Source organism: Crassostrea angulata, chromosome 8, assembly GCF_025612915.1.
Source record: "Crassostrea angulata isolate pt1a10 chromosome 8, ASM2561291v2, whole genome shotgun sequence".
Lineage (NCBI taxonomy): Eukaryota > Metazoa > Mollusca > Bivalvia > Ostreida > Ostreidae > Magallana > Magallana angulata.
Genome location: NC_069118.1, coordinates 17,091,477 through 17,235,655, shown reverse-complemented (window position 1 = coordinate 17,235,655; position 144,179 = coordinate 17,091,477). Strand labels below are relative to the sequence as shown.

The following is a 144,179-nucleotide window of genomic DNA, read 5'->3' as shown; positions in this document are numbered from 1 at the left end:
AGGAATTTAAAGGAGTGATTCTGTCATTAGTCAGCCCACGGCCTGACTAATTCAGTTGGGATGAAACTTCAATTGCGTTTGCGTAAATTGGAATTCTGGGAAGGAATTAGACAGTTCATGTTAGAGAAATTCGAAGAAGTTATGAAACGGGTCAGTTTTTAGTAGGTCCAACGGCGCATCAATATATTGGAAGACTGTCAATGGGTATCGTCTGCAGTCACAGTCCGGAGTACGCATAAATTGGAGAGGAAAGATATTGACGGTGGTTCGCGACGGAACCATGAAATTCACAGCTACCTTTGCAAAGTTACAACTTTAAGTACTAAGTAGTTGTGCAGTCATACACTGTATGCTTATCTCCTCACCTACAGCCATAAAAGTAAGAGAGCAAACTAAATGTACACCCGTATATTATTATTGTTCTGGAAACTATTTATCTTGTATTTTAAGAGATTGTGTATTAACTTCTGACCTTAAATTAATATTCCGCTGGCTGACTTTCTTTGCTTTTTAAAAAGCTAACCTTGTTGTGTTGAATATTATGAAGTGGTGATCTTAGCGATATAAAACCCGATCGAATTTGCAGGTCGCCTCATAATATCCAGAGAATGAGTCTTTATTGCTATATTAATTTACATTTCAGATTTTGTACGATTAAATATTAAATGATTGACATTATCAATTATTTTTATTTTGTATAATGACGTAAACCTCGATTACGCTCTAACATTACGTCTTTAATGAAATGTATTTAACTTTACCTTATAAATTTGAATCGTTGCTATTTGAATACATGTGTAACTTTACGTTTCAAAAGTTTTATCGGAATAAATTAAAAGTTTTAGCAACAGAAACCCGATATTTTGCGCGTGAAAAAATTAAAAGAGGAAGTTTTTACGACCTTCAAGTTGGTAATCAAGCTTTTCATATGTAAAAAACATATTACCTTAACACTTCAGATACAGGACATATAACCATACTGTATGTGTCATATAAATAGTGACGGATGTTTTTCTCGATAATCAGCAATGAGCACATGATTCGGTGAATATGAAGTGTATTAATTGGTACAGATGATTGTGGACCTTTTTAGGCCAAATCTACCTCTTGTAGACGAAAAGTTTTGTAAAAAAATATTGGAGACTGTTCAAATTATGAAGCTAAAATATTCGATTCTTTAATAAAAATATAGTTTATGGATATAAATATTAAATAAAAATGTTTAAGGCAAATAAAATGGTCATAAAATGTTCTCTTTTGGTGTTTCATGGGGAAGTGAATACTGGTACTGTACCAGTTATCGGCTAAACTGAGAGTTCGGGTTTATAGCACGCGACAATCCAAGATTTTTTAATTCAGTCGTCTTTATCGAATAAAGAAAAGTAAGTTTGCTTGAAAACTTTCTTGAATATGTTTTTTACATGAGCTTAAACGATCATTGTTTACCGCTGATTTTACATCTTTGCAGTGGGGGAAGTGACGTAATAAGTTAAAAATAGAATATTACCTCTTTGTGATACGTTATTATATCCCTTCTTTGACATATAAAATCAATACAATTAACATGTATAAACAAAAGGAATTCAAGAATTTCCGAGAGATTCGTAGCGCAGTTGAACGCCTGATTGCACAATTACGTATTGAATAGTATACGATTTGGTGTATTACCGTATGATAATAAACGAATTATTTTATGAGTTTTGTTTATAATGTATCATGACCCCGAATACTTTAGTCTGACCTCACAAGGGGCATAATATTCAAACTACATTTAGCAAAGTAAAAAAAACATGAGCACGGATTTTTACTATGTTATTATCACGAAGCCGATAACTGGTACAGTAATTCGTAAAAACTCGGCAAATTCAGGGCGTGCTTAAAAGCACAAAAAGATGTTTTGGGTTCTAAATAATGATATAAACTAAGAAAATGATAAATAAGGAGTTCACTTTTTAAAGTATGTCAAGTTTTATCCAAAAATATCAAGAAATAAGGAATTACGAAAAGAAAACGTTAAATTTTAGCCGATAACTGGTACAGTGCGAGTATAGCTACAATGTAACATTGAAGAAAGAATGTTTTTTTTAGCAATGCTAACATTAAAGCCCGTATTTCATCAATTGTAGATTTCACAATGTTGGCTTTGTTCTTAAGAGAACAAATTTGTCAAATTTGAATAGTTTATCCTTAAGAAGGACCTAGTTTTAAGTGCACGGGAGTGTGGTAGCTAGACGGATTGAAATAGATGTGAAAATCAGTGGGTTCAATAAGAATTGAGACTGAACTTTATATTGTAATTTTCAAGATAGAAATTTTTACTGTAATTTGATTCATAATAACTGCAGATTTAGTGCGTTCAGAGCTTCTCAACCCTGAAATCAAATAAATATTGTTTAAGAAATTGATCGTTGGCATTTGCCTCTTTAATCTCAATTATGGCCGTGCCCAGCAAATTTAAAACCTCTACGAAGCCTGTATGTTCGATATACTTGGCATATATCAAATATTTGTTACTTTTTATTCTGCGTGAACATCTAGAATTATAATTATTAAATGTGTTTTTAATTTTTTGATACAACAATCCCCCGATCAAATAAACCGTCAACACGAAATTTCCTGAACATTCTTGATTTTAAATTCATGTTTTGTTTTAAATGATATTAACACTAGATATAAATTAGACAAAACCGATTAAAGATAATGTCATTAAATCCGTCCAATTTTTTTTAGTTCATAAAAACTTCATTCGTTTTTGAAGGCATGCGAAAGAAAACAGAAATAATAAAAATAACAGAAATAAAGAAATTGGTTGTCGGATAATATTTATTTTGAATTATTAAAACCGTCGTGTTATTTTATAAAATGTACAGGATAAAGCTCTGCCATTTAGTCAACTAAATGTTAACTTAAAAGTTATAACAGGTGATCGAATGGCAGAGCTCGGCCATTCAGTAACCTTTCAATTACTTGTATATGGCAGATCTTAATCCTGTAATGATTTGAAATGTTTGTCGATTATAATTACAAGTACGACTTATCAATTTCTTTTTCTTGAAAATATTTCTTGCACAGAATTCAATCTTCAATTTTTTCAGTCTAAATGTTATAACAAAACGTACGCATAGCTTTCTTTGGCAGTCTTTGACTTTTTTTAAATACTGGTACACAAGTAGTAGTACATACATGTATGCATGTTGTTATATTTAGTCATTATTTTAAGAATCAGTCTACATTCCATTGTATTTTGCAGATCCATTACTGTTATTATTTTGCCTCGTATTTTTAAGAGAGCAGCTTGTTTTTGGCTGTAAGTAATCTTATATTTTTAGTCAAAATCTTTATATATAATTACCAAAAACACCGGTTGATTAAAAATAATGAATGAATTATAAGTACAACATTATGACACTTCGGGATGTTGACAGATGATTTTTATTTTGTACAAACAAAAGCTTGGTGGAATCGACCGGAACCTCCTATCACTACACCGTCACATACCACAGCTACATGTAGCTGTTTAACTCAAACATCACTTCAAACAATAGCAAACTCATCCCCTACAACACCTGGAGAGAGCTCAAGTCCAAACATTACAACGATTAAAGCAAGTCTATCGCCTTCATCAAACTCATCTACAATTCAAACTTTGATTGTAACAGGTAAAGAGTAATATAGCATTACATTTATATTTCTAATAAATATTAGTTACACTATGACCCGTAAAAATACAGAAACTCGTCACTTTTGTAGATCGAAGTTACTTTAGACTTAAAACTCTACGAAGTCGTTGTACCTTGTAAATATTAGCATTTCTTTCAAGGAATTTCAATGCGGCCACATCATGAATGATACTCTTTATATTTTGGGCTGTTTTCAAGAGTACTAGTAATAAAATTCATTGAGCCGATGTATAAGATATTTTAATGGTTTTCTTTTAGGTGTATTTTTCATTAAAATTATTTGAAGATATGTCTCTCTTATGGAGAAACAGTGAACGTTCTTACTTTACATAAATATGTATTATGACCTTAGAGTGTTCCATTATTTTGACCTACTGCAATGTTAAAGGTCACTGAAAGGAAAAGGGCAAAAAATGTGCCTGGTCTATCATAAACGTTTCTTATGGAGAATCATTGAAAATTCTTACTAGCTTTACACAAAGATTGCTTATGGCCTGAATGTGTAATGATTTTGATCCAAGGTCATATAATCAAGTTCATCGGAAAGAAAAAAATCATAAAAATGTCTGGTCTTTTTCTCTCTTAGAGAGAAACATTCATTTCGACATTCCCACTTCACATAAAGATTACTTACAGGGTACCTGCAGTGCCGGTCAATTTTTGATATAATGGAGATCTATGTGTAAAAACATCATCCTGAAAATTTTACAGCGATCGCAGAAGTAGTTTTCGGGGTCAACGTCGCTATATGAGAAACAGGAATATCGTATGAAAACTGTTCGTTTTCCTGCATTGTTTTATCGATATATGAACATTTTTTCTGTTGTTTTATTTCCTTATCCGCCCTGGATGACTAAATATACTGTTGTTTGAGTTTAAATCCGTATTTTAACGAACAAAAATGCCGAATTCGGAAAATTGTTTGCTTCATGAATTTAGTCAAATGTGTAACACATTTTGCATATAAATGCACAGCATATGTAGCAAAATGACAATTAATCAAAGCACTATTGTTATAAGAAACATACTTTGTTAATATTGTCATTATTTCGAATGATTTTTCCGTGACATTAACTGATTATAATGATAATGCATATTTCGTAAAAGGTAACGCGGGGTCTATATTCCTAGTATAAGGCATAAAATTACAAATGATGTCGCCCGATTATTCGATAATATTGATATCGGACGAATAACAATCAAAGTAGTATGCATTCTTTAACAAACACGGGATTTTAAACGGATCAAGGCGAAAGTCAAAGATGACTGCATGATTAAGACTGTTTCGTATTCTTTTAAAAATACGATAATGGAATTTCATTTTACATTTATTTACATCCTTTGTCAAAATGTTCAAGTTTATTCAGATTTCATAATGATTCGTTGTCAGTATAACAATTTAAGCTATATGGAGTTAAAGCGTGAAAAAAGGTTTAAATTGCTAAATTGTAAATTATTATTATTCTTAAAAGTGATTAGATAAGTAACAATAAAGGCATTTATTTCGAACATTAGTTTACTGTTTGATAGTCTCATGCATGATCCTTTAATCACTGATTGACGAACTATGCACTTGTATTAGCATACAAATGCTTAATTTTACACAGTCTAATTAATTTTTCTGTTTTATTTTTTAACAATTGAGTACCTACATGTAATTATACACAAATCAATTTACCAGTTTAGATGGTAAAAATAGCCATTTTTAAGCGGCGTAACTCCGTTTTTTTGCATCAATTTCGATGCAGTTTTTGCATTAAATTCTAGAAAATAAACTCTTTGACATAAGTTTCACATTGGCTGGGCTGCAGGTACCCTTTAAGACCTGAGTGTGCGTCATGAATTTGACCCAGGTTCAGTCCTGCAAGTTCAAGGTCATTGTTAAAAAAATGGTCTCCATTATTTATGCAATGTGCCATCTGTTAAGTTTTTTTTAACCATGTACATTTAATCCATGAGGAAATGGAAAATGATTAGAATTTAAAATATAATACTAAAAATTGCTTTTGATCTGTAATAATGTCCTGATCGTGATCTTTTGTCATTTATGCAAGTTCAAGATCACTATAGAAAATGGTACATCCATTTCTTTTCAATAAAGAAATACCGGTACTCGAGTTATTATATTTTCTTAGCGGAAGTATAATTTGTGAACTTGCTCACAGTACCTCTATTTTTGTATTATTTAATTGCCCTTTGGTTAGGTTTTGACTCTTAATTTGATTCTCCATAGCAAATATTTTTTGTGTAATTGAATCAGTATGAAAAAACTGTTTTTCTTCAGAAAACAGAGGTTAAATTGTAAAAATTAAACAGAAACGTATAGACTCAAGACAACAGCTCAGTTAAGCTTACATCTCATTTGAGCTAAAACATATTTAAATATTGATAGATTATAACTCTAGCTATGATGACATACCTGTAATAAAAAGTGAAAAAACACATATAACATTTTTATAATACATGTAATTCTTTTGGCTTCATTTCGGGTTTTAGATTGCCCCAAATGTTCAACAACAATATCACCATCAGTAACGACCCTAGAATGCCCGGCATGTACAGATTGTTCAGACATTGTACATAACAGTTCTTTGTCCGCAGAAAGTCAAGGTACACGTTTCAATTCAATCTTTCCTTGACTCCCAAATCCTTATACTTGAAATAAAATCAAGTATAGCGTATATGGAATGAAGGGGCGCCTGTAAAGTGCGAAACGAAACAAAACGAAACGAAATTGAACGAAACGAAACAAAACCAATCAAAACGAAACGAAACCAATCGAAACCAAACGAAACGATACCAGAAAACGAAACCAAACGAAGTGGAATTTAAACAAAACTAATATCAATTTTGACTACATATAAGTGAAAATAAATTCATTGAAATAAATTTTTAAAGCATAAAATTTAACTACCTTTATGTTTCAGATTGCTGCTGTTAATTTGTAAGCCAATTATTAGAAATTTGCAAAAATTATATAATTATGTAAATAAGTGATGTACATTCCTATACCTTTTAATGTCTCTAATTTGTTTCATTAAATGATATTCACACGTTTAGAGAGAGAGAGAGAAAGAGAGAGAGAGAGATGCCTTAAAACTAATCAGCGATATCACTCTCTAAACGTCTGAATATCATTTAATGAAACAAATCAGAAACATTAAAAGGTATAGGAATGTACATCATTTATTTACATAATTATATAATTTTTGCAAATTTCGGATAATCGGCTTCAAATTTACAGCGGCACTCTGAAACATACAGGTAGTTATTATCTATGGTTTAAAAATTTATTTCAATGAATTTATTTTCACTTTTATGTAGTCAAAATTGATATTAGTTTTGTTTAAATTCCGCTTCGTTTTGATTTTTCGTTTCGTTTCGTTTGGTTTGGTTTCGATTGGTTTCGTTTCGTTCGATTTCGTTTCGCACACTTTACAGGCGCCCGGAATGAAGGCTATGATTACATCTTATCTTTTAACCATCTTTAATCCAACCAAAAAAATTCAATTTTATTGCCAAAATAACATTGTTTATCCATCGTTACTTCATGAATCTAATATATTTTTTGATTTTATAAAAATGAAGTCTTGTGTTGTCGGAATATATAATATTTTAATATCCCTCCTAATTCGAGAACGGAGAGAGCAATTTTTAAGAGGAACCGATGACAACGTCAAACATTCAAATATCAGCTTTTTGTCATGTTAATCGTATGGATTTTTATTTTGCTACAGCGACCTCATTAATTATACCCCCCGCAAAAAAAGTTTTTTTTTGGGGGGGGAGGGGGGGTATATAAGAATCACCTTGTCCGTCCGTCTGTCTGTCTGTCTGTCTGTCTGTCTGTCTGTCCGTCTGTCTGTGCAATCGTGTCCGGTCCATATCTTTCTTATGGAGAAACATTGGAAGTTCTTACTTCAAACAAAGATTGCTTATGACCTAAGGGTGTGTCATGACCTTAACCCAAGGTCATTTGGGCAAGGTCAAGGTCACTGGCAGAAAAAGTGCAAAATTCGTGTCCGGTCCATATCTTTCTTATGGAGAAACATTGGAAGTTCTTACTTCAAACAAAGATTGCTTATGACCTAAGAGTGTGTCATGACCTTGACCCAAGGTCATTCAGGCAAGGTCAAGGTCACTGGCAGAAAAAAGTGCAAAATTCGTGTCCGGTCCATATCTTTCTTATGGGGAAACATTGGAAGTTCTTACTTCACACAAAGATTGGATATTACCTAAGAGTGTGTCATGACCTTGACCCAAGGTCATTTGGGCAAGGTCAAGGTCACTGGCAGAAAAAGTGCAAAATTCGTGTCCGGTCCATATCTTTCTTATGGGGAAACATTGGAAGTTCTTACTTCACACAAAGATTGATTATGACCTAAGGGTGTGTTATGACCTTGACCCAAGGTCATTTGGGCAAGGTCAAGGTCATTGACAGAAAAAGTGCAAAATTCGTGTCCGGTCCATATCTTTCTTATGGGGAAACATTGGAAGTTCTTACTTCACACAAAGATTGATTATGATTAAAGGATGTGTCATGACCTTGACCCAAGGTCAATTGAGAAAGTTCAAGGTCATTGTTTAAAAAAAAGCTTAATTCTGTCTGTGTCATGTCTTGTATTAATGGAAATATTAAAAGCTAAAGATTAATAGTTTTCAAAAATAAAGCAGTTGTTATTTATAGAAAATGGACAGTGAAATAGATTCATCCAATATTTTCTATAATAGCAAAAATACACGCGTTATGATATTTTCTTAGCGGGGGTATCAATTGTGAGCTTGCTCACAGTACCTCTAGTTATATTTTAGCCCCGTCTCCTTGATCTATCATTGGTGCGGCGGTAGGAGGTGCGGTTTTTGGATCCATCCTGACAGTGATTGTTTTTGTTTGCATACGTCGAAGGTCTCACTCTCCCGATGACAGTAAAGAGTAATTTAAATATTTATACCATGTTATAAAATATTGTGACTGATGTACAGTTACAAGAGGTTTAACGCATTCCTTATCACTAACTACATAAATTGAAGAGGACTCTCTCTCTCTCTCTCTGTAATGTATTAGATTTGTAAAATGTGAACTGGTTGGCTATGTTGTGTTAACATTTAGGGAACTTGCACCAAACGTTGTGAGAAATGCTGCGCATCAGTACAACAATGGACATATAAATGTAGACGATCCAACACCAATTAAGTCAACGTACAGCAAAATACATCATAACACAACGGTAATATATTTGTATTGAAACTAGATCGTATCATCAAAGTAATCAGTGTAAAATCAACTTTATTTTTATTTTCCCTTCAAGTTCCTAAGATTAAAATCACTAAAGAAATAGAAGGAGAACGCCTATAATGACTTTAATAATTTTTTTGCAATCGCATATCTGCATTTTATTGTAACAAAATGTTTGTATGTAGATAAAAGAGAAACAAAACAAACAGTACCTAAATACATTTTATACTTTTTAAATGTCATGTCTTACGAAATTTTCTAGCGAAAAGCCGCTCAAATATCCCCAGTTATGCGACAAGACGACACGATTAAGAGGGAGGATGTCTACAACCATTTACACGAATCAGACAAAGAGGATAGGAGTGACTATTACGATCACGCAGGACCGGCGCCATCTTTGTCTGTCATGGAGGACGGGTATGGAGTACTGTCTATGGAAAGTGAAGGCAATGATAACTACAACACAGTGGATAGGGACTACTTAACGGATTGTGAAAGGTCAATGACTGCTGAGAATAAACAGAGCAATGACTATTTCATTTTAGAGACCCAAAAGGGGTAACCTTTTTATATTTTGTGAACAAGACATTAAATTATGCGCGGTGAATTGTTAATTTAAAGCCGTCAATTAAACCTCATGATGCACATTTTTTTGTATAATGTTTTCAAAATCAATTAAATTTCACTTTTATATGTCCCAAAAAGTTTTTAAAAATAAAGTGTTGTTGACCTAAATTATTTAAAACATAATTTTAAAAAAAAATTTTTAAAAGATGAAAAAACTAACAAACAAAACAATAGAAACTCAGATGTCCAGTTTTTTCCTACTTGTATTAACATTTGTTTTCACTCTGTGTTATGTATTCCACTCTCTGATATGTAATCTAATAATAAATATACGTTGAACATTCGTCTCGGTTTATTGTAACGTGTAGTATTTTTGGGAGTTGATTTTAATCAACTCTCCTATGCAGTTACTCTGGCAAACCGAAAGTGAAACAGTGTTTGGACCTAAGCACAAATCATCCCCGCTGACAAGACTTAAAAATTAGTTCTTGAAAATAATAAAAAAATTCGATGTAATGTATGCTGAAGCATTGTTTTACAAGGAAACTTATCTATAAACAATTTGAAAATAGTCAGATTTTATATAATACGAACAATTTATATATTTTTGTAGTCTCATGTGTTCCTACGCCAGAGTGTAATAAAGTCTCGTTCAACAACACACTCGGAGGTCTCTGTAAATCTCCGAAAAGCAGAGAGGCTCTCTTGCTTGTCGGAGATTAACGGAGACAGCCGGGGGTCTGGTTGAACGAGACTAGAGTTCGATATCAGTAGTGCTTGGATCCATACGATTTTTTATAATAGTTTCAATTACTATACATAGTTTAAAATATCTTTAAGTATTACACAACATGATTCATATGGGGTTTCTCGAAATTCTTGTCGGAAAAGTCTAAAAATTCATGTAATAAAAAAAAGTGCGTAATTCAAATACAGACTAGAAACTAATTGCCATGCAAGATAAGTTGATTTTAAAATAAATGATAATCGATAAAATCAACTCCTCTCAGTACTTCAGTACTTTGATTTTTACATTAAAATAAGTGTAAGACTTTTATCAGATCGCCAAATGTCGATTAACGAGAAGGAGATGGTCATACAATGTACACGTAGTTGCTTGGCGCTGGCCCCCTAGGCTTCTCCTAGTCCGAAATGTTTTCTTAAGAGGCTTTTTAACGATTTTGATATTTTACCTGCCATGACGAAATCTGGAAATTTGTCGCTTTCAAGTGGAGGCAGCAATCTGGGCTCGATTTTTAAATATTTACGGGTTGAATCAAATGTTTCATTTACAACTAAGTAATAAAACGATGATTTTACTGCACACAAATATAGGAGAATAGGTCATCAAAACTATTGTTTATCAGCGTGTTTATCAAAATGTGCAGTAATTTTATATTTAAAGATTTAATATTTGAGTTTAAATATATATATATTTAAAATCGAGCCTAGAATGTTGCTTCTAGTTGGAGGCGGTGAATTTCCTGTGTTCGTAATGGCGCCATTTTTGACGTTTTTCTGGCAAGTAAAATATCAAAATCGTTCAAAAAGTTAGTAAAACGTCTAATATTTACGACTAGGCTTCTTAAAGAGTGTCATATAAGCTTGCCAATAAGGATAGTGAACTTGTATGTATGTGAGTTAACGTATAATTAACAATTTAATTCCTTAATTTGACTATAAGGTTATCGTGCAAGGTTTGCATGCCTCTTTAAGGTTATTATAAGGTCTTTCTAAATATATAGTATGAGTTTTAAATTAAAATCAATCATTAAACTGTTTTTCGGTAAAGAAAACAAATCTACGAGTCCTAGCTTTAAAATTAAATCTTTTATGAATATTTCCTTACTTTTCTACGTAAAGCTTTTGTTTTGGGATTGTTAAATTTTCTATATAGCAATAGCTGTTGAGCCTTGTTAATGGAAAATAAACATTAGCCTCTATTCATAAACTATATCAAATTTTAGAATAAAGATGACGTCCTCTCACAGAAAGCAATTTTATACGTTACTAAAATATGACTTCCTTCACTTCATTTTAAAATTGTCATTTATAGAGGCATGGTCTCGATTTTAGTAAAAAATTATTTTTTCGATTTTAATGTCTACAATGCTTCAGTAAGGCATCTTTAATAGGCAACCAACATTTGAGTGTAGTTTTTTTTGTTATGAGCGAGTTACAAATGTACAGAGCTTACAATTCTTTGATATGTAAACAAAGCTTTTGTTACATTTTGAATGTTGAAGTAAAAATTCCAGTGTTAGACCTAAAATGAATGTATTAAACGTTGGTACTGTTTATTTATGCTTGAAAGGAATAAGAAGATAGACAAATCGTCTTGAAAAAATGTTTTGTACTGTTATATTGAAACTACGTAAACATAAACATGGCACGAGCCTTGTTTACATGACAAAGAACAGTGAGCCCTGTATCTTGTGTATAACTCTACGACTGACTCTCAAATTTCATTTGATCATGAGAAATGCATTCTTAAAGCATTGTAAATAATAAAATAAAAAGAATGATAGATTTTGACCAAAATCGTGACCATGTCCCTTTAATTTTATAATTTTTAATAGAATCCCGTCTGTTTGAGATGGGTTTCTGATAGGTTTGATTACAATTACAGTGTATAAAATTTGACTTGCATTTACGATGAGTATCAAAACATGTAAGTGCATGTATATACATGTAGGTATAAAAGGGCATACATATGTCAAATTATTGTCATAAAAGATGTACACTCAATGCATTATAGCGTTGAACTGTGATGTTTTTACATACTGAAATATAATCAAAAACCTATATGAATTTGAGGATCTTTTTTTTTAGTGGGTGGATTTATGTTGTAAATTCTTGGGCAACCTTTATTTGGTGACCTTTGTCCTATTTACGAGTTTTATTATTTTAAAAGCTCTGTTATATGATACGCCATCGATATATGATCATAAATTTTGCTGACTTTTATTTCAAAATGTTTAAAGTAAAAAAAACCTCGTTTTCCTGAAATAAACAACGGGTAAAAATAAAACTTCATAAGAGGAGGAAGTATTTACGTTTTTTATGCGGTATTAAACTTCTCGAATGAACAAGATCAAAACCAGGCAGATTTGTGTCACGGGTGTCGGCGGTCAAATTTCGAGTAATGTGTGTACATTTTTAATCTCTATCAAACACAATGTGTACACGAGTTGGTGAGTATTTGACTTAAAAGTTTAATGTACGTGTAATTGATTGTTTTAGCATGAAAGTTGAATGCAATTTGACTTTTTATATTGAAATCATATGATGAATCATTATTTTTGTCAATCAGCACGTTACAGAGAAGAACAGTCGCTAATAGTTTCATTAATATGAAATATGGTTGCTACAACTTTAGAAAGTTATTTGAAATCAACCATGAGAGCATACAAAACAGCGTTAAAGTCACAGTTTCACTCAATTAATCAACAGAAATAGTAAAATACGTTTTGTGAAGAATATTTTACACAAGACAGTGTATGTTTCTTCATAAAACATACACATTTTGTGTGAATCGACTGATCTCTTATATTTACGAAATAAAAATTTGATAAAATTAACACATTGCTTTCAATCTAAAAAAACCCCAACATTTTATAGCACTAAGATGAATCAGAATGCGGTCAACAAAGTCACTAGAATGCTAAATACAAATTTAAGTGTAACCACAAAATTTAAATATTTTACATAAATAAACGCTACTAGCTTTTATTGTACATAAAATCCACAATTTATTTTAATTCTTTGAATCATTTTATCCTCTTTTGCGTATTAACAGCAATGTTATGACACATTTTCTGTATGTTTTTGATTAATGATGTTTTTAGCTCTGGTTAACGTTCGCGAACTGGGAAAACATACAGTACATAATTACTCGATATTTAAAAATACCTCAGGGTTTAAACGATGTACATTCCAAAGTATGAAAAAGTTCCAAGATTTCTGAGTTGAAACGCCCCCTCTAGTTTATCGGGTTTTAATACACGGCTAAAATATGTGAAGTCTACGGGGATTTTGTATAATTGCAGCAGATCAGTATGGCAATGTTAAAAGAGTGCGCGAGGTATTCCAAGTGACTTCCATGAGATGTTAACATTCCCCGTTATAAATTTCCCTAAGAAATTGGTCTTCGATCCTGTTAATATTTATATTTTTTTTTTTAAATTGCTAATTTAGTTTATAAAATGTAGTTAAATTTAACTAAATTATAATTGTTTACATACATCAGTACTTAAGTTAGGAGAAAAAGCGAACTTTTCTATGCATGGGATTTTTTAGTCTGAAGTCAATTTCATGATTTCTTATTTACACAGAGAACAAGATATCTGTGAGCCAATGCTCACTAGTGATACCCCCGCTCTGATGTGAATATGCAAAATAAGCAAAGTCGACATTTAACAGAAAGCTGGCATCTGAGTGGTACAGAAATATATCCCATAATATGGCATTCCTAAACAAATAGTGTGTTAAAATTTCAAGCATCTGCGATAAATAGCTGCTGAGAAATCTTTGAGGAAAATTTGTTTGAAAATTTTGGCTAAAATAAATCAAGTACTCATTTAACAGGAACTTGACGTCCGATTGATACAAAAATATATCCCACGATATGGCATGCCTTAACAAACACTTTGTAAAAATTTCAAGCATCTGCGATAAACATTTGCTGAGAAATCTTTGACGGAAATTTGTTTGAAAATTTTGGCTAAAAATAAACAACGTCCTCGCTCCTTCGGAGCGGGGGTATAATAATTACCCCCCAAAATATTATGTTTTAAGATTCATTTGGCAAGTATTGGCCGTGGCATAAATGAAATGTGGGATGCCATTGACAACATCTGGGCAAACCCACTCAAACAAAAGTCACAACAAATATTCATCAACAATCAACATATTATCAATATTTATAGTTTGAAATTGACCACCCCGGGTTTACATCGGATGGTCACATATTTAAGTACTTTAAACTTATTTAATATAATTTATGTTGAATTATTGATAAATGAAAATTATATAATAAGACAAGTACAACTTTACACAATTCACTGGTTTAACAATTCAGCAACTTCACATGCACAAATCAATTGTCACAATGTTTCTCAATAAGTCAGCACAACAATACATAGGCATCAGTTGATTTGGTGCGCGCAAACGGTCGACTCTGTCCTGGAGGTCTAAACTGTGGTGGATGGGTGGATGGGGCTCGAAAGCTAAAACTTGACAGGGGACAAGAGTATTGAGGATGACTCTCCCCACATCTGATGCATTTATGCATGCATTGACAGCCTAGCCTCTCACAACTACCTTTGAAATTAAAATTGTAGCATTTGTTATGTGTGGCAGTTGTAAGACTAGTGATTGTACAGGGTTGAGTACTGTGTTGCATAAACATCAACCATAATTCATAATCTATTTTTGACCATGGGATTGATGTATCAACACTTCGCCTTAGCCTAAACTGTTCAACCATTTTTCCAACCATTGTCCCCCTCAGTACATTGCGACCCCCTAATCTGACATCGTGCATGTATTTTAGTAGCCCTTGAAATGAATTTTGGTGGGCAGTAGTGTATATCTGTCCACTTGCTAATTGAGTTGATCTTAGCATTCGCCTTGGAATACCTTTTTGTAATCAATTACCCCTTTTCATTGAAACATATTTGTTTTTCAGCATCCTCATGGAGGGATGTATTGTCAAGAAGCAGGGCCAAGTCAATATAGGCAGAACTGATAGTTTTAGCTTTGAGACTTTGAGAAACATTGCTCGATAGATTAGTATTAAAACTCTCTATTGGCAAGGGACTATTTGTAAAGGAACATTTAGAGCACATGCATTCATTCATGTGCATGTTTCTTGTCCTGCCGGCGTCCCTGGTACATTGTGACTTTGGAATGGCCCCTGTACATTGTGACTTTGGGATAACCCTGGTACGTTGAAACTTTGGTATGGACCCGGCACGTTGTAACTTTGGGATGGCCCCGATACATTGCGACTGTGGGATGACCCCGCCTGTAGAGAGGGACTAGGCTGTTGCACCTAGTTCTCATGAGCCTGGGATGGTCCGTGCTGCGCTTCCATCCTTTTTCTTTTGGGCCGCGTGGTTCCGGTTGACCGTGACCCTATCGGCCCTGCTTGGTTCCTCTTTTTCTTGGGTGGCATCTCTCGCTCATAACCAGATTTTAAAATATTTTATAGTTATAAAATATTTTATAATTTTCTAAAAATTTTAATATTTTTTCACTTTTTTGTATGCCGCCATGAGCATGCAGACGACCTGTAATCTAAATTTGAACACTCCGAACCATCCTCATCAACAATTTGCTTTACGGATCAAACTTTTATGAAATATGTATAGAAAGAAGATTAATTTATTAGTATTATAATAAGATGTTACTCTAGTACTATATTTTGACAGATGCATAAAACAAGCTTTTTTGGAAAGTACATTGCCCACTTTTATTTTGGATGTTTTCAGCCCAGAGTGATGATTTGAAAAGACGAACCCGATCCCAATAATTTGAAAAATTCGTTGAAACTTTGGTATGGACCCAGCACGTTGTAACTTTGGGATGGCCCCGATACATTGCGACTGTGGGATGACCCCGCCTGTAGAGAGGGACTAGGCTGTTGCACCTAGTTCTCATGAGCCTGGGATGGTACGTGCTGCGCTTCCATCCTTTTTCTTTTGGGCCGCGTGGTTCCGGTTGACCGTGACCCTATCGGCCCTGCTTGGTTCCTCTTTTTCTTGGGTGGCATCTCTCGCTCATAACCAGATTTTAAAATATTTTATAGTTATAAAATATTTTATAATTTTCTAAAAATTTTAATATTTTTTCACTTTTTTGTATGCCGCCATGAGCATGCAGACGACCTGTAATCTAAATTTGAACACTCCGAACCATCCTCATCAACAATTTGCTTTACGGATCAAACTTTTATGAAATATGTATATAAAGAAGATTAATTTATTAGTATTATAATAAGATGTTACCCTAGTACTATATTTTGACAGATGCATTAAACAAGCTTTTTTGGAAAGTACATTGCCCACTTTTATTTTGGATGTTTTCAGCCCAGAGTGATGATTTGAAAAGACGAACCCGATCCCAATAATTTGAAAAGCTATTAAATTGCTACTAATATCAGCGATCAATAAATTAATTAGCACTGTGTCGTATTGATTTTAGCCATGTCGGTTCACCTTAAGCAATGAATTACAATCGGGTTTCTTATAAGAAATAGAGGGAAAAATACTCAATGGATGTAGATACAACTTTGTATATTTGTAATTATGGTTGTTTACGCACTTCTTTCATCAATATTTATTAAAAGACATCAAATTCCTAATTGCGAAAAAACCTTCATTTTTCTTAACTTTAACACTCTTATTTTAAAGCAAAACAACTCATGGTTTTAATTTTTTCGCGCGTGTGTGTAAAATACGCCCTGATTGAACGTTAAAAGTGAATTGTATGCGCTGCCTTTAAAGGACGCAAGTCTTTAAATAAACTCGAAAGAAATGCTTGTCATATGACTTAAACTAATATAATAAAACAAGATTGAATTGGTTTGGATAAAAAATGACAGTGCAAATGATTCTAATTTCTTTTGCAGTAAAGGCGTTTTGTTTACTTCTGCCGTTGCTTTTTCATGGGGGCAAAGCAGATCCTTGTAAAAGTAAGCAAATTTCATGTCTAACGCCTTTCAACACATATCCACAAATATAATAAATATATCTATGTTAAAATAATACATCTTTAAACGAAAACATATATTTTTTTTCAATTACAGATTGTAATTGTTCAAACTGGTGTTCAACAATATCTTCGACTTCCTATCCACCAATACCTTGTACAAGTAGCTTAACAGCAGGTAAAACAAAATGGCTGTGAGCCAATGCTCACTAGTTAAACCCCCGCTCTGATATGAATATACAAAGTAAAAAAAGTCGGCATTTGACAGGAAATTGAATTGACGTCCAAATTAGTACAAAAAGAAATCCCTAAAATATGGCATTCCGAAGTACAAATAAAAGTTTTCAAAGTGCGTTCATTTCGAGATTTCATTTTATATTAATTTTCCACGGCGGCATAGAAGGGTCTGATGAAAAAAAATTGTTCTGAAAAACAAGTAACTTTTTGATCACATTATTGTACGTACGACTTTAGAGAGAGAGAGAGAGAGAGAGAGAGAGAGAGAGAAAATATGAATCTATAAAAGTTTTACCATATACATAAATGTTATACATACACTTGTCTATGATATTATTAAAATATCTGACAATTTAGCTGCCAGCTCAGTTTATAAATGTAACTTTATTCTTAATGCTCAATTTTTGAAGTCGTTTAAGAGTGGGTGTTATGTTATTTCATCTGACATGAAATCTGAAAAAATGAATTAGCGATATCTATAAGACATTTCATATCCGAATGTCGTCGCCTTTCTCTTTCTTTTTGACTCTTTCTTTCTCTTTGACAATTTTTTAGTTGGAGAAATATTAAAATATTTGTCCGAACAGATACCTTATTCGCCTAAACAAATATCTTTTGTCCGAACAAATACGCAAGTCGTCTAAACAAAATGCTTATCCGTCCTCATTTGTCCGAATATATCCTATTTCGTACGAACAAATCCTCATTCGTTTAAAATAATTCTAATTTGTTCGAACAAATAGGCTGTGTTCAACCAAATGAGATATTTTACCAAACAAGCACTAAATTCGTCTGAAAAAAACCCCCTGATTCGTCCTAACGAATACCTACATATATGTAATTTATCCGAACAAATTAATTTTTCAGCTGGCGGCCGTAAATGTTCACAAAAATAATGTAAGCAATGTTTTTCAAAATAGGAAACGATAATCTTCGTTTTTTGTTTGTTTGTTTTTTTTTTTAATTTATTCAAAAGCTGTCGCATAGAAAAAAATATTTACACAGAAGTTAACTTGAGAATTGTTTTGCATGGCATTCAATTTCATATATGTCACTACTTTATAAAATGCTTAAATACAAAAGAAAAAGTATTCCCATTAAAGACACGTCTCCTGGGGCTATCATTGGGGCTGCATTTGGGGGAGCGGTTTGTGGATTAACTGTTACGGTGGTCGTCTTTATGTGTATGGGGCGCAAATCGTCTGTTTTTAAAAAGACGTGAGTATATTGTTTTTAAATTGTATTAAACGCAATATCCATAGAATAGTTTAAATGATATTCTCAAATCTAAACATGTATCTATAACATACATCTAAATGTGTATTGTATTACATACTGTTTTCAGAAACCTCATCTTAAGTTTTATCGACCTACTCCAATTATTGTCTATTAATGTACTAAAGACTAAAATGGCCAATTTAAATTTTAACTACACAGACGCATTTTAAAATTCAATGAATTAAAATAAACTGTTCAAAAAAACGTAACATGTATTCATATTTTAATCATTGGTAAAAGTGTTTGAGTTTCCTGTTGGTATGTTCTATAAAACTTCATGTAAATTCACCTTTCTATTAGTCAGCAAACCTTTTTTGGAAAGAAAATTCCAGTCCGTCAGATTAACGATGAAAACCAACAAACATCCTCACGAGATCTAAACACCAAGAGTGTGGTTTACAACGAAATAAATGATGACTTGGTAAGTTTAACGTATGAAAATACTTATTCATCAACTTAATCGAGTGCATTACATATCAAAGCAATATTAACAAGGGCGAAGTGGTTTCAGCAAAGAGTTGTGCAAACAATGCAGCAGCAGGAGGCTTCAGGTATCAAAGAAGGAGTGTACAATCATTTACATTCAGAAGACCAGAAAGACAGGAGCGACTACTATGATCATGCAGGTCCGTCTCTTCTAAACATAGAGGAAGGCTATGGTGTCTTGCCATCAGATAGTAAAAGCAACGGAAATTACAGCAAAGTGGATCCTTCAACCACACCTGACTGTGATGAACCAATGGCTTCTAAAAATGCGCAAACAAGTAAAGAAAACAACGAATATTTCACTTTGGAAGCTAGCAGTGAATAGAATTCGCTGACAAACAATCGATCAACTTTAAGAATCTGAACTGATGAAAGCTATGTACCTGTACAATCATGAGTTTTGAAATGATGGTCAAAACGTTTAATCAAGCCGTTCTTTTACTTTTGAGGCAGTATTCATGTTGATGAACTCTGTATTTTCAACTGAAAACAGGTGATACGTTTACATATACTGTTATTTTTTTATCAAAATGTTAATATGCAGGTGTTTAGTCCTATTTTATCAATTCCTTTCTAAAGCATTTCTTGTAAAATATAAACAGAGGAATAAACCCCCAATAATGTTCATGACATAAGTTCCCCCTGCCTCACAGAAAAACACTCCATCACAATGTCGCTTTTTTTGGGAGAAAGAAAAAGAAAAAATATGAAATTATTATTTTTCTAGTTAAATGGTGCTAGAGGAAAATTTTCAAAACTTTTTAATAATTCCCAATTATCTCCCCGTTGAAAAAAAAGCGTCGATAGTCCTTAATTTTGAGAGCTTGGAACCCCTTTGCCTAAGGGTGCTTTGTTCAAAGTTTCGTTGAAATTGGCCCAGTGGTTGAAGAGAAGATGTTCAAAATGTGAAAAGTTTAAGAATTTTAAATCATTATTATAGCATTGATTAATTTATATTTGACGTCGTCGTTTCAAAAACTGTCGTAGGGTATGCAGACAAATTGAATAACGGGCGTTTTGATAATTTGTCTGCTCAACTCGACGACGTCAAATATTAATCTTTTAATTCTTATATTTACATTCCCTTACTGGTGAAATAAAATGCAGATCACGGAAGGAGTAAATTAGTAACACAAAGAATAACTGTTTAATAAAAACCGGTTTAAAGTGGTTATCACATAGACTGTTGAGATCGAAAATATAAAAAAAAAATGAAAAATAACTCGTATAAAACTTCTTGTCAAAACATATATATTGATTTGAAATTCAAAGAGTCCAGTTATATAATGAAATATACAGCGACATTCTTAACTACATGTTTACTGAAAAGTCAAGGTACAGTACCGATCAGACCCAACGTAACACCAGAGTAAACACCAACTAAACTACGAGTTTACTTTTTGGGTTTACTAAGAGTTTACTCTGGGTTTACTTTTTGAAAATTTGGGTCCACTCGGGGTTTACTTTGAAATTGCTTTTGAGGTCTACTGTATGCACCAAAGTGTGTAGCAGACTAGTATTTTATCTTACCATCCTACTGCCTGTAATTCCTACCCTTTGTATATTCCGAATACACAGTTAGCGTCTGCTTTCAGGGGTATACTTCTGACTGGGTTTACTCTCTGTGTCCACTCTGGGTTTACTCTAGTAAACCCGAAGTAAATCCAGAAAGTAAACCCAGGGTTTAGTTGGGGTTTACTTTCTGTTAGGTTGGGTCTGATCGGTACTGTAAGTTATTAAATGGCGGAAACCTACCATCCAGTGAGTTATTAGTTATCTGCTGGTCACCTCTCTGTTTAATGAAAGACATATGTAGAGTTTTGTGTTACGATTTTCCATGTAATTAATTGTAATTGTCTTATCTTTTAAAAAGACCATTCATTATAGAATCCAATCTTTTAGGAAAGTATGGAAAAAATATTCGAACTAGATACAAAACATTTTTGCATACCTTTACTTGACATGCTTTAACTTTTTGTAAAGATCATTTAAAAAAATGTTTTCAGACCCTTTACTGCTATTACATTGTTGAGTGTTTTAAGTAGCTTGCTCTAGTAAGATTGTAATATTTTAATGTCATCTGTATATATCATCGTTACAGCAAATTCATATCATTTAATCACTGGACAAAGTCAATATACAACATCACTGTAAAATGACCGACTTAATGTTTTAATAAACTTTTTGATCATTTTATATTCTTTATGAAGAATTTAAACGGTATATTGAGCTACGAGAAGGTGAAGCGAGCTGATTGTGAAGCGAGCTGGTTGTATATTCACGTAGATTATTTTGGACAGAAATCCAAGTAATAGTATTATTCTATGCACTTTTAAATAAGAAATTTTTAACACTCTGCTTCAGATATCATTTTTTTTCTGATTGTTTATTAACTCTATTTTTTATTTTTGTTTTTCATGTTTAAGTTTTGCTTTTAATTTGTTGAGTATTTTACACACTTTTAATTGTATTTCACAAAAACTGCCATAACGTCTGCTGTATCAAGATCTGTAATAAAATATAAATATACAAATATATGAATTCATTAAAAATTATATAATATTTTTCATATAATGTACGAGGGTTGTCCCAAATTACCGTAGACTGAGCTCATAACTTTAAAACTATTCATCGCAAATACACTAAACTTTTTCAGTCATTTGGTAGTGCTATTGTTGATTAATATCTCAAATTACAGCTGTGTACCTTGCTTATTTTTTTTTTAAACTAATTTTAGTACCTTAGTGCTGCACCCGGCGGCGCAACGTACGACGTAAAAAATTATATCCACGACGTCTTTGTTGAATTAGCACGTGATTGAAATATAATCAAAGTCTTTGTGGGTTAATAACATTTTACTAAGGTTTTCAGTGTGAAATGTGATTGGATAAAAGAGAAAATTATTAGAATGCTAAAAAGGTCTAATTGTTGTCATTAATCAGTAAACAAAATTAATGTTGGTATACAAAGAATTGTCCTTTTTAGACCTTTAACCCGAAAGTAATTCAAAGGACACAGTTCTTATTCTTTTTCAAAATATTCTCCGTTTGTCCTAGTTGTTCTCAATATGTCAATCAATCCATTTTTGATACACATTTTGAAACCATGCCTGATCTAATCGAGCGATAATTCGTAATGTCTCCTGTTTCAACTCCTCCAATCTGAAAATCGTTGACCCCTTAGCTCAGCCTTCAGATAATGGAACAGAGTAAAATCCATCGGTGCCAAGTCTGGACTGTATGGTGGGTGACTTATTCTGCTGAATCCGAGTAAGTCGAGTTCTAGCTTTGTCTGTTCAGCAGTATGACTCGGTGCATTATCCTGATGGTAAATTATATTTTCCTTATTTGCAGCCAATAGTGGTCTTTTTTTCTTAGTGCATGCATAAGATCCCTCGCACAACCTTAGAATAATAGGGGGCATTAACAGTTTGTCCAGATGGAACAGCAGGGGTGAGAATCATGCCATGTCTGTCCATAAACATGGTGAACATACTCTTACCGACAAATTTTGAGACTTTTGCCTGTTTTGGTGGTGGTGTTCCCGGTGTTTTCCAAACGCTCGCTTTCCCTCTGGGTCATAGTAATGAAGCCAGGTTTCGTCTGTCGTTATGATACGATCCAAGAAATTTTCCCGGCCTGATCGAACACGGCGAAGGAATTCCCGGGAACACAAAACTCTCCGTTGCTTTTCTTCTTCTTTCAAAAGTCGAGGAACTCAGCGTGCGCAAACCCTTTGCATCCTTAAATTATCAGATAGAATGCGATGAATGGATGATTTACCGATCCCCAAAATTTCTTCCATCTCCCGCACTGTCCGACGTCGGTCATCACGAATAGTGTAATTTATTATTTCCACTACGTTGTCGTCGATTTCCTTCGGTCGGCCTCTTTTTTCCTGCTTAGTTTCTTCATACCTATCCGTGTATCTCTTATGCCACTTATATTTTTCTATTATACATCAAGCCCCTTTGTCAGTCTTTGAAAAGGATATTTTTTAAGGTTTTCTTTTTTCATTAAATGCATTCCTGTCACTGTGTCCCATTCCAACCCGGGGAATATGATTAGGTAAAATTTGAATTTAAACTACCTGAGGATAATCTACAAATGTTTCAGTTTTTGTGGCCAAATTGTGTTTGAAACATTTCTTCCCTTTAAATCTATTTTTTTTTGGGGGGTGAAAATTCATCCCCAATTGTAGTGTTACCGTACCCGACGGATCATGATATGAACAAACATACATTAACATTATCTTAGAATGATTTAGCCCTACTGGCAAAATAGTTTTTGCAAGGAGGATTGTTTTTCAAGATTTCCCCATTTTATAAAAATTCAACCCCACTTTTGGCAGATCCTTGCCCCTAGGATCATGATTTGATCGGACTTGAATCAATCAAGATTAATCAAGATAATATATTATTGTTTCCTATTATTAACTACCATATTTTATATCATAATTAGGTTTCAGCAATGTTTTCTTGAATTTTGATGTCATTTTTACTTTTTATAAGAAATCATTCTTACTTACCCTTCTATGGAAAAATAGTTGTGCTTGGTCGATGGAGTCACAGTGCTCCAGCTACTGTTCAGAATTCGTAAAGAACTGAACCAGTCACTGATGTTCGAATCTCTCACATCAAACGTTATATATGCCACCTTAGTTCCGTGCTGGTACAACTGGAGAGTGACCTTCAAAATACAAATAGCCAGTTTAAAGGGGCGTGGTCACGATTTTGGTAAGATTCTTTTTTCTGTTTTTATTATTTACTATGCTTTTCTAGTTATCAAGTGCATTTTGAAAGCCAGTTGTAGAGTTATAAGCAAGATAAGGGCTCAGAATTCCCTGTCATGTAAACAAGGCTCGTGCCCTGTTTTTGTTTACATAGGATCAATATACCACTAAAAATCCTTTTTAAGTTGATTTGGCCGTCTACTTATCCATTTTAAGCATAAATAAACAGTTCCTAACGTTAAACACATTCATTTTAGGTCTAAAACTGGAATTTTTACTTCAACATTTAAAATGTAAACAAGCTCTTTGTTTACATAGCAAAGAAATACGAGCTCTGTAACTCGCTTATAACTCAACGAATGGCACTTGAATTTTAAATGACTATCAAAAATGCCTAAGTGAAATCGTTATAAACATTAAGCATATTATAAACATATTTTTTGGACCTAAATCGTGGCCATGCCCTTTAAACCCTTAACCTTGAGGCCCATGGGCTTCTACGTTGTATCTCATTACAAATATTTAAGAAACGTGTGCTGAAAGACTTATAATAGGCATATCTTTTTTGTTTGTTCTATTCAATATTGTATTCACTATACATTGAACAATTATTATATCGCCTTATAAAATCCATTCAAATAAAAAAAACACATTTGTTAACATCTTTAATGTAACATTTTGATCGACAAAAATAAAGGTAAACGTATCTGATTGTTCACTTTCCTCCATTCAAATGTGCGTTTTGTTTAAGTAGAGGAATTTTGATTATTCTATGGGCGAAAGACAATCGGGTTTCTGACTACCGGAAGAAAGTTTTAACGCGTTATAATTTATCATATTACAAGATATTTAGATAAAATAAAATGCAATTTTCTTGTTGCTATTGCACTACTCGACATGAAAAAAAAGAAACTAAGTTTTTAAACTTTGTTTAAAACTGTTTTCCGAAACAAAAAATAACCTTAATATTAAGATTTAATGCATGGTTATACTGACGTTTCATATCTTATCCCGAATTATAATCATCAATCATCCACAACATAGATTTCATATTACCACGTAGTATACACTACACTGCTTAAATACTTGGATTGATTTTACATTGAGCCATCGATATCAATGATCACAAAACAAAAAGAGTTTTTCTAGATATCTAAAAAAAGATACAAAAAGTTCAGATCACTTGTTTAAAAAAATATGTTTGAAATTACAAAACCAATATTTGACATCGAAAAAGAGGGACTTCTTCAAATTTGGTTCCGATGGGGATATATGTTATTAGCAATACTGTTCATCCTAACGCTATTTATTTACATTTAAAATACAGTTTTTACTTCTTAGTAAAGGAATTAAAGGATTTTAAGGGATAAAAGTCATTTTTTTTAAATTTTTATTATCTCAAAATAAAGAAATAGTTTGACATACAATAGATCAGAACAAGAACGACTACTCTAACATCTTTGCCAAACATAGAGGAAGGCTAGACGTCTTGCCTTCAGATAGTAGAAGGAATGATCTTGCAACAACACCTGACCGCAAAAAACCAAAGACGTCTGAATATGTGCGATCAAGTATAGAGATCAAGGAATATTTCACTTTGGAATCTAACAACATATTACTAAGAATTACTGTTGACATAACCCGATCTGACACGAATGAAATAATAAACGCCTTCCTAAATTCTTATAATCATTATAAATCAAAGGGATCAGTTACTTCCCTGACTTAAATTTGATATTCAAACGTGGATTATTTAGAACTTCCTTAATTTTGTCATAGTTCTGTATAAACATCTGCCAATAACTTTCCTTAACCTTTTGAAGAGCACAAACGTAAAATTTGAACTATTCCAAAAGACTACTATTCCAATTCCGAGAGCTATGAAGTCTCGTTTATGACTTTATAAAGAGTTTTGCGTTGCATGCTACTTTAGTGTGGATAGAAAGCTTTACGGAGCGCCATTACTGTATATGATGATATATGTGGTACAAGTATGGTATTTATATGATGTGATGTAATTATTATAAACAATTATAATTATCATAATAAACATCATGTCGTACATCATTGTACTTTTTGAACACTCTTCGTTATTTCCACATGTCAAATAATTCTTACACTTTTATAGTCAGTTCGTATCCAATTTATGTATAGGTCTACCTATAAAATGAATTCATCGAGTTTTTGCATATTGTGGTAAATTTAATTAGTCATAAACTTATCATGTCATCTGGCTCAATCTTTACGTCATAAATATAGATCACGTTTAGTTGTAAACTCCTTTTTAGAATGTGTCTTTTGAATTTAACATTTTGGAGCCAAAGTTTATTATTTAAGAGCAAATACTGTAATTGGTAGATATTCGTATACTGTGTGCACAATTTTTGTGATTCTTACAGGTACGATGTGCATTGTTTTGAAATATACATAGATACAAGTGATACTATGTCTCATTCAATATTGCATTAAGAATAATAATGGACTTAAACAATCATATTTGAATCCTACTGACTATCAGTGTATAATTAAAGGGCACATGTATCAAAGAAGCAAGGAAAATCAATGAAAAACAAGGTTTTCCTAAAATATAAAAGCTGTTTAAATGGAATAGCTTCCGCGTGCCAAGTATAATACATTTGATATTATGTGTGCAACTTTAAATGAGGATGAGGAATTCAATTGATTTAACGGCACTACTGCACGATCAGCTGATTATGTCCACTTATTTATTGGAGTAGTTCATCGAGATTAAGAATATTTTCAAAAAGGTGTTTCTTTTTGTAAATGATGTTTTGCTTAAAAGGTATGTTTTTTTTAATTTTAATATCATGGTTTTTGAGATATTCTCTGTCTTTTTTGTTTATGAAATTTATCACCAGTTTTAACTTAACCAACAAAACCAGTTTGTCTTCAAATTGATCTCACATTATCATACATGGATTAAATATGCTAATGTAACACTACGAATTAATGTTGAATATCATCTGATGGTTTACCAATATTAACAAAAAATTCGCAAATATGCTTACTTTAATGTACCAATGAAAAAGAATTAAAAAAACGTTCATTTCTTTATAAACAGGTTCACTGGTCAAGAGGTCATATTGTTGACGTCACAATGATTAAAGCACAAGCTGATGCTTTGACTGAAAATTCTGAACGAATTGACTTTGTCAAATGTAGATACAGTAATTAACAGCAAAAGATAGATAAGTAAATGATTTTCTGACAAAAGACTGAAAACAATAACTTGATTGCCGAATTAAAACTTCCTACATATTGCTAAACATCTACATGTACTCTATTAAAAGTAAAAAAAAAACTAGAGGTACTGCGAGTAAGATCGCAAATGATACCTTCCGCTCAGAAAATATAATACCTCAGGCACTTTCCGTTGGAAAGAAATGGGTCACCATTTCTCTTCTATTGACTTTGAACCAAAGACCAAAGCTAAAGGTCATGATATTTACTGATCATAGGAAATGTTTGTGTCAAGTTTTCCCTTATAATTATTTTCCATTACAAAATTTTGCCTAGACAGGAATAATGTATTTTTGAACAATGACATTGAACTTGCCCAAGTGACTTTGGATCAAGATTATGAGAAAGATCAAAAGAAATTTTCATGCGAAGAAGTAACTTCCAATGTTTCTCCAAAAGGAAGGTATAAAGCAAAAAGACTTTATAAACTTTTTTTTCCAGAGACCTTAAACTTGCAAAAATGACCTTGGGTCAAGAGCATGTTACATGCTGAGATTGCAAGCATTTTTGTGTAAAGAAGGGACTTCAAATTTTTCTTTATAAGAAAGGTACTGACAGCACACAGTATGCAATTTCCTTCCAGTGACCCTGAACTTGCCAAATCGTCCATGGGTCAAACTACGACACAGGCTCAGGTCATAAGCAATCTTTGTGTGAATTAAGAATTTCCAATGTTTCTAAATAAGAAAGATAAAAAACCGGACAAAAATTATTCACATTTCCTTCCAGTAACATTGAACTTGCCCAAATGATATTGGGTCAGAGTCATGTGATACCCACAGGTAAAATGCAATCGTTGTATAAAGTAAGAATTTCCACTGCTTTTCCATACAAAATATATAGATCGGTAAGTAATAATGCACTTTTCCATCAAGTGACTTTGTACCTCCTAAAAATGACCTTGGGACAAGATAATGAGATATCTTGAGGTCTTAACAAATCCTTATGTGAAATAAGAACCTCGAATATCTTTTCAAAAGAAAAATATAAACTAGACACAAATAATGCCCTTTTCTTCCAAGTGAAGTTGAACTTGCCTAAATAACCCTGTAAAATTCATGACACGCCCTAAGGTTATATGCAATCTTTGTGTAACGTACGAACTTCTAATTTTTTTTTAATGAAAAAGATACGGACCGTGCACGATTGCACAAACAGTCAGATAGACAGAGAAAAAATTGATGTATGGACATATAAGTTGCTTCCTTTATGCCACCATTCAGTTTGCTTGCGGTTGGTATAAATATAGGTAAACAAATGTGAATTATCCAATATCTGCATTTCAGTGTTTGCAAAATCAATTTTCATTAGTTTTGCAGACATTTTTTAACCTCGCAAACTTTATATTTAAAATTGCTTTAAGGATGCGGAAATCCTTGTACATGTAGTTGAGTATTCCGATATGATCATCGTTGACAGTAGTAATTCATCACCCATCATGTTTTAACAGCAATATTAGTACAGAAAAGAGAAGGTGATATGATGCATAAATATTTCCGTTTGAATCTCCTTATGACAAGATTGTTCATAATACTCCTATTCATCCCGGAAGATGAAAAACGGATATTTCAAAGAAAAAAACCTATAATTACATGTATGCTACATTTAAGGTTAGAAGTGTTATTTTATTCAGGTAATTATCTGATGGAATCACTTCCGTGTATTTATTTATTATGGCTTTGTTATTATAGCTGTGTGTAATTAAATACGCTCTCAGCAAAATTAGAAATAAGGATTTCCCTTTTTGCCTTCCTGCAAGGTACATGACAGTATGCATGATCCATTTAATGGTTAACATTTCCCATGTATCACGTGTTCGTCATACCATATTATACTAATACCGGTATAACATTACAAATATACGATTATCAATTGATTTCCATAAGGTTTACTCCTGATCAAACTCTGTAATAAATGAACTTATCGATTGTGTCTATATTTAACCATACCTAAAATAATACTTTCACATAACTTTATAATATGAACTTTACTTTTCAGAATCAGTTCTATTATTACTTGCAATTGTATTCAAATATACAACAGGCCTAAGAAATCACTCTAGTAAGTGATTTTTTACATTCATGTAATGTATCGATTTTTTGTATATAACTACACAGCATTAAATTTTATCATAAATATAAAGTTCATATATTATATAACATGTATAAAAACAAATGGATTAACAAAAAACTGAGAACATTAAAAAATCATAATACTTGATTTTTGGTATGTTTTGCTAAATATTTTAATACGTTTACGCATAGGTGACCATGGATTTCCTCTACAGTCTTCTTCCCTAACAAGGAGTCCAACCCGAGCAACGTATCCAACCACTACTTGTACATGTCCCAGTCCCATTCCATGTCCATCCCCTACAGTGTGTCCAGTCACTAAATGTCCCACTGTTACGTGGTATCCAGTGATTACACCGTGTCCATCACCAAAGCCCTGCCCAGCTGTAACAGCGGCGAACCCATCAACATCAGTATGCCGTTGTCCAGCTAATACGTTAGCAGGTAGACAATTTATTTAGAACTTTGTCCAGTTTTTTTTTATTACGTAAATAAAGGAAAATGGAAAAAGATTTAAAAACATGTTTATCCGGATAATTAAAAAAAAATGAATAAAGTTCCGGGGGTCTATATACTGGGGGGAGGGGTGGGGGGGGGGGGGGGGGGGCTCGATCCTGTCCCCAAGCACCTGTGATATTGATTCCGTCTAGAATCGGAACCAATGATTCAAGTGCCGTGAATTTCAAAAATTTGGAACAGGGCTTTATAAAGATAATATTCATTGCATTTTGTTTTCTTGATGATATATGGTACTCTAAAGAAAAATGCGAGTTTAAGATTTCATGAATTTGACCCCTAAAAAGGACATTAATTTCAATATGTAGAAGAGGGTCGTTCTATTCAATATTTCTTTTTTTTTACCAAACATACCTCCTGATACGTTTTTCAATCTTAAAATTTCAAACAAGTCGAAATATACTGTGCTCGATCAAATTAAAACTTCTGGGGCCTTTCGGCAGAGCTCGGAAAAACACTGCGCGCTGCTGGAAAGGTCCCAAGAAGTTGCGATTGATACTGTGCTATATCAATCGTTTCTTCTTGCCTTTGGATTTCAGATTGCACTAAATGTACAACATTAACAACACAAACCATAACGTGTCCTGAATGTCCAGGAATAAAGGCGAAGAACATCATATTATCTTTAGAGGATCAAGGTAATAATTTTCAGAATTAGTTTTTCTCTCCAAAAATCGATAACTTTTACCATTATTTTTATAAATCATAATTAATTTCGCCTTTAGTTAACAATACCAATTTACCAATACCAGACAACTCTGATAATACGAAGCCAGCATCATTATTACGAAATAAACAAAAGTAATTTAATACAGTTTTTATCAAACGTTTTAAATACTGTATGTTTAAACATAGCCTTTTTAAAATAACGTCATAGATAAATAGCTAATGGGAAATGGTGACTAAAATAAATATTAATCAAAAGTGATAAGCATCCTCTGTTTAATGATTTATGACGATTCGATATTTATACGATACTATTTAAAAAATTGATAAAAATTGGGGGCGGAGCAGATATTTGGCGATACCAAATATAGTCCTTTGATAGTTTCATCGCAACCAAGCAATGTAAGATTAACGTCAACACAGATGATACCTGTGCAGCGAACTGATTAGAACTGTTTTACAGTTTATTCAGGTGTTTAGGGAAAGCGGCGATAATAGAAAAATGTGGCGGAAAATGCTTTTGAGCAGCTAGTCGTGTTCAGTTTAATAAAAAAAATGTTTGTAAGGATGCATTCAAAGGAACTTAATATGTGTCTAAATACCATTATTTAATAACGTTTAAATTGTTTTGCTGTAGATCTCCATTCATTAATTTTGTTGTAGCTGTCTCTCCAGGATCATTCATTGGTGCAGCTTTGGGAGGAGCGGTTCTGGGATCCTCCTTTACTGTGATCGCTTTTGTTTGTATCCGTCGTCGTTGTAAGACTCGTCATAACTCCAGAAAGTAACTACACATATTATACCAATATAGACTCATTGGAGGCCAATGTGTATTATTACATGTACCTGCGTAGTGTAAATAACATTATGAACTTCTAAAAAGTAACTGAAATTCAGAACTTTACGACTACATGTTCTCAATAATTGTAAATAATATATCATAAAAATATATATTTTTCATACCTCTTCGTAGCAATTCTGATGAAAATGGTGACTTTCACATTATTCAATCTTGTTTGAACTTATATATTTACCAGCCAACATTTTACAAAAATATAGAGGAATCCAAAATATTTTCAATGACCCCATTTATTTCAAGAATATGCATTGATCTATCGTAAAACTCTTACAATTGACACACTACGTTTATCAAGGTAAAGATTTCAAGGATTTTGCAGCCCACCTATATCTTAAAGCAATATATGACATCTTATTTTTGCGCTTTTGGTTTTATACAGAGACAACCAAATGTCAAAGAATGTGAAGAACACTATCATTCAATACTCTAAAGGAAATAAACATTTGAAATGTAATGAGTCCGCAGTTATAAACTTAAATTCGGCATACAGCGAAATACAAGACGAACTGGTAAGGCACTTTCAGCATTATTCAAATTTTCACTTCGTATTTACTGTTTTGTTTACATTTGAAGTTATCGTTTTCTGCTTAAATGTTAATCATGGCTAAATGTGTATTCAATTCAAATATTCTAAGATATAACCTACATAAGGTTGAAATAAACTGTACTTTGCACATGTGTCACTAAGGAAATTTAAAGCGATTTCATAAACCAAGCTTCTCTTTAAAATTTATCAAAATCACCTTTTGTTTCAAAATTTAGATAACATACACATTTACACTAATACTTGAAATGTTTTTCTTTATAAATGGAGTAAATAACCCCCTTCTTTTAAATTGAATTTTAGCTGCGAGTTGTCTTTGTTATATACTTATCAGACCTTGTGTCAAGCATATCACTTTATAAAACATAAAATGCTCATTTTATTTAGAGGGAACCTGCTAAAACTCTTCCAATTAGACAAGAGGAAGATGTGTCAAATAAAGAGGACGTATACAACCATTTACATGAATCAGACAAAGAGGATAGGAGTGATTACTACGATCATGCAGGACCGGCGCCATCTTTGTCTGTCATGGAGGGCGGGTATGGAGTACTGTTAGCAGTAAACAAAGGGAGTTGTGAACTAGACTATAAAACAATGGACGGGGAAACTTGCATCGATATTCGGGGGTCAATGATTACGGATAATACAAAGAACAATCAATATTTCATTATAGAACCTCAAAAAGACCAGAACTTAGAACGCTTTTAGAACACAGTAACTCAGAAGCAACCCATATTTTGACTTCCTTACGTGTAATTGTTTTGTACATGATGAAACAAGATGCATACAATACAATTAACTGGTGAAATTGATGTCGAAACGTTTTTAAATAGTATGTATTGAATTTGTTAATCATAAAACATAATATTACAGCTTATATTTATAGAGGTACATAAAAAGTCTATCCTTTGAAGCATCATCATGATGCCTGCAAAATGAATTAAAGGATGTTTGGCAGTCAACAAAATGCTCGTTCACAAAAATCTTAGTCTTGTAGATCAACCGTCATGCATTTCAGTTGGTTTTGTTTGGCTACTGTGTTGCAGGTTATACCCTAATATCGCACTCCTCATGCAAATCTATCTTCTATTCACTTTCAATTCTTTTGTTCACATATTTTACTGTTTGTATTGGGGCAGTGAAAGTTTATTTCTCTGCATGTAAATTTTCATGTTAATACAGAAAAATAAAGCACACTTATGGAATGGTTTCAAATATCAAATGATTTGTTACAAAACATAATAATAAAGACTACTTTAGATCCGCGCATGTAATGACAGTAAAAAACTGTCAACAATCTCAAACATCCATTAAGCGAAATACGAATTTATAGCAGAGCAACACGGACCTCTAAAAAGATAAAGGTGGGATCAAGTGCTTTACGAGGAGTAAGCATCCCCTGCAAACCGGTCGCACTCGCCGTGTGCTCATTCTCAAGATCAGGAAAAACGGAAGAAACCGCAGTCAGTCCGGTGTATAAATAATGGTCCAACAAGTATGAAAAACGTCAGTCAGCATGTGTCCTACTTATAAACATTGTACTTGCTGACAAGGTCATAGAACTAGCGTAGATGATTTTAATCGAGATTCTTGATATTCTATGGCTAAATATAATTGGAGATTCCTTGGTATATGAGTTTCAAGATGTCGTAGATACAGTGCATTTACACCAAGACATATCGCATATATATTACTCTTCCTCCATCTTGCTGCTACCCTTTTAACTACTGGAGATTGGCTTTACTTTAATGTGTAATCTTAATCTTTGCTAAATTAACAAAGACTTTATTCACAGAAAGGCATTTTTCTTGGAAAAGAATTAAATTATGTAGCCTTCTTCAGAATCTTTAAGAAAGCGTTTTAACATATCGAATAAATTGTTTCATCTAGTTGGGACATATCATATAGATTTTAAGATATTCTATGTATAACGACCCTATTTGGCAACGTTGCTGACATTATATATGAACATATTTATTTGATAAAAGCCAAAAATGTGGTGTAAGAATGGACAGGGCTTTCGATTCAAGAAAACTCTGTTCGTGTATGCTTATAATGGTTTCGGGTTGAATAAAAGCCAAAAGTCATTGGAAGGGGAAAGGAGATGCCAGACTGAAAAAAGCCAAATACAACTCAAATATCCAAAAGATTAAAAAATTAAATGTATTTTTGTTTCAAAATGCATGCATGTTTTCAAACATATTATGAAACCTGCACCTGTCGTTAAATCAAATGACAAATTAGAAAGAAATAACTGTTAATCAGAATGAGCCAGCAATGAAGCAGTAGACAGACGAGAATATCTTTGAAATGGATAAAGGAAATTCTCACAATTAAAAATTTAATCAAACTAAACGTTATAAAGAACAGGAATCAAGTGTACATGAAGCTTGAAAAAAAAGCAAATTGATCATTAATGAAAAATCGTCAGGTCATTCGGATTAGATTTACAACGTATAAATATATATTTCAGTTAAAAAGCTTTTTAATTAGTGTTTAGTTTTCCTAAAAGTCTTGTGTAAGCCTGTCAAATTTTGGATTTTTGTCGTTGACATGTTTCATAATAAACCGAAATCAGACCAGCAATTTAGGCTTTTTACAGGCAGCTATACGAGAAGCTAAATAGATGGTTAATAGATTAGTTAATACTTAAGACAAACTAATAAAAAAGGAGGCAAGAATTCTGGTCCATTCATTCAAAAACCCGGTTAGGTTAGAAAATTAAAAATATTTGTTTAGTTATTAACAAAAAACCCCGATTTTAACAGGCTTAATAAATCTGCGATCGTGTAAATAAATTTGTCAACAGAGTAAATATGTTTACATCAGGCGTACAATGATTTATTGTTAAAGATATGAAGATGAATCTAAACTTCCGCAAACAAAATCCTCTTAGTCATCAAATAACTTCGCCATTGTCTTAATGATCTATCATATCAGAAAAATGCGCAAACCTTATGAAGTGATTGCACAGGACAATACTCTATATCTAGTTACGTTTAATACACATTTTAGTCACCAGTTGATATATCAATAACTAACATGACGATGTTCTGATTTTTGTTTTATATATTTTTATTTTCATTTGATCACGAGTTGTTGTGATTGTCATTCCTTTAAATATAAAGTTCAAACATCTGCTATGTATATACACGATTGCCGAATAATTGTTTACCAAATAACAGAACTAATTTAGGAAATTAATACTGGTAACTTTTTTACAATTTTATGGAATTATCTTTTTTTTGCCGGATGCATCATTCATAAAGTTAAACCACATGAACGTTAAACTGTATGCTATCAATGAAAAGCAGGAAGTATTTACATTTTCAGTGTTGTGTACCTACATAACTGCATGCATATAAACATATTTACATGCCAGGGATTGTCAGATATAAAGAATGGATCGGTGCAAATGGTTTGGTGAGTAGTTTATTAAAGTAAATTCATGCATGTAGTTCGGTCCCGGTTGTCTATTTTGTTGTCAAATTTAGAAGAAATGTCATATTGTATTTCAACCATCCAAAGAATTAAAAAAAGATAGGTGGATTAGGAGTGTAATATGCCTATATAAGGAAGGAAAAAAATTAAATATTCACAAATGTGATAGGTTTTTTTTTTCAAAATCATTCAAAACAATGTTAATTAAACAAACTAATATATATGTTCATTTCTTAAATTATGTTTGATTTAAACTAGCGTAAGCGTATAACAAGTGAAAAGCTGTCAATGTGACAGCAAACCGAGTTTTCTTTCATGTGAACTGTATCCATAATCCATGCCAACCCTGAATTGATAAACACTACCTACCGTATCCAGTGAAATGGAGTACCCTATTTGCAATATTTTGCCAAAAATGACCAAGTTCAAAAGCTGGTATTTTTCCTATAATTTATGAGAAATCTACATTCTAGCAATATGCACATCCTTGATATATATACAATTGATTTGCAAAAGAACAACTTCCTATCTTGAAAACTGTAGGAGGTGTTATCCGCTAAATGAGGATACCCTTTTGGCAGCCCCCGCCCGCCATTTTCACCATTTTAATAACCGGATTTTTCCGTTGGGAACCCGGTAAAAAACCTAAAAAATGTCATTTTTATATCTTCATTGCCTTTCCGCTTTTAGAGTGGGCCTTGATCTGTGCTACATATATTTGCCATAGTCTAATTATTGTCTATTGGAAAACGAACCGATTTCGATTATGCAAAACGTGGAGAGATGAACAACTATACGTTAAAATATCATTTTGTATCCCAACAATTTTAAATATGTTATAAACAAATAAGTCCCATATAGAATTTAGAAAACACAATTTGTTGTGACTGAAATGGCTCAATTGTAAGAGCACCAGACAGTAGGTAAAACTAACAATACAAGCGTTTTTAGGTTGTGGGTTCGATACCACCAAGTTTTTTGAATTTTTTTTTTCTTATCGTTTGTTACATGTTAAAATCCAACTGATTATATTTAGAAATTGTGATTTGGAAAGCTTGTATTAAAACATTATCAAATAGATTTAATTGGAAAAACTGAATTTGAAATTGTATTTTACGACTAAACCAAATGGACATTTGCGCTATTTTATTCCCCATCTTCTTTGTCAAATTGCTGCCATTCTTACTTTGTGTTTTTAACATCTATCATAATGTATATTAACTGTCTTAAATGGCCTGTGGAGTTAAAAAAATTAAACCCGCGATAAGAATACCAAAATCGAAATAGAAAGAATACAAAGTGTTGTTACGTAAATTAAAGTAACTTACACATTACATAACATAATACTATCTTTTATGCAACAACGTACTTGAAAGGAAAAAAAATCACTCTTTCTTAGATTTATTACATGTAATGTCATTAACAAATATGCTTTACATTTTTAATTCCCGAAGATCATTACACTGTTTATGGTAAGAGACAAACTTGTATAATATGGTGTAAACAATATAATATGAATGTTACATCTAAGTTAGTGTTTATGTTGAATATTGAGTTAATTATTCAATTCATTAAATCTTACATATACTTTCTTTCAGTCAATCAAGTGTTCTGGATCCTCTTATTCATCACAATCAGCCGAGCAACGTTGTGCAATCTACAAACAGAGTAATTATTATTTTTGTCACTTTACAAATTCAATGTATTTTTGCTGGGAACTAAATTATTTAAAAAATTAAAGATATAAATTATATCCTGTATATTAAAATTTAAAATGCGATTGCCAAGTGTAATAAGTAGAATAGTCAGCGCAAGTATGCAGTTTATTGCAAACTATGCCTTAATGTACATGTATATTCTGTGGGAGAAGGAAGCAAAAACACATTTTACCGTCTTATTCAGACTGTTAAATGAAAGTTGTATATTAGGACATTGTATTGATATGGGCGAAACTTAGGAATTTTTACCTTTTTGTAGATGCCAATGCAATAGAACATACATTTGTAACGGCAACCGCGGTGCATTCTCACGTGATAACAATAAAAAGCCAATAAAAAAGCCGATACATATTTCTTAATAATTTTTTTAATTTTTGATTTTTTAATTTTTTTTCGAAAAACTGTTGTTTCTTTCAGTACTACAGGTAATTTTATATTTTATATTATTTTGATTTAAAACATTTATTTCCGGAAAACAACTTTTAAGATTTTAAAATTATTCTTTCTGGTTTTTTTTAGGAGACGTTGTCTTTATGAGTCATTGAAACTGTTCAGTGTTTATCAAAAAATGGTGTGCATAAAAGATGATTCTGTACAAACTCTGAGTATGCAATTTTTAAAATTCTAACGAGTTTTTAAAAACCCAAACCAGTATATCAATATTACTACATATTCAACTTTCTTAGCCGTCATGTTTTCCGCTGATTAATTATTTCAGTCTTTTACCACAGATTTTAGCCCTTCTTGTGGAAGTTTTTGCAAAGTTAACATCAAGAAATGTAGTGAAAAATACGATAAACGTATAGGTGTTGTATTGAACATTTCCTCATCCAATCTTTCGATTGAAAGTAAAACCAAGGAAGACATAGCATTTCTATTGTGCAATTTCTCAACTTTAACAAACAAAGACAATGACAGTAAGTTTTTACATGTACATGTACCTCTCTCTCTCTTCATGATCAAGACGAGTTTAAAAAGTTCTATTTTGACATTAATTACTTTCATTGGATTATGTTTTTTAGCTGGTTATTGTAATGAATATTCCACAACACAGATAGAACCTCAAACGTCTAAACCTCAAGATAAAACCTCAAACGTCCCTGATTCAAAGACAACCCAGCAAACTAGAACCACACAGCCATCCCTGAGGATGAATTTTGGTAAATTCCGTAGTGACCCCAAACTTTAATTTATCAAACAACTATTTTGATTCAGATACCTTCCAATGTATATATGTATATCTAAAAAGTTCAATCACAGTTTGATTTGACTAACGGCTTTGTTCTTCTGTTTCGTTAAAGTGTTGAATTTTTTATATTTGTGAAAATGATAAGTGTTGTATAGGTACAGTGTATCTATTATGAAGCTTTCTGTGCCGGAAACATTGTCGGTGCGGTAATTGGAGGAGTGTTATTGGGAACAACTATTACAGCCATTATCTTTGTCTTTATTCATCGCAACACATCAATCTTTCAAAAAAGGTAAAGCTTTAATTTTGAATTCATAGAATAAAAATACATGTAAGAGGGGGTAGCAAGTCTGGTTTTTTTTTCATTTCAGTAATTTAAAATCAAAATTTGACGTAATGCCGAATCCGGTGAATCAACAAAATGATGAGCCACTGGAAGAAAACCCTCAACCTATTGAGAGGAAAAATGTGGTTTACAATGAAGTCAACGATGACATAGTAAGATCTGTGTTATTTGTAAACAAAATGTTTTTTTCTAATTTTAATGAATATATTAGAATCATGAAAATTATATTGTTTTATTTATAGTTATTCTAACCGGAGACTGTTTTAGAAAAAGGTTCTTTTGTTGAGATTTATTGATCCAGTACCAATTATAAGAATGCTATTTCATATATCAGATTTGAATACATATAACATTAGTATGCTTCCGGTACAATTAAGGAAAACAGATGTTCTTCTTGATTAATAGAATGGATACTGAGACGAAAAGATAAGAAATGGACTTAATTCAGTTAAAAATGTGCAACGAAGTTATTAAGCCATGATACATGTATTTACAAAACGTTGTTTCTTATTATACATTAATTAAAAACCCGACCCTAAAACCCCAAAAAACGGATATATTATATGTTATTATTATATATAAATGTTATATAATGATATATAATAACTCCAAACAAATTGAATATATATATATATATATATATATATATATATATATATATATATATATATATATATATATATATATATATATATATATATATATATAAGGTCTGTATTTCTTATTATTTTAAAAAAAAATTCTAATAAGTTCTTAATAATGTTTATAAAAAGGAGGTTTCTTAAAAATGAATTTTCATTACGTAAGATCTCGAAAATCTAAGTTACATAATTATGTTAAATAATGATTTCTTTCAGCAAAATTCTGTAAAGGTACAGCCAGTTCAGCAACATCGGAATTTAACTGACACGAATGTCTACAACCGATTAAATGAATCAGACCAGGAAGACAGAAGTGACTACTATGATCATGCACAACCGACACCATCTTTGTCTGACACAGAAGACGGATATGGATCATTGTTTGTAGAACAAGACGTCAATGATAATTATAGCGAGGTAGATCAGGCCACATATCACGTGTCTGGAAATGAAATGACCGTCGGGAGTAAACAAAATAATAACTATTCCACTCTAGAGGCAAATAATTGATGTATTTAATTTGTGTCAAGTACGATGCCACGATGTTGTTTCAAAAATTCTAACCGAAGAAAAATGTCATGGACCAAAATCAAACAAATATATATATATATATATATATATATATATATATATATATATATATATACATATATATATATATATATATATATATATATATATATATATGAGGGACCAAAATGACCATATAATGAAAATTTATTAAATTTTGGAAAATATTGTTCTCTGTTACCAAAAAAAAAAATGCATGATCATGAAGGTCATCAAGACCTCTACCAACATTGTGAATTCATGGCCCCTAGGTTAGGGTTTTAGGTCCTTGGTCGGGGCCAATAACGCCATATGATTTAAATGTATTTTATCTTAGAAAATCTTCTATATTTCCACAGCAGGGGAGATAATCTAAATGCACGGTTTTGCTTTCGATGAAACCCTCTACCTGAATTGTAAAATTTATTGTCTTTGGTCTGAAGTTTGGGTCCAATATGACCACATAGTAAAAATGTTTACTATTTTGTAGTATTTTCTTTATTTACTCTCACAGTCATGCATTTCACAATGAAAAGAAATGACATTATTGATAAAATATTCCTAATGTCTTCTTCTTTTTAAAAATCAAGAAATTCGCAACCCCTATAGACAGAAGCTTCTGGGACTCGGTTAATGACCCAAAATAAAATGCAAACATAAGACTCCCTGACTGTTGCATCTTCGGGGTATGGTACTCGGGTGACTTCGATAGACTGTGGGCATTTTATTAAAAATAAGTGAAGTGTGAAGATTCAAATGGTAGTATGCAGCCATGTAATCTGTTTTAATGAAAAATATTGTTATATTTTTAATGAATTTGCGAATTTGTGGAAAGTAAAATAATCCTTTAAACATTTGCACACATCGAAATGGAAATTTTATTATCCATGATTTATATACTAACATTCAGTCTTAGTATTGAGACAATCTGATTGAACATTTCTTAAGTAAAAAAACGTTTAAAACTTTTCAATTAATTTTTTAGTAACAAGTGAACTACCAGAGCATATTAAAAGTTTATAACGTCTGAAAAGATAATGGAATTTGAATGTTTCAAATCATTGCGTTTCGGTCGGTGAGATATAGTCTCATGTTATAATTCAAAATCTCCTTTAAATGTGTGCGTGCTCTTCTGTACCATTCTTTAGGATTTTAAGTAAATATGATTTTAGTAAAGAATATTATGACGAATGCCCAATATTAGTTATTTAATATTTTTGTATTTAATTACCACTACCTACTAGTATCGTAACTCTAGTCATCAATATTTCACAAGCGGAGCGATAAACGCTAGTACTTTTTAATATAACTTTGAAATAGAACAGCTTAAATCTAACATTTTGAGATGTCTGACTCAATTTCAACACCGGGCTAAAAATCGTAACGGTTATGACTTAAGGCAGTTCAGGTTAATATGCTTAAAAGCAAACTTACAGGTAAAATCAAGATTTCATTTTATGAGTTTTACCTTATGTTCAATGACTTATGTAGTGGATTTTACCATCCGGTTCGGAATTCCATTAATATATAACACACAGTATCTATTGTAATCTAAGTGCAGTTTAGTCGTTACCTGGGGATCTATTCACAAAAAATCGTACGTTTAATCGTAGACGTAAGTTTGACGTACGATTTTTTCGTAGGATTTTGGCTATTCACAAAATGTCGTACGTGTGACGTTACGTCAAAAAACAGTCGTAAGTTTACGTCTACTATTGGGTTGACGTAAGTCTATAATTGATATGTTTATAGTTGAGTTATGGCAGTTCTACCTTCTTTTTGTCATAAGCAAAATCAAGAGAAGAAACTCCTATTTGATATCGCGCTGTGGTTTGCCATGAAAAAACAGTGCCGGAGATCCTTTTGTATCCCGTATTGCAAAATGTGTTAATGGTGGTTGAAATTTATATTTCTTAATCTTATTTGAAGCTCAATTATAATCATTCAAGTATATAATCCAAAATCACCATTAAAAACCTTACACATATTGGAAAAGATATATGTTACGCGACAGCAATGCCGGTGTAACGACGAAAAGTGACCCCCATAGAATATTGACCGGGGGTCATTTTTTTACGTAGAAAAATGACCCACTTCGTTGTAGAATACTTGGATTACATCATATGAATTATGGCCTTTGGGTCATTATTCTCCGTAACAGTTGTAGAAAAATGATCGTGTATAATATCGACTATATATTATTATTGTCTTTAGGGTGGATGCAGGGGTGGTGCTGGTGCTGGGCCGGGGGGGGGGGGGGTTGCCTGTTTGATACTAAATTGTTCGAAAAACCAGCTTGAGTACGCTTTTCCGATCACCTGTTATTGCTTATCATCGTTATCTTAGTCTGTTATTTAATTTTTCAAATTAGAAATGAAAGATATAGTCACGTTTATTTAATTAAAGTACATTGATTAATAAATGTTTCCCTCACATTAAATCAAGGCAACAGAAGAAAAAGACGAACCTTAGAGAAATAGATAGTTAAAACAGGCGCAAATCTAGGAGAAAAAAAATTAAAAGGTTAGGGGAGTTGGGGGGGGGGAGGAATGACATATGTTTACATTGTCAAACCATGACTGAAAAGGTATAATATCAATCTGAATAAATAAAAAACACGCCCTTATTGTATGCAGAAAAAAAACAGAAAGAAAAAATGGGTGGGGGAGGGGGATCAGAGGAATATTTATATTTGCCAAAGGGGGGGGGGGTGGGCTCTAGGCCTATTATCGGTCAATTTGATGAGTAAATTTAAAAAGTTTGAATTCCCCCACTCCTTAAATCCACGATTGCATGCATCATCCCATTTTGATTTTTCTAAGAACAATTATTTTTTTGTTACAACAGGTTTACTAAGAAGAATATATGTTAGACAAATACAATGCTTGATATAATATAATAATACAGTCAATATAAACGTCACAAATTCCAAAACTTCGAATTTAGAATTGAACCAAAGAAACAAAATTATTTTACAGATGATTCTGTGTGAGTTTGAAATCGATCACTATCGTAATCAAAATTAAAATGTACTTGCAAACTTCGGTATATAACAGTGATAGCAAATCGCAAAGTAACAATGACACTAAAAAGGGCTTTACATGTAGCATTGACTTTGATTCCTATTGAATTCAACCACGGTACTTACATGTATAAACGACATCTGAATCTAGCAATTAATATCGGCATATTCTGACTTAACATTAAACTCTCCTTTGATTTAGCACAAACATGTAAGTGTTCCAGGCATTTATACTCAATCTAGAATATCTAGAAAAAAAAAACAGCGGTTATTTTATTAATATTCTTGAAAAGGTGAACTCTTAACTGAGTGTTAATAAAGTATATCATCTATTGAGATATGTTTGCCGATAATTAAAAAATTAAGTCATCGTCAACATGTTGCATACAGAAAGTCCGGAAGGGAAGTCCTTTACAGTTTATTTGAGGCAAAATGTATGATCTGTCAGGTAAAAAGCATTCGGTCTAATGTATAATGTATAATAATTTAAACAATATTTTATTATGTGAAATATTACATGTAAATACTGTAAAAGTATTACATTTGGCTGTGTATTCTATTTAGCGTTTTTGGCGGAATGCGGCTTCCGCTAAATCAAGTACATCGCTAAATGTCATACATATATGTAAAAGAATAGTCACATTCAGGAATACGCGAATTCAAATCTACACCGACTTGTTCATAAACTAATTTCCGCCAAATATCGTACACGCCAAATATAATACGTTTACAGTAGCATAATATAATGTCATTTGTGAATCACTGCAAAATTGCATCCTCCAATAACTTGTTTCAGCGTTAATCGTTACCTTTTGATTAGAATTAAGTTTCTTGCACGTGTTGTTTGTATATTAAGGAAACAAGTTTTCTCCTATGGGGGAACATTTGATATAAGAATTTGAACAAAGAAAACCAGTTTGCGACCTTTCGTGTTTGTTGGAATACACTAACTGGTCTCTGCAATTTTTTTTTCTCAAGTAGAAACTTTTTAATGTTGTTTTTAAGCGAGGTCAAAATTTGATTGGGCCAGTTTTCAACGTGTGAAGGTCGTAGATCTACAGGTCTGGAATGGTTTTCTACTGTAGAAAAAGGACCCTACTTGTCATAGAATACTGACCCTGGGTCAGTTTTCTCCGTAGAAATTTGATCCCCGGGTCAGTATTCTACAGGGTCACTTTTTCTCGTTACACCGGGTATATCGAATCTCAGTATTAGTTAAAACTACGAAAATTATTTGATACTATAGGCGTTTTCTTTTATTCCTACAAATGCATTAAATCAGTTAAACAGTAGTCATATGCATACACACTAATAAGATATCAGTATGTAATGTAATCAGCGTACTACATATCATGCATGGATCGGGGGGGGGGGCCTTCTGGTCCCCCTAAAAAATTGAATTATTTTTGGTAGACCCAGCTTTTAAGATTTGTGTCAAATCTTTTTTTCTTTTTTGAAACAACTTTTAAACTTATTAAGAAGACCGAGATATTTATACCTTTGCACGTTGGTTTTCCTATTGTGAGCTTCAGCTCACGACAAGATCCAAATATTCAACCGCCAAATACTAATACAATGAAGCATGATCTCAAGAGTTAATAAATCATGCACAAAAATTCACCATGTTAGGTCATATTTTTAATAAAAATCTAATGAAAGTCATGAACTAAATAACTTCTTATTCACTTTTCTACAGAAAAAATATAAAAGAAATATTACATTTATTCTTCAGGCGACCTTTAAAAAAATTCACAATATCGAAAGGTAAATTATCAATGGACACGCCAACCTGGGTAATAACACTTAGTAACTTTATTATCGCCGAAACAGACACAATAAACCGGCATATGTAGAATGTACATGTAGCGATAAACTCAAAGTGTTTTTGACAGAATTTTAAAAATGCCACGTTTTATTACAAACAAATTCTGCAGTAGAGTTTTTGTAAGTTAAAAACATGACATAAATTTCATACAGAACTTGGATTTCTCACATGCGTCTGACGTTCAAAAATTTTCTTTCACAACAAAATTATTCCCAGAAATATAATAACACTATTATAAAACAGGGAAATATTTTATTATAATACATGTACATAAGAAATATTTTTGACGTCAGGCACATGTGGATTTTCTTTCTGTCGATAATTGTAAACATACATACATTAAAATAGGCGTATGGGAAGAAAAGAAGTGACTTCGTTATATACATCTGTGCTCAAAGGCGCTATAAAAGTTCCGCGAATGTAAATGAGCGAAAATACAGCGTGACGTCATTTTTCCACAATGCCCACTGCGCATGAGCATTGTCGGTAACTAAGAACTTAGACGCACTTACGACTGTAAGAGACGTACGACAACGTTATTATCTTACGACAGCTTTTGTGAATAGCACCATAAACGTAAACGTACGTTTGACGTAAGTTTAAGGTGTAATCGTAGACGTACGATCTTTTGTGAATAGACCCCCTGTACCTCACCCGAGTTGCATGGACACTGATTTGATCCGTCAGAACCGTAGAGATTCTACTACTCACAACACATATATATGAGGGTTATTTATAAACATATACCTTCACAACAATGGTGTCAGGAGTGTATAGGTCTGATATTTTTTTAGATTTAATACCCTGCACTACAGTTCGAGTTTTGGCGCCATAATCGATTTTTTTTACTGTCTTCCGAATTCGATCTTGAAAGATACATTGTATTTATTAATGTTCAATACAGTTTTGGTATATTTTGAAAGATTTGTATTGTTCTTCTTGATGTATTGATTTTCCCTATTGCGTTTTCCCCACATCTTTAATTCTAGTAATTTATACCGACATGTTTGTAAGACCAATTACAACATGACTATTTCGTCGGATCCTCTGAAGATTTAGTTCATACAATAAAGTAAGATCAATAAAGGTGTGATATAAAGATCAAGGCTTCTCATGTTAATATTAATTAACAAAGCAACATTTGAAGAGTAAAAACATAAGAAATATTGGGGAGAAAAAAGTATAGAATATTATTATAAGAAACATTTCAGCAGTCCCAGCTCAATTTGGGATCCCTTGTTAGGGGAAGGTTTAATTATTGTACCATCAACGTTAGGAATAACCAGTGACGTGGAACACTCTGTGCACATGGGTAACATTGTAGGGTCTAGCATACAATAACACGATTTGCTAAAAATGATTGATATGTTGGAGAAAAAGCTGGTTGAAAAAGAAGAAATGATTAGAGAAAGAGAGAATGTTATTGAAAAAAGAGAGAATGAACTAAAACAAATAGATCGTACATTAGATGAAAAAGAGAAGAATTATCGTTATTGAAAAAAACATGAAAACAACCAGAGAAAAAGGAGATAAAATTGCAGATGATTTTCATCGTATGTTTGGAAAGAGAAAGGAATATTTGAAAGAAAGATTTACAATGAGAGAGAGAGAGAGAGAGAGAGAGAGAGAGAGAGAGAGAGTCAGAGAGAAAGAGAATTTGATGAACAGTTACAGACTTTTGAAGAACAAAAAGAGAAAATGAGATTATTAGAGGCGAAAAAAAGAACAAAAAAAGAAGATTTAATCATTAAAAGAATGATCAAAGAGAGATAAAGAAAAATAGAAAAAGAAAAAAATAATATGTAAACTGTTTATCTCAAACATAAATAGGCTGGCCCCATATAGTGTTAGTCAATCACGACACCAACAATGAAAAGGTTGAGGACAGAAAAGGTTGTTTCAAAAAACAAAACAATCTTACACCACCAAAATTGAGTGGGAACCTACTACATTCAGCTTAATCAAATCGCCTAAAAATACATAAGGAATAAGAGAGAAAAGCTAAACAAATTGATTAAATGATTGAAAGAGAAAGCGTTAAAATTATTTAGTTCAAGGCTGGAAAATGTGCAAAAGGGTTTTAAATTGCTTTGTCAGAAATTTAAAAAAAGGTTTGACAGGAAAGACCAGAAAGAGATCCTACAGATAACAGACGAAACTCTGGAAAAATTTGCTGAAAAGATAGAATTATCCACTGAGGCTTTTTCAGACAGTCTAGAGTTTTTCAGACGCACTATCACCATCGATGCATTCCTAAGGGGTTGTATAGAGAAAGGAGCTGCATTAGTTTCTTAAGATAAAGATCCCAAAACACTAGACGGTTCAACACGAACAGCGCAATTACGAACCAAAAATTGATCATTAGAACAAATAAAGATGTTAGAAGTGTAACGATTGAAGAAAATGATGAAATACTACCCAACGCAGAAGATTTTAACAATGGATTTGTCAATAAAGCCCTTCCCAAAACAACTCACTCCCTAGAAACCAGAATTTCAGTCCTTCATAACGACAACAAGGAGACAAAAAGATTACCAAGACAAATATTGGAAAGAATGAAAACGAATGAAGCAGAAAAAGAGTCAAGACCAAGACTTTAAGTCAATAAAAAATCTCCAACAAGATACAATAGGCAAGATCTAATAGTTTAGAAACAGAGAGTGAATGTTTTTAGTGTAGAGATAATCGAGTGCATTTTGCAAGGAACTGCTCTCTTCATCAGATGTTCAAGACTCAGATCATTTTCATTATCGTCTTCAAATTTCCATGGGTATTTTAACTCTCACGAGCTGAGGAAATAGGCCATTCGTCAGCTTGACTCAACAAACCAAGACACATACCAGTTTCAAATATTAGAATTAAATAAAACCACTAGTATGAAATAGAATGACGGTGTTATCGGGGAAATTTTTAAAAGTAAGTGAAGTCCAGCAGTCAAAGATGTCGAAGATTCTGATATCACTGTCTGATTTTATCAAGATCTTGAAATTCATGTAGTTTATATCCGAGTAACAAAACTTCACAAAACCCTTATAAAAAGGTAAGGAGAACGACCAACTACTTAAAATCTTTTTATTTAGATAATCAAACCAATGTAGGGTTTATATTTTAGGACTGAACAATCAATGCTCATTACTTTTAAGTACATATATTAGCTTTTAATTAAGCTCACATATTTATGCCTCTTGATAACAGTGTTATCTTTCTTTTTTTTTAAACTTTGCTTATATGAAAATCACTATATATTTCACCATAAAACTTTTGGAGTTCTTTATTTACAGTCGGATTGTTTGATTGTTAACAGCTGTCGAATAATATGTTTCTTAATATTTTAAAAGAAATAATACATGTCTGTTTTTAAGTTTTACACACCAGTCTTTTTGAATACGATAGGGAGAAATGTACTAAATTTTACCATCGGGTTCGGAATTCCATTAATACATAATACACAGTATCTATTGTAAACTATGTTCAGTTCAGTCGTTACCTGTACCTCACCCAAATTGGACGTTGATTTGATTCATCAGACTTTAGAGGCTCTACGACTTACAACTCATTTCTGTGAGTGTTATTTATAAATATATACCTTCACAAAACTTTCATGGATTGCTGATTAAAACATTCTTTTGCCGTAATGCAATAGCAGGTCACTCGTGCTACCAACAGCGTACTTTTCAATCAATATGCAGTGGATGCAAAGTCTTTAACTGTTAAAATAAATTTGCATGTGTAGCTACCGTCATTGATAATTGTAACTTGTTAAATAAACATTTTACTGTAAGACTTGTGATTCAGGAATAACTCCAGTTGTAAAATAAGATAAGTATTAAATGAAAACAAGTACATAGCTTTCTAAAAAACTTGCCTGACTAAACAAAATTATTCAGTGGAAGCACGCACGCATCAATTCGGCAAGCTTATAAGAAATTAATTTTAATTTTCGCTGCTTATCATAAATTCAGAATCAGAATTCAAATGAAATTTCAGTATTTTTCTTCGATCTAGTGCATGTACATGTTTATATTACTTAAAATCAATTTATTTCATTAAATCAAAATTATTTAGCAATGTACACATATCAAATATTTGCATGTAAGCTGGAAAGCGGAAGATAAAACGGTCAATTTTTAAATTGTATTTGTTATATTAAGATGCAAAGTTAACAAAAAGGCCTTTTCTAAAATTTCAAACCAGGAAATAGGAAATGATATTTAAGCACGTAGCAATGTTGTTTAAAGTGTGTGTGTTGGGGGGGGGGGGCTTCATCCAAAACATTGTGACAAAGAAATAAAGAATAAATTCTCAAATTCACGAAAGAAAATCCTAATTGTAACTTCAATTCAATAAGATTTCCTTATTTTCAGTTTCATTTATTACATGCTGCGACAAAAGTTAAGGGGAGGGGGTCCATGATATTTCCATTTGTTATATTTAAGTATGTAAAAATCAAGTTAAGAAAAGTGCCTGTTGCAAAAAAAGAAGACAGCCCCCCATACCCAATGCTACGTATACGTGCCTGTGATGTGTACATCCGGTGTATTCTGGAGTATTCTCATAACCCCAATTTTGACTCATTCACTAAGCGTAAAATCTACGAATGAGACATTATGGCTCGAAGTCCTGCTTTACCATTCACGTAACGGCGGAGATTTCGACCTGATGGTTTTGATGATCTTATCCATTTGCATTGATCCATGAGGATAAGGTCAAATGAATTTTTTGACATTTGTTATGTAACAACTACATAGATTTTACTTTTGGATCCATTGTTTTAAAAGAAATATATTGAATAAACATATACAACTGACAAGTAATTGTTTAATGTACATTTAGTAAGACACGCGAATTATATACCCTTTTCAAGATGAATAAAATCGCCCAAATGATGGAAATCAAGTCACATCCCGCTTCGGCAAAATAGTTTCTTCAGTAAACATTTCAGCTATATGAATATATTTTATTTTAAACATAACTGATGACTCTTTGGTAATGATGATAATCCAACACTAATTAATAATTACATTGTACCGAAATACACAATATGTAACGAAATGTGCGAAGACCCCATCCCCCCTTTTTACCGTTCTTATATGGCTAATCTAATTTTAAATCAGAATTAAACACGTAACACTGTGCCGGATAATTATGCCAGTGCCAAGGTGGCATTTTTGCACCCGCTTAAGATGCAGTTTCGGAAAAAACTATGTATACCAAATGATAGACTATTGTCTAGAGAGTATATAACCACTTTTGTTTTTAGTGTGTTTCACCTGACAGGTGAGATATTTACCTTTGTAAATTAATAGCCCATCGGAAAATGATAATTCCCATAGGAGAATTGACTCTCCTATAGGAAATATTGACAATCCTATAGGATTTTTTAAAAGTCCCGTAGGTATTATATTTCCTATAGGAGAATGGTAATTCCTGTAGGAATTTGATTCAGACATGCAGTTTTCCTATAGGATATTAAGTTTTCCTATCGGATTTCATCAAATCCTATCGGAATTGAAATTCCTATAGGAAGTTCTTGTATTCCGATAGGAAATTTCAAATAACCTATAGGAATATTGATTTTCCTATGGGAAAAAATATTTTCCTATAGGAATTTATTTTTGAAAGGTAAATATCTTACCTTAAGCTTTCTTATCTTAAGCGATGGTCTATCATATGGCATATTTGAATTTTTCGATACATGCAGCTTAAGCGGGTGCAAAAATGCCACCTTGGCACTGGCATAATTATCCGGCACAGTGTTACGTGCATGGTAAACAGCCTTTTAAATTTACATGAAAACTCAAGCTCACTGCTGTTATTACATCTTATATTACATTTTCATCAATTGTGAATGTAAATGCTGAAACTGAAAACATGCATCGATTAATTTTTTTTAGTGAAAAATCTTGATATTGCTTGCTCCCATTGTCCGCACTGTTTCGGAGAAGGGGACTTTCAAACCTTAGATATGCCTGACGTCATGACGTCAGGCAATAATGATGAAAATACAGGGTATGACAAAGACGACATATCCGACTGACGGTCACACTAACTCGGACGACAAATATCCACACGCGTTCTCCTTGGCAATACCAAGAACCAGTCAAATCAAACACGTGACCTCTGATCACACTAAATACCCGCTAACATAAAATACACACTTACATAACAGAGTCATGGTCTTGATTCGACTAAACTGGTAAATTGCAGAAACTAAAGTGCATTGAATTAACACTTAAGGGTTGTTTTTGATCCGCATGAAAAAGGCGAATGAAATGACGTTATAAGATATATATATCAAAAAGGGACATTTTGTTCGTCATAATTCGGATTATATAAAGTAATAATCTGGACCATAGCGACCCATTTACAAACATCTGAAATTTAACTTAAGCCAGAGAAAGTACTCCTTTAAGAAAGCCAAGCGATGCTTTGAAAATCTTTTTGAAAGCATAACACATTATCAATGAACAAATGCATTGCAAACTGAAATGATCATAACATAAAGTTGTGTAACTTTATTGACGAATACGAGAAGAAGTCTGGGGAGCTTATGCTATACCATCGGCGTCGGCGTCCGGACCTGGTTAAAATATTTGTTGCAGGTCCTGTATCTAAGATATAACTTGTCCTAACTTCACCAATCTTGCATGGATGATGCATCTGCACCTACTTATAAACGTGAAGAACTTGGATGCTGAATCTGGGCCATGAATTTCAGATGCTGGAGGAGATTAAGGTTTTCAGAGCTTGTTAAAGTGTTTGGTGTAGGTGCCCTTTAATAACAATTTAAAGGTTACTACTGGTCCTAACTTCACCAAACTTGCATTGATGGTGCGTCTTATGATACCTATGCACCTGACAGGCTTGAATGCTGAATCTTGAGCCATAGGTCTCGGATTCTGGATGAGGTTAAGTTTTTTTGGAACAGGTCCTATGTTTAATTGATACATGTAATAGTACTATTTCAAACTTGATAGTTGATTTAAGTATAATACAAATGAATCGCAGAGGCAACTTCAGATGCAGAGCTTGATCTTCATTATCAAGGATGCTAAAAAATCTCCTGCCTCACTCAAACCTGCTTTTTATATGTGTTTTTGTTAAATGATATAACATGATTCCTATGATATAGTATTGTATGATTTGATACACTATTGTTTTATATAGTACAATATTATATCATATATTATTTTGTAAAAAGTTATATGATACGATATGATATTGAATGATTTTTTTCATACACTATGATATGCTGTTGTATTATGTATTGTTATGTATAGTATTTTATATTATGATACAATATTGTATAATATGATATTGTTTTCTTTTGAATTACATGGAAATATTTCATATGATTTTGTAATATATAATATTGTTTCATATGATAATATACTGTATAATATATAATATCGTATCATATGATATTGTATTATATGATATACGATAGTGTATTATATGATATTGTATTTTATTATATTGGTTTATTATATTAGATTATTATATCACATGGAATTGTATTAAATGTTATTAAATATAATATATTGCATCCTATTATACAATATCGTACGATGTATGAAGCAGTCGGTTCAAGCATATCTTTTACAACATACACCATAGCATAGCATAGCATTGAAATCTCATAGCATAGCATTGAAATCTCATAGCATAGCATTGGAATCTTATACCATAGCATTCAATCTCATACAATCGCATTCGTCATATCATACCATAGCATAGCATTCAGCATTCTTTGAACTCGGTTTTAAATGTTTTTATTTGAAAAAATAAATGTTCACATGATAGATTTTTTTGGTAAATTTTGGCTTCTTATTGTTTTACTTCGAAATGTGTGGAACTCTTCTGTCTATGGAGGCGTTTTTGTTCAAATCTCATAGCATACCATAGCATTGCATAGCATACCATGTCATTAAGCCCTTCATTTCAATTTCTCAAAGCATTGCATACAAATCTCATAGCATAGAATACAATCTCGTAGCATATCATTAAAGTCGCATACCATAGCGTAGCATAAAATTGTAAAAGATATGCATGAAATGACTGTATGATATTGTATAATAAAGCTATATCACATTGTATTGTATCATATAATGTGATACAATGTTGTATCAAATTATATTGAATCAAATTATACAATATCATAAAGTATTAGACAATATAATATCATATGTTACACAATTTTGATGCATTATTTGATGTTATTGATTTATATAAAACTGTATTGTATCATATACCATTTATATAATATTGTATTATGTGATCAAATACAATAATGTATAACACAATACAACGTAATATCATATGTTACAATTTTATATTGCATCACTATTTATTACAGTATTTTATTGTATTATATGATATATATATATATATATTGTAAATATCATAGGTTACAATATGTATTTAATTGTATTGATAAATAATGTATCTTACAATACGGTATGAAATGAACATATGATTATCATACAATTTTTTACATATGATATAATAATACGATACTTTGTTAAAACAGTATCCATGTTTATCCAAGAGCATTCAAATATGATTTTTCATATAATATGAAAAAAAGTGGTCTTATTTAGATGATGCGTTGTCTCGGTGAGCTTTGTAATCTGTGACTACCTATGTTTTAATTTTGATAAAACTCAATAGTTCTACTTTTCTTGAAAAACTCTAGTAATATTTAACATTTCATTGACAAAATATTTTCAGAACAGATCAACAGTTCCTGGCCCCGGTTTTTCCCTAAGTTAAATACATAATCAAGCATTTGTTTCCATTTAATATAGAGGATAGCATTGGAAATTCAAAGAGATCACTTTTGACTGAGCTAGGTAAAATATTCAGCTCAAAAAAAAAATGAATAAGCCATTTAAATAATATTTTAACTGCCAAGTAATTTCTTAGGATTGAAGACCAAGCTTGAAATAAACTGATTTTGAGAAATTCAGGGTCGATCGTAAACTGATAATAGCCTAAAGTCAGAATTGTGATTTTGTATTACCTTTGTTTTTTTCCACAAACGTGAAACATTTATAAAGTTAATGTATTAACATTTTTTGATTTCACTTCAGTCTGTGTTAAGCTATTCTTTTGTGAACATATGCTCTCTTTGTCATACATTAATATAATTCTTCCTGAACTAAATTTATTTATAAAAAATGCTCTTTTTAAACATTTGAATGAGTATTTATTGTATTTGTTTACCTTCCTTGTAAGGAAATTAGATTAAGATTTTAATTTGTATTTATTAGAAACCACAAACACTTCCCCAACAAACAAAAATTATTTAAATACATTAATGAATCAAAGCGACTGTGCCTTTTTATTACGCACATAACAATTTAACCCGGGACCAGAAGTATGTAATTTATCTTTCAATCAAAATTAAAGTTATCAATCTTTCTATCAACAGTAAATATCATATGAAAAAATAAATGAGAAATATTTTGGGATAAGTGAATCACTTAAGATGTAAGAAAATTGAATTTTGAATTTTTAGTGATATATTTCAACGGTTTAAAGTATTGTTGTTGAATTTTTAGTGATATATTTCAACGGTATAAAGTATTGTTGTTAAAAACCTTCAATGGCATGATATTGGCATATTTGATGATCAATTCAACGTTAAATACACTTTAACCAGAGGCATACACTTTTGTGTACATATCAGCAATATTCTTTTGCAGTCACATTCCAGATCTTGCATCACCCCTGGCATTAAGAGTACATTGGTGTCAGCATAAATTGTCGAAAGGTCATTATTGCAATCGCATCTTTTTCCATATCCTTGACTTCATTTGCATTGCACAACAAACTCAATTTATTACAAAATTAAAGATTCGTACAGAGCTTAAGTTTTTCACGAACAGCTTTTTACTGTATGTATATTTTCAACAATTTTACAGGGATGCACTTCGTGCTCAAGGAAATTCAACAGGCAGCTGACTTGATCGATAGAAGACAATGGTTACATTTATATTCCGTAAGTTAATCTATTAACCAGTTTGCGTTTTGAATTACAGTATTTTGTTGACTTTTTTTCCTACGTAGGCATAGAAAAGTGAGAAAAATTGTTATATGGCTTTTTAGCAATAATCTATAGCCATTTTCAAACCCGGTCTTTGCAGTTGTTTAGCTTTCATTTACGAAAAGTGTACAATCTGTAAATAAAATGATTAAGGTGTTAAGTTCAGGAAGTTAACAAATAAAACTGTTCTCGATTGCTGTAAGACGAGTAAATCTCGAATGATACAGATGAAGGCGACACATACAAGGAAGGAATGAATGAATAATGTTTCCTACCTATTTACCATGTTAATTGTTTACATGTGTATGACTGATATTTCAGTCATTAAGTTGACACAATAGTCACATGCTCCACTGTCTGTGTTGCTGTATAAACACAGACTAAGATTATGTAATAATATTGAGTTTATACGCAGATATTTTATTGGAAAAATGCACATTGCAATTTTATTGCTATTCAAGATATCTACAAGTAAGTAAATTTTATGTATTTACAACTTGTGCAAAATATGCATACATGTATAATAACACTTCAACAATGTTGACAAGTATTGTTGTTTGTCGAGCATGTGTAAGTCATCGCACTTTAAAAATTAAAAGTAATCATTGTCAGTTGGTTAATGACAAATTTATCAAATATACGGAAAAACAATATGCAAAAACTTAGTAATTTTGAATTTTAAAAAACTTTATTATTGTTACTTTACTTGCGTATGTTTTAGTGAATGGGGAATTTAGAGAGCGTAAACGTATAATAATTCATTATAATAGATAGTAAAAGGTTTCAACGTTTGTTTGAGTTGAAAAGCAATTCTTTGATACCGTGTCATTCATGTTTTTATTAAACATTGAGACTATTATATTTCATTTCTAACAGCAGTGACGTAAATGTATGTGTCTTCATGCTGCATTGATTTTTATGCTTGCCATTGTAACTGATTTCAGTAGGAGAGCTGAAATCTGTTTTTACAAATATTCTAATTCATAATAACAGTAAAATATATGATCTGCAAAAATTTAAGATACGACTTATTTATGTTATACATATTACTTTCCAGTAAAGAGGTGCATACTTGTTCTACTGCTAACGCCCCTTATACGACCTAGTTCATCTTTTGTTTGCAGTTGTAAGTTTGTTTAAAATCATTTTGCATATCATGATTAATTTTTTTTATGTTTCACAATAAGTAGTTATTAAACTGTCCTTTCAGTTTACAATTTTTATTGAAAACAAATTGACACAGATGTCTTAAACAATTTTTTATGGTCACAGATTTTTGTTGTGATTGTAATGCATTGGAAAACTTGACACAGACAACATGTACCAATACGACAAAGGTTGTACCAGTAACAAAACCTGTCACCAATATAGGTAAAAGTGGATATATATCAATAAATATATTTTGTTAATGGTATAATAAAGATGTCTAGAAATTAAAAGTTCGGAGTTCTTTTAACTCAATTTTACATGTATATCTATAATTTTAAATAAAATCATGATATTTTGGCTTGTTAACCACTTTAATATACGATATGCAAATGGATTTAAATTAGAACTCGGATTTCAATAGACTTAAATATCACGAATTTATAAACAGTAAGATATTTATTTAAAAAATGGATTAAAACCCTGTTTATATACTTGTAATCCATTAACACTTTGCATTAAATTAAATGAAGACTACTTAAAAGAAATACTTTCTTTTTGATTGAAAAAGTTTTCATTTATCAACAAATACAGCTGTATTTAAATCAAACACTATCTACATTTTATAATCAAGCTTAGCCATAAAAAGTTACACTTTATGCAAGAATTGGCATTTTACCTTGTTTGCAGTTAGAATGCATTGCAAATGGAAATTATAATGCGAATATCTTTTTTGGTGCATAAAAGTCCTTGTGTATTATGTAAATATAAAAGATAAAGATTACATCTGATCAATAAATTTAATATTTGAATACATTTTAATCTGAGCAATATACATCAGCAATGAAATGAATAAAACTCTAAATGTACACCGAAAAATGTTATTCACAGAGTTGTCTAAGCAAACACTTGAACAATCTGATTTATCTCTCATTTGTTTATCATTTATAAAAATTGTGATGATCAAACAAAGGTAGTCTACAGAAACGAACTTTAAAATCAAGTGCTGAATTGAATACGAACTAGAAAACAACTAAAATATCATTGTATCAATGAAAAATGCATACCCTTTATTTTTCATAAAAAACAAGTTTGCTTAATATCTTAATCACCCTCTGATCCATTATTATGCAGGTACAATCATCGGTGCAGCAGGTGGAGGAATGGTGTTTGGATCAGTCGTTACAGTCCTGGTATTTGTGTGTATATGGCGCGCAGTTTGTAAGGAAACGTAAGCCCTAACACAGTTATTCAAAAAGCTAGGTGGACAACCAAATTGAAATGTGACTTTTTATCATTTTCCCGGTCATTCTCTATTCTTATTAATTTAGGAAAGATATTTATCAAATTTGAAAATCTCCCAATATATTTTTAGTAATATATTTTTATTATTTTTAGTGTTCTCCTAGAAAAATTAAATACATGTAACCTTGATCATTCATTCCTTTTACATCAAGCCGTGAAACTGTTCAGGTCATTGAAAATGATGTCTGCTTTAATCTTTACCTTTGGTCGAGAATGTTGGTTCAAGATCAATGCGAATTCTTAACTTATATACAAAATTGGGCGAATTAAGAGCCAGGTTTGGTAAAAGGAAGAAAACAGTTGTTACAAAAAACAGTGATGTTAGATAGATATACAAACAGACGGAATGAAAGACAAAATGATGACTATAGGGCCTCTACAGAGCCAGCAACTAAAATTTTGAAACCCCAAAAAATGGTTTTTCTTTTATATATACATTCGATATTAATGCTAATATTGTTATGCATCACGATCTTTTAACTATAAGAAAAACAATCAATCAGCATTGTACAAGATGTATTACTTGAATGAAGATTTTTAAAAAGTAACAATTTGCTGTTGGAAACCTTTTGTATCTTTCACATTTATGGGCCGATCATTTAAAAGTTAATAATCATTGAAAATGTGAGAGTCGTTTTCGTGCATATGTTATAACATGCTTTGCCATGATGAAAAAATATTAACCTCTCAGTATTTCCATGTAAAAAAAATTAATAGCAACGTTTAAGGACACTTACCTAATTTCCTGTTTGCTGTACTGACCCCCATTTGTTGCACTGAAAAAAAAATTGATCTATAAGGAAGACATTTCACATTACATTTGTAAAAATGCGTTTAAATTAAAAGATTGTAGGTCTTCTGTTTTTACAATGTTTAGGTATTTTATTACTTTCTTTAATTCAAACTCTTTACAAAAAAATTGTGTGTGTGTTATAATTTCAAAATAAGAATGCGCACCTTGAATGAAAGTTGAGATAATTATAATAATTTGACTGCTGCGCTTTGATATTTCATTTAATTCTAAAATCTAACAAATTAAAAAACTATTTCTTAAAAGCACTTTTTGTACAAAATGAACTCGATTTGCTTATAATGCAAATAAATAGAACCAAAAACCACACAAAGCAATGTAATATCTTCTTTCAGGAATCGTATGATAACAAACCCGGTATATGATCCTGGTGATGGCACAGTTGAAGAAAACACAAAAGAGCAAAACGGGGAAAACACGACATACAATGAAATAAAAGATATTACAGTAAGAATTTCATGTAATATGTGAACATTTTGTACGTTTCGATAACAAAAATATTTTTACTTATATTGCTATGTGTATTTCGAGTATAGCTAGGCAAAGAAGGAGAACCAGCAAAACAGCGAGAGCAATCCAGTTCGAGAAAAGATGTGGACAATCAATTTAGTGGATTAAACAAGGAAAATAAAAGCGGCAAATACGATCGTTTAGCATTGGTGGTATCCAACAAGATGGACGGTTATGAACCGATGAATGCTCATAGTGATAATACTGATGACCAGAAAGGTCAAAGTGCAGGTGAATGTGAGAATCCACCGGTAGATGGAAATGAAAAGAGTGATGACTATTATGTTGTGGAAAAAATAGCGATAAATGAATAATGATGTATAACAATCTTAATACCTGTCGTACAAGCATTATAAAGGGTATTGAAAAAATGCTAACATGATTCAGGTGTACATTTTAGAATGTTTAACACACAAACTAAATGTGTCTGCGTCATATTTTCCTTGAATATATTCTACAATTTGATGTTGTTTCATCCATTAACTAACCAAATTTATTTGCTAAAAACAACAACCCATTTCGATCGAAACAACATTCACAGGATGAACAACTGCCATTCAGTTAACTGAATTGTGACTGAACGGAAACTCTAACATATCTATGCCATTCAGTCACCTTTCCAAATCAATCGGTTTACATTCAGTTGACTGAATGACAGAGGTTCATCATGTGATTAAGATGGTGACCATGTGAAAGGGCCCCATTTATTAAAGGAAAAATGCCCTTTGATGATAAATGGGATAAAAGTATTTTTTTTTTTATAAATTAAACATAATTGACTTTTAGAAAAGTGAATTCCCTTACATATACATGGTGCGATGCGGAGAATAATTCTAAACATCGGATTATATAATTTACTATTAAATGGAAATATCACAGCAATGTTAAGGCGTCACAATGCTAAAATACGGCTGGAAAACAATATTATTTGAATCATCGCAAAAATACTTTGACCGGGAGTATTTCTAGAAATCTATGTTACATTTATTGACACCGATGTTAAACGTTATATTTGATGCATTTTTGTGACGTCAAATGTTCTTTTTAATCACGTGACGGGTGAATCCTAATATTGCAAATGATCTATTTACATCACATCGGCATAGGTAATTGATGACATTAAATCATATATATTTTGAAGAAAATCCTTTGTTAAGTCACATACTTTGAAGTTCTTGCTTGGGAAAAAATATATATTCCGTATATTGAAGATATTGTTGAAACATTCCACAAAATCATCAAAATAATGCACATTTTTACTAATCAAAAGCGATTTACAAAAAATTGGGGTAAATCCGTAGGTTTCCCAAGCACAATTACCATTGGTACTTATATTCTCTACCAATTTTACGTAAAATATTCTAAAATTGTGTTGATCTTTCACCTGCGCCAAGCTGGTTTAACATGCAATAAAATTTCTTCATTCATTTGTTCACACGTAGCAGGGAGAGTCTCCAAACCACTTATTTATAAATTTTACTTAAAACGAAGCTCTAATACTGCCGATTATTTGATACTGGTTTTTAATATGAATGATTCTGTACGTCTAGCATTAACGGCAGCATCTATGTAAAGGAAACATGCGGTTTTATAATGGTTTGATATATATAGATTATTTCATGGCAATTTTTATATCGCATCCTATGTTATAGTCTGTCCCAAGATATTTATGCTGCATATTTGAACGATTTTTATTAAAAATACACATACCTGTGACTGAAGTGCAATTAAAATCGATGAAAGGGAAAATTCCCAAGATAACTTCATTCACACATTTTCAGTTTTCCCTCGTAAAAATTCACAGGAACGAAAACAGATTTCCTACGGATATTATAATGGGGAATGTTGACATCTTTTCTCCATTCGGAAATACTCGGGACACCTCGCGCAATTTTTCAACGTTATCATCCGTGCGTCTTCATCTCCTTGGCAATGGAAAAACCTCGTAGACTTTTTATTTTTAGCCGTGTACTGATACCCGACAAGCTAGAGGGGGCGTTTCAAAGGGGAAATCTTGGGATTTTTTCATACTATTGAATGAGCATCGTCTGAACCAAGAGGTATTTATAAATATTGAATAATTTAAGAAAATATGCGGCAAAAATATCTTGGGACAGACTATAGCCCGAGGTCGCTGTATATCAACCCGAGAGCCGTCAGGTGTACATTGCCATGTTATGATTTTTATATCGTATACTTAAAGAAAATATTAAAGAAACAATAAAAACATGTAATAAATGATTATTGTTAACAAATCACTCAAAGTCTATATATTCCATCTTTGATAAACTTCACTGGAATTTTTGCGCCAGCTGTTTGTATACCAAGTTGACGTCGACGTACTATATGACGTCATACTCGGAGATCGGAGTTGAACGACGCATATAGCCTATAGAACTTTACGTCATGATAGCCGACGATTAACGGAAAGGGGTGTGATATAAAATTCCGAAGATTGCCAGAGAGGGATGTGATATAAATCTTATATCACACCCCTAGGGTTTCTATCACACCCATTGGCGAATTTTTTATTTATATCGCACAGGGCGGAAAAGGGTATATTTTCTAAAAGTATACGATATAAATAGATTATTACAAGGCAATTTTTAATATCGCATTCTATATTAGCCCGCGGTCGCGGTATATCGGCCCGAGAGCCGAACGCTTATATACTATTACTTACAGTGCTGCTATCGTGAAAGTTGACAAAACTATCCTATCCTATCCTATATCCTGCATCCTATCCTGCAAGTAAGCTCTATCCTATCCTATCCTATCCCATACTTTCAAAATATAGGAATGTAAGTTAAATGAAACGAAATTTTAAAATAAAATGATTTTATCAATTAATGTAGTACTCAAAATGAATAATTAAATCTTAAAACCGAATATTCATCCAGCGGGATAACTTACTTACCTGTGCTACGGTAAAATTAAATCGTACGCGGGATGGACACAATAACGTAAACAAACAGGTAAGCGATTAGATTTTTGATTTAATAATATGTATGCATAAAAAACAGATAAATAACTTCGATGCACTTATTGAGGAACTGTTTAGTCACATATTTTTATGAAATTATTTTCTTATCATATATAACTGAGCGTAATTCTCATTATTCGAGCGATTCGTTCGGCGATAAATGTAAACACGATCTGAAAATAAATAATTCCTTTAGGAAGTTTATATCGTTTATAGTTAAACCACTCGGAGTTATTTTTAAAGTAAAATTCTTAAGCATTTATAGCTAGGTAACATTTATTAATTCGATATGTTCAGGTTAATATCGGACAGAAATATGCGTCCCTGTTATTGGGCATCGAAAAATTATATGAAACGTGAAGCAATGTCTGTTTCTTGTATACATGTTTATTTATTAAATGCCAAATTAGTCGTTTATAAATTCAAGCTTTTATTAGTTTGCAGACTTTAAATGAAGTAAATACAGAAATCTATTTCTGACGTTATCAAATGTTGCAACGAATTCTCGCAGGAACTCGGTACTTGCGTACGAATTGATAAAGATGTAGCGCCGTCATTTTAGCGCGCATTAATGTTATGCACCACGTTCTTGATATAATAATTATTCTTAAATGGTTTAACTTGTAAAACGTATTAAATTGAAATTGAAAGTACATTGTTTAGCCAATTTTCGTTTTGCAAAATAACTCTGAAATTTATACTCGAATCTGATTGGCTACAGGATGCAGGATAGGATAGGATAGGATAGGATAGGATAGGATAGAACCTAACTTTTATATTTCTATCATGTATCGTGCATCCTGCATCCTATCCTATCCTATCCTTGTCAACTTTCAGGATAGCAGCACTGTATTAGGTTAGTTACTGATTCACTACGGAAATATATTGGGTTGATCAATCTCATAGATGGCGAGGCGAAGCCGAGCCTTCTATGAGATTGATCAACCCAATATATCAACCCAATATATTTCCGTAGTGAGTCAGTAACTAACCTAATAAGTGTTTTGTTTTCTCGAGGACTTTCAAGCGACATATTTATTCACAAATAGCGATGATCTACGCAAAGCCATGTACAAGATGCCTTACATCTCGTCCAATTTAACTCATTTAAACTCTTCAAAATTTTCAATCTCACCTTACAAATACTCTTTCAAAATCTTTGCTTCACCTATGTTTACTTACAATGTTTTGTTGCTATTCAATTTTAAATGTTTTCTCCCTTTCCTCTGCAGAGATTTGAGCAAATTTCGACGCTGCCATTTTGTTCTGCTCCAGACAAAACAATGTGACGTCAATATTCTAAGGGCAACTACTCTAATTTTAAAGAATTTCAAAGGGCAACTACTCCAAATACTTTAAGAACTTACGGCATGCAGTTTATGTATAAAATACTATGAAATGTCGAAATGAGTAAGCGAAGCGTCGACCAATGACGGCCATATTGCCTAATATTATTTCTCACAGAACAAATATAGAGATATATGAGGCAATCACGTGCTATGTTTAAACCAATGAAAATGTGACATTTCTGTCCAAGGGAAAACAAAGGTCTGTAGGATGCGATATAAAAATTGCCATCTGTCGTCTTGCGATGAACTGTCGTATTTTTACAGCGACGGTATATTTGCTTAATTAAAGGTTGAAAACAGTAATACAATGTTTGTAAGTTTATGAACTTGCATAAAATATTATTTATAGCAACATTTATATCAAAATGTTTTACTTGCACCGATTTCCGGTAATTTCCTTAATCTCGATGTAAACAACAAGTCGGGATGACAAAAACTGATGGATATCATTAGTGTATGACTAATTTTGCGAATAAAAACCGATGTCAGGTGTCATAAAAAGGGAGTGAGAAAAAGGACGAGACCATACACCAGTTCCCTGTGATCTAAACCAGTGAGCATAGTAGGTGTGTTATCATGACATGTGCTATTGTGTTATGTTAACGTTACAGATTATTATGCTCGTATTTTATTCACCTGAAAACAATATCGCCTAGCCTATATGCAGAATAGCTCAACAATAATCCTTATTTGTTCAAACATACAAATTATTAATTGTTAATTCAGTCAGTGTTTGTATATCAAATAATCACAATTTTAGTTCGAATTTTCTCAAATGAAATTAACCATGATAAATGGTAAGGTTAACCAGGCGCGTATATACCTAGCTGTTAGCGTAGAGGCCATGAGTTAACTCTAGCATATGACAAGCTTATTTACCAACATTGACTCACAAAATGATTTTTAGTGTAACACTTTCATGCACATTAGCTTGATCAGAATATTTGTAAGGAAATAGGTTATATGTTTGTATTGATGATTTTTTTAGCACATATAGCTCATAACATGAAGAATTAATCTTCTACTCACTATCAATAACTGATAATGTTGATTCTCTGTACTGTGAAACCATTTGAAGAGCTGACTGATATTCACCTTTATTAAACTGTAAAAATCAAAGACTTTAGTACAGTGGAAAGAAAAATTAGTATATCATGGTTTATTGGTTGATAGAATTGCTCACGTCATATTTAAATTTCATATGATGTGTTCATTATTTTTTCCCATCATTTTCAAATCACAAAAACATAAGATATTTAAATACACTCTGTCATATAAGATTTGAAATTTTCAAGTTAAGTAACATTAATTTAAATTTTCAAGATTAGAATAAAATGTTGACAAGTGTCACCTGATATCAAATTTTCATTTAGAATAATCCATTTATATAAGGTTCTGTATGTCTATGTTGCATACAATTTCATAATATGCCGTTATGGATTTTATTTTTCTACATGTGGCTTCTTAAAATCATCCTTTCGTATGAGTCCTTCTTATATGTTAAAAGTAATAGTACCAGTAATATAAGTTTTTTAATTTTTCAAACCTCCAACATCACTGGTATGTGTTAACAAGGTCATTCCTAATACAAGACACAATGCGAAAAAATATAAGACTAATGTAAAGAACTGAAACCATGAGTGATGAAGAGAAGTGCTGATAATCAGATTATTGTTTCTCTTATGTTCATCCTGATTGAGGACTTGGATCATTTATTTGGAAATTTAAGGATGACAGTATTTATTTGAACATTTATGATATAATATTAACAATTAATAAGCAACACAACATATCCTGAAATATGATGCTGGACCAAACCAGTGATTATCTACCATTTATGGTTTATTACATTAACTTGGATTTGAAAACCATTTCTGAAACTCCAAAAGTCATGAATAATTTGGCCATATAATGCATACAATTATTAATAAGAACTAGAGCAAAGCTCGTTGCAAAGCAACGAGTGGGTCTTCCGTTAATGTTGGAAGTAAAGCTGGAAGTTCCTGTAAGAAGCAGAGCTCTTAAACTAATAACAAGAGTAACTAAAATAAAAAGATGACAAAATTCGAATTATTCCTGGTACGACTTAACAAAATCCGAATGATTTTTTGTACGACTTAACAAATACCTTTCTGATTTCTAGAACGACTTAACAAAAAAAATCCGAATGTGTTCAAGTACGACTTAGCAAATAATTTTTAGGTACAAGTTAATCTAACCAAGAACTTGATACTACTTTCTTAACCAAAAACGCGGAATCAAAATTTCCGGAAAAATCAAATTTTAAAGCCAAATATCTCTGTAATGCATCGTCCGATTTTTAAACGGTTTTCAGTGTTAGATTCAGCTTAAAAAGTTCTACAAAACACATATTCGTTTTAGATTCGATCAAAAAATTCAATTTTTCGAAAAATTAAAATCACTTCCGGTTTCTACCGGAAGTGATAAAATATTTTTTTTTGTTAAAATGCCATTAGTAAATCCGCAGATTTACAATCACAGAAAATTTGAAGTCTTTATAAACAACTGTTTACGAGAAAAGTCCTGGACAAAATCACTTTTTGAAAATTTTTAAAATGACATAACTAGAAAACAAAAGTGACTTAATGACTGAAAGTTTAAAAGATTCAAGGGACAAGTATTTAACATAATCCCTGAAAATTTCTTGCAAATCGGTTGAATAGTTTTTGAGATATAAAGCAAAAAAGAAGTCAGAAGGAAAAACAAGAAGAATAATAATAATAAAAAACTAGAGCAAAGCTCGTTGCAAAGCAACGAGTGGGTTTTCCGCTAATGTCGAAAGCAACGCTAGAAGTACGTCTAAGAAGCAGAGTTCTTAATCTAGAAACAAAGAAACCTAAGTACAAAATGATAAAAAAAAATCGAATGATTCTTGGTACAACTTAACATGATCCGAATGTTTTTAAGTACGACTTAACCAAAACCCTTAACCATTTCAAGAACGACTTAACAAAAAAAACAATGTGTTTAAGTACGACTTAACAAATTTGACTTCATTTTAGGTACAAGTTTACTTTGCCTTGAACTAACATCTTTTTTCTTAACCCAGAATGCAAAATTAAAATTTATGTAAAAAATCAATTTTGTTTAAAACATAATTCTGAGCAACTTTTCCTCTTCACTGCTTTTCAAAAGGTTGACCTTTCGTACTGTGTGCTTGTTGCGTCATTAATTGTCAGAAACTTATCGATGTAAAGTTTACTTTACTGTACTTCTGTGAATATTTTCTATGTAAAATTACTATGAACCAGACAACATTGAAATGGTGAACATTTCAAAGGGCCCCGCTTATGTTATTTCAGAGAATTCTGCTTTGACCTTGACCTATAACTTGAAATTTTTCCAGCTGGCATAGAACTTTTAATTCAATTTCATTCCCCCTAACATACATGCATTTTTGTTCAATCTGACCAAGATTAAGCATATTTGGAAAATAATCTACTATTTAAAACTAATTTTAAAAAGATCTGCTATGACCTTCACATTGACAGACTTGGTTCAAGGTCACTGCACGCCATTAACCAATAAACTCTGTAAAGGTAAAATATTAGCCAAATAGGGGCTAAAAGGAGAGTATATCTATGCTCTTAAAATATGGATTTTTGTGTGATCTGATATGACCTTGACTCTTCATCTACAAACATCATTCGAGGTCATTGCATATATTTTGAACAAAGGCATCATGTGGGTGAAGTATGAGGCTGAATGGAGCAAAGGGAGAGAAGATATACTCAGGACAAGGATTTTTAAAAACATAATTCTGGTATGACCTTCACAGTTTCTTTTCACTGAAAATAGGTTCAAGGTCACTACACACCCTTTCACCCTTTAATCAAAAGCTCTGCTTATGTGAAGTCTGAGCCAAATAGGGGTTAGTAGAAATTATATATGCTCTCAAAAAAGGATTTTTGCATGATCCGATATGATCTTCACCCGTTACCTAGAAATTTCATGCAAGTTCACTGCACATCGTGTAACCATAGAGACACTCTGTGAGTATTAGCCAGATTGGACCAAAGGGAAAAAAGATATGCCCCAGACAAGGATTTTATATATATAATTCTGCTATGACCTTAACCTTATACCTAAAAACATGGTTCAAGGTCACTGCACAATCTTCAACCAAAGGAACCCTGTGGATGAGGTATGAGCCAGATTGGGCCAAGGGGAGAGAAGCTATGCTCCTGTCAAGCCATCTCGGATGGACAGACGGACAAATTGATCACTAGAAGGCGCCCGCATAAACATGCCTTTTTATCTAATTTAAAATAGTATCCATGCTATCTGCCCATGGTGAATAGTCATCAAAACCATTCATCAGCAGAATTTGATTTCCCTCCTTTTTAAGGTGGTATGGGACATCTGTCGATATTAATGTGGATTAAAGTACTATATAATTGAAAACTTTTCACCGGTTTAGAATTTTCAAATTTTACAATATTTAACCAAAAAATAGCTTTTAAAAATATTTGAAAAGGTAAAAATTGTAAAAACCCCAGCGGGATTCGAACTCATGACTTACAGGTTCCTAGTAAACCCTCTAACCCACTGTGCTAAGGAGTTAGGTGACCATTTTTGAAAAGAAACTACATGTACTTATATAATTACACTTTATTTTATTGTTTATTTCGATAAACAATACGTCACAACATGGAAGTGTCCCATATCACCTTAAACTCGGAACACCTCTGACCTAATAAGATCGCCGCATTAAATACAAAGTTTGATTTAACTCTACTTTGTTTATCATCAAGAAATTCTGCATCCCTGACAAAGTTTTCTGTATAATGAAATACCAATTAACTGACTATTCGGACAATAGCAAGTTTATTGTCCCATTCCACAGCAACTATTTCCCTTGGCTTTGCCTCATTAAATAGTTGCTGTCTTGGGGGACAATAAACTTGCTATTGTCCTCGTACCCAGTAAATACTAAATAGGCATATAATATCCCATCCACCTACATTTCATGTTATATAACCTCCCGTTTGTAACCTTCAATTTCACTGTAAAGTCAACATATCTGTCATAGCCGCAAGTTTCACAATTTATTTCTGCTTCTCATGTACTTAAAATTAGGGGCCTTAATATTGCTTACCAATTCCAACAAGAGACATCCCTCTAACTATTGATAATCTTAAAAATTCATTTCATGAATCTACGCAACAATGATAAACCTTAAAGTACAGTCACTCTCAATTTTACAAAAATATTGACGGTACTTTATCCGAAACTGTTCCTTGTATCTTTAACTTAGTACACTAACATTTTTATGAAAAGACGGTTTGTCTTAGAATAAGAAAGCTAATGCAATTCTGAGAAAAAGAATACCACATATTGCCAATTCCATTGAGGTTTAATAAAAATATGGCCATTTAAGTGAACCCACCATTTCCAATTTCCTTTAGTAAACACAGATTTACAGGGTTCTCCATAGTAAAACATCTTTACCTGACCTTTTAGAGGTCAACTTTTGTTCAACCACCTTTAAAAAGAAACCTTATTCAATACAACATATGCCTACATGATATAATCATGATAAAAGCTTCACATCACTTAGAAATACCCTTACATGTATACCCCCCAACCCCCAATCTTTTGATTTTCATAAAAAGTCATGGTTTGAAATGTTTTACCTAATTTTATGAAACGTGTGGCAATTTCCTTGAGTCATTTCTCACACATATTTGAAAACAATCATCAATGATTCTAAAATTTGATCTTTATTTGTTTATTGTATGATTTGTACCATTTTAATTAACAAATAGACAGCTGTCCTGCTTGTGATTTCTTGTTTTCATGAAAAAAGTAAGCTAACAATCATATTTAGTGAATTTCTAATCTATTCTGATTTCTAGTCTTCTTCTAACCATGCTAAAACAGTAAGTTACAACCTACAAGTTAGACATCTGCCTTAAATTAGAATTAAATTCAAACACACCCAGGTAGCTGGAGACAGACTTGATTTCAATGAAAAATGTTCAAATTTGACATGTTTTTCTACTTTTTTATGCATATATACCTTAGAAAAGTAGAAATAGGTTGTTTCTTGTTCATTTCAAAAGTAATTATCATAGCAGATGTTATTTCAAAGTCAAATGTACATTTACATATCCTACATGTAATCTTAATGCAGACAATTAAATAGGGGGGGGGGGGGTTTCAATTATGTAAACACATCTAAATATCTTTATGAAATGAAAAAATAAAGGAAACATAATTGTATACTTTTATTGAAAAACAAATTTTCACAGCAATTATGAATTTCTTTAAACAGCCTTAATTTTGTTTTCATAATTTCTTATCAAACACAAACCACAACATGGCATGATGCTTTCTTCAAGTTCCATTATTGTTCATGCATTATCGGATTTAATTTGAATTACCGGTAAATAGTCTGTAGAACACAAGGAATATGCATGTGGATAGAGGTGACAGGTTAATCTCTGGAGCTGACCCACAAGAATCAACAGGTACCGGTAAAAGCCATGTGGTAACAAGAGTCTGTTTTGAGCTGAAATAATTAAAAAAAATAATTAGCTGTGTTTACATACATGTTCTAGTAATAGCTGTGTTTACATTAACATATGCATAGTATTTCTGTAAAAAATACACTGACCATGCAGTGTAATAAGTATGACATATCCCAATACATGACATAACATTTAGGCAGTACAAGATCAAAAATTTGCATATCAAGTCATAATATAATATTAAAAAATTTTCATAGGTATAAACACTTATCAAATTGAGAAAGAGAGAGAGTTTGAGAGAGAGAGAGAGAGAATTTAATACCGTACTTGTAGTGCAACAGTCAATATTTCAATTCGTAAATTACAAACGAATATTACCCACCGAACAGCGTCAAAGTACATGTACTGGTATTAGCTTCTGGTATACCATTTTTTATCAATTCTACTGTGTTTTTTTTTTTTTTTGCAAATAAATTTAGCGAGGGTTTTTGTTTATTTTCTTATAAATTACATGTTTTAAAAACAATACTACGTGTAATACGCATAAAACATGTAAGAGTAAACTTAATGAAGAATTTTTAATAGATTATTTTTCAAAGAATGTGGTACATTACATGTATGTCAATCTTTATAAAACTAGCGTATATTTCGTGCGCCATAAATTGCAAGTTTTCTGTAAATATCATTTACTTGCACGATAGGTATATATGGTCTAACCAAAATTTTCTTCATAAAGCTACAGCTGTATGTACCACATATATGTTTTGTCACAAGTAAACATTTTAAAAAAAAATACCCAAATTCCAACAGTTTAAATAAACTCTGACAACTCATTCTCTAATAAGTTCATTGTGTTTTGTGCGTGCATATCTTATTTGTCTGCTGCAACAGCAGCCAATCAGCGGTAAGCTGAATCCACAAAAAGAAAGTTTGTGTTTTAGGAGCGGGTAAATTGTTTATGCGACACTGTCAAGAAAACCACACCAAATAATAACAAGAAACATAAATATTCACTTAAATGTATTCTGTTGTAAAGTAAAGGTTTTTAACATTTATTGCATCTTGCAAAACATGTGATGACCTTAATCATCTGTCATATATCTGATATACATGTATATGTAAAAGATGGGAGAAATAACGACGGAACAAAGTGGGATTCGAACCTGGCCCTCTGAATCTCTAGTCAAGTGCTCTACCAACTGAGCTACATGTATCTGGCACCAGTATTCAAACCAGTCTGACCGTCACATTCCTCCCCCTTAAATGATCTTCACCCTCGAAGATCATCCCTGGCAGGATCGAGTTAACCTGTTAGTTCCAGGGGTTGGTCACAACACCAATATTGTAACAGGATGGGAGAAATAATGAAGGACCAAACCAGGATTTGAACCTGGGCCCCCTGAATCTCTAGTCAGGTGCTCTACCAACTGAGCTATCTGGCACTGGTATTCAAACCGGTCTGATCGTCACATATATAAAGAATTATTTTAAACAATGTTGTTCAATAAAAAATAACACTCGCAACCTTCAGTTTTTGTCTGTAATTAATCAATATTGGCGTGCGATCAGTTCTCGCCGAGTACCATTTCTCACCAGTGCATTGTTACGTCATTTTATCAACACATAAAATTATATACGAAAATATGATGTAACAGTGCACCAGCGAGAAATGGTCCTCGGCGAGAACTGCTCGCACGCCAGTACTGCCAGTAGTCAGATTAAAAAAAGAGAATAAAAAATTACATTTAAAACATTATCAAGGACAATTTAAGTACACATCATAACTGCTAAACAAGAAAAATTATGTGAACTGGTAGAATGGTAGGCATAGTTCTAACTTGTAACCTACATGTACAAGTACATGTACCGGGTACCCGTTGGTCTGCTAAACCTCTTTAATGATACAATGATCGGCATCATAAAGATATTAAAGTCATGTTTTAACTCTGAAGTCTGAAGTATACAATTTTATTTACTTGAAGTTATGTCTACAGGGTATTCATGACTACATTTGGAGTCTTCTGCACAAGAATATATGATATGTTTCTAATTAGACCCTACTTTGAATTTTGAGTTGAAAATTCACAATCTGTTATTTTTTTAAATAGATAAATTCAGTTACCCTTTCCAGTCCCCCATGAACCTCGAGCGAGTCTAAACATCCATGAAACATGTAAAAATTACACGTTAGTAAACAAACACCCACACCATAACAAAAACATCTAACAGTGTGCACGTACTTACATGTACATGCATCTATACTATATACTAAATTTTAACCAGTTAACAAGAAACTTTAAAAGGAGTAAAAGCCTCACCTTCTTCGGTAACATCCACATAAATCACACACTTTAATGTCCATCTTTTCTCCTTTATTACTCGTAGCTTATCAACGGCAGTGTGGCTGTCAGAATTTCCTCGTAAACGATTCACACGAGAACATATCCCTCCTTATACAAATATGTAGTATTGTTCCCTGTGCATGTTCATATGTGTCACAGTAACTTGAAAATGCATGTGTACACCGAAAGAATACACAACTGCTCTTCTGCATTACGGCTCTCTCTTTTCTACAATGCCGTTCGTTACTGTTTACATTCGGCGCGCGCGCGGGGGTTACAAACAGGGGCGCCCCGACAAATAGTTGCACATAGAACGTTTAAATAATGTGTGTTCATTGAATTCATAAATGATATAGATGAAAAAAATGAAATTGAATCACAACAATATATCTAAGACGCAACACAACGTAATGCAGTAAATTCCTGGGCCTTAATGTGGCATTTGTTCGCTTGTGTGTCTATGTAGACATATTAACTCGTTCATGTACGATTCTCACATATTTGTTTTATGAAATTTGAAAAAAAATATAGCACAGAACTTGTTTAATTTGATACCAAATGACATTATTTAATATATTAACAATAACTGAATTCATTTTTTTTCATAAAATGATAACGATTTTTGCTACCAGAAAAATACGTGTATGAGCTGCTGACCCCTAATTATAGGGGCCAGCCCTTTTTTCTTAATTTTAAATGAAAGCTCTCGTTATTCTTAACAATTTTTGTTCTATATGTATTAACAAAATATTTTTAGTTTAAAGGTTATAATACAAAAAGCAACAAAATTTCAGCCCCGAAAAAATCTTAAACTTTGGCGACAAATAGCTCAAAAACTAACAAAGAAATTACCAAAATTTTCATGCCAGCAAAACTATAAAATGTTACCGACAATTTCGCTAAATTTCATGCATCTATCATCTGTAGTTCCCGAGATCAACTCTGGACAAAAGACCCCCCAAATTTCAATTAAAGGGCAATAACTCATAACCGGAAGTAAAATTTAAAAAATTGAAAAAAACGTCTAGAGATATTAATATCATCTACATACCCTGAAAGTTTCATAGCAATCAGACAAAAAATGTTCGAGAAATCTCGTGCACAAAATTTGCGGGAAAAAAAAAAAATAATAACTAGAGCAAAGCTCGTTGCAAAGCAACGAGTGGGTTTTCCGCTAATGTCGAAAGCAACGCTAGAAGTACGTCTAAGAAGCAGAGTTCTTTATCTAGTAACAAAGAAACCTAAGTACAAAAAGATAAAAAAAAATCGAATGATTCTTGGTACAACTTAACATAATCCGAATGTTTTTAAGTACGACTTAACCAAAAACCCTTAACCATTTCAAGAACGACTTAACAAAAAAAACCAATGTGTTTAAGTACGACTTAACAAATTTGACTTCATTTTAGGTACAAGTTTACTTTACCTTGAACTAACATCTTTTTTCTTAACCCAGAATGCAAAATTAAAATTTACGTAAAAAATCAATTTTGTTTAAAACATAATTCTGAGCAACTTTTTCTCTTCACTGCTTTTCAAAGGGTTGACCTTTCGTACTGTGTGCTCGTTGCGTCATTAATTGTCAGAAACTTATCGATGTTAAGTTTACTTTACTGTACCTCTGTGAATATTTTCTATGTAAAATTACTATGAACCAGACAACATTGAAATGGTGAACATTTCAAAGGGCCCCGCTTATGTAATTTCAGAGAATTCTGCTTTGACCTTGAGCTATAACTTGAAATTTTTCCAGCTGGCATAGAACTTTTAATTCAATTTCATTCCTCCTAACATACATGCATTTTTGTTCAATCTGACCAAGATTAAGCATATTTGGAAAATAATCTACTGTCTAAAACTAATTTTAAAAAGATCTGCTATGACCTTCCAGGGCTCTACATTAACTTTTTTTCCTACTTGTCCATTCGGACAAGTGACCAAAACATTTACTTGTCCGAACTTCAACTTCACTTGTCCGAAAAATTTTCAATATTAAAGATCAAATATTGTCAACTTGAGAACTACAGTACTCTATTACTAAAATAAAATCATTTATTGATTAATACTCTAGCTATAATTAATAACCTGACTTTTTAAATGGAAACTTAAATTGTCTTTCCTATAATTATGTACATGTATTTGTTCTATATAACATTAAACATGATTTGTCAGCTGTAGCTTTGTCATGGCAAATTACAAGACATCTTAAATTTAGCATCAGGTTTAAAAATACATGTAACTGTTATATTGATTTCTCAGCTGTTTTTAAACTAAACATGGAATGCCATCATAGTCTATCAATGATGAATGAAACCTAAAATAAGTTACATTTCTTTCCATAATCCTTTATCTTTGCTACCTTTTCTTCCTTTCTTTTTCTTAACATATGTGTTTGGTACTTTGTAAGAACTAAGATCCACACCTTGAAAGTTGTTTGAAATTAGTGAACTTCAATCCCGATCAAGAGTAACTCAATTGCATTGCAATTTGATGTCGGGATCGAAATTCAAAATAACTAATCGATAAACTTATAATGAGACTACAGATAAACTTATCACAAAACTTTCTTTTCTTTTTTAAATGTTGGAGACTTCTTACTATAAAAAATGCACTTGTCCAGTTGGACAAGTGGCCAGCAATATTCACTTGTCCGCATATTTTTTTAACTGGTACCGGACAAGCGGACAAGCGTTAATGTCGAGCCCTGCCTTCACATTGACAGACTTGGTTCAAGGTCACTGCACGCCATTAACCAATAAACTCTGTAAAGGTAAAATATTAGCCAAATTGGGGCTAAAAGGAGAGTATATCTATGCGCTTAAAATATGGATTTTTGTGTGATCTGATATGACCTTGACTCTTCATCTACAAATATCATTCGAGGTCATTGCATATATTTTGATCAAAGGCATCATGTGGGAGAAGTATGAGGCTGAATGGAGCAAAGGGAGAGGAGATATACTCCGGACAAGGATTTTTAAAAATATAATTCTGCTATGACCTTCACAGTTTCTTTTCACTGAAAATAGGTTCAAGGTCACTACACACCCTTTCACCCTTTACTCAAACGCTCTGCTTATGTGAAGTCTGAGCCAAATAAGGGTTAGTAGAAATTATATATGCTCTCAAAAAAGGATTTTTGCATGATCCGATATGATCTTCACCCTTTACCTAGAAATTTCATGCAAGGTCACTGCACATCGTTTAACCATAGAGACACTCTGTGAGTATTAGCCAGATTGGACCAAAGGGAAAAAAGATATGCCCCAGACAAGGATTTTATATATATAATTCTGCTATGACCTTAACCTTATACCTAAAAACATGGTTCAAGGTCACTGCACATCCTTCAACCAAAGGAACCCTGTGGATGAGGTATGAGCCAGATTGGGCCAAGGGGAGAGAAGCTATGCTCCTGTCAAGCCATCTCGGATGGACAAACGGACAAATTGATCACTAGAAGGCGCTCGCATAAACATGCCTTTTTAACTAATTTAAAATAGTATCCATGCTATCTGCCCATGGTGAATAGTCATCAATATTTACAATATTTAACAAAAAAATAGCTTTTAAAAATATTTGAAAAGGTAAAAATTGTAAAAACCCCAGCGGGATTCGAACTCATGACTTACAGGTTCCTAGTAACCCTCTAATCCACTGTGCTAAGGAGTTATGTGACCATTTTTGAAAAGAAACTACATGTACTTATATAATTACACTTTATTTTATTGTTTATTTCGATAAACAATACGTCACAACATGGAAGTGTCCCATATCACCTTAAACTCGGAACACCTCTGACCTAATAAGATCGCATCATTAAATACAAAGTTTGATTTAACTCTAATTTGTTTATCATCAAGAAATTCTGCATCGCTGACAAATAAAGTTTTCTTCTGTATAATGAAATACCAATTAACTGACTATTCCGACAATAGCAAGTTTATTGTCCCACTCCACAGCAACTATTTACCTTGGCTTTGCCTCATTAAATAGTTGCTGTCTTTGGGGACCATAAACTTGCTATTGTCCTCATACCCAGTAAATACTAAATAGGCATATAATATCCCATCCACCTACATTTCATGTTATATAACCTCCCGTTTGTAACCTTCAATTTCACTGTAAAGTCAACATATCTGTCATAGCCGCAAGTTTCACAATTTATTTCTGCTTCTCATGTACTTAAAATCAGGGGCCTTAATATTGCTTACCAATTCCAACAAGAGACATCCCTCTAACTATTGATAATCATTAAAATTCATTTCATGAATCTACGCAACAATGATAAACCTTCAAGTACAGTCACTCTCAATTTTACAAAAATATTGACGGTACTTTATCCGAAACTGTTCCTTGTACCTTTAACTTAGTACACTAACATTTTTATGAAAAGACTAAGAAAGCTAATGCAATTCTGAGAAAAAGAATACCACATATTGCCAATTCCATTGAGGTTTAATAAAAATATGGCCATTTAAGTGAACCCACAATTTCCAATTTCCTTTAGTAAACACAGATTTACAGGGTTCTCCATAGTAAAACATCTTTACCTGACCTTTTAGAGGTCAACTGTTGTTCAACCACCTTTAAAAAGAAACCTTATTCAATACAACATACCCCTACATCATATATAATCATGATAAAAGCTTCACATCACTTAGAAATACCCTTACATGTATACCCCCCACCCCCCAATCTTTTGATTTTCATAAAAAGTCATGGTTTGAAATGTTTTACCTAATTTTATGAAACGTGTGGCAATTTCCTTGAGTAATTTCTCACACATATGAAAACAATCATCAATGATTCTAAAATTTGATCTTTATTTGTTTATTGTATGATTTGTACCATTTTAATGAACAAATAGACAGCTGTCCTGCTTGTGATTTCTTGTTTTCATGAAAAAAGTAAGCTAACAATCATATTTAGTGAATATCTAATCTATTCTGATTTCTAGTCTCCTTCTAACCATGCTAAAACAGTAAGTTACAACCTACAAGTTAGACATCTGCCTTAAATTAAAATTAAATTCAAACACACCCAGGTAGCTGGAGACAGATCGAGTTGATTTCAATGAAAAATTTTCAAATTTGACATGTTTTTCTACTTTTTTATATGCATATATACCTTAGAAAGGTAGAAATAGGTTGTTTCTTGTTCATTTCAAAAGTAATTATCATAGCAGATGTTATTTCAATGTCAAATGTACATTTACATATCCTACATGTAATCTTAATGCAGACAATTAAATAGAGGGGGGGGGGGGGGATTTTTCAATTATGTAAACACATCTAAATATCTTTATGAAATAAAAAATAAAGGAAACATAATTGCATACTTTTATTGAAAAACAAATTTTCACAGCAATTATGAATTTCTTTATAAACAGCCTTAATTTTGTTTTCATAATTTCTTATCAAACACAAACCACAACATGGCATGATGCTTTCTTCAAGTTCCATTATTGTTTATGCATTATCGGATTTAATTTGAATTACCGGTAAATAGTCTGTAGAACACAAGGAATATGCATGTGGATAGAGGTGACAGGTAAATTTCAGGAGCTGACCCACAAGAATCAACAGGTACCGGAAAAAGCCATGTGGTAACAAGAGTCTGTTTTGAGCTGAAATAAAAAAAAAATAATAATTAGCTGTGTTTACATACATGTACTAGTAATAGCTGTGTTTACATTAACATATGCATAGTATTTCTGGAAAAAATACACTGACCATGCAGTGTAATAGGTATGACATATCCCAATACATGACATAACATTTAGGCAGTACAAGATCAAAAATTTGCATATCAAGTCATAATATAATATTAAAAAATTTTCATAGGTATAAACACTTATCAAATTGAGAGAGAGAGAGTTTGAGAGCGAGAGAGAGTTTATTACCGTACTTGTAGTGCAACAGTCAATATTTCAATTCGTAAATTACAAACGAATATTACCCACCGAACAGCGTCAAAGTACATGTACTGGTATTAGCTTCTGGTATACCATTTTTTATCAATTCTACTGTGTTTTTTTTTTGCAAATAAATTTAGCAAGGGTTTTTGCTTATTTTCTTATAAATTACATGTTTTAAAAACAATACTATGTGTAATAAGCATAAAACATGTATGAGTAAACTTAATGAAGAATTTTTAATAGATTATTTTTCACAGAATGTGGTACATTACATGTATGTCAATCTTTATAAAACTAGCGTATATTTCGTGCGCCATAAATTGCAAGTTTTTTGTAAATATCATTTACTTGCATGATAGGTATATATGGTCTAACCAAAATTTTCTTCACAAAGCTACAGCTGTATGTACCACATATATGTTTTGTCACAAGTATACATTTAAAAAAAAACAACCCCAATTTCCAACAGTTGAAATAAACTCAACTCATTCTCTGATAAGTTCATTGTGTTTTGTGCGTGCATATCTTATTTGTCTGCTGCAACAGCACCCAATCAGCGGTAAGCTGAATCCACAAAAAGAAAGTTTGTGTATTAGGAGCGGGTAAATTGTTTATGCGACACTGTCAAGAAAACCACACCAAATAATAACAGGAAACATAAATATTCACTTATATGTATTGTGTTGTAAAGTAAAGGTTTTTAACACTTATTGCATCTTGCAAAACATGTGATGACCCTTAATCATCTGTCATATATCTGATATACATGTATATGTAAAAGATGGGAGAAATAACGACGGAACAAACTGGGATTCGAACCTGGCCCTCTGAATCTCTAGTCAAGTGCTCTACCAACTGAGCTACATGTATCTGGCACCGGTATTCAAACCAGTCTGACCGTCACATTCCTTCCCCCTTAAATGATCTTCACCCTCGAAGATCACCCCTGGCAGGAGTTAACCTGTTAGTTCCAGGGGTTGGTCACAACACCAATATTGTAACAGGATGGGAGAAATAATGAAGGACCAAACCGGGATTTGAACCTGGGCCCCCTGAATCTCTAGTCAGGTGCTCTACCAACTGAGCTATCTGGCACTGGTATTCAAACCGGTCTGATCATCACATATATAAAGAATTATTTTAAACAATGTTGTTCAATAAAAAATAACACGCGCAACCTTCAGTTTTTGTCTGTAATTAATCAATATTGGCGTGCGATCAGTTCTCGCCGAGTACCATTTCTCACCAGTGCATTGTTACGTCATTTTATCAACACATAAAATTATATACGAAAATATGATGTTACTGTGCACCAGCGAGAAATGGTCCTCGACGAGAACTGCTCGCAGGCCAGTACTGCCAGTAGTCAGATTAAAAAAAGAGAATAAAAAATTACATTTAAAACATTAACAAGGACAATTTAAGTACACATCATAACTGCTAAACAAGAAAAATTATGTGAACTGGTAGAATAGTACGCATAGTTCTAACTTGTAACCTACATGTACAAGTACATGTACCGGGTACCCGTTGGTCTGCTAAACCTTTCTAATGATACAATGATTGGCATCATAAAGATATTAAAGTCATGTTTTAACTCTGAAGTCTGAAGTATACAATTTTATTTACTTGAAGTTATGTCTACAGGATATTCATGACTACATTTGGAGTCTTCTGCACAAGAATATATGATATGTTTCTAATTAGACCCTGCTTTGAATTTTGAGTTGAAAATTCACAATCTGTTATTTTTTTAAATAGATAAATTCAGTTACCCTTTCCAGTCCCCCATGAACCTCGAGCGAGTCTAAACATCCATGAAACATGTAAAAATTACACGTTAGCCTAGTAAAAAACACCCACACCATAACAAAAACAAACAGTGTGCACGTACTTACATGTACATCTATACTATATACTAAATTTTAACTTTAACTTTTTTAAACTTTAAAAGGAGTAAAAGCCTCACCTTCTTCAGTAACATCCACATAAATCACACACTTTAATGTCCATCTTTTCCCCTTTATTACTCGTAGCTTATCAACGGCTGATCGTCGACAGAAGTGTGGCTGTCAGAATTTCCTCGTAAACGATTCACACGAGAAAAATATCCTCCTTAAACAAATATGTAGTATTGTTCCCTGTGCATGTTCATATGTTTCACAGTAAATTGAAAATGCATTTGTACGTCGAAAGAATACACAACTTCTCTTCTGCATTACGGCTCTCTCTTTTCTACAATGCCGTTCGTTACTGTTTACATTCGGCGCGCGCGCGGGGGTTACAAACAGGGGCGCCCCGACAAATAGTTGCACATAGAACGTTAAAATAATGTGTGTTCATTGAATTCATAAATGATATAGATGAAAAAAATGAAATTGAATCACAACTATTTATCTAAGACGCAACACAACGTAATGCAGTATATGCCTGGGCCTTAAAGTGGCATTTGTTCGCTTGTGTGTCTATGTAGACAAATTAACTCGTTCATGTAACGTTACGATTCACACATATTTGTTTTATGAAATTTGAAAAAAATAGGGCACAGAACTTTTTAAATTTGATACCAAATGACATTATTTAATATATTAACAATAACTGAATTAATTTTTTTTCATAAAATGATAACGATTTTTGCTATCAGAAAAATACGTGTATGAGCTGCTGACCCCTAATTATAGGGGCCAGCCCTTTTTTCTTAATTTTAAATGAAAGCTCTCGTTATTCTGAACAACTTTTGTTCTATATGTATTAACAAAATATTTTTAGTTTAAAGGTTATAATACAAAAAGCAACAAAATTTCAGCCCCGAAAAAATCTTAAACTTTGGCGACAAATAGCTCAAAAACTAACAAAGAAATTACCAAAATTTTCATGCCAGCAAAACTATAAAATGTTACCAACAATTTCGCCAAATTTCATGCATTTATCATCTGCAGTTCCCGAGATCAACTCTGGACAAAAGACCCCCCAATTTTCAATTAAAGGGCAATAACTCATAACCGGAAGTGAATTTTAAAAATTTGAAAAAAACGTCTAGAGATATTAATATCATCTACATACCCTGAAAGTTTCATAGCAATCATACAAAAAATGTTCGAGAAATCTCGTGCACAAAATTTGCGGGAAAAAAAAAAATAATAACTAGAGCAAAGCTCGTTGCAAAGCAACGAGTGGGTTTTCCGCTAATGTCGAAAGCAACGCTAGAAGTACGTCTAAGAAGCAGAGTTCTTAATCTAGTAACAAAGAAACCTAAGTACAAAAAGATAAAAAAAATCGAATGATTCTTGGTACAACTTAACATGATCCGAATGTTTTAAGTACGACTTAACCAAAAACCCTTAACCATTTCAAGAACGACTTAACAAAAAAACCAATGTGTTTAAGTACGACTTAACAAATTTGACTTCATTTTAGGTACAAGTTTACTTTACCTTGAACTAACATCTTTTTTCTTAACCCAGAATGCAAAATTAAAATTTATGTAAAAAATCAATTTTGTTTAAAACATAATTCTGAGCAACTTTTCCTCTTTACTGCTTTTCAAAAGGTTGACCTTTCATACTGTGTGCTCGTTGCGTCATTAATTGTCAGAAACTTATCGATGTTAAGTTTACTTTACTGTACTTCTGTGAATATTTTCTATGTAAAATTACTATGAACCAGACAACATTGAAATGGTGAACATTTCAAAGGGCCCCGCTTATGTTATTTCAGAGAATTCTGCTTTGACCTTGACCTATAACTTGAAATTTTTCCAGCTGGCTTAGAACTTTTAATTCAATTTCATTCCCCTTAACATACATGCATTTTTGTTCAATCTGACCAAGATTAAGCATATTTGGAAAATAATCTACTATTTAAAACTAATTTTAAAAAGATCTGCTATGACCTTCACATTGACAAACTTGGTTCAAGGTCACTGCACGCCATTAACCAATAAACTCTGTAAAGGTAAAATATTAGCCAAATAGGGGCTAAAAGGAGAGTATATCTATGCTCTTAAAATATGGATTTTTGTGTGATCTGATATGACCTTGACTCTTCATCTACAAATATCATTCGAGGTCATTGCATATATTTTGAACAAAGGCATCATGTGGGTAAAGTATGAGGCTGAATGGAGCAAAGGGAGAGAAGATATACTCCGGACAAGGATTTTTAAAAATATAATTCTGATATGACCTTCACGTTTTCTTTTCACTGAAAAAAGGTTCAAGGTCACTACACACCCTTTCACCCTTTACTCAAAAGCTCTGCTTATGTGAAGTCTGAGCCAAATAGGGGTTAGTAGAAATTATATATGCTCTCAAAAAAGGATTTTTGCATGATCCGATATGATCTTCACCCGTTACCTAGAAATTTCATGCAAGGTCACTGCACATCGTTTAACCATAGAGACACTCTGTGAGTATTAGCCAGATTGGACCAAAGGGAAAAAAGATATGCCCCAGACAAGGATTTTAAATATATAATTCTGCTATGACCTTAACCTTATACCTAAAAACATGGTTCAAGGTCACTGCACATCCTTGAACCAAAGGAACCCTGTGGATGAGGTATGAGCCAGATTGGGCCAAGGGGAGAGAAGCTATGCTCCTGTCAAGCCATCTCGGATGGACAGACCGACAAATTGATCACTAGAAGGCGTCCGCATAAACATGCCTTTTTATCTAAAATAGTATCCATGCTATCTGCCCATGGTGAATAGTCATCAAAACCATTCATTAGCAGAATTTGATTTCCCTCCTTTTTAAGGTGGTATGGGACATCAGTCGATATTAATGTGGATTAAAGTACTATATAATTGAAAACTTTTCACCGGTTTAGAATTTTCAAATTTTACAATATTTAACCAAAAATTAGCTTTTAAAAATATTTGAAAAGGTAAAAATTGTAAAAACCCCAGCGGGATTCGAACTCATGACTTATAGGTTCCTAGTAAACCCTCTAACCCACTGTGCTAAGGAGTTAGGTGACCATTTTTGAGAAGAAACTACATGTACTTATATAATTACACTTTATTTTATTGTTTATTTCGATAAACAATACGTCACAACATGGAAGTGTCCCATATCACCTTAAACTCGGAACACCTCTGACCTAATAAGATCGCCGCATTAAATACAAAGTTTGATTTAACTCTAATTTGTTTATCATCAAGAAATTCTGCATCGCTGACAAATAAGGTTTTCTTCTGTATAATGAAATACCAATTAACTGACTATTCGGACAATAGCAAGTTTATTGTCCCATTCAACAGCTACTATTTCCCTTGGCTTTGCCTCATTAAATATTTGCTGTCTTGGGGGACAATAAACTTGCTATTGTCCTCATACCCAGTAAATACTAAATAGGCATATAATATCCTATCCACCTACATTTCATGTTATATAACCTCCCGTTTGTAACCTTCAATTTCACTGTAAAGTCAACATATCTGTCATAGCCGCAAGTTTCACAATTTATTTCTGCTTCTCATGTACTTAAAATTAGGGGCCTTAATATTGCTTACCAATTCCAACAAGAGACATCCCTCTAACTATTGGTAATCAATAAAATTCATTTCATGAATCTACGCAACAATGATAAACCTTCAAGTACAGTCACTCTCAATTTTACAAAAATATTGACGGTACTTTATCCGAAACTGTTCCTTGTATCTTTAACTTAGTACACTAACATTTTTATGAAAAGACGGTTTGTCTTAGAATAAGAAAGCTAATGCAATTCTGAGAAAAAGAATACCACATATTGCCAATTCCATTGAGGTTTAATAAAAATATGGCCATTTAAGTGAACCCACCATTTCCAATTTCCTTTAGTAAACACAGATTTACAGGGTTCTCCATAGTAAAACATCTTTATCTGACCTTTTAGAGGTCAACTTTTGTTCAACCACCTTTAAAAAGAAACCCTATTCAATACAACATATGCCTACATGATATAATCATGATAAAAGCTTCACATCACTTAGAAATACCCTTACATGTATACCCCCCACCCCCCAATCTTTTGATTTTCATAAAAAGTCATGGTTTGAAATGTTTTACCTAATTTTATGAAACATGTGGCAATTTCCTTGAGTCATTTCTCACACATATTTGAAAACAATCATCAATGATTCTAAAATGTGATCTTTATTTGTTTATTGTATGATTTGTACCATTTTAATTAACAAATAGACAGCTGTCCTGCGTGTGATTTCTTGTTTTCATGAAAAAAGTAAGCTAACAATCATATTTCGTGAATATCTAATCTATTCTGATTTCTAGTCTTCTTCTAACCATGCTAAAACGGTAAGTTACAACCTACAAGTTAGACATCTGCCTTAAATTAGAATTAAATTCAAACACACCCAGGTAGCTGGAGACAGAGTTGATTTCAATGAAAAATGTTCAAATTTGACATGTTTTTCTACTTTTTATGCATATATACCTTAGAAAGGTAGAAATAGGTTGTTTCTTGTTCATTTCAAAAGTAATTATCATAGCAGATGTTATTTCAAAGTCAAATGTACATTTACATATCCTACATGTAATCTTAATGCAGACAATTAAATAGAGGGGGGGGGGGGTTCAATTATGTAAACACATCTAAATATCTTTATGAAATAAAAAATAAAGGAAACATAATTGTATACTTTTATTGAAAAACAAATTTTCACAGCAATTATGAATTTCTTTAAACAGCCTTAATTTTGTTTTCATTATTTCTTATCAAACACAAACCACAACATGGCATGATTCCATTATTGTTCATGCATTATCGGATTTAATTTGAATTACCAGTAAATAGTCTGTAGAACACAAGGAATATGCATGTGGATAGAGGTGACAGGTTAATCTCAGGAGCTGACCCACAAGAATCAACAGGTACCGGTAAAAGCCATGTGGTAACAAGAGTCTGTTTTGAGCTGAAATAAATAAAAAAAATAATTAGCTGTGTTTACATACATGTACTAGTAATAGCTGTGTTTACATTAACATATGCATAGTATTTCTGTAAAAAATACACTGACCATGCAGTGTAATAAGTATGACATATCCCAATACATGACATAACATTTAGGCAGTACAAGATCAAAAATTTGCATATCAAGTCATAATATAATATTAAAAAATTTTCATAGGTATAACATGTATAAACACTTATCAAATTGAGAAAGAGAGAGAGTTTGAGAGAGAGAGAGTTTATTACCATACTTGTAGTGCAACAGTCAATATTTCAATTCGTAAATTACAAACGAATATTACCCACCGAACAGCGTCAAAGTACATGTACTGGTATTAGCTTCTGGTATACCATTTTTTATCAATTCTACTGTGTATTTTTTGTTTGCAAATAAATTTAGCGAGGGTTTTTGTTTATTTTCTTATAAATTACATGTTTTAAAAACAATACTACGTGTAATAAGCATAAAACATGTATGAGTAAACTTAATGAAGAATTTTTAATAGATATTTTTCAAAGAATGTGGTACATTACATGTATGTCAATCTTTATAAAACTAGCGTATATTTCGTGCGCCATAAATTGCAAGTTTTTTGTAAATATCATTTACTTGCATGATAGGTATATATGGTCTAACCAAAATTTTCTTCATAAAGCTACAGCTGTATGTACCACATATATGTTTTGTCACAAGTATACATTTTAAAAAAAAATACCCAAATTCCAACAGTTTAAATAAACTCAACTCATTCTCTGATAAGTTCATTGTGTTTTGTGCGTGCATATCTTATTTGTCTGCTGCAACAGCAGCCAATCAGCGGTAAGCTGAATCCACAAAAAGAAAGTTTGTGTTTTAGGAGCGGGTAAATTGTTTATGCGACACTGTCAAGAAAACCACACCAAATAATAACAAGAAACATAAATATTCACTTAAATGTATTCTGTTGTAAAGTAAAGGTTTTTAACACTTATTGCATCTTGCAAAACATGTGATGACCTTAATCATCTGTCATATATCTGATATACATGTATATGTAAAAGATGGGAGAAATAAGGACGGAACAAAGTGGGATTCGAACCTGGCCCTCTGAATCTCTAGTCAAGTGCTCTACCAACTGAGCTACATGTATCTGGCACCGGTATTCAAACCAGTCTGACCGTCACATTCCTCCCCCTTAAATGATCTTCACCCTCGAAGATCATCCCTGGCAGGATCGAGTTAACCTGTTAGTTCCAGGGGTTGGTCACAACACCAATATTGTAACAGGATGGGAGAAATAATGAAGGGATTTGAACCTGGGCCCCCTGAATCTCTAGTCAGGTGCTCTACCAACTGAGCTATCTGGCACTGGTATTCAAACCGGTCTGATCGTCACATATATAAAGAATTATTTTAAACAATGTTGTTCAATTAAAAATAACACTCGCAACCTTCAGTTTTTGTCTGTAATTAATCAATATTGGTGTGCGATCAGTTCTCGCCGAGTACCATTTCTCACCAGTGCATTGTTACGTCATTTTATCAACACATAAAATTATATACGAAAATATGATGTAACAGTGCACCAGCGAAAAATGGTCCTCGGCGAGAACTGCTCGCACGCCAGTACTGCCAGTAGTCAGATTAAAAAAAGAGAATAAAAAATTACATTTAAAACATTAACAAGGACAATTTAAGTACACATCATAACTGCTAAACAAGAAAAATTATGTGAACTGGTAGAATGGTAGGCATAGTTCTAACTTGTAACCTACATGTACAAGTACATGTACCGGGTACCCGTTGGTCTGCTATACCTCTTTAATGATACAATAATCGGCATCATAAAGATATTAAAGTCATGTTAACTCTGAAGTCTGAAGTATACAATTTTATTTACTTGAAGTTATGTCTACAGGGTATTCATGACTACATTTGGAGTTCTCTGCACAAGAATATATGATATGTTTCTAATTAGACCCTGCTTTGAATTTTGAGTTGAAAATTCACAATCTGTTATTTTTTTAAATTGATAAATTCAGTTACCCTTTCCAGTCCCCCATGAACCTCGAGCGAGTCTAAACACCCATGAAACATGTAAAAATTACACGTTAGTAAACAAACACCCACACCATAACAAAAACATCCAACAGTGTGCACGTACTTACATGTACATCTATACTATATACTTAATTTTAACCAGTTAACAAGAAACTTTAAAAGGAGTAAAAGCCTCACCTTCTTCAGTAACATCCACATAAATCACACACTTTAATGTCCATCTTTTCTCCTTTATTACTCGTAGCTTATCAACGGCTGATCGTCGACAGAAGTGTGGCTGTCAGAATTTCCTCGTAAACGATTCACACGAGAAAAATATCCTCCTTAAACAAATATGTAGTATTGTTCCCTGTGCATGTTCATATGTTTCACAGCAAATTGAAAATGCATGTGTACACCGAAAGAATACACAACTTCTCTTCTGCATTACGGCTCTCTCTTTTCTACAATGCCGTTCGTTACTGTTTACATTCGGCGCGCGCGCGCGGGGGTCACAAACAGGGGCGCCCCGACACATAGTTGCACATAGAACGTTTAAATAATGTGTGTTCATTGAATTCATAAATGATATAGATGAAAAAAATGAAATTGAACCACAACAATTTATCTAAGACGCAACACAACGTAATGCAGTAAATGCCTGGGCCTTAATGTGGCATTTGTTCGCTTGTGTGTCTATGTAGACATATTAACTCGTTCATGTACGATTCTTACATATTTGTTTTATGAAATTTGAAAAAAAATATAGGACAGAACTTGTTTAATTTGATACCAAATGACATTATTTAATATATTAACAATAACTAAATTAATTTTTTTTCATAAAATGATAACGATTTTTGCTATCAGAAAAATACGTGTATGAGCTGCTGACCCCTAATTATAGGGGCCAGCCCTTTTTTTTAATTTTAAATGAAAGCTCCCGTTATTCTAAACAACTTTTGTTCTATATGTATTAACAAAATATTTTTAGTTTAAAGTGTATAATACAAAAAGCAACAAAATTTCAGCCCCGAAAAAATCTTAAACTTTGGCGACAAATAGCTCAAAAACTAACAAAGAAATTACCATAATTTTCATGCCAGCAAAATTATAAAATGTTACCGACAATTTCGCCAAATTTTATGCATCTATCATCTGTAGTTCCCGAGATCAACTCTGGACAAAAGACCCCCCAATTTTCAATTAAAGGGCTATAACTCATAACCGGAAGTGAATTTTAAAAATTTGAGAAAAACGTCTAGAGATATTAATATCATCTACATACCCTGAAAGTTTCATAGCAATCAGACAAAAAATGTTCGAGAAATCTCGTGCACAAAATTTGCGGGAAAAAAAAAATAATAATAAGAAACAGTAGAATAACAGAAGGGTTTTCCGTTGAAAAACGGAAAACCCTAATAAGAAACTGTAGAATAACAGAAGGGTTTTCCGTTGAAAAACGGAAAACCCTAATAAGAAACAGTAGAATAACAGAAGGGTTTTCCGTTGAAAAACGGAAAACCCTAAAAACAATAGAATAACAAGAGGGTCTTCCGTTGAAAACGGAAGACCCTAATTATTATTGTAAAAGAATATATATTATAATACATGCATATATGGTATAAGAAATACAATTGTTAGATATGAAAAGTTGTTTATACTGACCAACTGATTTTTAAAATATATATCTTATAATAATGATTAATTTTATGATTGCATAGTATATCAAATCATCATTTCTGTCAATCAGTGTATGTCTGTCCATCCATTTATCTGTCTGAAGTCTATTTTATTTTATAACCTTGATAAGGTTACTGATGTAGATCCATTTGAGATCATCATTATGACATTTACATACATCAAGCCTCACAGAAAATATCAGCCCTCTTAAATGACAGAGTTTTTGAATGAGTTATGAATGTATGGTTGAGTAAAATTTTTATTTTAAATATTTTTGAAATGATTTTTGTGAATAAGAATATTTTTGTTATATATACCAGTATAGATACCTTATCTATATATTTTTATAATTTTTCCATGAAAAAATATACATATCCTATTTAGGCCACACCAATATAATTTCTTGCTACTCGGACATTAAGTGGAATAGTGTACGAGCGGGCGGGCGATAAAATAATAAGATTATTATTTTTTGTAGCCGAAATTTTTAGGCGGCACATGATGATATGATTTGTAAAGTTTTATTTAAACATGAGCGTGCAGGATCCGATGGAAAAGAAACAAGATATCTGTGAGCCAATGCTCACTAGTGATACCCGCGCTCTGATGTGAATGTGGCTAAAATAAACAAAGTACTCATTTAACAGGAAGATGATGTCCGATTGGTACAGAAATATATCCCACGATATGGCATGCCTTAACAAACACTGTGTAAAAATTTCAAGCATCTTCGATAAATAGCTGCTGAGAAATCTTTGACGAAAATTTGTTTGAAAATTTTGGCAAAAAATAAATAAAGTCATTATTAAACAGGAACTTGACTTCCGATTGATACAAAAATATATCCCACAATATGGCATGCCTAAACAAATAGTGTGTTAAAATTTCAAGCATCTGCGATAAATAGCTGCTGAGAAATCTTTGACGAAAATTTGTTTGAAAATTTTGGCTAAAAATAAACAAAGTCGTCATTTAACAGGAAGTTGACATCCGATTGGTACAGGAATATATCCCACAATATGGCATGCCTATACAAATACTGTGTGAAAATTTCAAGCATCTGCAATAAACAGTTGCTGAGAAATCTTTGACGAAAATTTGTTTGAAAATTTTGGTTAAAAAATAAGCAAAGTCGTCATTTAACAGGAAGTTGACGTCTGATTGGTACAGATATATATTCCACAATATGGCATGCCTTAACAAATAGTGTGTTAAAATTTCAAGCATCTGCGATAAATCGCTGCTGAGAAATCTTTGAGGAAAATTTGTTTGAAAATTTTGGCTAAAAATAAACAAAGTCGTCATTTAACAGTAAGTTGACGTCTGATTGGTACAAAAATATATCCCACGATACGGCATGCCTATACAAATACTGTGTAAAAATTTCAAGCATCTGCGATAAACAGTTGCTGAGAAATCTTTGACGAAAATTTGTTTGAAAATTTTGGTTAAAAAATAAGCAAAGTCGTCATTTAACAGTAAGTTGACGTCTGATTGGTACAAAAATATATCCCACGATATGGCATGCCTTTACAAACACTGTGTTAAAATTTCAAGCATCTGCGATAAATAGTTGCTGAGATAAATGCGACAGAAAATTTTCTACGGACGGACAGATAGACAGACAGACGGACGGACGGACAGACAGACAGACAGACAGACACACAAGGGTAAAACAGTATACCCCCTCTCCTTCGGAACGGGGGTATAATTAAATTGGTCTGGCTTTCCACATTTTTTATTATTTTAGTTCAAATTGAGACTGAACCATTGTAATATATTACCCTGCATAATCATTCTGATAAAGTCTAAATCATACATTATAAATAGCATCAAGACCAATATCGGGACCAAGGAAGGGTTCAAAGTTCAGTATATATAGGAATTATAGGATTGCATACAATCATGTTAATACATAAGGACAAATCATAAATCATCTCAGAATCTGCATTGTTGTCTTGTCCAATCAGATTATATGATTTCAAGAATTACATATATCATGATTAAGTATCAGATTTCATTTTATACCTGTAATCATTTGAAAGATTCTCCTATTTTCCAACACCCATTTTAATGCAATACCTTGCAAATCAGACAAAACTTTTAAAGATTGATAAAGGATATTCAAATTAATTAAAGTCAGTATATGATTTTTATAAAACCTGTGATTTATTTGGTTTGATTGTATTTTAAATCTTTCAAGAAAGGCTTAATAAAAATTGTGTTTATTAAAGTCTTCATGCATGTTTTTCTTTTTTGTGTACAGAGACCAGAGTTCCTTGATTATATCAGATGCACAACTATGGCACTCAGTTTATTAATTACCATTAAAATAACCTTTTTAATATACATTGGAAGTGAAAAAATTGTTTAAAATAAAGAATCCTCTTTTCTTTACATGTTTTGTTTTTAGAAATACAATTATTTATGGCAGTATTGACTTTCATGAAGCGTGCAGAGTGATTTTTCGTAAAAGTCACATCAGAGGAAATTCGAATTATCAGCCTCTTTTATTCAATTACTAGTTGTATTTGCAACACAACTCCATTAATTTTTTTCTACAAGAACTTATGCAGGTTCTCAGTATAACTAGTTGAAAGAAATTTCCATTTAAAACTGAATTATACGTCTTTTCTAACAGATGAGTAGGGTTTGTAGCATCTATTTTAATAGAGGTCAGAGGAAATTCAAACGTTATTATCTTTTTTTCTAGCTCACCAGTATACCAATTATTTATTATTAATTTGTTGCTTTTTATCATTTCTTCAAAATAACAATAAAAAAATTAGGGTCTAATTATAGGAAATAGTATTTTTTGCAATTTTTCTACCTCTGGTCACGTCAAAAAATGTCACTTGTTTAGTTGTCAGAGGAAATTCAAACTAAAATAGCGAATTGAATAAAAGAAATTCCAATAATCCATTTTCAGATAAATAAAGTTTTTTATTAACCTTTTTAATATTTTGGTAAGAAATGTTTTCTCGTTAATAGTAAATATGTCTTTTATGACTGTTTTAATTTACATTTAAGTTTTTTTTCCTCGTTCTAATTTTTTGAACATGGGTAAGGTCATGGAAACGAATTCATTGACATATGCTTAAAATTTTTTTTGGACAAAAGCGAATCGATTTGAGTCTGTTTAAACAATTTATTCAAATATTCAATTAGTTTCATGTCAAGTTCACATATCCTTAACATGCCCGCGATTCGTCGTAAATTTGGTGGATTGATAATCAAGAACATTACTTTTCCCGTGCACATGCGCAAATCCACCTAAGCTTAAATCAGTTATGAAATATGCATTAGTAAATCGCCGTTATTCATTATAAAATTATGGCTAGTACCTCGATAATATTTATCAAAAAATTCCCAAATTTCCCATAATCTTCTTTGATGTATATATTTTGTCATGCTGACAAAATTTGGGTTCGTTTTTCAACATCGCAAAAATGCCGTTAAAACGGCATATATACCTTTAAGCAAAATTGGTAGAAAATGGCTAAATTCAACATCAGTTTTTTTTCAAATTTGAAAAATAACATTAATCATCAAATGGAGTAACTTAAATTTTGGCTTCAAACAATAAAAATAAAAAAAACCTCCCAATATATGTATGGAGGAAATGTTTTACCAGAGCTTATACGCAAGTAAAAAAACATTGATAATAAAAAAACGGCATATTTGGCGATCCATTTTAAAGGATAGAGGAGATAATCTTACCTCAGCAGAAACAATGCAAGTGGAAACAATGGAAATTTGACCATGCACGAAATAGTAGGCGTTTTAAATGCAAACAGATGGGCCATAGGACTCGATTTTGTTCTCAAAATAGACCTTAAGTCAGGTCCCGTCCTTAACTGAATAAACAATTAAATCAAAACAAACCCGTACATAATACAAATCTACAAAGCTATGAATAACAATTATATTCCGTAAAAAAAGAGGGAATCACACTTGCTGGACGTAAATATAATCTCATTGAGCGATGATCTATTATATTACATTTTTGAATTGTTCGGAACATGCACATCAGACGGGTTCAATAATTGGCACTGAGATGATAACCCGGCAAAATATTTATGATAGTCATAAGGAAACTATTATACTCTATCCCAAGATATCCTCAACTCCCAATATGCTTAACTACTTCATATCCATTGAAAAAACTCGGGGTTCTGTCAGGGATTTTGCCAGGTATTCCCAGTGAAAAATATTTCAGCATTTCTCATAATAACTCTCCGTAACAAATCTGTTTTCGCTCCTGTAATTTTTCCGAGTAAAACATAATGTTTAAAAAAAATATTTCGAATATTTTCCTTCCATCGATTTCAATTGCACTTCTTTTACAGACATTTGTATTTAAAAAAAATCATCCAATTGTACTGCATTAATATCTTGGGACAGGATATTTTAGTAGTACAAATACAATTAAAAGGACCTTAAGACGGGCGTTTACAATGAAATCATTGCCTTAAAAATGCACTTTCAGGTAAAATTTCCTTGTATTATTCATCTGGTATTTAAGTATTATAACATCTTGTATTTAACACACCTGAAATCATCTGATTTACATGATGTATGAATACACATGACGCTATAACGTGTTGTAAAATCATTTATATGAAAACGTGAAACTCTTTGTGCAGTATTTATGACATCTTATCTGTTTTTACCGGTATACAATTTATAAGTAGGCAGACATTGACAGTGGCAAAATGATAAGGATTAGAGGTATGTTCATTTTCTTTTACCAACCATTTTCACAACAGAAATTTCATGAAGAGAATAGAATAAAAATGTTTTAATCAGGTAAATAGTTTGTGTATCTACAATATTTTTCGAACGTTAATAAATAAATTGCTTGCGCTTTCTTTACTTTCCTTTAAGCGAGGGATGGTATCATAAGTAATTCTGACAAGAAGCATACATGTAACCAATTGATAAAAGAAGGGTAAAAACATCTTAACCTACCAGACGTAAAATATATGCATAAATTCATAAAAGAAAATGTAGGATACGATAATGCTTTATTCTGTAGCAAAGGACTTATATTGGTTGAACGTGTTTTAAGTAAAAGCACGATCATTCACATAGTTATTTAATTTCTCCAGTCAATTTTAACCCTGTAAATGATATTAAACATATCTTAAGATAAAGTGATGAAAACAAACGGTACAAGCTTATTCAGAAAATATGCGCCCCTTGCTTAAAGAAAAGGAGGAGAGGACGGACAGAATTCTGTTATAAAATTGATGATTTTGTGAGGGCGCGAAGCGCCCGAAATGAAATATAGATTATATGATAATATTGTAGTAAGATATAATAATGCATTGACCTTCAATTCAACAATAAAAATACAGCTCTTTAAAGTGTGACTACCTTTAAATAGATAAAAACCACTCAGGTATGAAACCCCGATGCGCATTCCCCAGGTAAACCCTAACCGTTCGATAGATACAATCGATGACTTTCAATGCGAGCCATGAAAAGAAAAACTTCAAAATTTAATTTTGACAGATTTATATTAATATCTAAAATCATTAATTATCCAGTCCATTAAATGAACACGGAAACTATTATATATTCATCAAATTGTACAGTCAGGATTGTTCAGCAATTCACTACATGAATTATGATCGTTTTTTTATCTATCACTCCTGTTGCAGTAGAACCACAGTAAACTGTAGACTGTCTCAACTGGGTGTCGAGGCGTTTGTTGGTACAGGGTTATCCTCCTACAACACATACGACACAAATTTACCCAACTATAATATGAAATGTAGTATCTATGCATAAACAATAAATCAGTACCACCCCCCTTAGCCAAAAATCGGGCAAGGGTGGGAGGGAAGTGCATTATTATATCTCACTACAATATTATCATATAATTTCATTTCCGTGAGATATAATAATGCATGTTTAAAGCCGGAAATTACCCAACTCACCATATTCAAAACATTACGTGTATAAGATATATCAGATGAAGTATTGCGCAAATAAAATGTTTTAAATGTTCGCGCATTTGACCAGCCTGCTTTTGATAGAATTTCTTCTAAAGGTATTCCAGTATTATGTGCTTTGTTTGAAGAGACCATCCGGCACAAATGCGCTTGAAATCTTGATGTATCGATAGCTGCATCTAACATAACAGATTTTATCGAGTTACTGACTGTTTGTGCAGAAACTCTATTATGAGGTTTCTTGGTTGTACGCAGCAGAGAATCAGGTTCGGATTCAAACTGGGATCTAAATTATTCAGTTCGTTTCTCGTAAACGGAACAACAATGTAAGACGCAGAGTTTTCCATTATCTGTTATATCATACTGAACAGATCTACATTTATTATCCCTCTGAGATTTTGATAGACCTGGTAAATGAAACACGATACTCCCCTCTTTTTTTTCCCATAAAACGACGATCGAATCTAGCAATTTCTGAAACTCTTTTTGGGGCTCCTAGAACAAGTAAAATGGTAAATTTTTTGCTCAACTGTAAAAGAAAAAGTCCTTTATCATTAGGCAAGTCTAATAAATGTTTAAGAACAACATTAATATTCCATGAAAAACCATATTTAGGCCGAGGGGGGTCTTTTATTAATACCCCTCTAAACAATTGTTTTACAATAGGAACCTGTCCTACAGAAACTCCACTCACTTGCGGTAACACTGAGGATATTGCCGATATATGGACATTAATCGTTCGATATTTATAGCCCTGAAAAACATCCAGGCTAAAAAGTCTAACACAGAGGCCAAAGGGGCTGAAAAGGCATCAATTGGCAGTTCCAAACACCAGCTATTCCATTTCGACCAGGCACTGTCGTAAGCAGATTTTATGCCTGGTTTCCAAGAGTGCAAGAGAAGTTCTTTAACTTGCTCTGAAAAACCTTCTGAAGTGTAATATCTCCTGATACCTTCCACCCTGCTAGTTGTACTGTGTCGTTGACTATCAGAGGGTGAACTTCCCCCTGGGGAGAGGTTAGGGTTCTCGAACCCATCGGTATCAGCACTGGAAAGTCTCTCGACATCTGAAGGAGGAGAGTATACCAAGGCTGTCTTTGCCATGTTGGTGTAACGATCACAACTTGCCACTTCTCCTCCCTTACCTTCGCTAGACAAGACGTTTTCATGCAAAACGGGGGAAAGGCGTAACCCATTATATCGCTCCACGTCTGTAGCATCGCGTCTAATGCCTGTGCGTGAGGGTCTTCCTTCCAGCTGAAATACTTGTTCAGCTGGGAATTTGTCCTGTCTGCAAAGAGATCTACTATACAAGGGCCTATTATCTTCATTAGCTGAATAAAAATCTCGGGATCTAATTTCCAAGAACTCTTGTCCTTGAAATGACGACTTTCCCAGTCTGCCTCTATGTTCATATCCCCGGGTAGGTACTCCCCTGTTTCAGTTATTTCCCTCTCCAAACACCATTGCCAAATCTGACTTGCAAGATGTATCAACTTCTTTGATTTTGTGAGGGTAGAACCGCTTGATTTGTAGCCGCCAGACGCCTTATTAATTGGGCTAGATCCCGAGCAGAGACAGACTGACTACTCGCAAGACCTAAGCAATTTTGCTTTATCTTTATCACCTTTTCTTTTGGGAGAGAGAGGGTAATTGTTTCTGAGTTTACAGTAAATCCCAGAAATTCCGTAACAGGTGAAGGGAATAGAACTTACTTTTCCTAATTGATCAAAAAGCCTAGATTCTCTAAGAGATAGACAGCTGTTGAAGATCTAATTGAATGCCTGTGAGAGATTGGTTCATTATCAGAATGTCGTCTAGGTAAATCACCAGCCGTATACCCAGACGACGTAAGATTGCAATTGGAATTTTCATAATTTTTGTAAATACACGCGGTGCTATTGAAATTCCGAATGGAAGGGAGGTAAACTCCATTTTTTTTTCCAAAAAAAAATTCAGAAATTTTCAGGTACGCATCTTTTAAATCTAGTTTTACTAACCAATCTCCCTCTTCCATGAGATCTCTTAACAACTGTTTCCCCTCCATTTTGAAATGTTCGTAAGGGAGAAAACTGTTCAGATTTTTTAGATTTATTACAGGTCTTAACTCGCCCCCCTTCTTCGGTACCAAAAAACGTTGCTGTAAAAGGAATCGCTTGTGGGAGTTGTCTCCCGTACCGCATTTTTCAACACTAAATTCTCTATTTCGGAATCTATCAAAATCTGTTCCTCTGATTTGATATTGAAAGGATCAGAATTTTTCACTGGAAAGGATTTGATAATAGGGGAATTTCTATCCCTTTGATTGGCTGAAGGATCCAATTTGTGCTCTCAGAACGTAAGAATAAATCAGAGTCCGAGTCAGACTCGCAACTAGAGCTAGAAGAGCTAGAACTAAAGGAATTTGAACTTGAGCTTGAATCAGTAGATGTTTTGCTTTTCCTACGTTTTTTAGACCTTGAGCGTGTTCTAATAGAAACATCGCTGGACTTACTTTTATCATTCCGAATTTGTTCTGACGACCACTGCCGCCTTAAATCATCCTCTGTCTTATCAGCCACAGATATATGGTCTACTTCACATTGAGAGTCCTCTGACTCATCTACCTTCGTATTATCGCTCTCAACCGCCTCTGCGGGTGAGCTTTCTCTCTCGTCATGAGCCGGCGTAGCCTGTCCAGGCCCCGGCGAAGCGAAGTTGGGCAATAGCCATCCGAACACGTAAACACGTGTACACACTTGGCGAGCTGAATTGAAAGTCATCGATTCATCTATCATCTATCTATCAAACGATTAGGGTTTACCTGGGGCATGCGCATCGGGGTTTCATACCTGAGTGGATTTTATCTATTTATAGGTAGTCACACTTTAAAGAGCTGTATTTTTATTGTTGAATTGAAGGTCAATGCATTATTATCTCTCAGAGAAATATTTGAAATATAATTAAAGATGTATTAACTTGATTATACAGGATATCTCGCCTATAGATTCACCGAAAACCTTGATTAATGAGTAGGATTATTTACTTATCATATGCATGCACAGATTTATAACTGTAAGTGCTAAGTGCTAAGTTTTTTTTCAGTCAGCTATTCCATCTGCAATGGGATAATCAAAGTACTGAAAGCCATGCTATTTTGGTGTGTCTTTCTGCATATTGTGTAGTAAAGACTGCAAAAAAAAATCTCTCCCTCTCACACATGCTTTTAATGTCGACAAATCATCAACTCATAAATATTAAGTTTCTCTTCCGTCTATAGCCATGCAAGCGCAGGGGAATGTAAATACTGCAGCGTGACATATCTTGAGCAAGTGGCTTCTCTTTAAAACCTTATCATATGTCTTCTATAACTAAATATTTTTAGATGCACTCACTGTGAATGCATATTTCTTTCTACGGACATAGGAAAACTTTAAATTATAACTCTTTACTCAGGCTGTCAACCCATTGTAACTATTTGTAAACAGCAATAGCAATCACGTGACACTCAAGTCAATGTCCAAAACATTTGGAGTGTTTACACGTGTAATTTCCGGACGTGTTTTAACAACTTGTATATGTAAACTCATAGTTGGGGCGTGAAACCTTCTGTGTGATGAAATGTCTTATTCTTATTTCCGTTGTCATTATCAAAAAGTAAAATATCGTTTTTGAGTCATCTAGTCACTTAACTTGCATTCTCGTGTTTTGTTAACAAAAGATTTTAATTTAATAATAAAGTTGGCGTGTATTGTTGAAGCATCTTTCTTTAATCAAATTGCTAATTAAATTATTTATGACACATTTTTATGTGTCTCTATTTATTAATATACAGTTTCGGGCAAAGCACAAATTTTGTGGGGGAGCTTTATATTTCTATTTGAGATTTTTTCACTTTAACATTTAACCTTTTGATCTCATTATCGATAGTTTTATTAAGCAATTTGAAGTTGTGTTATTAAATTTCATTGCAAATGTTTAAGTGATTTTTATAACATCTTCCACTGTTACATAGAGACATAATGTAGGAATTAGAAGATTGATCGTTAACCTTTTGGCATTGAAAAACAATAAGGATAATTAGGATATCTAATTATAAAAGTTCATAACAAAAGCTCGAAGGTTTTTCGAGGTATCGCAAATAAATGACAGTGTTAGGTACAGACAGACAAATAGACCAAAATAAATACCCCCCCCCCCCCCACTTTCAGAAACGGGGGGACAATTAAGATATGTATTCGAGATAGCGTTCTTTATAAAAAAATGTTACGTGATATATTGATTAAAACAATAATATTTGGCCTGGAGAACACTTTATTATGGAACTTTATTTTGCAAGACAAATTTCATCAGTCAGTTCTCTTCAAATTCAGTTGATAAACTTGTAAAAAATTTTTCTTCAATCAATGACTTGCTATCAATTTATCATGCTTTTAGAAGGTCATGGAGTTTGTAATGTTTCTAGAACGCGAAACCGAAGACAGAAAATCTGATATCAAGTTATTCACGTAAAAAGTGAAAAAAAAATTAACAAGAACATATCTTTTTTGTAAAGACATATCTTTTTGTAAAGCGAGCGCAGCTCGCGCTGGCGAGTGAAGCGAGCTGTACCGGCAAGGCGTGTGTAAATAGAAAATTCGGACTAGCTGCACATCGATTCAACGAATTTTTTGACGTCAGTTACTCAGACCAGTAATGCCCTTTTTAGTTGGACCAGCAGTTCCCTGTAAATATGGTTTTTCATTTAAGGAATGAATTCAATATTTATTTGTTTTATACGATATAAAATGGTTTGAGGCAATTTACGATTTATAAACCGCGAAGCGGTTTATAAAAAAGCGTAAACTGTTTCAAACCATTTTATATCGTATAAAACCAATAAATATTTAATTGCGTGGACCCTGAGGTCCACGCAGAAAATATATAAGCGAGGTTAAACCGGATACCATGGGGAAAATTCAGCTTGCGCATGAGCTAGCCTGGTTCCTGTGCGTAATGGGTAGCTCAGGGAACCAGGCTAGAACACGTTTATCTGAATCGGGATCGGGATTCCGTGCAATATGCACACATTAGTTCAAAGGCGCTATAATTGTAAAGTTGTCGGTAAACAGTATAGAAACAAAGTATTCCTTTTAAAGAAATGATTGGCATGTGATATGAACTATCAGTATCATGAAATAAGTTAATGTTATGCCGAAACTACAACATGCATCAAATAGCATAATTTTCAATGTTTTGTTGTTTTCCGAATACACATGTAACTTAACTTTACTTTTATTGTAGGCGAGGCTAGTGAACTTCCCGATTAAATTTTTTAAGCATTTAAGTGTGATTGAATAATTATGTCACTGTATCAAAGTTTAAATCTCAAGAAAAATGCATCAAAATATGAAATACTTAATTTACACAAAGCTGTCACTGCATAGTTAACAAAGTAGTGCGAATCGTAATGTGTGCGCAAATAGTAGAAATCACCGAATGCCTGATACTATACATGCAAACTTCATTCATAGATAGATCATTATTATTTTAGGAGTATGAATCCTTTAAATTCTGAGATAAAAAGTCAGGGCTATACATACATGTATACGTAATACAAGTTCAACGTACAAATTTAGTGGTTAAAAGCAGAGGGCTAGAGTTGGTGGAATCTCTTAAGGCTTTTACGTTTTCGTTGGAAACACATGCAAATGGTCCACGTATTGTAGTCCTTTTTTAAAGGACAGCAACTTGTTTATTGCTTATAATCTAATTTTTTTCCCTCTTCATTGTAGATAAAAACGGTCATTTGACCTTTAAAATGACGTAAAATTATACAAAATTCAAACGTAACGTCAGGCGTATTGATACGTTTTTGACGTTAGCCTTACTATGACGTAGGCAACATTCTTTATACGATATAAAATAATTTTTTAGCCAATCAGAAAGCACGTTACAACCAGAATTAAATTATTTAACGCTCTCACAAGAACAAGATGAAAACAATTAAAGATTATGTACATGAATGTAACAATGTAATTCCATATATAACACTAACAGATGTATCGTCCTTAAACCTCTGTTCACGGGTGACGTCACAATTAATTTCTTACACATAGATTAGACAGAATTTTTTGGCGTCAGTAATTTTCGACCAACAATGCAATTCCATTCAGGCCCACAATGCAAGTCCACGCATTGCAAATGGCGTTCTCACGTCCTCGCAAGAATCAAAGTAAAACTTTTGAGAAACAATAAAATTTGTAATATCAAGAACATCATGCTTGGACATAGGAACTAGAAAGTCTAAGGAAAGAAAAAAAAAACAGCGGCATGTTATAAGGTGAGGTGCTAAATAAATGGAAGAAGGGGAACACCTACCAAATATTTCTGCAGCCTGGAATCTCAACATTTTAAAAATAAAACTATCAAGAAGGTGGAGTTAGATGAAATCAATACTATTTATGATCAATCTGAAATTTAACAGCAGGTAAAATATTCTTTCAAGAGTTTGTATACTTGTAGAAACTCTAAACACATTGACATAAATCTTACAAATGTATTAAATTCCCTACATTTTCAGAGGCTCGATTAAACGACTTCAGATTCCCTCGAGGGTAATATCACAGAAAGCGTACCTAGTTGTAAAAATATGAAAATAACAAATCCCCAGGAAGCGATGGATTCACTGTTGAGTTCTTTAATTTTATTTCGTTGAAAGATCTTAAGTTGTACCTTGTATCAGCTATAAATTTTATATTTAGAAAACAAGAGGCGATTAGGCCTTAACGGTCATCTGAGTACCATATAACCAATACACAAACTTGCCGAGGAGTCTCATAATCCGTTTAATAAGGTTTCATTCTGTTGTAGAAAAATTTTAAATTTGTAATGATGACCACCTCCCTGCCTGAAATCTTTCAAAAAGAACTATGAAACCTATAATTTTGGCGAAAAACATAAAAATCTGGTGTACAAAATTATGTAGGCCTATTCACTTTTCCTTCCAGGTGTGTGGGATTGAGTAAAGAAGACGGTTTTTAAAAATTATATGCATTAACACCTATACATCCATTTTGGCCCTGCCCTAGAGTCAAAACCCATACTCCAGGGGACGTAAAATTAAAAATTTTAGAAGACGACTTACTGGTAAACTTAATTATAAAGTCAGTTTTTCTTACAGATGTGTGAGAATAGAGAAAAAGATTTTTAAACATTATATGCATTAACACTATATTCCCCCCCCCCTCCCCATGTCCTGACACACTGACCCAGGAGCCGTGAATTTCACAATTTAGTTAGAGTTAGTGGACATCATAATCATGTATTCAGTTTTTTTTGCCCACAAGTGTAGAAGTAAGGAAGTTTTTTTTTTAAATTTAATACATGTTTACTATTTGAGAAATAAAGTACGAGTTTTCGTGAATGTTGCAGAATAACCTCCGAGGTCGAGAAATGTTGTTTTATATTTCAAACAATATTTCGAGACCGAGGAGGTTATCCTGCAACATTCACGATAACAAGAACTTTATTTCAATTCTACTAACAGCCCAGTATTCTACAAATCGTTTCTCTTATAGAGAGACGATCTAGGTCATTTTGACGGCTGTTCCGTGTAACCCCAACAGTTTTGTTAGTAATGTTTACGTGTGTATCGATCAAAGGAATCACATGCAGACGACAGAATTTTTCTTTGGGTTTTTAATACTCTTTACTTATTTATAGAATATCTTTGAATCATGTTCCTAATATTTCAAGGGCAATTTAATACGATTTTTACTTCTACACGTGATATATTTTATGTAAAAACATGCAGTGAAAATGTCGTAGGGAGGTCCTAGGAACAGCCGCATTGATCTCTTAAAAATAAACATTGGAGGCAATACACATCAGTTTGACTGGAACTAACGCGTGAAATTTACATGGTTTTAAAAAAATTTACGGTTTAAAGTTATACTTTCAAGATCAGTGCGAGACAAATAGGTATTTCTGATCTGATAATTTACTGATGACGTTCGTGGTATATTGGAGAATAATGTCCGCGGCATCTCTTTGATCTCGGCAATAACTGTAGTAGAATTGGCCATATTGGCCCCATCCTAGAGCCTGAACTCCTGACACAGGGGTCATGAATATCACTATATTGGTTAGGGCTTCATGACAAAATAACCAGGCATTTAGTTATGAACATATATATATATGGGAGTAGAGAAGAAGATTTTTTTGGAGATTTAATACATTTTTACTATTTGGCCATATTGGCCCCACCCTAGAGCATGAAACACTGACCCTGGGGCTGTGAAATTCACAATTTTGGTAGAGAGATTTATGGACATCATAATCATGCATTTAGTTTTTAACAGATATATATGGGAGTAGAGAAGAAGACTTCATGGACATCATAATCATGTATTTAGCTATTAACAAATATTTACTATATGGCCATATTGTCCGCACCCTAGAACCCTGAACCCCTAACCGAAGGGCCATGAATTTCACAATTTTATTAACCGGGTTTTTTCGAAGGAAAAATCCGGTTATTAAAATAGTGAAAATGGCGGGCGGGCGGCTGCCAAAAGGGTACCCTCATTGTACGGATAACTCCTCCTACAGTTTTCAAGATAATAAGTTGTTCTTTTGCAGATGATCAATAGTTCATATATCAGAGGTGTGCATATTGCTAGGATTTTGATTTCCGATAATTTATGAAAAAAATACCAGCTTTTGAACTTGGTCATTTCTTGGCAAAATATTGCATATAGGGTACACCATTTCACTGGATATGGGTTGACATGGATTATGGATACAGTTCACAGAAAAGAAAACCCGGTTTGCTGTCACATTGACAGCTTTTCACTTGTTAGAGGGCTTTATTGTCATCATAACCATGCAAACAGTTTTTTTTCCTCACATGTGTGGGAGTAGAGAAGATGATTTTCGAAAATTTGGCTTTTTTGCATATTTGGTCCCACCTGTAGCGCCCCGGGGCTGGTAAAGCCGTGAATTTCACAATTTAGATTCCTCTTACCATAGAGATGCGTCACACTATACATGGTAATAATTTGCCTTGTAGTTTTTAAGAAGAAGATAATGTAAAAAATTTTAACATACGACGGACGACGCACAACGACGGATTAAAACAAAACGCAATGGGTCACCTGATTTAACTTAGGTTACCTAAAATATAGCTTTTCATTACTCAGGCTCGGAATTATATCTTGTTTACCAAAGGCTAATAAGCCAAGAAAATTTTTACGCCCAATTACCTTGCTAAATGTCACGTATAAACTTATCTCAGGGTGCATTAGTTAAAGAATAAGATCTACCTTATCTTTTTTTCAGAAACACAGTCGGGTTTTATGAAAGGCATATACATAGGTTAAAACACAAGGTTTATGTATGACCTTATGGCATAAACAGAGTCATTAAAAATGTTCTCATAGATATTTCAAAATGAATTTCACCAGATGAGTAAATGAAACTTAATTATTAAACTTTAAGAAAGGAGTCTTTTCTGGTTTTCGACTTGTCAAACGTAAATTGATTAATTGTTCATAAAATCAAGATGAAAGGAATTTAGAATAGTATATTTTTCTTTCTTTTTTACTATCATACAACTTGGCATAGAAAAATTAATCAATGTTTAAAATTTAACAAGGACTATAATTTTGGCGTAGGAAAATATCACATGTTTTGCAATTCAGAATTGCTGCAGATGAATGAGTCTGTTTTAGCATTTTAAAAACAATAAAATTAATGTTGGATTTTTTTTACTAATGTGAATTAATGATATGATACTTCGTTTTCAGAATATGTTTTTAAAATATTATTTGCCTTTCAAATTACATTTTTATAAGGTTTTAAAGCGCACATTATATACATTGATTTTTGTGAAAAAATCACAAAAATCAGTTTTTCCCTCTTATTAAATTGTCAATATATTAGATTTTCTGTCAATTTATATCTTTATACAAAGTCTTCAAAATACATAAAAATCAGAAATATTTTATTATTGAAAGCATAAAAAAATAATCAAAATTTTTGAATTTAAAACAATTTGAGGAAATTCGGGCTTAGCAATATCAATTTTAGTATAAATGTTTATTCCAATTTAGTAGTATAAGCTAATAGACATTCTAATATTCTATCATTTTATTAAAGAATAGAATCTTCAAATCTTAAACAAATGTCTACAGAACTACAAAGAGCTATGCTTATTTTTATCATCCATTACGTTGAGGAAAAAGGTAGTGACCTTGACCTGACCCTTATGCGAAAACAAAAAGGTCAAATTTGATTAAACTCATAGAATCATATGGTAATATGATCCGTTTTACTGTGTCAAAATTTCATAAATTTCTTATTATAAGAAGTATGTTTGATAACGAGAAGACTCCTTCCTTAAAGCATATGTGTGGAGTTTCTGCTAGGAATAGGAAAACTGTGCATCCACGTAAATGTAACTCCCCCTTCCCCAATCTATACACCACAAAGCTTGGGGATTGGGATAAAAAAATATTATGAATTCAAAGTGGTTTTAAGAAATACTTGTGTCATATTTATTTTGATTTGATAAATTTACAAATGTTCCTAAATAATGCATTTCCCCATCCAACAAGTCATGTAGCGAGGGGATGCTCCGCTTAGCGGTGCCCTTGTTGTCAAAAAATATCCATCCATGGTTTGTGTTTAAAAGTTAACCTTTTAATCTATGAACATTTGAGAGAAGAAACAAAATTATGGACATCTAGCAGTTTTAAACCATCTTTTGTGTAATCTTGAGTAACTACCTACCTTTTTACATAATCACCTTTAGATTTTCATATGAAATTAAATATTTCTGTATACAATGAGGAAAAAATGCTTCATTGGGTGTGGGTAGTGAAATAAATAGATGATTCAATTTCGGCAAAATTAAAGTCTTGGCCACGGTTACTCTACCAACAGGAGTTGGAATCCTTCTTTTTCATTGCTGAATCAGAATTTTTCGCAGTTGTATGTGGTAATTTAGTTCAGTATTTTTCTCTAATTTTCCACAGAATTCTATCCCTAACAGATTAAAAGTTTTACTGCCCGAATCGAGTTTCCATCTAATAAGGTGAAAAACCTGATTCGAGAACTTTTTTGAGCCTATCCAAACCACCTAGCAGCATACAACATGTAGCATACAACATGTATTTTTTAATTGTACTAATGTGTTACCCTCGTTGAATAATCTTAGTATGTCTATATATAGAAAAACTAAAAAGGGTCGGATTCAATGTTATCAATATACTATTTGGAGAAAAATCTCTAAATGTAAACAGTCGACCTGTGAGCCTCATAATTTTCTATACAAAACAATTTATATTTATATATCTGAAGCAGAATAAGATTCCAAACTATGTTAATTGATTACATCATTTTGGTTTTAAATACAAGATAGAGAAATATGCGTTGATTCAAACATTTCAACTCAGGAAATTTGAAAAACTGCTGGTCACAGTGATTTCTTTTGTTTATAATTGTATTACTATATCATACAGAAGTGGAATTTGCTATCATGGATATATTATTCCGTATTTTTTAATTTAATTGACCTAGTCATAGTTTTAACGACTGTAAAACGTCTGAAGATTTTTAACAATGAAAGCGCTTATGTTTTGCAGTTAGTGTTGCTTTTTTTCTTTTATTTTACATATATATATATATATATATATATATATATATATATATATATATATATATATATATATATATATATATATACTGAGCAAAATAATTTGAGATTGTTATCACGTACATGAAATGGTTTAAGAGGTAAGTTTTTGGACAATCCTTGTCACATTTTCAATTATACATGTCGTTTTTATCGATTTTGGTTTTTTTTTTCTTCAGAACTCCAGTTTGCATTCTTGATTAGCTTGCTTGGAAGCAGATGTATATCATGGGGATCACGACATGAGTAAACTTTATATTTTTATCTTTTTGTTTGCATGTTTTTTTTCGCTCAGTAACTGGCACATAAGCTGGTATTTTTGATTACAATTTAATAAATGTAATATTTAAGAAAAATTGGAGATTTTGGTATACATGTATGTAACACAGTATTTTTATTAATTATACTTGGTAAGACTTCTGCTGATACCTTATTTTTATCTTTTCTGTTTTATTTTATTAATCGTAGTTTCGTTTATTTAGACGCTCTGCAAGCGCTAGGAAACTGTAAACAAATAATCTGCTACTAAGTCACAGGAGCATTTGTAACGTCAATTCTAGATTTGCCAACATTTGATTTAATTTTGATTGTCTTAAAAGAACAAACAACAAAAGCTCAATGAAAATGAAAGTTAGTATAACTTAAACATTAGTCAACAGGACTTAATTGTCAATCAATTTATCTAAAGTTGTCAAAGTAAAACAGTTAAACTTTTAAACAACTTGATTTGTTTGAGCTCTTCCCGTGTGGACCGGAAGTGACGATTGACAAAATGAAAACGATTAAACACATCTTCTATCAAATGTCTATCAGCCATATTAAGTTTTAAAAAAGGCTACCCGAGATATTTGAGATATCTCACCGGAAGTAAAATTTTTATGTTTAGTTTACATTGGATGGATGACACATGTAAGCATTTATACTTACATGTATATTTCAATTCTCTTTGAAATATATTAAAGGGGTAAAAATATAATTTTTGAAGAGCTTCCGGTTACGACGAACAAAACAAAATAGTTTAAACACATCTACAATTAAAAGTCTATCATCCCTCAAAGATTGGATTTTCAAGTTTTTATTATTCCCTCGCCCCTTGTTGCGAGGGGGATATAGCATCGCTGCTGTGCATGTGTGTGTATGCATGTATATGTGCGTGTGTGTGTGTCCATGTCAGCTCTTAAGCAAAATTTTAAGAAAACCCTCTAATGAATATTCATCAAACTTTGTACACTTCTTTGGCATTATAAAAGGACAAACCCTATTGATTCCCATATAAACTGATTCAATATTATTTAAATTGTCGGAAAAAAGCGAAGTTAAAACATGAATTTTATGTACGACTTGACAATAGACATTTCCGGTAATTTTATGTACGACTTTAAGTTAATTGCTACCGTATGCAGTTCAAATCAACAATTTGATATTTTTGAGATTTTAATGTAGTAAAGGTAAACAAAATCAAGACAAAAAAAGTTTTGTAGTATTGGAGGGTTAGAAGATTGCCCATAGGTAAAAGTTGAAGCGGACAAGAAATCAAAGTCATCCGATATTCCGTATTACTTACAATAGAACTAGTCCAAAATTTAAAGGAAACTTTGACAGATATCGTACATTTATCATGCAAATATTGTTTTATATTAATAATAGCTGCATATCTACTACTATGAGTTGACATACCACAAGCAACTAGAATTGTCCATCAGAGCAGACTACAGATCGCTAGATCTTCAACTACGTTTCATAATTTATACGGATCGTTTATGTATGCTTATATAAAAACTAATGTCACTTAATGAATCTAAATTATTTAACTTTAAAGCATATGTGTACATGTGTTGAGTTTCTGCTAGAAATAGTAAAACTGTGCAACCACGTACATGTAACCCCTCCCCCTCCCCTCCTCCAATTTATACACCACAAAGCTTGGGATTAGGATAAAATAGATATTATGAATTCAAAATGGTTATTAGAAATACTTGTGTCCTATTTATTTTGATCTCATAAATTTTGATCTGAAAAATTTACATGTATTATCCTTGATAATGCATTTCCCCCTACAACGCGAGGGGATGCTCCGCTTTGCGGTGCCCTTGTTGTTTCTGAGATCTCATTATCCAAAGCTTTTTCCCGCGGGAACAGGAAGTGAATTTTGAAAAAATGTAAAAAACGCCAAGAGATATAATTATCATTCTCTATTAGTCCTGAAAATTTTAGTAAAATATATGTAGCCATTTCTAAGAAATTTTATGAAAAAAAAGGGAAAAAAAAAAGACACATTACAACCACTATAAGGTTTACCGTTGGGAACGAAAGACCTTAATGAATCTGTTTTTATTGATTTTTTTTTTAAAGAATTTTTTGTCTGAAAGAAGCCATCAGTTTCTATCAAAGTGCCATTTTATGCGCGAGCGGAAATTTTAACAGTAAGAATTTATTTTTCATAGCTCATGGAATCTTTGTTTGAATTAAAATGTAATTACTCTATTTATGTATATTTTTGTGTAGCAGTAGACTAATTATAAACATGTTTCAGTTACACCTGTAATTAGTGTGTTTATTTTTTAAGGTTCTTGTAAACGTTATTGTAATTCATCACAAACGAGCCCCTTCAGTGAAAATTTCTGTACTGGATCTAGCTCTAAAACTGCCGAGATCGTCATCAAATATCTAAACGTCAATGAAACATTGACATTTACCTCAGTTGGTAGAACAGCTTTACAAATTTCCTGTGAATTTCCAGGGAATGACTTCTGTAAGTACATGTAATAATTAATGAAAATTCAAGAAATATTTTTGGCACCGAGTAAAAAACATGTGGCATCCTAATTGATTTCTAGGCAGCGAAAGTGGTAATGCAAATAAATCATCGTCAGAATGTCTGACAACACAGAGAACGGTCATTTCAACAGAAGCAAAGTCTACAAAAGATTTCACATCACCTAAAACAACAAAGCCAGACGAGATTTCTCGGAAAACAGTACAAGATACAACACTAACTTCCTTGCCTCTTATAACGGATTCATTGTTAACACCATCTTTTACATTCATGTCAAGAGAGACCACAAGTTCAGATGTTACAATTACAATTAACAATGTGAGTGACGTTAAAGACCAGGCAAGATCTCAAGGCAAGAAAATTTTACTAGTGGTAAAAACATTGAATGTCAAATCAAGTCGTTATCACAATATGAATAGTATATCAGCGAGTTGATAAACAGTCGCATGCATTTTACGTAAATACTTTATGGTATTCCTAGAACCTTTTGAAGCTATAGCAAAAGTCTTTTCATCTACAAGGGATTATCCTTCCTATTATATCATTCTATTCAACAGTCTGTTCCCAGAATACCGGGATAATCGTAGGAGCTGTAATGATAGGATTTATCGTCGGAACAAGTACAACTGCGGTTATATTTTTTTTCCTAAAAAGAAGAACAGAACAAATATCCAAGTAAAATCCATAATATATCACTGTATCGAAAGCCAAGACACATTGATTTTCTGAAATATCTTGAACATAAACAATTGATATTTTGTGTTCTAACCCACGGTACATGTATATTTTAAACACATTAAATTATGTTCTAACGAACTAAGCTTAAGTTGTTTTTTAGGAATCATACTGTATCGCATCCAATATATGACTTAAATGAGAGACAAACCAGTATCAGAGCGACTCCAGGAGAGACGTACAATGATATACAAATTGAACCAGTAAGTGTTTTTATCATACCGTGAAAATTGATCTGTTTAAGTCGTTTAATACAACAGAAAATAAAAACCTATTAAATAAATTTCTTCCTCTGCCTTTGATCAGATACAGTACCGATCAGACCCATCCTAAAGCCATGGTAGATCCCAACTATACCCCGGGAGTGCTTTCGGGGTTTATTTGTGGTCTGCTTTTTGAAATTTTGGGTTCACTCGGGGTTTTCTTTGGGTCAACTCAGGGTTAACCTTGGGTGTACTCAGGACACAGTGGTCAAACTCGTTTTGACATTACTATCAATGTAATCATAAACAAAGATATTTGACGAACAACTCCGGCCTAGAAAAAATCTCCTAACTCGCTTCAAAAGCATAATATATACATCTTACGGAAACCCATAATTGATTTATTGCTGCACGAGAAAATCATGCTGATGTAAGACTCAAAATCCCATAAGAGACGACTTGGTTGTCTCTTTTAGCTAACGTACTAATGACATTAACAGTTTTTTGGTTAATATAACTTCTTGTAATCAATCTATTAATTTGTTAAAAGAAAGATGTGAATATAAACTATGATAATATGCTTTCTTTGATGATTTATGTTAGTTAAGAAAGTAGTGATCATTGCAGAAAAATATATAATTCCTCGAAGTCACCAGTTTGTTTTTACTCGGACATTTACCGGTCTAACTCCGATAACATTCCTTAAATACTCTCCAAACTGAACTTGTTCTCACACTATTCTTCAAGATAAGAAAATGTTGTTTTGCAGAACAAATTTTAAACGTACATATATTCAAGATGTCATGTTATATGTACTTGGATTTTGATTTTTGATCAATAAAAAAAAAATTGTTGACCTTAGTTGTTTTAACCACAAAATATTGCAAATAAGGTACCCCCACTGTACGATAACTTCTACAGTTTTCAAGATAGGTACATGTAATTGATGTTTTGTAGATCACAAGTACATATATTTGAAATGTACATATTACTTTGGTTTTGATAATTATTTTGAAAACACGACATTTTTTCCATAATATTGTTTCTCTTGGTTTTTTTTAGTCCCCTACCAATTTTCACCGGAGGGAACTATAGCTTTCCTCTGCGTCCGTCAGTTCGTCCGTCCGTCTGTCTGTCCCACTTCAGTTTTACACACATTTTTTCTTAATGCATTTGAGGAATAATGTGAAAATTGCTTAACAGCTTCAAAATGTCAAACTACAGATCAAGATTACACTTTTGTAGCGTCTGGTTGACGTATTTTCGAGAAAATTAATTTTTTATATTCCAATTTTTTAATTAATGTTTGGGTTCGTTATCGGGTTTGGTGTGTATTGAATAAACGAGTACAGTATGTAGGCAGTAATAATAGCGTGCATTACTTGGGCCACTCCTTTTATTGTTTCTAACAAACATAGGTTCTGTAAAATAGTGTCAAGCATTGTGTTGTAAATTTAATTGACAGGGTATTTTGTATTATTACAATCGGGTTCGTTATCGTGTTGGTCTGTTGATTCGGGGTACGGAAGACGGTAAGAAATGATATTCTTTTTAACATTGCATTTTTTTCACAAATTTCTACACACCGGTAGGGGACGTGTATTGCTTATGCAATACTCGCTGCTTGTTTAGTTACAACATAATTTGACTAATACTGGTCTGTAAAGAAAAATCGTAGGGATCTTAGATTATTTTCATTAAGTCTAAAATGCCAGAAAAAACAACAGTTTATTAGTCTGGAAAAGCCATCTCATCAATTTTTATATAATTTGGAGACTTCTTTTGCATCGTAAGTTTAAATGATTTCCATCATATGAAGCACTTTAAACAATTAATATGGATAATTTGATCACAGTTTTAGCACAGAATCTAAGATAACTGACAAAAACTGTAACATACAGAGATAACGAATTACAGTAACGTTAATATGCTTTGACGAAAAATAGGACATATTGATAAAAAGGCCTAGTATTGCGATTTATATGTTATTCTTCTACTTCCTGCAAACATATAATAGCCTTTTCACAATATGTTTTTTAGCAAAGTCCAAAGATATCGTGCGTTTTGCCAATCACAAAGGAAGAAATAAAGTCCAGTACTGCAACCAACGATCCCGAAATCTACCATCATCTACGGGAAGACTACGCTGTAAAGGACAGAAGTAACTACTATGACCATGCAATGCCACTGAATGGTCCACAAGAAATAGAATCTGAACAATATGGTAAACTGAAGATCGAAGAAAACGGAGCATACTCAACCTTTACAAACACAAATTATACCGGACCCGACTCAGTTAGAAATGAAGCCTACTCTACCATTGAAACCAACGAGTTTCAGTTGATGGAAATTGAAGGCAATAATGCGGACAACAGTGCCAGTTATTTTGTTTTGGCTAAAGAATAAGATACAGGCAGTTCTGTTTATTACTTTTTTGATAATTATTCTAACAGTTGCAGTTTGCATGAAATGTATGTAGATCCTCAGACGACCGGTGTAATGAAGAATAATGACCCCCGTAGAATAATGACCGGGGGTCATTTTTCTACGTAGAATAATGACCCCTCCTAGCTGAAGAATAATTGGATTTTTCTGAAGAAAAAAGACCCAGGGGTTATTTTTCTTCATGTTAAACATGAAGAAAAATGACCCCCCCCCCCCTGTAAACATGAATAGAAATTGGTTACCTCGTATCCAAAAAATGACTTTGAAATTACTTAAACTTTCACTCTGTTCAACTGATTTTGAAGTTATAAACACCGAACTTGTAAATAAATCGCTGTAATAGTTTTTCATATCCGTAGCAAGCACACGCAAAACACTCAGATATTGCCACAAATTGATTGTTAACAGTTACGGCACTTCTCTCGTCGACATACGGCGGGAAATGACGCAAATAAGGAAAAATTCACAATGAGGGAATTGTGTAATAATTAACGAACAATAATCATGAAAGAATAATTGTTGTAATGAGTATAAGCAATATGCATTAGTGAATGAATTGTCAATCGAAGAATGATACATGTATTATAAATCTTTATAGAAAAAGACTAAGGGGCAGGTAACGTAGGAATATGAATACTTCTTATTTACATTTCTGGGGAAAGTAATTTTTAAAACAATCATTCAGCATTAGTTTGTTTTCTTCTACGTAATACATGAACATCAATATTGTAAACATTTGTTGTAATGTTGTTTTGTGATCATGAGTAGACTTTATTCTGTTGGAGCAAGTTTGTGAAGAGTACCTGACTATAGTAAATCTTAATTGATAATAAACACTGATCGATCATAATAAGAAAAGATTGTTTCTAAAAGCGTTGATAAGAGGTTAGGACCCATATGAGGGGTTTATATCCCCCTTTTTTGATCACACGATCTTTATTGTATCCAAAGTTACCAATGCTCATATAAACTATTGAAGCATTAATCATCTTGATATTAACTAAACTAAAGTATGCCGATGATAAAGTAAAATATATTTTCTGTACGAGTACTCTCAGTACTTTGACGATTTTCCGTATTGGCCGTTAACCTCTACTGGCGTAATGGCTGCTGTCAGTGCCTACTAACTTCAGCTTGGTTATAATGCCTAACAGTGGAGTAAACTTTTCATGGTTTTGGTTTCATCATTAATTCTTGGTGATGATACCTAGCAGTTTGCATTATGGAAATCCTCATTGCGAGTATAATTTATGAAAATATGAAAAAAAAAGACGATGCGACGGCGAAGCGCGAAGATGCGAAGACGAAAGTGCTAAGTTGCGAAGGCGAAGAAGTGATACTACTATCGCTTCTTCGCCTTTGCAACTTCGCACTCTCGCCTTCGAATCTTCGCGCTTTTGCCTTTTTAGCTCACCGAGACGAAGTCAATGGGAGCATATGCTATACCCCCTGCGTCGGCGTCCGGAGCTGGTTAAAGTTTTAGTTGCAGCTCCTATATCTAAGCTATTACGTGTCCTCTCTTCACCAAAATTACGCCCCTGCGAGATGAAATTCATGATTTTAAGAACTTTAATGAACCGTTCATGAAGTTTCATGATGTATTCATGACTGGTTCATAACTGGTTCATAAAGGTGGTTCATGAATTTTATTCATGAATATATTCTTAAGATGTAATTCATGAACAAATTATGAATATACAAGAATACAGGAAATACCTGGTATTCAATAGTTCTAGGTACTGAACATTCATGAATTTTCATGAAATTCTAATTTACGAAATATATAATTAATTTCAAATACTTTTATAAATAACATAGTTTACTCTGGTATTCAGAACATTATCTTTTTAAAAAAAAATTATACATCTTAAAATATTAATACATTCATGAATATTCATGCAAACACCTATATAAAAGTGGCATCTTTAATTTTGAAAAAGAAAAATGTGATATATATTATAGTTACTTTATTTATTCAATTCTAAGATACATGTAAATTCATTGACAACAGCGAAGGTCTCAGACATCATGATCAAATGGTCATTACTAGATCCTAAATTTGACGCTTAATTTCTTCATTGTTCAATTTATATTTTTTTTTAAAAATGACATAATTTATTAGTGAATAATCAGTCTTTGCAGGTGATACATTATGGCTGTTTTATGTTTTTAAAAATCTTGTAAACTAAACTGAAAAAGTGAAATAATTTAAAACTTTGCATATTTCTTTGGAAAATTAGATTTAGTATACGTTGAATTCCAACTTGTTTGTACATTATATATCAAGTTTATTAAAGACGTGGTAGGTTCCCGTTGTCAGTCTATCATAGAAGCATAAATACACACAAGAGGAAGTGCGTCTGTTCCTGGGAGAACGACAGAGAAAATGTTCCGAGCACATTCGGTTGAAATTTGGACCCCGTCGAGTTTAGAACCTTTGCGGTTTCTTTGTAAAAGGCATTACTGTTGCACACATTTGAAAGCGATTCATTCTAAGAAGTTACAAATCCGTTATGTAAATATTCCGTTCACAACTTCCAACAATTCATTTATGATTAGCTGTTTAAACTCAGACAACTACCGTTACTACACTCCGAGTTTCGAGGAGTCCGCCATTGTTTATGAGGTGTCATGTCGATTCGCCTCCGTTACAAAAACACACTGAACTTCAATTTGTCAATTAACTTAATGATAAGCAATAATGAAAATATTACTTTAAAACATTAATGCAAAATATAGAAATAAAGTATGAAAGAATATTTAATTGAGTGTAAATTATTTTTTAAGTTCCAAAACCTTTAGGGTTCAAAAACGAAGGGGGTTGAAGTTTAACAGACACAACTTGTGTAAACCGAACGATATTAAATCGTGCGTTTCTTCAATCTCTGAAAATATAATAATGAAAACTTAAGCATTTTATTATTAGTTTCATTTAAAGATATTTTTTGATTGTTATTTACATATGTTAAAAAAATTATTTAACTAAATGAAAGAGTCTCAGAATACACAGTCAGCGAGTTGTTTTGATTCTATTACGTCACTTCCGTCCAGTGATTACGCGTTTTGAATGAAAGCAGACGGATCTTCAACATGAGCGATGGATTAATTAAGCATGGAACATGCAAGAAGATAATGCAGCAGATGTAGTTCAAAGTAATGGTATTAAAGGTAATATAGTATGTATACATGTATATTGAAATAACTTTTATGAGGAAGTCAAAACGTAAGATTAAGTTTTGTTCATTTTTTCAAACATTTCAAAATGGCGGTTTTTAATTTGTAGTGAAATTCTTTTTTGACTAACTTATAAGTTTTAACTACATAAATGATAATAAATTACACATTTGATATACCCAAATCGGTGCAATTACAAGGTAAAGTTATATGCTGATGTCATTTGAGTTAATACAATTTTATTTTACTCTAGAATTGTGCAGTGAAACCAGAATATTGGACAGCCCTAAAGATAGTGATCATTGAACATAAATTTCAGTAAGTAATAAATAAATGCTATTGCAAGTAATTGAAAATTTCTAATAGAATGGCAAGTATCATTTACAAATTTGAAAACAGTTATAGTTTCATCGTTATAAATTAAAGAAGTATTTTATTCGAGTATATAGATACATTGAAATTGATTGAACAGCAGGCATAATGCCTATTATTTTTTCTCCTGAATTATCATCTTGTTTCATCTTGAGTTGTTTTATTTTTCTGCGATATCACTTTTTCTAGGGTAGGCACTCTCATTCTTAAGCTCTAGTGCAATTGCAGCATTATCATTTGATAAAAATATTTGAAATAAGAATTAAATGAGATGATTGAATGATAAGTTGATATTCCAAATGTTTTAAACGACATGTCATAATCATACTGCTATTTGTCATATTATTTTTGTACAGTACAGAGGTACAACTCTTCTGCCACCGAAGGGGCTATATGTGAAGCCTGAAGAATTGCCACCAAGAAGTATTGTCACCAAGACACTCTGGGTTTGTAGAAAACTAGAGGTACTGTGAGCAAGCTCACAATTGATACCCCCCGCTAAGAAAATCATAACTCATGTATTTTTTCTATTATAGAAAACATTGGATGAATCTATTTCACTGTCCATTTTCTATACATAACAACTGCTCTATTCTTTAATAAAACTGTTAATGCTAATATGAGTACACAAACCAATTTCTATTCTTTAAATTCCATTTTAGTTCAAGTTAACTGTTAATGCATGAGGACATTTGCATCCTTATGTTAACAAACATGACTCGAATCAAACAAAATTCCACATGTCAAGCAGCCATTTAATATAAACATTTTGAATTATAAGTATACTGAGCCCGAATTTTTTTAAAACAATGACCATGAACTTCCTCAATTGACCTTGGGTCAAGGTCATGACACACCTTCAGACTATAAGCAATCTTGATGTGAATTAAGAACTTCCAATAATTGTCCATTAAAAATATATGGACTGGACATGAATTTTGTACTTTTACTGCCAGTGACCTTGGCCTTGCCCAAATGACCTTGGGTCAAGGACATGACACACTCTTAGGTCATAAGCAATCTTTGTGTGAAGTAAGAACTTCCAATATTTCTCCATAAGAAAGATATGGACCGGACACAAATTTTGATTTTTTTCTGCCAGTGACCTTGACTTTGCCCAAATGACCTTGGGTCAAGGCCATGACACACCCTAACGTCAGAAGCAATCTTTGTGTGAAGTAAGAACTTCCAATGTTTCTCCATTAAAAAGATATGGACCGGACACGAATTTTGAACTTTTTCTGCCAGTGACCTTGCCCGAATGACCTTGGGTCAAGGTCATGACACACCCTTAGGTCATAAGCAATATTTGTGTGAAGTAAGAACTTCCAATGTTTCTCCATTAAAAAGATATGAACCGGACACGAAATTTGAACTTTTTCTGTCAGTGACCTTGACCTTGCCCAAATGACCTTGGGTCAAGGTCATGACACACCCTTAGGTCATAAGCAATATTTGTGTGAAGTAAGAACTTCCAATGTTTCTCCATTAAAAAGATATGGACCGGACACGAATTTTGAACTTTTTCTGCCAGTGACCTTGACCTTGCCCAAATGACCTTGGGTCAAGGTCATGACACACCCTTAGGTCATAAGCAATATTTGTGTGAAGTAAAAACTTCCAATGTTTCTCCATAAAAAAGATATGGACCGGACACGAATTGAACAGACAGACGGACGGACGGACGGACAGACGGACGGACGGACAAGGTGATTCCTATATACCCCCCCAAACTTCGTTTGCGGGGGGTATAATAATCATTTAAAGGATGGAGCATTTTACCTACCATGCAGTAAATGCACATTGCAGTGAAATCAACATGAGCAGAGGCAAGGAAGATGCAACAAAGGAATATTTCATAAAGAACATATTGATAGTTATCAACTAGTAATCATATTCTAATGTCGCTTATATTTCAAATCATTGCATATTGGTATGTTAATTTTAATATTGTAACATTCCTTTAAAGCTAATGAGTTAGTATTGATATCATTGCCTGTTGTTTTTTAAAACAACTTTATTAAACTTGCTGATTATTTAAAGTGATAGTCAGTACTTAAGAATTATGTGATACTTAAGATATTGTCTCATTATTCTTCAATTTATTATAATAAAGTATTTTATATTTGATTTTTTAGGAGATTTTACCTTTTTATATACAAAATGTAGAAGGAATAGTTCATGAATTTTATTTATGAATTATTCATGTAATGAATAAAATTCATAATGATATTCATGAACAGTTCATGAAGATTCATTAAACTTATTCATGAACAGTTCATGAAGATCCGATGAACTTATTATTGGACATTCATCAAATGATGAAGCTTCATGAATATTACTGTTCATGAATTATTCATGAAAAAATTATATTCATGAATATTCATCAAAATTTTTTCATGAACAAAAATTCATGACTTTAAAATGTCCAATAATAAGTTCATGGGATCCTCATGAACTGTTCATGAACATTTCATGAATATAATTCATGAATCATTCAAGGAAAAATCATGAATTGTTCATGATCATCTCGCAGGGGCATGGATGATGCATCTGGACCTTCTGAATTTGGTTCCTAACTTTCAGATGCTGGAGGAGGTTAATGTTTTTGGAGCAGGTTAAAGTTTTTGTTGCAGGTGCCCTTTAATAGCAATATCAAAGTTACTGCTGGTCCGTACTTCACCAAACTTGCATGGATGGTGTGTCTTATGATACTGATGCACCAGACAGGCTTGAGTGCTGAATCTGAGCTATAGGTTTCGGATCATGGAGGAGGTTAATTTTTTTGGAGCTGGCTAAAGTTTTTGTTGCAGGTGCCCTCTAATGATTATATCTTAGTTACTACTGGTCCTAACTTCATTAAACTTGTATGGATGGTGCGTCTTATGATACTGATGCACCTGACATGCTTGATTGCTAAATCAGAGCCATAGGTTTATGATTCTTGATGAGGTTTAGTTTTTTGGAACAGGTCACATGTTTTATAGATGATAGCTTGCATAATTGATTTAACTATATTATAAATGAAACGCAGAGGTTGCTTTAGATGCAGAACCTGATATCCATTATCAAGGATGCGAGAGAAATTTCCTACCTCACTCAAACGTGCTTGATAGATAGATGTGGTTGTTGTTATATGATGAAACATGATTCCTATGATATAGTATTGTTGATTTGAAACTATTGTTTAATAGGATATAATATAATACCATATGTTATATAGTAAAACGTTATCTGATACGATAAAATATTGTATCAATTTTTTTGTATTTCATGATATGATATTGTATCGTGATATTGTTATGTATAGTATTGATTTTTATGATACAATATTATAAAATATCGTATCATACGATATTGTACATTGTTATATTCAGTAGTATATTCTCACTATATAACTCCATATATACGAATAGTCAATAATTGTAATAGACCGGTCAATATTTTTTTTGATATTGACCGGCTTTTTTATGGTATTTTACGGTATTTCATGGTATTATATGATTTATATTGTAAGTATGATAGGATTTATTTTATTGTATTGATTAACATATGAACATATGATTATTATTAAATTTTTTAACAGATGATATACGATATTGTGTCAAAACAGAATCCATGAATATCCAAGATCATAAAGGATGGTTTTCATATAATATGATAAAGGTGGTCTCATAAACGTGATGCCTCATAAAGGTGATGCCTCATAAAGGTGATGCCTCGTCTCGGTGAGCTTTGTAATCTGTGATAACCTATGTTTTATAATATTGGAGCTCTCCATCATTTAAAGGGTTCCGAGGCATATTTTGGATTTTTTTTATAAAATTAAATTATTCAGGGGGATAGTCTCCGGACTCCCTCTCCCGTTTTACTGCGTAAAATTATTAATATTGAATTTTCCGGGGGGCAGACCCCCTCTCCCCCTCTAGATCCATGCATGAGCAAGGAGTGTCGCATAATGAAATTAGAATGTTACTGTGTTTGGTCCACGGTAAACAGACGGCTGCCTGGTAAGTGACAGGAATCTAAAAGTGCATATGTACACATTATGGCGGACATTTAATTTTGTGTGGAGTAGATTATGATTAGGCATAGCCAGCACTGGTAAACATATATGTTACATGTACACAATAAGATATTTATAAACATTCATTGTAAGCGCGATGGCCTAGCGCATGCGTACCAATAATACTGTGGAATCATTTAAATTTGTGGGGGCCAATTTTCGTTGATTATGACTTTTTTGCTCATTCGCGGGGATGTAAATTCGTGGATGTGTCGATTACTGTTTCAGTTACAAAGATAACTATTTCTAAAATTGTTTTCGTTCAGGATTTAATTTCGTGGGAGAAGGCTACCGACGAATTCCACGAAAATTGAGCCACCACGAATTTTAATGATTCCACAGTAGCATGGATTAATCGGAAAACCTTGGCGAGTACGGTGCCTGTATTAATTCTATGTAATCGACCGAGACTTGCTGAATGCAATCAAAAAAGGCGAAGGCGAAAGTGCGAAGATGCGAAGGCCAGAGTGCAAAGTTGGGAAGAAGCGATAGTAGTATCGCTCCTTCGCCTTCGCACTTAAGGCATCACATCTTCGCGCTTCGTCGTCGCATCTTCGCACTTTTGCCCCTTCGCCTTCGCACTATCGCCCTTGCAACTTAGGTCGAAGTGGCCCTATCGGAACACCACAGATATATGTAAATGTAATTGTTAAGATGACAACCATACCCCGATGCAATACGTCAATATATTGTTATAACGGAAGGATTTTAATTTTCTTCATGTGGAGTGTGTTCATTTTTATGAGAATGACACTTATTCTTCAAGCAAAGGGGTCATTTTTCTACGCAGAATAATGACCGGGGGTAATTTTGTGCGTAGAATAATGGCCGGGGGTCATTATTCTACGTAGAAAAATGACCCCCGGTCATTATTCTACGGGGGTCATTATTCTTCATTACACGGCACCAGTACCTTCATTGACAGATTTTTATTTGTTTAAAAATAACATGTAACAATAGATTTTAATTTCATTCCTATTTGCCTCGTGTGTAATATATCTACGTATTACTTGTAGCATAAAACAAAACATTAAAATCAATATGAAATTCTTAAAGAAATGGAAGTTGGAAAATAACTTGTTATGGAGAAAACAAAAAACAATTGTTGTCTTTAGTATTGTATTAGCAGTTAGGTCCAGATATGAAACAATTTTGAAATTTGTCTATCTTAGTGAAGAGAATTGTTTTATTTAATGTTATAGAACAAGACAGGCTTGATGGCATATATCGAACTCAATATTACAATACATCAACAGGTCTATCGCAAGATATATAAACCACAGGTTGTTATTTTTTCAAACATATTTTATAAATTTGGTTAGTTATCTTAATATATATATATATATATATATATATATATATATATATATATATATATATATATATATATATATATATATATATATATATTTCGCAATGATTTTGCTTCGCGTCGGTTGAAATGGTTTTCTCAGGGTGTCATTTTCAACTATTACCCTCCCATTCAGTGTTGCTTCATATAACGCTGAGCGTAAAAGAAAGAATTACCAACTGCGTCTTAATCAATCAAATTTCAGTATTTAACATGAAAGTATAATAATCAGAATTATGCTGTGAATTATCTGATAACTCAACTTTAAAAGAAGCAGAATTATTTTCATGTTGTTTTATTTTAATGATTATTTTCAGTATAGCTTAATTTGAAAAAAAAAATTCCATCAAAATAGCGAAAGCTGGGTTCCCGTTTCCAAAAAAAGATGTTGACGATCAATTTATTGGATTAAAGAAGGAACTAAAAATACTTGTTGTGATCGCTTAGATTTTTTTTTCATTTAATGATCTTCCTAAAACCTACATTTTAACAAAAATATGGAAACATACATTAAATAAAACATGTGAATTTACCTTTCAATTAAATCCTCAAAGAAAAGTTATAGCGTTCACCCTCTTTTCACTTTGTGAACAAAGACAAGAAGGATTTATAACGAGTCATAGCAGTCGTGCAGCTAGGGATGACATCGATCATGGCCATTGGGAGACAATTCCATCCAAATTAGAAATATATATGGAGTAAACGTAAACCAATACATGTAGCTCCATAACCCAAGATCAAGTATTGTTGACAAATTAAAGTTCTTGCACAAATGGTTGATATAGATTCGTACAAGTCAATTTGCCATTAGTCATTCCGAGCCTAGATTCCTAGATCGAGGGGTAGTGATTAAAATACAGTATGACGAAATTAAAAATTAACATCATTTTTCATTTTTTTGGACTATGCTTCAGTACAGGTATTAACTTATAAATCTGTTTCTAAATTAAGATCGCATGATTTTGGGTACAATTCTTCGATTTACGTTTTCAAATCATGTACATCTCACGCAAGCCATGTATAGTTATATATCAATAATATAAGTTTCAATCTAGTTTAATTGATAGCATAACATTGAATTTCCCACAGCATATTAGCATTAAAAACTCATATAATATCTTTTTCCATAGAAAAAAATCGTAAAATATACTACAGCAGATCTAGAGACATGAAAGGCTGTTTTACCAATTCTAAAATTGATGAGAAGCGACTCCATTGTGTATGCAATTCTAACATCCGCTGATGTTAATACCTTCGAGGTGTTTTTCCCCAGCTCTGTCGGAAAGGCCCAAGAAGTCGCGATTGGTTGATAGCTATTTTAGTGCAGAAGTCAATATCTTTAAGAATTCATCGGGCTTTGAATGATTTCATACTGGATATTTATATAGATTTCCAAAAACAGAACACATATTGAATTCAATATTGCCGAGTGACATTTTTGTCCCCCGCCGAAACGCGGTTCGGGGATATAGAAATGCCGGGCGTCCGCCCGTCACACTTTATTGTAAGCGCTCTCATGCCTACAAATTTTGACGGATTTTCATTAAATTTATACCAAATGTTTATACTACTATTACCTTGGTCAGGTCCGAAAATCAGCATTGCTCGATACATTTTGTTGGAGTTATGGGACTTTGACCACAATAATGACTCCGTTTTATCCAAAAATTAACCTTGTAAGCGCTCTTATGCCTACACGTTTAAACGGATTTTCATTAAATTTATACCAAATGTTTATACTACTAATACTTTGGTCAAGTTCGAAAATCAGTATTGGTCGATACTTTTTGTTTGAGTTATGGGACTTTGACCACAATAATGACTCCGTTTTATCCAAAAATTGACCTTGTAAGCGCTCTCATGCCTACAAATTTTGACAGATTTACATGAAATTTATACCAAATGTTTATACCACTAATACCTTGGTCAAGTTCCTAAATCAGCCTTGGTCGATACTAGTATACTGCATGACCGGCGGGGGATCCAGGAATTCTATTCTTGTTAAGATAAAGTTAAAATTGTTTATTGATAACAGACATCAATTACTTTAAGTAAAAGTACTTGTTATTATATGACCGTATTTATCACCCACCCACTCTCCTCCAATAAAAAAACTTAAATGCCTCAACTTCTGTCCCATGGCCTGGGCAGGGAATTTCACAATTTAACATCGGGACATTATGAATATATTAACAATACAGGACTTTATTTCCCACAACTGTGATACATTCAGTATCGTGTCGAAGATTTTACTTCTGTTTATTTTGTTTTTCTTATAAATTTTAGCGCGATTTTTAATCAAAATACTTTCTCATGGTTTGAATATGGCTATATTGTTCGGAAAAAGCTTTTGTTAGGTTCAAATGTTGGTTAATCTCATTTACCTAAATTCATGATAGTAAAAACGTCACATGTCTTAGAGTTTTAGATAATTGAATTTCCACACCTGTCATCTTTATTTTGCTAAAAGCATTTACAGGCATTATATACTTCAAAGGGAATTAATTTGCTAGGTAATTTACTTAGGGATTAACTCAGGTGTCATGGTCTGAGCTATTATTCATTTATCGTTTTACACATGTTACATAATTTTTGTTTTATATACTGTTGAAATTCTTTTGTACATTAGTCGGAATCGGACAGCCGTCCCGATATCACCGATCTGTATCAAAATTACTGTCAGGTCCTTAATAAATGTTGAAACGCTGATTTGACTTTCCTCGGTTACTTTTACCAAATTAAGGGCTACCACCCGAGTGTTGATCGGGTTATAGTACAGCCGAGTGTTGATCGAGTTGTACAGTAGTCCTTATTGGTGGTGCTAATTTTATTGTCGGTAATCGTCCCAAACCTTTCTGGACTGGACATTGCCGGTAAAATCCTTACGGATCCGGACATTCCGGGAAAAAGGATAATATTAAAGTGTTTAGTCAATACGTTTAAATATGTGGCCATATTGGCACCGCCCAAGGCCCTGACTACTTGACCCATAGGCTATGAATTTTACAATTGAGATAGATGACTTTGTCGACATCACGACCATGTTTTTAGTTTATCAAAAATATGTATGGGAGTAAAAAAGATTTTCTAAGATTTAACACATTTTCACTTAATTACTATATTGCCCCATCCGAAGGCCTGAAACCCCTGACCAAGGGGCCATGAATTTTACAATTTTGGTAGAGGGCTTTATGGACATCATAACCATGCATTTAGTTTTTTTTCCACATGTGTGGGGGTATAGAAGACGATTTGGCCTTTCTCTGGGTATTTGGCCCCGCCTATGAGGCCCCTGAGTGGTAAAGCAATGAACTTCACAATTTAGATTTCTCTTGCCATTGAGTGCTTTACACTTAAAATGGTAACATGTAGTCTTAGATTTTCCAAGAAGTTAAAATGTAAAATTGTTAAAGCACGATGGACGACGCACGATGACGGACAAAGACCAATTGCATTAGGTCACCTGAGTGACTTTGGTGACCTAAAGAACTACATAAGATATCATATATATCTACAAAACGAGTACGTAAATAATAACTTAATAAGTACTAATTATAAACGTAACGACTACATATTTGTTTTTCAGAATTAGCTCATTAAATCATCATGTTGCCTCGTATATGCTACACATACAAAATCCTTCATTCACTGTCATAGTAGTACAAAGGGTGTGTATCGTAGAATATAACATTGGTTTCAAACACTGAGCTCGAGATAAATGAGTCGCCCTTTGTAATAACGGCACGATTCGAAAAGCAGGAAGGAAAGGATCGGACGAAGTATACAAATCTGAACAAAGATACGGTTTACACTATGATGTAACACTGCGTTGCTTTCAACAAATACAAATAGTTATTTCATACAACCAAGAATAACAACTACAACTTTTGACATGGCACATAAAGCTTGTAAGTTTTACAATTATTTGTTTTCTATTTTATAACTGTATTAGAGAATGAACCATATAAGTTGTTAAAGAAATGAAGTTTATGCAATTAAATCTCTTATCTAGAAGAATTTGTCGATTTGAATTATAGGAAATATAGAAGGTTTTATAAACATCAGGTACATGTAAATGCAGAACAGTACGATCGATTAAGAGAATATGATATTATAAATAGCTTTCAATACTGAGCCTTTATTATTAAATAGACCAATCCACACTTTCAAAAGTTGTTTCCCTTTGTGGGGTCAACCCAAACAGTAAAAGGGAAAACCCAACTTTCCCCTTTTCCATGCAACCAAATTTTGTGGCGTCCTGTGATAAAATCTACTTGAATTTAATTCATTCCTTCTATGTGTTGGTTTTCCCATCGTTGGGCTATCATAAATACAAAGGGAACGGATTTTTTTTATGACAAAGCTACGAACCTCTAAACTACAAAGGCCATTTTGAGAAATCACTGAGCTTTTCACCAAACATGGCGACCAAGGGACATAACTTTTGTAAAATTTGGATTAGTCTAGTCATCAGTGCATTATTAAATACAAGGGTATAAACTATGAGATCCTTGCTACATTACAGTTTAGAAAACACAAAGTAATGAGTTTAATTATTGATTATTTAATTTAAAACCGGCAATGTGTAATTTCGCATAGTAAGTATTTTCTTATCTTATCTGTGTTTAAATAATTCCGAACATTTTTTTTCTTAATATAAATTATCGGGTATTTCGGACAAGAATTCCGAGCTATAGACGAAAAAACCGTAGCTTGTGAATCATGTTTTGTTATATACAAAGATATAATGAACGCCATTAAACGCTACGATGCATTATGTATCAGCAATCCAAATAATTCTGGAAAATTGTATCCAAACAAATAATAATAATAAAGTGAAGTTTACCATAGTACTAGTTTTATCTTAAGATAGGATTTTCTCTCCTTGATTCCAAACGCTACCGCTGTAGAAATGGCGTTTGGTTATCAATGACAGCGAACCAGTCTTATTGTACTCTGGCGTAGGTATACATACGACTTAAACAAATACCATAATTGGTCGTACTATTTAACATCGGACTTTTTAAAGGTATTAATGAATATGTTTCTTTAGAAAACAATGCTTCCGAATACATTACATCGAATTTATCATTTGTTCTCAAGTACTACGTTTTGTCAGCGGTGACGATTTGTGCTTAGGTGGAAACAGCGTTAACATTATGTTTGCCAGATTAACTGCATAGGAGAGTTGATAAAAATAAATCCCTAAAAACTATGTTCGCTGATATGTTAATCTAATATCGTAATGCATAGAAGGAGATTCAATGTCATGACCCTGTCTATTTCAGTTTTATTAAGGGTAACATATTTTTTTTTTACTAGTTAAATAATTCAGGGATACATTGATCATGATAATTTATATTGATATGATTGATTTTTTTTTCAGGGTAAATGTACAACAAAAACAAAGTTTAAACACATCAAAGATCAAATTTTACACAAGCAAAATAATTAATAAATAAATATACACTTATGAAAAGGAAACACTCCTACACACAATTTAAGAATACATAATTTTCTAGCAGAAAAGGTACTTTTAAAAACCAAAATAACTTATTTGTCCATCTTTCATATAAAGGGTCCTCCATCTTTTTATGAAAAAATTCTTAAACAAGTAAAATATGACCGAGCAAAGTATTTTGGCGCCGCGCGTATCCTTTTAAATTCTTACGATTACAACTAACTTATTACGGATATAGCGAGTTGATTTGGAGTCCTATAGAGGCAAAAAATTAAGCACTTTTACAACAAACTAAAAGCATACAGTTTTTAAAGTAAGAAATACTAATTACAAAATAGATTAAATGAATTTAATATTTATTATGAGAAATCCCCATTTGTAATATACAGTCCGATCATGTTTGGTTTTCAAAGAAATTATTATTTACTGTCTAACTAAGCACAAATGGTAGCCATATACATGTACATGTGGAAGAAAACTTGAAATTCGCTATATTTTTTTTAACGAATTACTCATTCGATATTAACGAATTACCTGTATAATAAAGAAAATCTACTGGTGTCAAGAACTTCGTTATAATTGAGTCTCATTGCATGTTTTGAATGGTATCCATTTTTAACTTATTCAATTTGAAATTGACTGAAAGAATACAAAGTTTGTGGGGGAATATAATTTTCTAATTACATGTATTAAACAATTTGAAAAGTTCCCGTCTTATTCGAAGTCGGGATCTGCAGGTTGATGCCATGTCCCCACGCTACGTATGAGGTAGACAAACAAATATATGAGTCAGTTCTAAACGAAATTAAATCTTTATGTTTGACGTTTTGATTGCATCTAAAATATATAATTCATGGAGCGTGGATGATCCTTAAAACAAAACTTTTTCTTTACATGATTGTTTATTAGTTTTCATTTAAATAAATACGTGTTTGCTTCAAAGGCATGTCATATGGTTTACTCTATAGCTGTAGCCATATGTAAATGTTTACATTTAGCGTATATTCCCTTTATACTTGCATAAGTACAGATGTCTCGAATCAATAGCAGTTCTCTTGAACTGAGAGAAAGAAATCTAACTAAAACGTTAATACAAACACAATGCAGTTAAAAAACGGCATTATTCGTTCCATAAACATTACCTCCGATCATTGTAGTCCTTTATCCTTAATTTTTTTATTGTAAAATTAACAATATTTCCATGTAACCCGAGAATATACCAAAGAGTTGGTCTACTTTGTCTATGCGTATGCCAGACTTAACTTCGAGTGGGTTTTCAACGACAAGCTAAATTTGGCTTACATAGTGAACTTACAAACTGTTTCGTTTTTTTTTTCATTCTAAGTTACGTGAAATATGATTAGTGTAAATATTCGTTTAAAAATGCCAGTCGTAATTGTTTTTTTTTCAGTGAAAGAACTTTGTTTGCTTGTTTATTTCATAATCATCGAAAGTCAGGGATCTTACCAACTGGGTCCTGTTTCTCGTAAGTTATTTATCAAAATATAAGACAGTTGTTACCTTTGAACTGTGATTTTTTTTCGTTACCGTCGCGAAAATATACTAATAACAAAAATTATTTTTGAAATCTTAAATTTTCTCTCGAATAAGAATCAAATATCTATTAATAATGAATTAAATAGTGCGATTTTATGTTTGTTTTCCATTCAATAAATACCATGATAATAATCATGAACATGTGTATAATACAAGAGAGTAATTAAACAAACATCTAAAAAATAATTACAGATTACTTTCAGATCGGATCTTTAGTCCCGATAGATACATGTGCATGTATAAGAAAATTTCATTTTCACTTCAATTTTAATTTTGTTTGGTATATAGCATGTGACTGATCAGTGATCAAATGCTCTAGGACCGTTATACTAGGTTTTATCATGTAGAGCTACTAACTGCATGTCATCGAGTAAATTCACCAGTTTAATTGTGATTTACTTGCTCTGCTATTAATAGAGCGTACATACTACATGTCCGTGTCTACCAGATGAACAGAAGTGTTGTTAATTTAAAACACAATCGTAAACTGGATAATCTTTAAAATATATATATAACTCTGTTATCGCAAATCTCGCTTAGAAGTATACACCTCTGCCGATATAGCGATGCGTTGAGTGACGACACTGTTTGATACTTTATTAAGTTAAAGGGTCAAATAACGGGTTGCAGTTTAAAAGAGAAGCGTTTGAATTGGTTGATTTGGTCCTCGCCCACTCTTAGACGGTATTGGTATTTTATTTACTAACTGCCATCTGTGACGGTTAACTTTGTATCAGGACTACAGAAACTAAATCGATGCAAAAGTTGACTAAAAGTTCTCATAATAATCGGTTCTCGTTTTTAATTATTGTGTAAGCAAGAACACACTATTTTCCTTAACTTTAGATAAACGTCTTCCTCCATTTCATTTTTAGCTCACCTGAGCTGAAAGCTCAAGTGAGCTATTCTGATCACATTTTGTCCGTCGTCCGTCTGTCCGTCCGTCTGTAAACTTTTTACATTTTGAACTTCTTCTCTAAAACCGCTTATCCAATTTCAACCAAATTTGGCACAAAGCAACCTTATGCGAATATAAATTGCAGAAATAAAAGTCCGATCTGTATTCAAAGCGGAGAAAACCATGAAACTGTAGAAAAAGGGGGGTGCATTTTTAAAAATCTTCTTCTCAAGAACTACCGAGGCAAATTCAACGTAGTTTAGCATAAATTATCCTTATGGGAAGGAAAATATAAATTGCAAAAATTAAGTGCTAATTCTGTTTCAAGTAATTACGAAAATAATAATAAAGGAAAGGCGTGTTTCAGCTTCGCGTTCGGCATCCGGTAAAATGGGTGGGCAAGACTTGCTCTGGGCAAAACAAAAGATTGGCAGTTATTAATCTGCCAATCTCATTAAAATTTCAGGATATTTGATGGACCAGTATATTTGTATTCTCTGTAAATATTGTGCAAAATAATGCATATTTGGAATTGACGATTGTCGATCTGCCCCGGCTTTTATTTTGCCACGGCCCGTGTTTGCATACTCATTTTACCAAGACTCGTATTCCATACTTCGAAAACGAGGTTCTTTGTTTTAAGCAGCCATGACATTATACGAAAAAGGGTCGATCTGACTGATGAATTTGCTTGTTGTGCAACAGTTTGCGTATGAAATAGGGAAATTTTTGAAACATGCAAAATATATTGATGCCGATTTTGTGAAAGCTATAATTTGCGTCAATTTTGAATGACAGTGAAAACGCATGTGTTTGTGTACTTATAAAAGTTATCCTTAATCTGTAAATTACAATGGTGAATTCCATCTCGTTACAAAGATATAGATTTTTAATTGTTTATTTTCCTGCCAGGAAAATATACCTTTTCATGAATATTGATGAAGGAAGAGCGAAACCGACCTCTTTGCGCATGTCCGCGGAGAACTAGGTGGTCGTTATTGTTTGCCTAATTAAATATCCAACTTGATTTTTAATATGCTTAACAGTTGTTTATTTGAAATACATACATGTATAATGAGTAAAATACGTTTGTCATTCACGATACCCTTAATTCTGCATTAACACCTATAGGATCTATAAATAGCACATATGGGAAACACACAGGTCTACGTCATTTTTTAAAAGGAAGTATTCATATCTACTCACAGGCTTGTATTTTTTTCTTTTGTTTGTACTCGTATATCGCTTATGCTTTAATATACAATAACTATTATATTTTTTTTAAAAATACAATAACTAGTAATTAGTTGATGAAAAAAATGTACCTATATGCTCTCATATATTTTGATCGCTTTACAAGGGGGGGGGGGGCAGAACGAATATATATAGGGAATTGGAAGTTAACAACTTAACAGTGTACACCTACCAAATGTTTAGTTTTATATCTTGCGTAGGATTTTCTTATTCTGGTAAAAAATAGTATCTCATGAAGGTGCAATGTCAAAGATTACGTGTATGCTTAATTAAGTGTAAAATTCGAATACTTGACAATATTTATTTTTTGTTATTCTACCGAGGGACCATATGGCACAATATCTTTGAACGCCCATTGTTGCTCAGGTGAGCGATGTGGCCCCATGGGCCTCTTGTTCTGCATATTGCTTCATCAATAAATTTAATGATTTTTAACGCATTAGTTAAATTTGCAATATTATTTATTTTGTTGTAGCTTATTCCAAAAAATTCACAACAAATACTGACAATAAATATTACATTAATTGCATTTTATTAAACTTAAATCCATCAATGGTACACTTACTTTTACAAGTGTGCACGTGCCTTCAAACATACACACAACTTGCAATTCATGGCACAAACTGTTTACTTTAGGACCGATCCGTAATTAAAGTTATTTTGTAACTCACTCAGTCTGTATTAATTTACCTCAATATTCATCGGACAATAGTGAATTTCATTACTGATGTTGATCTTCACTTCCCGCTGACTCCTCGCAAACACGCTAACCAACCTCAAATTGTTCAATTCACGGGTGCAAAGAGAGTCGCTGTTTTACACAGTTTGACGTGTTTAAAAGCAAATCACACATCTTTATTATAAGGAGCTGGTGACGCTGTATCAAAGATTTACGCTAAGTATACGAGTGAAGACTTGGTGTAAAAGAAATGTAAAACGTTGAATTGAGTTCAACTCGTGCGATATTCTACCTAAATGCAGTACATTGTGAACGGTAGCTTAAAGTATGTTTCTCCCTTCGAAAAACGAAGGGTTTATATTTGCTTTGCTGCTGTCTGTCGGTCAGTCCACCAACAGTTTCCGTCCATTTTCGTCGTAGAGGATGCACTTTTTGTAATAAAATTTGGTTACCAGGTTTATCATAATAATATATCTAGGTCAAGTTTGATTTTGCGTTCAATCGAGCAATTTTCGTCAGAGTTATGCCCCCTGGAGGAAGAAACATTTCAATAATATGCAGTTTTCATTCATTTTCCTAGCAGAGGACGCAAATTTTGAAAGACAAATTAGTGTATATGTGAATTATAATTATATTTAGGTTAAATTTAATTTTGGGTACGATCAAGCAGCAGTTTTGCATCGTGGACTTAGAAAAAATTCCAATTATTTGCATTTTACATTCATTTTCTTTGCAATGAATTTCCAAGGGAGAGGGCATAAGTGTTTTGACAAAAGTCTCTGACGAATTTCTTCACAATAAACTGAATAATCTCTTCGATGAGCGAATAAGAATCTGTGACTTTAAACTACATGCACCCTACTTGCTTTTAGGGAACATTTTTTTTACTAACATGATTTTTAAATGTACGTCAAGATAACACGGTGACCGTTTCTTCTCCAATAAGTCTGTATTTTTTAACTTGCGAGTACACACCCCTGCAAATGTTATTGTCATTTAAATTTTATACAACGTGGTTTTGTTTGATCCTTTCAGTTTTGCAGTAAAATTCGTGCCTCGTTGTTTTAGTATATTTCATAGAATCTAGGTACTTGTTGTTTTATATAAAATCTAGAGGTTTATCGATTTTAAACTTTAACTTTATTAATTAGTGGAAAAAATGTGTGCTAGAAATAAATGTAACAATACAAAAAATAGTTTTTGTCTGCTGTTGCAACAATTAACATGCTTAGTAAAGAAACCCCCTGAGGATTAATTTTGGATCCGCGCCTGACCTAGTAATAGCATCAGTAGTGAAATAGACTATAATTTTTATGCAGAATGTTAATTGAAAATGGCTCGATAAACTAAGTTTTTACGCAAAACAGACACCCATTATTTTTATAAAAACATGGTATTGCACACCACAAGCACCAAACTAGACCTATGATTTTATCAAGCAACCCAATGTCTATATTTTCAACCACTCTACACGTGGTTGAACATGAACGATAACTCTGTTCTCAATATTATTGTTTAGTATAAATAAAAGATTTTCATGTTTTAACATAAATCAAAGTAGTATATGATATGAAAAACGACCAGTACTTACGTATTTTGAAAATATTATCCAAGCACTTATACCTCCGCTGGAAATTTCGAAGTCTCGTGAACTTTCATTCGAGCAACTCTGGATTTATTACATACTTAGCAACGATAAAGAAAACATTCCGAACACATTCGCAGGGCTGGTACAGCTTTTTTTAAGTGTTACATTTCCGACATTTGTTTTTATGTGTTCTCGGCAAGTATTTGATAAATGGGCGGGTCTATAAAAATGCACTAATCAGAATCTATGTTGCGAATCGCAGCTTAAATACATACCGATTAGAAAGTGTCCTCACTCAACACAATGATATATATATATATATATATATATATATATATATATATATATATATATATATATATATATATATATATATATATATATATATATATATATATATAAAACACCAGAAAGCCGATTCAAAACTCTACCGGTTTCATTATAATCTTCAAGAGTTTTTCTATATATATATATATTCTTATTTTTTTTCGAAGTAAAGAAATACAATCTGTGGTTTCTCTGAAAGTTAAATACCTTTTGCCTCAGAATTATTTTAATTATTCAGTTTTTTACTAGAAATAGCAATTTTAATTTGCCTATGTTATCACATTTTGTCCACAAAAAATTTACTTATATCATGTTGATGCGTTTTAAATGAAGATATATTCTTGAAACATATAGTTGTGCTGTCGTTTTCTTAAAACACAAATTGTTCATAATGATGGTTAATTAATGGCAGAAATACAGGTGTTTTGTTTTTAATGGCGGCCGTGTTAAAAGTTCACTAATCATTTATTCGTTGTTTAAGATTTAAAAAGATCAATTCTATTAATACTTGCACAATAAATCTATTTTATATCTTTGACAGATCCGTTGTTAAAATATTGTGATGTATTCATTTTTTTTGTCGGCGTAATGCTGTGCTGCATATACTGTAGCAATGAGGGTTATTGGGATGTAATCATTTATCTTTTTTTTTTGCTGTGCAACAAATGGAATAATAGAGGACAATACGAATGGATTTACAGGTTATATCAAAGAAAACATATCGGTGAATTATCTTTGTAAAGGTAAATAAATGTTTATGAGATTTGAAATGTTCATTTGCTTCAATAAGTGCAGTAGTACAGTACAGCATGTGTTGCTTGATCATATACGTTCTATACATGTTGATGAAAAAAAATATATTTTAAGGTCACCTTAGTCATGCCACTCAATTGACCACATGCAATTAGTCTTCGTACTTCGTCGTGCGTTGTGCGTTAACAATTTTACATTTTAAACTTCTTCAAAACCACAAGGCCAATTGCTACCATTTTTGGTATATAGCATATACATGTATATGGTAAAAAGAATCTAAATTGGGGCGCCGGGGTCGGGGCCAAATATGCAAAACAAAGCCAAATTTCCAAACATCTTTCTTCTCTACTCCCACACATGTGAGGAAAAAACTGAATGCATGGTTATGAATTCCATGACGCTCTATACCAAAATTGTTAAGATCTGGGCCCATCGGTCAGGGGTTCAGGCACTAGGGTTGGGCCAATATGACCATTTAGTAAAATGTATTAAATCTTAGAATTTTTTTTCTCTACTCTCATACATAATTGTTAAAAACTAAATGCATGGTTGTGATGTCCATGAAGTTTTTCACCTAGATTGTGAAATTCATGACCCCTGAGACAAGGGCTTAGACCCTAGGGTGAAAATGTATTAAATCTTATAAAATCTTCTTTACTCCCACAAACTGAATGCATGGTTATGATGTCCACGAACTCCTTTACCGAAATCGTTAAATTCATGGCCCCTTGGTCAGGGGTTCAGGCTGAAAGAGGGGAAGGGGTGGGGAATGTGGCCATATAGTGTTAATGCATATACTGATTAAAAATTTTCCTCTCTACTCATACACATCTTAAAGAAAAACTGACTTCATAATTATGTTAACCAGGAAGTCCTCTATTAAAGTTGTAATTCAATGTTCCCGGGAGTATAGGTTTTGACTCTAGGGCCAAAATGGATGTATAGTGTTAGTGCATGTTTAATGTTTAAAATTATCTTCACTAATCCTACACACCTATAACAACAACTGAATTCATAACTTTGTAGACCAGGAAGCCCTCTACCAAAATTATCAATGTTATGACCCCCAAGATAGAGGTTCTGACTCTAGGGTGGGACCAAAGTGGTCATATAAATTTAATGCAATAATTGTTGTCTTTACTTCTGCTGTAACTGAATAAAAACTGAATGCATACAAATCGAGAAAACAAAGCTATCCATCAAAATATAATGTCATGCCTTCCAATGTAGGGAATCGAATCTAGGGAAGGGAGGGGGCAAAACACTCATATAATGTATATGGTAAGGATTCATAATGCAGGGTGTCGCCAAAATAGTCATTTAGTGTTCATGTACATGTATATAGAATGTTTATAAAACGTCCACTGACACAGAATAAAAACTGACTGAGTATTAAGAAAAAAAAACATTGAGCTGTCATCTTTAATAATATGTCATGTCACCTACATGTAAGGCAAGGATTATTGTTGGAAGGGGGGTATATATTTGTCTTTTTATTTTATTCTGCTCAGGAATTTCAATGAAAAAATGAGTTAAATCACAACTATAGAAAATATACAGAGTACAGCTGTCTTTCAAAGTTAAGAAACTGTGAAAGTTAATGGAGTTATCTTCCCTTGCTTCTTCATAATGGAGTTATCTTCCCTTGCTTCTTCATAATGGAGTTATCTTTCCTTGCTTCATCATAATTCAGTTATTAATCATTAAGTATCATGTAATTAAGAAGTTGTAAAATCAAAAGAGTTGTGCAAGTAATATTTTATCGTTCGAAACAAACAGTTTTTGAACTTTTGAAATAAACAGACTCGTTAATAGTAAAGTAATAATTGGCTAACCAAAATCATAGATAAAGTTTGTGTGTGGGCCATAGTACACAGGTTACCGTTAAGGCCTATTGGCCTCTTGTTTTCAGAGTGTAGGTTCCACTTTCTGTTTAGCGTATTACCACAATATAAATGAAAGCTCTTAAGTTTTAGATACACATTATGATCAATTCAATGGATAAATTAAGAAATGTATTTAAAATGCTAAATCAAATATACTTATCGATTTTTCTCTGTGTTTACATCAGGTATAAACAGTGCACTTGTGCAAACTCAGATGGATACAATAGAAATCAACAATGGTTCCTCCGTGGTTACAAAAAGTGCCTCTGGTGTAATTGGTATTACTTATTTTACACATTTTGAAACATGTACTCTTGCAACTGTAATTCTGCTCTGTCCTTAAACATGTCTGATATTTGCCAATTCGCGATGATAAAAACTTGATGAGACAGGCCAATTGCTGATGTTTCTTTAATTAGCATATTTTAATAAGAAAACAGAACAGCGTATAAAAAGAATCTTCCGCTATTCAAAAGAAAATCACTCAGAGAACATTACCTTATCTAAAAATTTTAGGAAAAGTTGCCCAAAACTCAGTTTAGCGAGGAAAGATACATTATTTCATGTATTATCATTATTTAGTTATAAGTTATAACAACGTGACTGCATGATTTTTGCAAGAACAAAATCTGCATGAAATACAAAAAAGAAAAGAAACTATTACACGTATGTTTAAGCTGTAATCCGCATTTTGAGGTTCTCCGATCCTTAGCCTCAAATTATTTATTTCATCATAGAAATGTTATTTATCCTTCAAACTTTATAATTGAAATAAGATAATTAGAATTTTTATGGTATCCATTCTTGTACGTAGTTATTGCAATTTTGGCCACGATTAATGTAATGGAATAAATATATGACCATTTAGTAAAATGTATTAAATCTTTAAAAATCTTTTTCTCTACTCCCATACATAATTGATAAAAACTAAAGACATGGTTATAATATCCATGAATTTTCCACCTACATTGTGAAATTCATGACCCCTGAGACAGGGGCTTAGGTCCTAGGGTAAAAAATTTATTAAATCTTATAATATTTTCTTTACATGTTGGGAGAACTGAATGCATGGTTATGATGTCCACGAACTTCTCTACCGAAATTATGAAATTCATGGCCCCTGGGTCAGGGGTTCAGGCTGAAAAGGGGGTAGGGGGCAATATGGCCAGATAGTCTTAATGCATAAACTGTTTAAAAATTTTCCTCTCTACTCATACACATCTTAAAGAAAAACTGACTTCAAAAAACCAGAGAGTCTTTGACTAAAATTGTAAATTTCATGTTCCCAGGAGTATAGGTTTTGACTCTAGGGCAAAGCCAACATGAATGTATAGTGTTAGTGCATGTTTAATGTTTAAATATATCTCCTCTAATCCCACACACCTATAACAATAACTGAATTCATAACTTTGTAGACCAGGAAGCCCTCTACAAAAATTATCAATGTTATGACCCCCAAGATAGAGGTTCTGACTCTAGGGCTGGGCCAAAGTGGTCATATAAATTTAATGCAATGATTCTTGTCTTTACTTCTGCTGTTACTGAATAAAAACTGAATGCATACAAATCGAGAAAACAAAGCTATCCATCAAAATATAATGTCATGCCGAATCGAATCTAGGGAAGGGAGGGGGCAAAACACTCATATAATGTATATGGTAAGGATTCATAATGCAGGGTGTCGCCAAAATAGTCATTTAGTGTTCATGTACATGTATATAGAATGTTTATAAAACGTCCACTGACACAGAATAAAAACTGACTGAGTATTAAGAAAAAAAAACATTGAGCTGTCATCTTTAATAATATGTCATGTCACCTACATGTAAGGCAAGGATTATTGTTGGAAGGGGGGTATATATTTGTCTTTTTATTATATTCTGCTCAGGAATTTCAATGAAAAAATGAGTTAAATCACAACTATAGAAAATATACAGAGTACAGCTGTCTTTCAAAGTTAAGAAACTGTGAAAGTTAATGGAGTTATCCTCCCTTGCTTCTTCATAATGGAGTTATCTTCCCTTGCTTCTTCATAATGGAGTTATCTTTCCTTGCTTCATCATAATTCAGTTATTAATCATTAAGTATCATGTAATTAAGAAGTTGTAAAATCAAAAGAGTTGTGCAAGTAATATCTTATCGTTCGAAACAAACAGTTTTTGAACTTTTGAAATAAACAGACTCGTTAATAGTAAAGTAATAATTGGCTAACCAAAATCATAGATAAAGTTTGTGTGTGGGCCATAGTACACAGGTTACCGTTAAGGCCTATTGGCCTCTTGTTTTCAGAGTGTAGGTTCCACTTTCTGTTTAGCGTATTACCACAATATAAATGAAAGCTCTTAAGTTTTAGATACACATTATGATCAATTCAATGGATAAATTAAGAAATGTATTTAAAATGCTAAATCAAATATACTTATCGATTTTTCTCTGTGTTTACATCAGGTATAAACAGTGCACTTGTGCAAACTCAGATGGATACAATAGAAATCAACAATGGTTCCTCCGTGGTTACAAAAAGTGCCTCTGGTGTAATTGGTATTACTTATTTTACACATTTTGAAACATGTACTCTTGCAACTGTAATTCTGCTCTGTCCTTAAACATGTCTGATATTTGCCAATTCGCGATGATAAAAACTTGATGAGACAGGCCAATTGCTGATGTTTCTTTAATTAGCATATTTTAATAAGAAAACAGAACAGCGTATAAAAAGAATCTTCCGCTATTCAAAAGAAAATCACTCAGAGAACATTACCTTATCTAAAAATTTTAGGAAAAGTTGCCCAAAACTCAGTTTAGCGAGGAAAGATACATTATTTCATGTATTATCATTATTTAGTTATAAGTTATAACAACGTGACTGCATGATTTTTGCAAGAACAAAATCTGCATGAAATACAAAAAAGAAAAGAAACTATTACACGTATGTTTAAGCTGTAATCCGCATTTTGAGGTTCTCCGATCCTTAGCCTCAAATTATTTATTTCATCATAGAAATGTTATTTATCCTTCAAACTTTATAATTGAAATAAGATAATTAGAATTTTTATGGCATCCATGCATTGTACGTAGTTATTGCAATTTTGGCCACGATTAATGTAATGGAATAAATATATGACCATTTAGTAAAATGTATTAAATCTTTAAAAATCTTTTTCTCTACTCCCATACATAATTGATAAAAACTAAAGACATGGTTATAATATCCATGAATTTTCCACCTACATTGTGAAATTCATGACCCCTGAGACAGGGGCTTAGGTCCTAGGGTAAAAAATTTATTAAATCTTATAATATTTTCTTTACATGTTGGGAGAACTGAATGCATGGTTATGATGTCCACGAACTTCTCTACCGAAATTATGAAATTCATGGCCCCTGGGTCAGGGGTTCAGGCTGAAAAGGGGGTAGGGGGCAATATGGCCAGATAGTCTTAATGCATAAACTGTTTAAAAATTTTCCTCTCTACTCATACACATCTTAAAGAAAAACTGACTTCAAAAAACCAGAGAGTCTTTGACTAAAATTGTAAATTTCATGTTCCCAGGAGTATAGGTTTTGACTCTAGGGCAAAGCCAACATGAATGTATAGTGTTAGTGCATGTTTAATGTTTAAATATATCTCCTCTAATCCCACACACCTATAACAACAACTGAATTCATAACTTTGTAGACCAGGAAGCCCTCTACAAAAATTATCAATGTTATGACCCCCAAGATAGAGGTTCTGACTCTAGGGCTGGGCCAAAGTGGTCATATAAATTTAATGCAATGATTCTTGTCTTTACTTCTGCTGTTACTGAATAAAAACTGAATGCATACACATCGAGAAAACAAAGCTATCCATCAAAATATAATGTCATGCCTTCCAATGTAGGGAATCGAATCTAGGGAGGGGAGGGGAGGGGAGGGGAGCTGGCAAAACACTCATATAGTGTATAAAGATTCATAATGCAGGGTGTCGCCAAAATGGTCATTTAATGTTCATGTACATATATATAGAATGTTTATAAAACGTCCACTGACACAGAATAAAAATTGACTGAGTATTAAGAAAAAAACATTGAGCTGTCATCTTTAATAATATTTCATGTCACCTACATGTAAGGCAAGGATTATGGCTGGAAGGGGTATATGTTTGTCATTTCATATCATTCTGCTCAGGAATTTCAATGAAAGAAATGAGTTAAAGCACAACTATAGAAAATATACAGAGTAAAGAGAAAATATACAGAGGAAAAAGTTAATGGAGTTATCTTCCCTTGCTTCTTCATATTGGAGTTATCTTTCCTTGCATCATCATAATTCAGCTATTAATCGTTAAGTATAATGTAATTAAGAAGTTGTAAAATCAAAAGAGTTATGCAAGTATTTTCATCGTTCGAAACAAAAACTGTTTTTGAACTTTTTAAATAAACAGATAGACTCGTTAATAGTAAAGTAATAATTGGTTAACCAAAATCACAGATAAAGTTTGTGTGTGGGCTATGGTACACAGGTGACCGTTAAGGCCCATTTGTCTCTTGTTTTCAGAGTTTTGGTTCCGATTTCTGTTTAGCGTATTACCACAATACAAATAAAAGCTCATAATGATTAGATACGCATTACGATCAATTCAATGAATAAATTAAGAAATGTATTTAAAATGCTAAATCAAATTTTACTTATCGATTTTTCCCTTTGTTTACATCAGGTGTAAACAGTGTACCTTTGCAACGGAAATATGGTTATGATGATAAAACTGAGAAGAAAGAGGGGGATCAAAAAGCAAACGACGATGTTTCCTCCGTGTTTGCTTCTGGTGTATGCTGCAATGCTAATTTTACACATTTTAAAACAGGTACATGTACTCGTGCAACTGCTATTCTGTTCTGTCCTTAATGATGTCTGATATTTGCAAATCTATTGTAGAGCAATCCTTTTATTGCAGCCTTTTTTGTTAGGATCTGACATTTATTCCGGAATGGGTTCAATTTTTACAGGACTTTGCGAAGATAAAAACTTGCTGTAGACAGGCCAATTGCTGATGTTTCTTTAATTAGCATATTTTAATAAGAAAACAGAACAGCGTATAAAAAGAACCTTCCGCTGTTCAAAAGAAAATCACTCAGCGAAGATTACCTTATTTTTAAAATTATAGGAAAAGTTGCCAAAAACTGAGTTTAGCGAGGAAAGATACATTGTTTCATGTATTATCTTTATTTAGTTATAAGTTATAACAACGTGACTGCATAGTTTGTGCAAGAACATAATCTGCATAAAATACAAAAAGGAAACTATTATACGTACATGTAGGTTTAAGCTGCAATCCGTATTTTGAGGTTCTCTGATCCTCAGCCTCAAATTATTTATTTCATCATAGAAATGTTATTTATCCTTCAAACTTTAAAAAAGATAATTAGAATTTTTATGGTATCCATGCATTGTACGCAGTTATTGCAATTTTGGCCACGATTAATATAATGGAATAAATAACGTACACAAGTTAAGATAAAATTAGAAAAGATGATTACATCGGTGGCTCAAACCCCTTTTCCTCTAGGTTGTTTGTCTCCGTGGAGTCACTAAACCAAGCAGTTTGTTGAATACCTTTGCGTAATCTTAACACTTCAAGACTAACTTTGTCCATATAAAAGACAGATTTATGCATGGTTCGAATAAAAGAATTCCAGCTAATTTCGAGTTATCGAACATTGCTGAGGATCGGATATCGCTAATATGCTTTCCATTTAATGAAAGTTTATTTTTGTATCAACTACTTTATGCAATGTGGACCTGTGCAATTTTTGAAGTTCAACTGATCTTTATGCAATTGCAGTCACTCGAAGTGTTGTGAACCTGTAAACTCATTAGGTCAATGAATCTGCAACATAAAATCATTTTTTTTTAAAAATGAAATATTAATTGACGCATTTCTCCATTGAAACATTATGTTACATGTACAGTACCCGCAACTTTATTTTTACAATCCTATCGTATCGTGTATCAATCCTGTCGCATCGTGCGTGCATACTGTTCTATCGTGCGTAAATCCTTTTAGGTTATTTGCTCAATTTTAACAGTTTTCTATGGAACGCCATTGCTGCCTTATAGCTTAAAACTATAGGTACATTATGTCAAATTGTCATTACATTATGTCAAAGTCCATTACTTTGTGTGAATATATCTTTACACTAGGTCAAATCGTTATTACGTGATGTCAAACGCACAATAAGTGAAGTAAACATGTCTTTACATGATGTCAACTTTTTACATTGGGATGTAAAATCATCCTTACGTTATGCCAACATTGTACAAATAAAGGTCAATACATCATGACTTTATTTCGACACTGATTTACATGAGGCAAATGTATCCTCACATTATGTCAACATTTTATTACATAATATCAATATATCCTTATAATATATCAACACTGCAGTGCATATCGCGATTCTATCCTTACATTATGTCAACATTTTATTACATGCTATCAATATATCCTTACGTATCATCAACACTTTATACATGGTGTTAACACATTCTTTCTTTATGTCAACACTTTATAACTTGATGCCAAAAGTACATTACTTGATGCAAAAATATCCACGTTTTGTCTAAACTTTTTTACGTGATGTGAATAAATCTTAACATTAGGCCAATTCTCTATTCCGTGATGTACACGCTCCATTACATGAAGTCGAAACATCATTTCGTTATACAAACACGATTGTCCTAGGCCTTTATATAAGGAATAAGGAATCATTCTTTGAGTATTATGAGGTGATAATTTCGGTCGAGGCGTGATCAAATCCAATAAAGCTCGAAGAGCTTTATGATAGATTTGATCACGCCCCGACCAAAATTATCACCTCATAATATTCAAAGAATGTTTCCTTATTACTTATATTTATATAATTTTAAGTCATTGTACGATTAAATATTTGAATATTAATAAGCAAACCCCGCTGGTGCCCCAATTTGACGTAATTGGTGATATAGTACAAAATCGATAAGTATAGTGTTATCACAGGCAAAGACACTGGAAAATGTTTACATGTATGTCATGTTTTAAATTCAAAATTTACAACATGACATATACTTAGGAATGGTACGCCGATTTACCCAAGCAGACCCAGAAAACTCCAACAGTAAATACTGGGAAGAAGCAGTGATTTAATTATACATGTACTAGAATGAAAACATATACAGGCCTAAGTATGTTTTTTCTGAGAGCTGTAAGAGACTTAGTTGTTGACAATTTTCCGAGAGTGAATGAACAACTATGTAGTTAAACATTGAATTTATAGTTTAAATAGACCCGAGTTATAAGACTTAAAATGCAAGTCTTCTCATGCTCATCGGCCCTTAAATACTTAGAATCAAATAAAAACTAAAATTAACCCCTTTTTTGTTTCAAAATTTAAATATAATTATATTTAATTTCATCTTTGAATTATACTTTTTTTTTTACTTCAAGAGTATCCAATTTAAGTTCGTTTCTACACACTCAGTCATTTAACAGTCAAGTTTTTTATCATTCCAAAGCAGGTATGTCGTGACGTGGACACCCAGTACAAATCTAATTTTCTAAAATTTAATCTCACAGCATTTAGTATTCATTGTGAAACACTCTGTAGTTAAAATATACGTTGCTATTGGTATCTTAAATTAAGGAGACTGACCCTAACTGGGTATGGCCGTTCTGCTACAAAATTATTATGCTATTACAGAGTGTATTATTATTTTGCAGAGGGGTTGGAATAATGTTTGTGTAGGGGGTACGCTACGTTTCTACGAATGCATTTTCTCCCTTTCATTCAAGAGGACACTTGATAACTTACTATGAAATAAAATCTACAGAACTGTTGACATTGTAATTTCAAAGATGTTATACTTAGGAAAGTGTTTGGTTTGTTTTAAACCTGTAACTAATATGAATATTCTTTTGCTAGCTTAAACCAGTTAGTAAGTTCTACCGTGAAAGTACTGTAATGTGTTAGTATTAGAGTAGTAAGTAATATATGTATATTTAAACATAACATTTAAGATCAAACTTATTTTGAAATATAATGAATAAAAAAAATTGCTAATTTTTTTTAAATTTCTATTAATTGGGTGACCTTTACTGCATGGTTCCGTTCCGTTCCGCAAAGTTCCAATAGCCCCTGGATCCATTCGGGAAACAGATTACAGTTTCTATGTATAGAGAAAGGCCGAGGATATCCTTGTTTGCATAACAAAATGATGTTTCAATATAAAGTAATGGAATGTGTACATCATGGAATAGAGAAATGACCTACAGCGAAGACCTATTCACATTACGTTATTAAGTTTACACATAACATAATAAACTTATGACATCAAGTTATAAAGTGTTGACATAATAAAACGATATATTAATAAAGTGTTGATAAAATGTAAAAATATATTGATAGCATGTAATAAAATGTTGACATAATGTAAGGATAGAATCGCGATATGTACTGCAGTGTTGATATATTATAAGGATATATCGATATCAATTAATATTGTTGAGATAATGTAAGGATACAATTGCCCCATGTAATACATTGACAAAATAATGTCATGATGTATTGACCTTCGGTTCTACAATGTTGGCATAACGTAAGGATGATTTTAAATCACAACGCAAAAAGTTGACATCATGTAAAGACATGTTTATATCACCTAACGTGCGTTTGACATCACGTAATAACGATTTGACCTAGTGTAAAGATATATTCACACCACGTACAAATTTAATAGACTTTGACATAATGTAATGATAATTTGACATATTGTACCTATAGTTAATGCTGTAAGGCAACGATGACTTTCCAAAGTTTTTCGTTTATTTTATCGTATTAATCGTTTCGTGCCTTTTCATAAGCAAGTAACTTTACTT

At 32.6% G+C, this 144,179-nt stretch overlaps 5 protein-coding genes, 1 long non-coding RNA gene and 1 pseudogene across 11 annotated transcripts; 6 read left to right on the top strand and 1 right to left on the bottom strand.

Moving 5' to 3' along the window:
* Nucleotides 1–3,415: 3,415 nt before the first annotated feature.
* On the top strand, nucleotides 3,416–9,822 carry LOC128160734 (uncharacterized; annotated as a pseudogene).
* Nucleotides 9,823–12,540: 2,718 nt separating this feature from the next.
* On the top strand, nucleotides 12,541–21,676 carry LOC128158040 (uncharacterized). Its single transcript, XM_052820713.1, has 6 exons — nucleotides 12,541–12,677; nucleotides 17,117–17,179; nucleotides 17,294–17,374; nucleotides 18,537–18,651; nucleotides 19,012–19,132; nucleotides 19,223–21,676. The coding sequence occupies exons 1-6, from the start codon at nucleotides 12,662–12,664 to the stop codon at nucleotides 19,520–19,522; spliced, it is 696 nt and encodes a 231-aa protein (XP_052676673.1). The 5' UTR covers nucleotides 12,541–12,661; the 3' UTR covers nucleotides 19,523–21,676.
* Nucleotides 21,677–26,596: 4,920 nt separating this feature from the next.
* LOC128160733 (uncharacterized) lies at nucleotides 26,597–32,557 on the top strand. The gene is made up of 7 exons (XM_052824078.1): nucleotides 26,597–26,731; nucleotides 29,188–29,250; nucleotides 29,454–29,705; nucleotides 30,317–30,415; nucleotides 31,107–31,227; nucleotides 31,682–31,811; nucleotides 32,234–32,557. Exons 1-7 carry the CDS (start codon nucleotides 26,713–26,715, stop codon nucleotides 32,555–32,557), a joined length of 1,008 nt encoding a protein of 335 aa, XP_052680038.1. The 5' UTR covers nucleotides 26,597–26,712.
* A 2,580-nt stretch (nucleotides 32,558–35,137) lies between these two features.
* Nucleotides 35,138–39,790, top strand: LOC128160302 (uncharacterized). Its single transcript, XM_052823594.1, has 8 exons — nucleotides 35,138–35,272; nucleotides 36,889–36,958; nucleotides 37,528–37,613; nucleotides 37,740–37,925; nucleotides 38,031–38,168; nucleotides 38,375–38,489; nucleotides 38,569–38,695; nucleotides 39,401–39,790. The coding sequence occupies exons 1-8, from the start codon at nucleotides 35,251–35,253 to the stop codon at nucleotides 39,692–39,694; spliced, it is 1,038 nt and encodes a 345-aa protein (XP_052679554.1). The 5' UTR covers nucleotides 35,138–35,250; the 3' UTR covers nucleotides 39,695–39,790.
* An 8,180-nt stretch (nucleotides 39,791–47,970) lies between these two features.
* On the top strand, nucleotides 47,971–58,848 carry LOC128157698 (uncharacterized). 5 transcript variants are annotated; one of them, XM_052820291.1, is made up of 8 exons: nucleotides 47,971–48,141; nucleotides 54,288–54,355; nucleotides 54,507–54,583; nucleotides 55,686–55,754; nucleotides 55,901–55,999; nucleotides 56,909–57,005; nucleotides 58,226–58,337; nucleotides 58,427–58,848. In XM_052820291.1, the coding sequence occupies exons 3-8, from the start codon at nucleotides 54,565–54,567 to the stop codon at nucleotides 58,712–58,714; spliced, it is 684 nt and encodes a 227-aa protein (XP_052676251.1). In that variant the 5' UTR covers nucleotides 47,971–48,141; nucleotides 54,288–54,355; nucleotides 54,507–54,564; the 3' UTR covers nucleotides 58,715–58,848. The 5 variants fall into 5 exon arrangements, with proteins under 5 accessions (XP_052676251.1, XP_052676253.1, XP_052676252.1 ...); XM_052820292.1 differs by lacking the exon at nucleotides 47,971–48,141 and adding an exon at nucleotides 53,106–53,587; XM_052820293.1 differs by lacking the exon at nucleotides 54,288–54,355.
* Nucleotides 58,849–76,898: 18,050 nt separating this feature from the next.
* On the bottom strand, nucleotides 76,899–80,187 carry LOC128161777 (uncharacterized). Its single transcript, XR_008240409.1, has 2 exons — nucleotides 79,458–80,187; nucleotides 76,899–77,197 (listed from the first exon to the last, which is right to left on the bottom strand). It is a non-coding gene; the product is annotated as an uncharacterized LOC128161777 (long non-coding RNA).
* Nucleotides 80,188–92,735: 12,548 nt separating this feature from the next.
* On the top strand, nucleotides 92,736–113,236 carry LOC128160459 (uncharacterized). 2 transcript variants are annotated; one of them, XM_052823780.1, is made up of 8 exons: nucleotides 92,736–92,876; nucleotides 105,941–106,007; nucleotides 108,114–108,184; nucleotides 108,328–108,513; nucleotides 108,599–108,889; nucleotides 109,095–109,212; nucleotides 109,376–109,475; nucleotides 111,516–113,236. In XM_052823780.1, exons 1-8 carry the CDS (start codon nucleotides 92,861–92,863, stop codon nucleotides 111,879–111,881), a joined length of 1,215 nt encoding a protein of 404 aa, XP_052679740.1. In that variant the 5' UTR covers nucleotides 92,736–92,860; the 3' UTR covers nucleotides 111,882–113,236. The 2 variants fall into 2 exon arrangements, with proteins under 2 accessions (XP_052679740.1, XP_052679741.1); XM_052823781.1 differs by lacking the exon at nucleotides 108,114–108,184.
* Nucleotides 113,237–144,179: the final 30,943 nt, after the last annotated feature.

What these genes read in the sequence shown, in the direction of transcription:
- LOC128158040 (XM_052820713.1), top strand. An exon ending in TACAAGTAGCTTAACAGCAG is followed by an intron (nt 17,375 to 18,536) that starts GTAAAACAAAAT and finishes TTCCCATTAAAG; the next exon opens with ACACGTCTCCTGGGGCTATC. An exon ending in TCGTCTGTTTTTAAAAAGAC is followed by an intron (nt 18,652 to 19,011) that starts GTGAGTATATTG and finishes CCTTTCTATTAG; the next exon opens with TCAGCAAACCTTTTTTGGAA.
- LOC128160302 (XM_052823594.1), top strand. Translation starts at nt 35,251, where the DNA reads ATGGATCGGTGCAAATGGTTTG. An exon ending in TTGTGCAATCTACAAACAGA is followed by an intron (nt 36,959 to 37,527) that starts GTAATTATTATT and finishes GGTTTTTTTTAG; the next exon opens with GAGACGTTGTCTTTATGAGT. An exon ending in ATGAAGTCAACGATGACATA is followed by an intron (nt 38,696 to 39,400) that starts GTAAGATCTGTG and finishes GATTTCTTTCAG; the next exon opens with CAAAATTCTGTAAAGGTACA.
- LOC128160733 (XM_052824078.1), top strand. An exon ending in AGGCCTAAGAAATCACTCTA is followed by an intron (nt 29,251 to 29,453) that starts GTAAGTGATTTT and finishes GTTTACGCATAG; the next exon opens with GTGACCATGGATTTCCTCTA. An exon ending in TCCAGCTAATACGTTAGCAG is followed by an intron (nt 29,706 to 30,316) that starts GTAGACAATTTA and finishes TTTGGATTTCAG; the next exon opens with ATTGCACTAAATGTACAACA.
- LOC128157698 (XM_052820290.1), top strand. Translation starts at nt 55,060, where the DNA reads ATGCACATTGCAATTTTATTGCTATTCAAGATATCTACAA. An exon ending in GCTATTCAAGATATCTACAA is followed by an intron (nt 55,100 to 55,685) that starts GTAAGTAAATTT and finishes ATTACTTTCCAG; the next exon opens with TAAAGAGGTGCATACTTGTT. An exon ending in AAAACCTGTCACCAATATAG is followed by an intron (nt 56,000 to 56,908) that starts GTAAAAGTGGAT and finishes ATTATTATGCAG; the next exon opens with GTACAATCATCGGTGCAGCA.
- LOC128160459 (XM_052823780.1), top strand. An exon ending in TCATGGGGATCACGACATGA is followed by an intron (nt 106,008 to 108,113) that starts GTAAACTTTATA and finishes TTTTTTTTAAAG; the next exon opens with AATTTTTTGTCTGAAAGAAG. An exon ending in ATTTCCAGGGAATGACTTCT is followed by an intron (nt 108,514 to 108,598) that starts GTAAGTACATGT and finishes ATTGATTTCTAG; the next exon opens with GCAGCGAAAGTGGTAATGCA.